Source organism: Lingula anatina, chromosome 5, assembly GCF_051362555.1.
Source record: "Lingula anatina isolate TDL-2025a chromosome 5, LinAna3.0, whole genome shotgun sequence".
NCBI classification, from domain to species: Eukaryota; Metazoa; Brachiopoda; class Lingulata; order Lingulida; family Lingulidae; genus Lingula; species Lingula anatina.
Window position 1 is genome coordinate 733,675 of NC_141771.1, and position 144,179 is coordinate 877,853.

Genomic DNA, 144,179 nt, shown 5'->3' on the forward strand with positions numbered 1-144,179 from the left:
CTAGATTAAATTTTGAGTCAGTGAGGACTTTTCCGGCCAAAATGGAGGTTCATTTGACCACCCTGGCCTCCAGTTTGGCCGGAAAAGAACGTGCTGCCACCATGCAAACGCCGTGATCGGGTAAACTGAACAATCAATACCCGAAAACAAACAGTGCAATGGCTGTGTTCTGAAGCACTGATGGTGTAATTTACATCTGTATCTTCATACATATATAAACAATTGTACGCGTAACTTACACGAAACACTGTGATCAGTAGAGTTCAGTGCTGAATATCGCTCTAGTTGTCTCCAGTTATCAGTTGCTGGACCAACTCGTTTACTGATTTTAATCACTGATATTACCAACGTCAAGGTCTGGTGGCCGTAGTTTAGAAACAATGCGGTATTTCCTGGTCACTCTGTGTGTTACTCTGGTGTTACTGCGTGACGCGTTCTCTCAGACTACTTCCCGTACAACCTCTGGCACCGCAGGGAACACCACAAGGGGCACCACTTCTGGCACCACTGCTGGTGCTACTGGGGGAACCACTCCCTCCGCTACCACAGACGCTGCTGGTACAGGGGGCACCACGCCTGGCTACACCGGTGGCACCACGCCTGCGCCAAGCGAAAACACCACTGCGGCACCCGCCCCTACCACCACCCAACAGTCAGATGAGGCCGCTATGAGGGACGTCCAGCGTAAGATAGCCTACACACAGTTCATGATCGGCAAGATGGACGAACTCATGCTAAAGTATTGCCCTTCGTATCCCCCGACCTACGTCCCCGAAGCCACGTACAATATAACCAGACGCCGGCGCCAAGAAGAAGCAGACGACAGACAGATTGAAAAACTGAAGTTGATGCAGTATCTTTTTAAGTGTTTGTTGGATGACCTGATAGACAAGTACTTGGATTGCAAACTTTCGCCGTAAGTACTGTAGTAAATTCTGTGTTCCTGTTTACACGGAGCGTTCTACTTTAATCTTTAGTCTGTACCAGTATACTTTGTCAGGTCCTAACATTTAACACGTCCTAAAATTTTATTACACTAAAGGGGCTTTGCTCCCCCTCACAGTTTTGGATAATTTCTGCCGTCTGGGCTTAAGTTTATTTTATATACAACATTGGTCAAAAAGGTTGTCCCACCCCCATTTCCATGTACTTTTATTTACAAACGATCACCTCACAACTGTGAACTGTTACAAATAGTGCTTTTTATTACGGATACCGTGTCTAACATGATTAATGGTTTAAAAAATACAAAATAGTGGTGAAAATATACACATTTTATACCATTTAGTAAAATTTTATAAGAGGTACCCCCTCAAATCGACTGTTTCACTGTGACTTCTACAGATGTAAAGAAATGTCTATAAAATTGAAAAGACGCCATCAAATGTCACCAAATTCACACACAATGAGCATTAGGGTGTGCTCGTTGAAGATCACGTGCCTAACAGCGTGTGCGTCTACCGCATACTGCAATTATCTCCTGTAGACGGCGCGACAAGCATAGACATTTCTTTTTTCAAAGCAAAGAGTGGTTATGTTCTATGTGAATGTATAGTAACTTACTGCATCTTAATCGCAAGAATTTAATGAGGTGTTTATGTACTATCAATGATGGGGGATATTTGTATGAATGATCGCACACAAATATCCTTCATCTCGATACCCTACTCTTATATTCTACCTTTAAAGTGGGGCGGAGTGAATGCTGACTCCTCCACTGTACGTGTCTATAGTTCAGACACACATATCCCAGTGTTTTTGTAATGCTTTTGAAAAAATATATACATCTTAACATTTATCACAAATCGTCAGATTTTCAAAGCAAACTCCCCAAACGTTAACATTTCTAGAATTGAGTCACAAATCAATGCTTACATATGTGACGTATAAATTATTCATTCTGGACCTCGGCATCGGTGAATCTTTCCACTGTATGTCTTCAGTGAGGGTGTTTCTCGTCCACAGGCCTGGCTACGTCATCGTATACTCCGCCCCCGACTGCCTGCTGCCCGGTGAATTCACGACCACGCCTGCTGGTCAAGGGGGTGTGGAGCGTGCACGCTTAACTCACGTTCTCTGCCTCGCCTCCATCTTGGCATGTCTGCTGGTATCGTGACTAGAATTTTAAAAGAGATCTTAACACCGTTTGCACCAAGTGACCCTCAGAGAATATTCCAGGATTCGGCACACGCCCAAAGACAGTTAAAACCTCCACAATACTACATGTATAATTGTCGACAAACACGGTCAAATGGATGCTATGCTTCTTACATCTTTCACTCCACAAGGGTTTGAACAGACGCTTCATTGTAAACTGACATTTTCGTTCTCTTTCAGGCCTGCAGCGGTCCCTCAAAAGTAACAGATGACGTCATCACGCCGCAGCACCACACGGATGCCTTCTGTACATGGATATTTTAATGACTCTTCAGTTAGCTGCGGTGTTGAATATAAACAAGTATTTAAATTAGCGACTTTTGCTTCCATTCAGAAAAATACAGACTGGTGAAAACTATCGCTTATTTTAGCTGGAAAATGGTCTGGTGGGCAAAACGCCTCATCCGATATTCTGTATTTGGATAAAAACTGTGCCTTCTATGCTGGTCGTCTTATTATTTGTTTTAAAGCTTCAAGATATATATGTTTGCTTTATCTTTGCGCCCTTGGATCATAGGGGTATTACTCAATAACAGTTGACAAAATCAGAAACACGGACAAAGCTGGTGGTCCAGTATCTCTCAAAAGAAAGGATGAATTCAGTGAAAATACGTAAAAACGCGCCCCGTCTCATGCTATACAGTTCCACCCTGGTCGGCTTAATCTTGGTTACTTTCGACACCCTTTTTCTTTTATTTCAACCACTGAATTCTTAAATACAGGAAGCTGGACGCTAAGGAGAATTTCCTATCCCCGTCGCAAAATTTTCTGAATGATTAGAATAAAGGCATTCCTAATATAACAATAAATATATAAAACAAATACACACTTTGAATTACTAAAGCTGGATTCAACAATTTTACTTGTAGTCAAATTAAAAGTTTGACTGTATAGCGTACCCGGTATGGAAGCACTTCATACTGCCTTTTACTGCATTCAACAGGTAGGGATTCTTAAGCAGGTTTTCTCCTTTTTTTAAGAAATCGTGTCAGTACTTTTGTTTAAAAAGAAAAATATTCACCCTTTGTTTATTTACACTTTTTTACGACTACAACCCCCACTCCCCCCCCCCCCAACCACCCACCCCTCCCACCCCGGTATTCTTGGATATCCACTTCCAGGGCCACAGATTGAATTTCCACTACATATTCACAGATATGCCTGTGGCCAATAATGTGCACATTTTGTGCCCTCATAATTGTGGTATAAAAGGCCGCAGACATGTATGTGAATATTTAGTCAAAAATCCATCTGCGGCACTAGTGTAGGGTACCCTGCTCGGGGCTCTGCTAGGATAGTTCACATAAGATCATATAATTCAGTTGTCAGTTGCGAACTACTTCCTGGTTTTCACAAGGTCCTTCACTTCCTGCAAAAGCCTCTCTCCTCCGGTACCCTCTATTACAAGGTCTAAAATCTCTTCCTCCTTCTATCACAGCTATCGCATTGGAGTAAGTATTACCAAAGACGATTTCATCAGGGCGCGGTTGCACCACAGGGCCATAAATTTGTACCGCCACAACTGTCGTAAACGGCAACGCCTGGCATCCGTGCGCCAGTTACTCAAGATCGTCTGGAAAGGCAGAATTTCTAATGGCCTATAATGAGGAAGTAATAAAACACGCTAACATAAGGAAACGCGCTAACATACCAAGCGTTGACGCTTTGCGGACCTTCACTGGACAGGTCAAGTTATTGGTCAGGAAACATACATTGGATTTTATACCAACATCCTGGGCAGTGTCGCCTACATTTCAATTGGTGCTGAAACCCGGTTTCTTTTCTGTCCAACACATATTAAAACAGGACGAAAAACGGAGACTTAACTTAGAAAATGTTTATTCCTTCAACAATCCAAAAATGACTGAATCATATGCTCATAAGTTAATAATTTATAAAACGCAGCATCATTCAGCTAAATGTTGAACCAGTTAGTGAAAAATTTATGAGAATTAACAACCATTAAATATATGTAATAATGGATTAGTCAGTTCTGAGAGCCTGTCAACATGAAGATATTTCAAACTGAATAAATTATAATAATTTATAAGAAATAGTGATACAGATATTCACCTTTTATAAAAAACAAGGCAGCAAAGCTGTCAAATGTACAGACAAAAACCAGAAAATAAAAACGCAGGAAATAGGATACTGTCAATTCTGATGAACTAATGTATTATGCTTACTGTAACTGCATAGCCAACATCAAATTCTTATTCTGCATAACATTGGATTAGGATGAAAGTAAAATGTGTATCAAGCATTAGACTAAGTTCCCATACCTAGATCAATCTAACAGGATCAATCCAACTCCAAGGGGTTTCTCACTAAATTGCTTTCAGTCTGAGAGTCTTAGGATTCTGGCATGCCAGTTTCAGTAGGCGTGACAGACAACTAAGCCACTTACATTGATTGCAATTTAGCGAGAATTCTGGATAGATCGATCCACAGTTAGCGTGATAGGGTCTGGAAATAGTCCCTAAGGTGTCAGGCTGATAAGAGTTAAACTTTGGAAATGCCAGAATGAGGTACAGTGAAAATTACACACACAAAAAAAAATTGCTTAAACTCATTATATATATATATATATATATATATATATATATATATATATATATATATATATATATATATTATTATTATTATTATTATTAATTTTTTTTTTTTTTTTTTTTTGGCTGTATGTCAATCCTAAGAATCATTCTTGTAACTTAACAAAATACAGAAAATGTTACAAAGTAAGAGTACAGGGCTCCTGGCAGATGGAGTGATAAGTCACAACTTGAAAATGCCAGTATAGCACACTGTAAACCTGCATTGCCTCCAAAACAGAAAACAATCACACTGGTTTTCAAACACAAGCTGCGCACTTCTGTCTTATGAAACTTTTCACTAAGTTTCAGTATCGTAAGTAACATGGTTTTCCCTTAATAGCTATCCTGGCAGCAGTGTCCAAAATAGGGTTTTCTTCAACTTTCATGCAATAAAACATAATACTTAACAGCATAATGACCATCAAATTTTTTATAAAAAAATAAAAGTATCATGAATATTCAGAAAATGTGATTTGGGAAGGTCTTCAAGGCCATGGAAGTTCAGAGTCACACTTTCAAAATGCCAAAATGTAAACAAGAGATAACTGTACTGAAATGATTTTCTTTCCATTTTCAACACCTTTTTTAAAACAAAATGATCAATAAACTGTCATTTGTAAATGTTCAACTAGGAAAATTGTTGACATAGGAAAAATATCAATAGAACAATTTTCAATGTCCAATTTGCTCCATTTGCAGATGCTGAACATAGTGAATGATTAAATCTGACAAACTGCAATGATGAGTTCCTTTCCATTTATGATACTTTATTACACAATGCACAATATTATAACAGGTTTACCGTCATTTTTATATAATCAACAAACAATATTGTTAAGAAGCAGAAAATGTCAAAACAACACTTTTACATATCTTATTAGTTCCATAATGAGACTGTTAACATGCCTAAGAATTAAATCTGAAGAAATAACAATTATATACAAAAATACAGAAAATGCACAGCACTTCTGGTGGATGGGAGTATAAAATCACATCTTGAAAATGCTAGTGTTTGAAAAATAATTTTAAAAAAATTTTAAATAAAACGTAAAAAATTCCAATAAAGCTGCTATTCAAACTTTTAATCTAGCTGTATTAACTTGATATTAATAACCCCACCAAGTTTGAGAAAAATAAAGCACTGTTATGCATCTATAGCATGTTGGCATAACACATTCTTTTTGTTGTAAATTATTTGCAATGTTAAACACCATTTATCTGCACAATTATCACCAAATCCTAATTTTGTGACACAGTTAAGAGAGCTAAACCTATGGGACTTTACAGGGAAATCTCAAGGAGTGTTTTATGTAATCTCATTTAATGGCCAATTGAAAATTAATGAGTAGGCAAGTGACTTTATAGACCTTAATTTAATTAGTGATCACCCAAGGGACAATTTTAAAGACTGCTATCCATACAGTACCGTCATATAGCACAAAGGTGTTGCATACATGCTGAAAAAAGTGAAAAAACAGCATTACTTCCCTAAAAATGACCCGATCATGCTGATTTTCAAACTTGACCTGCGTATTATGAATATTCATTAGTTCTGCAAGTTTCAAACCAAAAGGTTAAATGGTTTTCCACTTATCATGTTATCAGTGTTGCATATATGCTGAAAAAAGTGAAAAACAGCATAACTTCCCTAAAAATGACCCAATCATACTGATTTTCAAACTTGACCTGCATATTATGAATATTCATCAGTTCTGTAAGTTTGAAACCAAAAGGTAAAATGGATTTCCACTTATTGTGTTATCGGTGCTGCATATATGCTGAAAAAAGTGAAAAAACAGCATAACTACCCTAAAAATGACCCGATCATGCTCATTTTCGAACTTGACCTGCGTAATATGAATATTCATTAGTTCTGCAAGTTTCAAGCCAAAAGGTAAATGATTTTTCACTTATCATGTTATCAGTGTTGCATTTATGGTGAAAAAAGTGAAAAACAGCATAACTTACCTAAAAATGACCCGATCATGCTGATTTTCGAACTTGACCTGCGTATTATGAATATTCATCAGTTTTGTAAGTTTCAAGGGAAAAGGTAAAATGGTTTTCCACTTATCGTGTTATCGGTGCTGCATATATGCTGAAACAAGACAGCACTGTTCTGCAATGGGTTTACTTCCATTTTTAAAACACTTTTTTAACATTAAACAAAATAAACAGTTTTCTACCATTTGTATATGATCAACTAAGAAAATTGATGAGATGGGAAAAATATCAATAGAACAGTGTTAAATGTCCAATTTCCTCCATTCTGAGATAATGAATATAGTAGATGATTGAATCTGACAAACTGCAATGATATTTGTTTATTTCCATTTTTGACACTTTATAACATAATACACAATAACAAGTTTACCATCATTTTTACATAATCAACTAACAATGTTATTAAGATGCAGGAAATGTCAAACAAACACTTTTACGTATCTTATTAGTTCAATAATGAGACTGTTAACATGCCTAACAATTGAATCTGAGGAAATAAGAAAAAACAGCATAACTTCTAAAAGAATGGCCCGATTATGCTAATTTTGGAACTCAACCTGCGTTTTAGTTAGTTTGACTACTCCTGTGAGTATAATGACAATTGGCCTATCTGTTTTTCTTATATTGTGTTATTAGCGTTGCATATATGTTGAAAGAAGTGAAAAAACAGCATAACTTCCCTAAAAATGGCCCGATCATGCTGATTTTCGAACTTTACTTGCGTATTATGAATATTCATCAGTTCTGTAAGTTTCAAGCCAAAAGGTAAAATGGTTTTCCATTTATGGTGTTATCGGTGCTGCATATATGCTGAAAAAAGAGAAAAAATAGCTTAAATTCACTAAAAATGACCCAATCACGCTGATTTTCGAACTTGACCTGCGTATTATAAATATTCATCAGTTCTGTAAGTTTCAAGTCAAAAGGTAAAATGGTTTTCCACTTATCGTGTTATCGGTGCTGCATATATGCTGAAAAAAGTGAAAAAACGGCATAAATTCCCTAAAAGTGACCCGATCATGCTGATTTTCGAACTTGACCTGCGTATTATGAATATTCATCAGTTCTGTAAGTTACAAGTCAAAAGGTAAAATGGTTTTCCACTTATCGTGTTATTGGTGCTGCATATATGCTGAAAAAAGTGAAAAAACAGCATAAATTCCCTAAAAGTGACCCGATCATGCTGATTTTCGAACTTGACCTGCGTATTATGAATATTCATCAGTTCTGCAAGTTTCAAGTCAAAAGGTAAAATGGTTTTCCACTTATCGTGTTATCGGTAAAAGTGCACGACGGCGACGACGGCGACGACAGACGCAGATGATGGCTATATGTACAGACACATCTGTGTCTGTACATAAAAAACACTGTGAAACTTTCAATTTAGCTTCAAACACAGTATTCAAGCAATAGCGTTTTTACAGTTATTTTAAATGTCCACCATAGAGCTATGTAGGTGCAAACAGCGACAGATTTTTTTTGCCAAAGAAGATATGTTTTGGCCACAGGTGTTGACAATGTGCTATCACATAAAAAATGTTGTTTTAAAATAAATAACGTGAAATGTGGTGTCTTTGTTTCATCAGTCAAATCATGACACATCTATCCAAAGAGTATTTACAAAAACAAATTCCTTCTGAATTCAGAGCAGATATTTCCAAAAAATATTCTCTTGAAAACTCTGCGGACTTTAGCAAAACAGAAGAAGCAAAATTTAAAACAATACATCACATAATTCACTGTATCCTTCAGCAGTCAAATAACTTTAGTAAATGTTTTTAAAATATTCTCCCCAATTTTTCTTTCCAATATTTGAACTGTCAAATAAATGTAATATTCTGCTAGGTCTCACAGAGGCCAAACTTTCAGAGGTCACATCAAGGTCACACTCTCTGATGGGTCAGGTCAAGGACAAATTAAGGTCACATTAAGGTCACAGTCTCAGATGGGTCAGGTCAAGGTCAAGTTATAAAGCCACTTTCCCAACCTCACTGGGTTATTTGACCTACTGCTGAACTTTAAAAACAGTGCACTGATGAGGGGTGTAATGATCCTGGGCAATTTAACAAAGGTTTTGTCAATGTTTTAGAGCCTGTCTTGATGAAAGATCCATCTTTTGCAGGTGTGGTCAAAACTGTGTGTGATCCACTGTTGTTCCAGTATCCTGTACCTCTCATGACTCAGATACAGGGGTTTGCCTCGCCTAAAAATTGAAAATAAAAGAAGTCAAAGAGTTGGGACCATTAATATGGATCTGATTTTACAATTGCTTATTAATACACAATTATAGTTTTATGCAGTAATGATTTCCAAAACAATTGTTTCTTCTACAACAGAATGAAATTTCTCAGCTCTTTGGAAGAAACTAAACATTCTAGTTACAAACAAAGTGCTACAATGAAATTTCTCAGCTTTTTGGAAGTAAATGAATATTCTGGTCACAAACAAAAAGTTTAAATGGAATTTCTCAGCCCATTGGAAGTAAATGAGTATTCTGGTTATGATCAAAGTTCTATAATGATGGCAGCCATACTTGAGTTCTCTGTCCTCCTCCCCATACTCGTCCAGGTAGACTGACCCCCAGAGGGTGGCGCGGGGACCTCGTACCACCACTATTACTGAGGAATTCACAGATAGGAACAGCCCCGTACCAGCACCACAGTGGATAGAATGCTGAAAATAAATAAATAAATATATAAGTCCAGGGGGCTGCCTAGGCCAATGATATCTCTGGCTCCTAAAAAGTCAGAAATCCATGAGTAATGGGGAAATTCTCATAACGGAAAATTACATTTATGCATCTGATTTTGCCTACAACAGTTTTTCCAACAGAAAACAAACATGTTGCTCTTTTCATCAGTTAATTCTGTTTTGCCTTATTATTGAAATACCATGCATCTGTAAATGGTTGAAAAATAATTGCCAATTACATATCTTGAATTTAGCTCTCGAATATTACAGCAGTTGAAAAACAAATTGAACAAGCCCGATATGTTAAGACCGAGTATTTCCATAAACAAATAAAATTATTAATCATCACAGTATCCAGCAACCACCTCAGTGCAGGGGAGGATCCAAAGATATTTTCAGACAGTCTTCCAAATCATCTTTGTTCATCCATCCTCCATATTTGACTGTCTTCCGACAGAGAAAATAGATACCCATCAATATAAACTTGAAAAATCTGACTGTCTTCCGGACAACCCAGAAGATGTCCTCAATCTGCCCCTGCAGTGCCCCTTACCTGAACACACTCATGGATCTGATCCTGTCTACAGCAGCTCTCCTTGAAACATAAAAACTGGCCACAGATAAGACAGACGGCTGGTTCTTTGGGGACCCTGGTACAGGTGTGGCACGGCTTCTTCCTGTAGTACTGGAAGATCTTGTCGTACTCCCTGGGGAGGGACAGCAGGCGGGAGGAGAACCAGGTGGGGTTCACCAGAAGAAAGTACTGCAGGGGAAAGAGAAATTACTGAAATTATGTTGTCAACGTGACTTATGAACTATTAAATAAGTAAAGAAAATGTATGAACAAAAGCTTCTAAAGTAACTTCTATTAAACAAACACATACACATCCATTCCATGGCATAAAACCTGATGTTAGTCAGTCACTGAAGTTCTAACCCCTCTTTTTAGTTGCCTGTGACATTTTACACATCACTGTTCACAACCACCACTTACCCTCCCTACACAGGGCTCAGTGTTCACAACCATCACTTACCCTCCCTACACAGGGCTCAGTGTTCACAACCATCACTTACCCTCCCTACACAGGACTCAGTGTTCACAACCATCACTTACCCTCCCTACACAGGGCTCAGTGATCACAACCATCACTTACCCTCCCTACACAGGACTCAGTGTTCACAACCATCACTTACCCTCCCTACACAGGGCTCAGTGTTCACAACCATCACTTACCCTCCCTACACAGGGCTCAGTGTTCACAACCATCACTTACCCTCCCTACACAGGGCTCAGTGTTCGCAACCATCACTTACCCTCCCTACACAGGGCTCAGTGTTCGCAAACATCACTTACCCTCCCTACACTGGGCTCAGTGTTCACAACCATCACTTACCCTCCCTACACAGGGCTCAGTGTTCACAACCATCACTTACCCTCCCTACACAGGTTTCAGGGCTCACAACCATCACTTACCCTCCCTACACAGGGCTTAGTGTTCACAACCATCACTTACCCTCCCTACACAGGGCTCAGTGTTCACAACCATCACCTACCCTCCCTACACAGGGCTCAGTGTTCACAACCATCACCTACCCTCCCTACACAGGGCTCAGTGTTCACAACCATCACCTACCCTCCCTACACAGGGCTCAGTGCTCACAACCATCACTTACCCTCCCTACACAGGGCTCAGTGTTCACAACCATCACTTACCCTCCCTACACAGGGCTCAGTGCTCACAATTTTAACTTACCCTCCCTACACAGGGTTCAGTGTTCACAACCATCACTTACCCTCCCTACACAGGGCTCAGTGCTCACAACCATCACTTACCCTCCCTACACAGGGCTCAGTGCTCACAACCATCACTTACCCTCCCTACACAGGGCTCAGTGCTCACAATTTTAACTTACCCTCCCTACACAGGGCTCAGTGCTCACAAAGTCATTGAAGGCTCGGCACCAGCCTCTGAGCAGGCTGCGAGGGTTCTCACAATACCACTTCAGGGCTGACGTAGTCACAAAACGGCTGCCACAAGATGGCGTGCGTGGAGTTTCTCCGTGGACAAGACCAAGGAACTGGCAGAGTGCTTGGTACTCATTGTCAGAGTCCTGGAGATGGATTGAAAATTTTTACATCCTGTATCTTTTGATAAAGTTATTTATCAATATTTTGAAATTGCTTTCTGAATCTACTCAGCTGAAGGTAATTATATAATTTTTTTTTATTCAGCCTGGGTCTCTATTTCACAGAAGCCAACCTCAAAATGTCTTTGAGGCACTTTTTAACTAAAATAAAACTTTGTAAACTTACAATTCTGTGAGGAAGCTTGTCATGGAATAGATGGCACTGCAGTAGGGCAGCCAGTCGGAGGAAGGGGAAACAGAAATCCTGCACTGAACTCTCCACAGTCTGAGGGGACCACACGCTTTGACAGATCTGGAAACATATGCCACAAGAGGTGAACATTTAAAAGAAATTTATGCAGTAAACTTGGCCTGAAGAACAAACATGAGCTACCTTTCTCCATACTTTTTTACCCTTCCTGATTTTTCATTAGGATATAATTATTGATCAGACATGTGACTGGGACATGTACAGAATGGGAATCATTGTGGAATAGCTACAAACTGAGATAATGTCACCATGGCATGAAAAAATTATTTGATGTGCAAATTTTCACAGGCCTCACCCATTGTGAAATATATGTATTACATTGCAAAAATGACATTAAATTCTCACAAATATTTAATTTTACTGAACACCTTTCTGTAACAGTGAGCATATCCTGTATTAGACTTCTAAAAGAAGTGCTATACAAGACTTACAGCTGGAATTTGTGTGTCCATCTCAACGTCTTCGTATAACCGTCCCAGGCCCAGGTGGGTGATAATGGTGCTCAGCAGACCCTCCAGGCTGTCCACTGATACCTGAAATATGGGGTTGCAAAATTATAAGTTGTTTCATCAGAAAAAACATTTCAAGATACTGGGATGGAAATGTAGAATACTAAATAGCGAGGAAACACTTTCAGTTCCCGAATTTCCCAACTCTGAACATTCTGTAATGCAGTGACTTCAGACTGAAATGCTGAGAGAGAGAGAGAGAAAGAGAGAGGGGAAAGAGGGGAAGGACAGAGAGAGAGAGAAGGGGGGATAGAGAGGCAAAGAATAGGGGGTATAGAGAGAGTGAGAGAGAGAGACAGGGAAGGAAGATTGGGAGAGAAAGAGAAAGGGGTATGAGGAGAGAAGGAGAGAGACTCAGTCACACCTATACCAGTAAGCAGCAAATTTTGAATTTATATGTGTGTGGGTTTCAATTTTTTCTCACCCCTGTTCCTTTCTCCTTCCACGCTGTTCTTTCATCTTCAGGAAACTTGCAGGATGTCACTGCCAATGCCTGTATACAGACTAGATTGTACAGGGCCTGCACCAGGCAAGTGAAATATTCTGGAAATAAGAGAACATTATTCTCAGCCTGCTCCTAAATTCCAACTATGTTCTATGTCATTTCTCAAGTTCACTCAACAAAGTGATTAAACAGATATACTTTATGAGATAAAGACCCCCTCCTTTGGCAATTATCACGTACATCATCAAACACATCACTACCTTTCTCAAATTTATCCACAAAAAATACATCATCAAATATTTCAAAAGAGAACAATTTTTTTTCAAAAATTCAAGTTTCCTTGGTGCTCACCTTTTTCTAAAGCTGTTGGCATATTGAGCATAAACTGAATCAAGATAGCAGTGACATCTTTCAGCAAAAGTGGGACATCTTTCTGGTACACTGTGACACTGAAATATAACAATGTCTAACATACTGAAACATAATAATTTATAACCTACTGAAATATAACAATATATAACACACTGAAATATAACTTATCAAACATGGTAATAAAACAGTGTATAACATACTGAAATATAACAATATATAACCTACTGAAATATAACTGGTACAATGTACAACTTAATAATGGGGCGTATAACATTTTTTAAAACTTTCTATCATCGGGAAAGTTTTTAGGGCAACAAAATTGAAACACTCAATAAGTCACTCCAGCCAGAAGAGGCGGGTTTCAGTACCTTGTTGTGTTGGAGTCCTGACTGATGCCACTGACTTGCTGCCAGAGATCTGTGTAAGGTTTCAGAGTGAGGATTTTACTGTGCAGGCTCAGGACGTGAAACAGAGGCACTGGAGAGAGGGGGAAAACAGTGAAATAATGAGAATTTCAGGTCATTGGTAAAGTATTATTATAATTATAGTTTAATGATTAAAATCCCTTTAACAAAAGACACAACATTTTCTGTCATCATGGGATAACTGCATATATCCAAACAGCATATTCCTAATTATAAGTTCATAGTTCATGAAACAGAGGAACAGGTCTCCTTGTCTGCTGTGTTCAGATGTGTAGTTAACTTGGGCCACCACATTGTGACAACAAATACACACTGATATCTGTTAAGCCACAACAATCTACAAACTTGTACATAAGGATGTCAGTGTTTGTGATGACCAAGGCTCCTTCTCCCAATCAGTTTATACAAAAGCACATCCTTTAAGTTCCATAAGTTTCATTATGATAGAGTCATAGTTACCCAGATATTTGTACCACTGAGTCACAATCACTTACAGAATGCGGACCTCTTGGTCATTGCTGCTGCTGCCCCCTGTTGGCCACATAAAGAACCCCCTCTCTGCAGTAACTCTAACTCTAAATTACATCTGAAGACAAAAAGAAAGCATATTTAAGAAATCGATTTTTTTTATTTTTACCTTGATTCATAGGAATACTTTTTTATTTCCTTTAAAGGTGAATGAAAATTAAAACATCAAATTTTTTTTGTAAATGATTTATACATGAGAACAAAACCCTTCACAGAAACCATATACATGACATACTATTTAAAATTCTATTCAACAAAGGCTTTTTCCTCCTGTCTTATAAACATTTACAGAAACATACATCAATAACATATGTGACACTCTCACACACTGCAATAATCCCCTATATTAGCCTGCTTATAACCACCCCCCGACCCCCCCCCCCCCCCACACACACAGTTGTCTTACCTAGCAACAGAGCAGACAAAACACTGCATAGACTCTGGGATCTGGGACTTGGTGAGATTCTTGTACTCAGCATATGTGCCATTGGTAATGTTGTCCATGGCAGCACTCATGGCATGGGTGATCTCACTGGAACCCTGAAATAACAGGTTTTCTTTTATATATAACACATGGGTGATCTCACTGGAACCCCGAAATAACAGGTTTTCTTTTATATATAACACATGGGTGATCTCACTGGAACCCTGAAATAACAGGTTTTCTTTTATATATAACACATGGGTGATCTCACTGGAACCCCGAAATAACAGGTTTTCTTTTATATATAACACATGGGTGATCTCACTGGAACCCTGAAATAACAGGTTTTCTTTTATATATAACACATGGGTGATCTCACTGGAACCCTGAAATAACAGGTTTTCTTTTATATATAACACATGTGTGATCTCACTGGAACCCTGAAATAACAGGTTTTCTTTTATATATAACACATGGGTGATCTCACTGGAACCCTGAAATAACAGGTTTTCTTTTATATATAACACATGTGTGCTCTCACTGGAACCCTGAATAAACAGGTTTTTGAAGAATCAGGTCTTGAACTACTAATAATAACTCACCCCAGTTATATGTCTATGTTCCAAGAGTTCAGCCACCCTGTGTACTAACTGCTGAGGATCTGAAGGTACAGGTCTTGTACTACTAATAATAACTAATATTACGACTCACCCCAGTTATATGTCTATGTTCCAGGAGTTCAGCCACCCTGTGTACTAACTGCTGAGGATCTGAAGGTACAGGTCTCGTCACAGATACATTCCCCACATCAGGGAGGACAGGAAAGACGGCATTAGCTAACTGCCGACACAGAGGGCACCAGTATTCGCCCTTGTAGACCACCAGACCATGGGCCAGGTTACGATCTTGTATCTGATATAAATAGAAAGCATAATGATAAGCTTCAGCACTATGAATCATTTTTTGGAAAATAACATTTTAGTACTCTTTATGTTTGAGTAGAAGTGAATTTAGTACATTAATATATGCATACAATCTTTAATATTAATTCTTAATTTCACATTCTTTCTGCCTTTGAACCAAATTTCTCTATTTGTATCTTACCACTCTTCAAACACATACACAAACACTTGCTCACACATTTAACCACAAAAAAACCTACCACAGATTCCATATATGAGCCATGACAGTCTATATGTAGATAGTGACCACATGTCTGAGCTGCCACGCCCCCCTCCCAGCCTATGTTCATAGACTGTAGACAAGATGACTGAAATATACAGTATTATATATAGTGACCACACTGAAATATACAGTATTATATATAGTGACCACATGTCTGTGCTGCCACGCCCCCCTCCCAGCCTATGTTCATAGACTGTAGACAAGATGACTGAAATATACAGTATTATATATAGTGACCACATGTCTGTGCTGCCACGCCCCCCTCCCAGCCTATGTTCATAGACTGTAGACAAGATGACTGAAATATACAGTATTATTTAATCAAAGTCATTATACACAGTTATAATGATAAATTCACACATTTTAAATCTAATTTTGATTGGTCTTAAAATCTGTTAAGTGAACATTGTCTATAAATGACCAAATTTTTATCTTCTTTGGATAACAATATAATAGTTAGGTATCTTGACTTTACAGGATAAAAGATATCCTTTTATGTCTAGATAAATACAGGATTTTTTTCTCAGTGTAAAGAATGTTCTTTTTCACGTCTCACCTCTTCAAAATATGAGGTAATAAATTCATGATTTCTCATCTACTTTTACATCTTTCATTGACCAGCCAAAGTCTTCATACGAATGTTTCCTTTTATGCCTCACCTCCTCAAAATACGTCACCATCTTCCTCAGCCTCTGTGCCTGCACCTGGCCACAGTTGGTACTCTCTCGTACCTGTCTCATCTCCTCCTCACTGGTCGGCATGGTGCGGACCTCCTCCACCTGACGACGGTGACCAAGAACTGTAACAGCAGAAATATTAAATATTACACTGTGTAATTTCTTTTACTTTTAGCTCATGTTCAACTTCTACTCATCAAAAGATGCCTGCAATAAATCCACCATTCCAACTGGTCTATCTGGTGTGAAGGGGGTGGTCTGGTTATAAATATTATAATCTGAGCATTAAATAAGATTTAAGCCTTTATATAGTATAACTCGCCACTAGTAGCCTGTAGTAGAGCTACCATTCCTACTGGTCTATCTGGAGTGGAGGGGGTGGTCTGGTTATAATTATTAAATACTAAAACCTACCACTAGTAGCCTGCAGTAGAGCCACCATTCCTACTGGTCTATCTGGTGTAGAGGGGATGGTCTGGTTATAATTATTATATATTATAACTCACCACTAATAGCCTGTAGTAGAGCTACCATTCCTACTGGTCTATCTGGTGTGGAGGGGGTGGTCTGGTTATAATTATTAAATACTAAAACTTACCACTAGTAGCCTGCAGTAGAGCCACCATTCCTACTGGTCTATCTGGTGTAGAGGGAGTGGTCTGATTACATATCACACAGTCATATTCCTTCACAACCACAGGTAATGTCTGCTCCATGCCTGCATCTTCACTGTCTTCTTCATCTATTAGCAAAAACAAATATTTAATTTATATTTCCTTTCATGACATCTATGATTTGAGATCAGTAGTTTAAATGAAGTGTTCCAGAGTTAAAAAAACACACTTAAACACACAATACACTAACAGCAAATCTGAAACTTGTGGTAGGACAATAAACAGCCCCGAAAATCACACACACACACACATGCACGTACACACACACACTTTCTCACAAAGGCATGTACACACATAATCTCTCTCTCTCCCTCTCTATCACACACACGTACATACTGTTTCCTAGTTTCACCCCTACCATTGAGTTCCATGGCTTGTTCCATGAATGCTCTCTGCTTGGACGCAAAGTCAGCCATCAGTTTGGCCTGCCGCTCTCGGGCTTTTCTCCTCCTAACATAACACATTGAATATTATTACATACAGTAATTTAAAAATCTAAGACACTTATTAAAAAATAACAATTTCCCAAAAACCTATAAAATATGAACTGCTCTGGACAGCAGAAATAACTTTATAAATAGTATGTTTCTTCCAACCATTCACCCAACAAATCTATCACTAAAATAGATGAACCAACCAACCAGACAATCAACTAAAGAGCCAACAAACCAATCAAATAATAGATAAACCAATCAATCAATCCCCCAGTTGACCAACCATGAAGCCCCCCTCACCCCCTGTGCTTACTTCTCTTCTTTATCCACCACCCCCTGTGCTGCACTCGGCCCTGCGCTGGTTTCTTTCGTCTTCTGCGGCTGCAGCAGTCTGTACACCTCCTCAACAATACGAGCATTGTCCATATTAATTCTTGCAATTCTGTCCAACAGCTGACCAATGAAATGTGGTCCATTGCCGATACGGGACTCTGAACTAGGCTGGTCACTTGTCACTGACGCCATTGTTGTACTACGCAGAATCTCGGGAACGTAGGATCCTGGTTTTCCTGACAGCTTGTTGTGCAATTTAATCAGAAGAGATATTAAACTCTCGTTAACGTCAATCACAGAATGTCTTCCTGAGCTGAAGTCTGTCGCCACCCCTCTGCTCTGATACTTAGGCCTCGTTCCTCCTGACGACCCATCAGATTGACCTGTAACTTTATGATGAGGCGGAGATGCCCCTTGACCTTCGTTCTGACCCGTACTATAACCTTGACCTTGATGCTGACCTTGACCTTGTTGAACACTGGCAGCTCCAGTCAAAGCAGAAGCATGTAAACCAGATGTGATGATACCTTGGGTGGCTGAGAATAGAATACATTGTTCCAGGTTAGAAAACAGAAGCTTAGTCAGGCAATGAACATTGTATATTTAAAAGAAAGTGGATAAAATAAAGTTCTTCTTAACAAAAATCCAACGCACACATATTTACTCATGAGAGTAAAATATTATTCACCATTTTGACTAATTTCATGGCAAAAGAGCTGAAGAAATTTCTCACTTACAGGGTATAAATTTACATTTATGGACAAATATTGTAAATGTACAGCAATAAATGTTCATAGATTTGGGAGCTCAGGTGAATATAATGGCAAATTATCAGAGGCCAAACGCAATCAGTATACTTTCACTAGTTGACAGTGATTAGTCTCTCTTGATAACAACTCCATGGCTGGTTTTAACCTATACATGCCAATTGGAATTGGTTCAAAATTATCTGCTTGAAATTCTTAATTTAAAAACAAATTATTTCCACCCATCTACTTACAGGCTACAGCACTGGGGGCCAACTCAAACATCTCAGATAAACTCTCTGTGTCCAGGTCTATAATCACAGGCTGGGAGTGGGTGGTTTCCCTGGAGACAAGCACCTGCTGAATCTTATGTCTCAAGTTCTGTTGTATGTTGTTGCTAGGAAACCACTCCTTGAATAACTTGTCATGGACTTGCTTAGGCACCACTATTTCCTGGAAAGGTGAACAAAATAAATTGTCATGGACTTGCTTTGGCACCACTATTTCCTAGAAAAGTGAACAAAAATAAATTGTCATGGACTTGCTTTGGCACCACTATTTCCTGGAAAGGTGAACAGAATAATTATTATCTGTCCATGAAATGGTTTTACAAACATTTTTATTTGAAAAGTGAACTTCACAAAGAGTTCTTTAAGAGCTCCATACTTAATCAAGTTACATCTATTGTACTTTACTGTCAACATTTTCTACCCACCCTGTACTTTACTATTAATCAATTACTGCCCACTAGTACATCACTGTTAATGAACTTTTAGCAACACTGTACATAAGTGTTAACAAACTTCCACTCACCCTGCAATTGATAAAGTTTAACCAACCCTGTACTTTATTGTTCAATACTCTCTACCCACCCTGTAGTTTATGTTTATTAACTTCTACCTACCCTGTCAGTGCCAGCTGTAGCAGGTGTGGTGACAGCCATTTCCAGCAGGTAAATACACAGGTAAATGATTGTCTCAGACATTTGGGGTTCATACACTGCCTGGATAATTCATATATATCACATACATTACTATAACTACATCAGAGTTTATTACACAGATTACAAAGATTATAATAATGTGTTTACTAAAAGACAAATGTTTAGGTGGTGGCTTATATCCTATTTAATGGAGTAAAACCTTATCATAAATCTGATGAGTACAAAAGAGGCATACAAAGATCTAGCTTGCTCTTTTTTTAACATGTGGCATCAACACAGTTTCACTACATTATATTGTAATTTGTCAACAAAAATTAAAGATTATTCTTGATACCATCTGCATTGTAAAACCTGGCCAGTTTTCCTAATTTAATTAAAGCCGTAAACCCCACCTTGTAGAGCACAGAGAAGATCATTCCATGGAAAGTCTTGCAGTGTAGCAGACGTCTCAGACCCTGGTACTGCTCCGTCACTTGCCCCAGGGGTCTGAACGGAGGCCACGGGGACTGCTTCTCACTGTACTTGCCAACTTGTTGAATACTGGAAGAGGAGGAAATAAATGAAATAAATTATAAATAAATTAGCTTTTTTATCTCAGAGCATACTCTGCAACATAAGCCACTAGTCAGCAGTTAACGACTAGTATATTTGGCAATGAAACAGTAAAGTCGTTTTCAATAACTTTACTGGCAGAATTGTTTTAACCTTAAAGTTTGCAATAACCTATTTTTTACATGCTTTATTATACAAACAGACCTTGAAACAGAGCCCATATATTGGTTTTTTATTAGATCCATGTCACTAAAACACCAAAAACCTAAAAACACAAACTTCAGTAAAAAGTTGAACTCACTACTTGGTGTATCTGTCCATGGCCGCCTGCAGATCTTTCCTCTGAACTGCTCTCAGGCTTACAAACACAGGGTCAAACTCTTCCTCCCAGATAAAGTCTGAAAATGAAGCGTTACAAACAAAAGGTAATTTATCAGCAATACTAAAATACTTAATAATTAATATCTTCCTGAGGATTTCTTTCTCAACAGATTCACCCTGCTGCCATACGATACTACAATACAATACAATACAATAAATTTTATTTCATGTCGGTTACAAATTGAATGGAAACATTAGCTTTACAGCTATTCTCCGACTGTATAAGGACAAAAACATATCTACAATAATGCAATATTACACATGAAGTCTAGTTAAAAAAAAAAAAAAAAAAAAAAAAAAAAACGAAATCTATTAAGATAACAATTTAGAAAAAAGAGAAAAAAGTTTTTTTTTTTATGGGAAATGTGCTGAATGCTATACCTAAATCAACTGTGAAAAACAGACAATTTTACATACAATGCTCAATGATACAGTTATATAAACAATGTAAACATGACGTATTATTACACATTTTCACTAAAAGCATATAGGTTACACAGGCTACATCTGCATTTGGGTCCTTCCCAAAGCCTTAAAAGTGATTTAAACTCATTTGAATTGATGCTTTGCTTTAAGTCATTTGAGAGATCATTCCATATTTTTGGCCCAAGATATGATAAGGATTTTTTGCCGTATGTCACTGTGTTAAATCTGGGAATATTTAGAGTCTTTTCTCCTCTAAGGTTGTAACTTGTTGTTCTTTCTTGGAAAAGGTCGGAGATGTAGGAAGGTGCAAGTCCATGTATAGCTTTGTAAACCTCAAGTGCAAGCATACGTAGCCTGTTCAAGTGCAGAGTGCTGAGGCCTGACATATTTAAAAGCTCGTCGTAACTGCTTGTGTGGTTGTCGTAGACAAATCTTAGACCCCTTTCCTGTATCTTTTCTAATTTTTTCATATTTCCCTCACCACAAAAGTGCCATACTAACGGACAATAATTAAAGTTTGATAATGTAAAGTGCCTGAAAATGGCAAGCCGACTTGGGACATCTAGATGAGCTGAAAGCCTTTTCAGTGTGTTTAATTGACATGCTGTTTTTGAACATAATTCTGAAATGTGTTTGTTGAAAGTCAGTCTTGAGTCAAAGTAAACCCCAAGGAGCTTGACCCAAGGTTCTGGTTTCACTAATTTTCCATTGAAAGATAATTGCTCATCACTATGGTTGACTCCTGTTTTGCCAATAAAATAGCTTGGAATTTTTCAGGGTTAGCTTCCATCTCGTTTAAAGAGAACCAGTTTATAGCATTTTGTGCATCATATTCGAGCTCCCTTTTTAAGGTATCAAAGTCTGGGTGTGCAGCACTTAAGGTGTTATCATCTGCGTAGTTGTAGAGGTTACAATTTTCAATAGAATGAAAGATGTCATTTATGAAAATGTTGAACAGCAGGGGACCAATGATGGAACCTTGAGGAACACCTTTATGTAGATTTTCCCAACAGCTCAGAGTATCGCCGACTTTCACTCGCTGTTTTCTTTTACTCAAGTAGCTGTGCATTAAGTCTAAGGCATTTTTGTCGAGACCATATGCCTCTAATTTGGCAAGTAGTAAAGTGTGTGGTATACTGTCAAATGCCTTCGATAGGTCCATTAGAACTGCGCCAACATATTTGTTTTTGTCTAAACTTTGTTTCCAGTCCTCTACCATCTTGATCAAGAGTATATACGATATTATATATATATATACGATATTATATATATATATACGATATTAATCAGCGCATCTTCTGTCAATAGTTTGAAGAAGTAACATAAACTCTTTGTCTTTACATGAAGTCCAATGTTACAACAAAAATACTCTGACCATAAACAACTTGTACTTATCATTTTCAAAACATGACTCTTAGAATTGGCATAAACAAGACAACTGGGCAGCAGACAGACTATTTGGTTCTAACTAAAACAAAGATTCATCCCCATGGGGTTTTCTAAAACAAAGACTCACCTTTTGGCACATACATCCCCTGCTGCAGCTCACCACCAGCCTCAAATGTGGGGGCTTTATAATCTGCAACCTTGGATAGGAATAGAAACAAAGCCTTTCAGTATTTTCTCATATAAGTTTTAAGTTTTTCTCCTCTACTTTTTTAAATTGGTGTATGTAGATATTCCAATATTCTTCAGGTAAATACTACAAGCATGTGTAGTATTGCTGTGTGTGTGTGTGTGTGTGTGTGTGTGTGTATGTGTGTGTGTGTGAGAGAGAGAGAGAGAGAGAGAGAGAGAGAAAAGGGTAGGTTTTACACATACCTCTTTAAGAGTGGCTTCAAAGTCCTTGGTCTGCCCAGTGAGTCCACATTTCTCAGGCATCAGGTCCATAAGCTGGCTGTGTGTCCTGTCTGCCACACACAGCAGAGCCACCATCTCCTTACGGGTCGTCTCTTTGTCATCCATGCCTGACACGATGAACAACAGCAGTTAACGTCATAATATTTTATTTCTATATTATGCATTGCATGTACAAGGGACTTTATAGCTTTAGTCAGCCACGTCAAAATGCAAATTGTGTAAACTACAATTTTGTTTAATTCATCTTCCTATTATCAATTTATTTTGGCAATTGTGAACAGAGAGGAAAAAAGTGAAGCATTACATAAAACAAATAACATACATTAAACTTAATCAGTTTAAAAAACTTAAATTAGAAGCTTTAAAAAAAGCCTAAAAGTGTATGTTCTCCAGTTATTTCATTTGAAGTAATTTCTCTACTGATCTTCAAAAATTGTATATTCCTTTCATCATAGCCGAGTTCTACTTCAGTTGCAAGATGCATCCATATCCATAATGAACTAGAAACTACAACTGTTCTTCAACTGACCTGTATGTAACCTGGTAGTCAGCAATGTTGTAAGGAAACTCAACATGCCTTCCACCATGGCTGGTTCTTTCTCAGCCTCCAGATACGGGTTGTGGTGAATTGGTGATAAAGTCAGCCAATCCTGAATGTGAAACCTTAAAGAAAATAATAATAATAATAAAACTTCAAACCTGCTTTTTGAAAAGAGAATATTTATTTTTTTATCATACATTGTTTTTCAAAATAAGATTCAAATCAAAATCTTATAAACATATAGCTGAAAGGTGATAATTAAATACTTCTTTATTGTTGGTCTAAGTGTATACTCACCTCTCTATCACAGTGTGCAGAAAGTAGGTCGGGTCAAGGCCACATGCACACACCTGCAAGGGAAAAATACCATAATTCTTGGAAGTATCTAATATATGCATTTAATTTATTTATATTTCTTAACTATCTGATATGATTATACTTCTTAAGTGCCATAAATCATCATAATGCTTTTAAATGACACAGTAAAAATTGTGAAGATGGAAAAGCAAGGTAAAACATCTGAAAATGTTGAAATTGATACAAAAGATCTTTCCAGACATATTTTTTGTTCTTTAATTAATGCAAGCTGTGATCTACATTATCATTATGCACTTTTTTACTCACATAAAAGACATTGTTTCCTTTCAAAGTCATCAAAGTAAAAAAAAAAGCATTTTCAAGTCACAAGTGCTTTACATCTCAGTTTTATAATTTATTGTACTGTATGTTGTACTATTTATTGTATTGAATTGTATTGTATTGCACTAGTATTGTACTGTATTGTATCAGAAATTAAGGCTACCTGCAGTAGGTACATGTCAGCATCAACCAGTGAGTTACAGAAGTGACACTGGATGCATTGTATTGTATGTTTATCTTACCTGCAGTAGGTACATGTCAGCATCAACCAGTGAGTTACAGAAGTGACACTGGATGTAGGTCATAGCTTGACCTTTGATCTGAAGGCCATTCCTCACCCACAGTCCACAGAATATCTCACAACATGCCACCTGGGAGATAACATTGAGAAATACCAGAATTCACAAGTGTTAAGACATGCTTCTACCGCATAATTATTCATTTTAAAGATCGAAATAGAAGAATGACAAATGAACAGATTACAAATAGTAACAGCTTTAGAAATCGAGACTGAAAAGTTCGATGGGGGTGCATTATTTAGTTTTGTCCCTTGGAGAGATCTTCATCTACACACTCCATATTTTTTGACACTTGACACTCAATAATATTTCTTGTTCAATCAAATAGTAAGTGATAAATCCATTCTTTTTAATTACATGTACAGTGTATTCACATATACTTTTCTATATATGTCCACATTTTCTCACCTGAAGTTGCAGCGGGTGCATCATGATCAGTTTCAGGGACTCTTCTTTTGGCAGCAGCTCCTTCAGCTGCAGGCCCTGCACGCGCACCGCGTTACTGAGGAAAATGGCCAGGTAGCGATGGAGCGGAATGTGGAAGGACACCTGCATAGGGTTAGGCTGGAAGATGAGATACAGAACGTTGGAAAAATTTTTTTGTTTGATGAACCGTCAAAGGTTTTGGTGACAGGATGAGAGATGAAAGATGCATTTCATAATACAATCTATTTGTTGTTTTTATTACTCCTCTTACATGATAATTATCATATTATCAGCAATTATCATATTTCTAATCAATATTGAAATGTAAAATGGTTTTACTATCTTGAAAAAGAGCCATTACTACTTTAAGTGATATGTTCTTCCTTATGCAAGATAGCAGACCCCTTAATATTCTAATCTTAGCCTAAATAAGACATATACATTGCCATTTAACTTATCCATGCATGCATTACAAATATATGGTATTCTGATGCAAGACATAAGTCCATAAAGTTTATGTCTTCATTCATTTTGAATTTTTTTCATTTTCAAAACAGTACCGGTTACCTTGTACTAATTTGTTTATTATTATTTTTATTGTCTTAACTATTTTTCCAGAATGTTTCTAGCTCATTCTTATACTTAGCTGCATTCTCTACTTACTAGCACATTTTTTTTAGCAATTTATATTTTTTTCTGGAAGTAAAAGGCCAAATGGGAGTTTAAACACACAATATTTCTCTTTCATTTCAAACGTGTCAATATTTTCTTTTACTCTACTGTGCTCCCAACATTCCACTAATCATAAGCACAAAATGAAATTGCTAAATCGAGGGAAAACAAAACAAATCAATATATTAAGAAGCAAATGAAAGATGTCTATGCATGCAATTTTCAATTTGTGTTCAAGCACTCAAATATCCAAACTCTGATCAGTTTGTTTGTTCAGAGTTTCAAATCATGCTAGAAAAAACTTGACAAAATACTACTTTTTACATCTAATGCACATAAATCCACCTCACATTTGTCTGGTAGTACGTCCTTTATTTGAAAAAGATTTTTAAAGAACATTTTTTTAAATTTCAAACTATTTAGATCCATAAAGCACAAAACAGAAGAAACTTTAACTCTAGAGCGCACTCTAGTCTTTCATATTATTAATTTTGATTCTTGGACTAATGATTTTTTGACTTAGAAAAAATTTCTTACTAGGATTATAAGAATAACGGTATAAGACATAAGGTACAAAGCACATAATGACAATAATTTCCACTTAAGAATCATACAGCATGTGTTAAAGAAACACGTGCAAATGCTACAGACTTTTGAGGGTAAGAAAAAAGAAAACGGAAAGAAAATAAGAGCTGGAGCAAGAATGTCATACAATAAGACAACAATAAAAGTCCATTTTTATTAAGAACTGAGTCATTTGAGACATGTGAGACAGGCATCAAGGCAGACGACATAGAAGCACAGATATCTAGGTCAAACAAGAAGGGCCCAATCCATGCCACGTAAACCAAAGATCTACATACTTTGAAACTAATAAGCAAAGACCTGGACAGTTGTGGCACCTGAAATATAGGTGTCAGAGTCATCTAAGACAGACTTATCAATGAACTCAAGAATAAACTGAAGACAAAATGAGAGAAAACGAAGAGAAAAGTGCACAATAAAGAGTTTAGACAAAGAGAAATACTGTGTGGTTTTCAAATTGCTTGCATCATGGCAAAAGTATCCACTATGATAACGACAGTTTAAATAATCAATTTCTTTAAAATTAGTTTCTGAGGGGGATTTGAACAGATATAAGCTCAATTTAGAACATAAAGAATGATTATTTCATTATCAAAATTATTCTTTTGATACCCCTTTGTGTGTAAAAAATTAAACATTTCATTAAGTACACAAATACAGGAACCAGCATATTAGTATTGAGGCCATCAGTTTAAAGATAAATAAATAAATAAATAAATAAATAAATAAATAAATAAATACATAAATAAATAAATATAATAAAAGCTTAATATGTAAAGTTAAGGGACACATTTCACAATCATTCATACACTAAGTTCACCTTGAAAGCTCCTCTGAGATTGATGGCATCAAACCAGCTTTCCACTTCATCTAAGATGACAGACAAAACATCTCTGCTCAGTTTTTTGGACGCCTGAATTCACCAATACAAAACAGATGGATAAGGTTAAAGCAATAAATGATATCTTTCATGAAATAAAACTGTCAGCACCTTCTGGTGTGAAGTTAACACACAGCTTTAAACAAATAAGCTAACTTCCACCAAACAATAGGGGAGATGTAATAACAATTTGGGAGTAAAATCATTATTGAAGTGATCAACATAGAAGGTGAATCTAAATGTCATGTAGAACTTGTTTAATATGTAATTTCTACTTCAAGAATAATACTTCTGTTGCATCACCCTATATAGAATAAAAAATTACATTTTCACAAAAAAACTGGTTCGTTTTATTTTGTTTTTTAACAAGATCCATTAAAATTTCAAAACCATTTTCATTAAATGGTAATCAAAGTCTGCTTAGAGAATAGAAACAATATTATTATATATATAAGACTGTTATCTGCTGACACAAGTTGGCCCCTCATCCGGTCTAAATGGGTCTCTGTGTGAACTGACCTCATTCTTCAGGTGGCCCACCATTGACCACATGGGAGAAGCGCAGATTTCCAGCTCCGCAGAGAATGCAGCGTAATACGTGCCTGGCTCGTACTCCACGTGCTGCGTCAGCTCGCGCTGGTTGAGATTCATTCCTGTAAAAACACAAATAGATCAATAAATAATTGCCATCAGGTTTCAATCAATGATTATTATAATAATCACTTACTATATGAGTTTAAAATTGATCTTTTGTTATTTTAGGGATAAAATGAACTCTTGGAGAAAATATCTGCGATTCTCCAAGACAAGAGTTCTGGAGAGTGAGACATCTGATTTTTCCAAAAGTCTAAAAACTGCTGTGCCCACTGTAGTTATTCAACTTAATCTTTTTACAAACATTGTTTACAGAGCCTACAAATATTTTACTTATGTTAAACAAAGTGTATTTACTGTCATCCATTTCAGAACAAAACTGGGTGCAATACTTGAAAAGCCAACACCTAATAAGAAGTAACCAGCAGGGGTGTGTACAGAAGTGTCAGAAAACTTTCCCCCTCACCTTGAAAGTGAGATATCAGCTCCATCCACAGCTCTATCAGTGACTTGTTGTCCATGAAGATGTGTGCAATTGACTGGTGGGACAACACATTGATGAGGTCACTGATAATTGGCCAATAGCAGTGGTCCTTCATGATCTCCTGGCCACAGTCCGCCACAACATGGAAGTTGTTCTCTGCATCTGTGGAAATAAATAAATAAATACATAAATATATTGGTCTCTGCACCTGAGGAAATCAATCAATTAATTAATCAATCAAACAATATTTTCAAATTATCAGTATTTTAAGCTTTTTCGCTAAATCAAGCATATGTGTGGTAAAAGTCATCTTGAGAAAATATTCCTACTGCACAGATCAATGTATGAGGTGCAGAAAAATATTTGAGCTTAGTGCTTTCTGTAAACAACTTACAAAATTTTCCATATTCCAATAAACCTTGTTAAGTACATAAATAAATGTTATTCTCACGTGAGCAAAGATGATGATAAAAATACATGTAAATGTGTATGTGACTATATGTGCATGTACACAGACCTAGTGTGTGTGTGTGTGTGTGTGTGTGTGTGTGTGTGTGTGTGTGTGTGTGTGTGTGAGTGTGTGTGCACTTCCATGTATCTGTGCACATCTCACCTTGCATGTCACTCCCCGTGAGCACGTTCCCTATCATATGTTTCAAACTGACCACCATGATGTGTAACAGGTTATGTTCCAGCACCATATCTCTGGAGTACTTCTCATTACTAAATAACTGGACACTAATGTGGACCACTTTGTTAGCTATAGTGGACCTGTCCACTGAATTAACCAGAGCTATAGAGCTACGGCTGTAGTGCTGGACAAACGCCTTGATGAAACACACCTACAAATACAAGACATCAACTTGTAGTAGTGTCAATTACATTTTAACAGACTGAGTGTTTATTTTATCTGATTCATGAATGCAAATCCTATATTCTTCCTCAAACGACAGGACAAATAGCTTATTATAATGAAATACTCAAGGTATAATCTTTTTGTGAACGTAAGTCTACTCTAGTAAATGAACTTACATCAAGATGGAAAACTTGAGTGTTGTATTAATTTAACATTTAATTTCTATTTCTTTTTTTTATTTCTTTTTTCTTTAAACCCCCTCCCTCCCAGTTACCTTGAAATATTCATCTGGAAGTAAACTAAGCAGCAAAAAGACAATTTTCTGAGGGAATTCAAACTTTACTGTCCAAAACATAAGCTCCTCCAGGAGGGTGGTGTGCTTTAAATCTTGTTTTAGTCCTGGAATATCTGAAAGGACAGCAAAATAGTTTATCAATATTTAAAAAGAGTTTTAATAAACAAAAACAAATAGGAACTTCAAATCTGACCTATCTTTAACTGAAGATAAGACTAAATGGCATCACCAGATCATCTGTTGACAAGGACTGCTTTCAGTTGCATCATTCAGTGCTAATTTTAATTTAAATTTTTTAATAATTTTATCAATATAAGACCAAGAATCAACCCACTCTTACTAGTAAAGTTCTCTGGTATACTGGGGCACCTCAGTGTCTGGAGAGCTGACAGGTAGTTGTCTTGATTGTGTAGTAGACTAAGTCTGGAGCGACTGTTTTCACCATCAGCTAGAAGAATTGAATATAACTTATTAAGAACTGAAGAACACATACTGAGGTCAAAACAGGAGAAAAAATTTGCTTGGATATTGGATTCATTGCCATAAATAACCCACAAAGTGTCAGAGTATCAACAAATGCAAGCTTGAATGGGTATGAATAAATTGCTTTTTATTACTATCCCAGACTTCTACAACCTTCCCAAGTCATTCCATCCATGATCTCTACTCACTCTATGTAAAGTTTCTGTAGACCTGGGGGTTGGTGAGGGCTTCTTTCTTACACTGCCCCCCCCCCCCTCCATCCTGCGCTTCCGCCCTCCCTTAATTCCTCCATTATCTCTACTCACTCTCTGTAAAGTTTCTGTACACTTGAGGGTTGGTGCAAGCTGCTTTCTAACACTACCCCCTCTATCCTGCCCCCCCCCCCCCCCCCCCCCCATTCCTCCTTATTTTTATCTCTACTCACTCTCTGTAAAGTTCCTGTACACCTGTGGGTTGGTGAGGGCTCCTGTCAGGACTTGTTTCATGGCGGCACCCATCTCACTGAGAGAGTGGAGAAAGCTCAGGAACATGTCCGCATCCTGCATCGCCAGCAGGTAGGTGTCTAGCATCTCTGAATGACAAAATAAGGGGAAAATAAATACAAATAAATAACTAAATATTTGATTAATTAAAAAAAATTTAATGACAGGTAAGTGTTTTATGCATAGGCCCTCTGTCCTCAGGTTAACTTAAGGTTATTTATAATATATATTATAATACACTTTCATGTATACATATAACTAGTATATATATATATATATATATATATATATATATATATATATATATATATATATATATATATATATATATACTGACTCTAGGACTATGTAATATTATACCTGGTTGTGAGTTGTTCCTGAGATGATGGACAAGTCTCACTAATAGTTTGGGCATCATGGCTTCAGCGACGGCCAGCAGCTCCTGTGGCGCCCCCACACTGGAGTCTGTTCTCCCTGGACCATGACGGTTACAGAACCTACAATATACAGAGAAGATACGGTTCACTCTAAGACATACATGTATTGTGTCAAATAGCTGGGAAATTGCAAGATAATCAAAATATTATGAAATTATGAAATTAATATCAATAACAGATGCACTTTTTTCTGAGAAAAATGATAAGATTTGTCAAAAACAAGTCGAAAGATAACTATAAAAACAATCAGCTCAAGACTGTTAAGTTCTCATTATTATTATTATTATTATTATTATTATAAACCCATTAATAAATCATTTCTCATTTATCCTGGAAATGTTATCAAAATCTGTCCATAACTTTTAGACCTTTGTTATTTTTAAAATACTAACAAGCCAACATAGGCAAAACATAACCTTCTTAACAGATGTAATAAATGTAACTAAAAGGTTTACTGAGCACTAAATATGTATAGTGCAGTGACATTGACAGGGTTTCTAATCTATTAACTATACATATGCAAGGATTAAATACATGCCATATTTATAAATCACATGATAACTTCACATACAACATATAGATAAAGATTATATTTCCAATTTAGAATGAATAAATAAAATTAACCATCGTGACCAGCTAGTGACTAATGTTATCTACTACAGCACATCTACCCACATAAAGCTGACCAATGATAATACCCCTACCCACTATGAGTGCATTCCCAGAGATTTAGATCGATCCACTGGGGTTCATACTAAATTGCAGTCAGCCGAGCGCGCACAACAGTAAATTACCCTCTTACAGCTTGTAGTAGGCGGGACAGACACTAACACCCCATTTCCATAGATTTTTAGATCGATCTATCTCTGTGGGGAGTCTCACTAGATTACTGTCAGCTTGGCCGGCTTAAGCGTCTGTCCCGCCTACTAAAATCTTTAAGGGGGAAATTAACTATGGTGCCCGCTCGGCTGACTGCAATTTAGCGTGAACCCCCAGGGAGTTAGGTCGATCAAAATCTTAATCTTTAGATCGATCTAAATCTCTGGGAAAGCACCCTTAAGCCGGCCAAGTTGACAGTAATCTTGTGAGACTCCCCACAGGGATAGAACGATCTAAAATCTATGGGAATGGGGTCTATGACACAGTGGATTGAGAACAGCTGAGCATCAGTTTGCTTAACCATGCTATCCTAGCTAGGAAACAAGCAATTTACTACCCTCACACAATTTCTCCCAAAATAGATTTTCAATTTTGCTTTCAATATTCCCGATCTAGATTTGCATATTAATCTATAGTCAATGGATGAGAGAAAGAATTGGGCTTTTCTAAGTTATGAGTCTGTTTGCAGTGGTATAAATTTCAGCAGTTGTTTTATATTAAGACTGTGGTTCATTTGTCTAAATAAGTAGACTGAAAAGTTGTAGACATACACTGCACACACACACACACACACACACACACACACACACACACACACATGCACTTACCCGTCAGCTTGCATAACACTGATGTCCCCGCAGTCGCAAGCTCCTCCTGCCTGGCTACGAAACATGTTGAAATCATGCCCCGTGTGGTTCCCGGCCTGGAAGCAGTCGGCACACAGTGACATGCACGGGCTGATGCCGCATGTTCTGCAGCGATATGCAACGAAATTTGACGTCCACACTAAACCACATGTTGTCGCATTGTCGTACTGTCTCACTGAAAATATAACATCAGGATTATTTCAATTTGTACTTAAAACCAGCACAGATAATCAATATTTGAAACTAATAACATATTCACTTTTAATAGTCCAATTATAGATACTACCAGAGTTTTGGGTGCATGTGATGAAACTAAAGTTCAGTTTTATACTAATACTGTATCCTACATGTACTTGTAATATTGTATAAATTTATGTTGCTATGGCACAGCAGTAACCTGCAGAACATGGTGAAGTTATTAAACATGCAGTGTTCAATCAATAAGATAAGATAATTAGGTACAACATAGCAGATCTGGCTCCCTGTACAAATAACAAACTAGACAGAACATTCTTACTCTAACTCTCTTGTAACAAATGACGTTGTTTATAAATGCAAGCAGAAAAAGTGATATTATGACATATTATCTATAATCACATATCTATGACCCTATCCTAACAAAGTTGAAGTGAATTTGACGAGTCTTATTATAAATCCTGAACAACAACAGAGTCACAGCTGTCAGTAAAAATATAGTATCAGAGAAGACAGCATATGTATATCAGTGACATATTGCTCCACCTGTTTTGGCGAAATCGTCAAAAGTTGTCCCCCCTGCCATCAGCCACCGGCACCAATCTAGCGTCTCAAAATCATCCAAAGTCTTTGATGGATCAAGCAGGTGCTCTAAGAGTTCGTTTAATTGCTGCTGCCCGCTCGGTCGCAGACATTCCGCCTTCATGTATTCGGCGACAGCCCGCTTCCCCCTCCTCATCAAAACATGGGTTGCCATATTTGTTGTTTCTTACTCGGCCATCCTCGGCTGTTTCCGGTTCAGTGACGAATTCTTTCCCGAGTGCGAAATTACGATGGATAAAGTTAGTTTACGTACCTAAATAACATGATTTACCTCATAATTCTTTAATATATGCGTTCTCTGTGATATTGCATGGTGGTGTTGCTGCGAAAATATTCAATATTTTAAAAAAAGAAATCGTGTTTTTAATGAAGGCCCCATCTCGCGGGAAATGTGAAATTGAGGTTTGTTGGCGCGAGACGCATTTGCTGTTTACACAACAATGGAATATTTCACAAATTGAGGGAACTAGCTGTTTGGATTACTCTATAACAAGTTGGAATATTTTGTAAGTATCTAATTTTGGATTTTGGATCCCTGCATTGGGTCAGTATATGAGGATAAAGAGAAAACACATCAGTTTAGACCCCCTCCCCCACAAATCTGAGGTCACAGGTACCGGTGAGTTGCTCCCCGGAATTTTGCTGTTGGGGTACCAAAAAAAAAAAAAAAAAAGGAAATAGCAGTATTTGTGGTTGAGGTATTTTTTTTTGCTTGATTAAACCTTTCTGTTCAATACTAAAATAAGTCATCACTTAATTCTCATCTAATGTACTAGTAAACTTTACTGGAAGTTCAATTTTGAATACAGAACTTTGGATTTTCTTTTGGTGGTGGTGGTGTTGGGGGGGGGGGGGAGGGAAGCGGGGGGGGTGGGGGGAGGGTACAATAACGCCGTGGTCTATAATTAAAAATCATATGTTGACTTGAGCATCCATGCTTGCTATTTTGCTCACAAGCAAGTTCAAAGTATATGTACTGTTTATTTTATGATACAATATCATATATAATTTTTCAATCCTGTCACTATTTCCTGCTGAAGGTTGTTGCACCATGTCTAGCAGTCAGAGCAGTAGCAGTCCTGGACGACTGAACAAGATGCAGCAGACACTGGCACTGATGCAGAAAAGCTTAGAGTGCTCAATATGGTATGTTAGTAACATGCTTTAGTTTGCAGAATGAAAAGCATAGAGATTTCTCCTATTGTACATGCTTTTAAGCAATTAAAATTGCACTTAAATAAAATAAGATTTGTAAACTTTTTGCCTTCTATGATGAATTGTCTGTTCGGATCCTCTAAATACTACAGGTGTTATAGACTTAAGTTAGTGGATATAGAAACTATGATTTTTTATGTATGAAAAGTGAATCATCATTAGCATTTGGCAAATTTAATGCTAACACCACCAATAGTATGTTCTCAGTAGTTGTGAATGATGAAGAGATAAATCTGTTAATTAATGTATTAATGAAATATAATGAGTCTTCTCCTTTCCTCTTCAGCCTGGAGCTAATGAAGAACCCAGTATCAACCAAATGTGATCACCAGTTCTGCAGGTAAAACTGAATATTCATTTTGATTTTGAAGGAACATTATTATGTGTTTTGTCTAAAATCTCTGTTTATATAATCCTGCTCTAGATACTCTGCAAAAAAATACTTCTTGTCTATGATATTTTTTCTCCAAATTAGTAATAGATTTTGGAGGGAAACTAGTTACATGTTTTAAATTGATCTTTGTGATCTCGAGGCAGGGGTTAACCAGTTTTTTTAATGGGGAGTTCAAAATCATTTACTCATGACACACAGATAAACCAATTATAAAATTGTGCTTGACTGGGATCTCTTAAAAGTTGACGTACAGTTTTATAACCTGGGCTCATAATCAAGCTGTTTATATCATAAAATGTAACACAAAGGCATTGTTTAAAATTTGATGTCTGTTTTCCAGGTTTTGTGTCACAGAATACTTAAGAAACAAACCCTCAGCTCCATGTCCACTCTGCAAGAAAAACATCACAAAAAGGTAATTTAGTAGTATAATAACACTTATATCATGAATGGAATAGAAATGGAGACAATTCATCTCATTATTTTGGTATTACTTTTTTGTTTTGAGCTGCAAAAGATAATGAAGGAATTTATTTAGTTTGACTTATATCTGTTATGTACTTTTTTAGCTAGAAAAGTTAAAGGGATAATAACTCTTCATTTCGGCTAAAAAAAGAATTTTCCTGGAGTAAACAACAATTTTCCCATACTTACCAATGGTTAATAAATCCATTTTTACATACAAAGTTAGTCCCTGGTTTTTTTCTAAAAAGTTTGGTTTTTTGTTAAAATCTCTTAAGAGATTTTAACAGAGTATAGCCATCAATGGAGGTCACGTTGTTTAAAGACAAGCTCAAATATCAGAATTTCGAGCTATAACTGCAGTTTTTGTGGTAAAACAGAAAATATTATATTTCTATGAGTTATTCACAATGTTTTTATTGTGAAATATAGATCTTAAGAAGAGTTATTATCCCTTTAAGTTATTCAGAGTGAACATTAAAAGAAATTTTCTATCTGTCTTAACTCAAACCCCGCTATTTTTAGGAGCCTCAGTGCCAGAAATAAACTGTCCCAGATTGTGGACGCAATCAGAAAACTTGTGGAAGCTTTTCAAGAAGATTCAGGAATCCTCTGTAAGTTGTTTTATATTATATAACATCATCCAAAGTCATCTGCATTAAAATCCCTGGTTACATATTTATTATAGGAGGGTGGTGAAGAGGTATTAATGTAACTGTGGAAGACTAAAGTAAGCAGTACAAATGGCTTTCTTTCCTCTCGTAATAAGTTGTGAAAATGTGAAACACATTTATTTGTGACTTATAAACTACATAACAAATCAGACACTGCACCATCTATGAACCACCATCAAAAAGTAGTGCATGAGTCCTGTTATTTAGTATCTAATTTAAAGCAATAATAACTCTTCCGTTGAGATTCAAAATTCCGCATGAAATACATTGTAAACAACGCATGGAAATATATTCTATTGTATTTTACCACTAAAACGGCCGTTATTGTAGTAAAACTAAAATCTGTGCTTGTCAATGGGGCTTACGATGCTTTTCTTCCCAGTCATCAAGGCATTCGTTGCTGATGACGTAATGGTGTCACGCGGATTCTCGCGTTCATTCGAGACCAAAATAACATGGCGGGAAACCCTCAGACGTAAGTTGCCAGTTTTTGTACAGTGCGTCGGATAACGAAAAGCCCAGAATGGCACACATTGTGGATATAAATGCATTTTTAACAAAAAGACGAATATATCTCATGAATCTTATATAGTGTTGTTGTTGTCTGCTTTTCCCGCGGTTTTAAGTAGGTCACCAGTGACTTTGCAATGTCAGAGAGAGCTCCGTCATTTAAAATCTCTTAAGAGATTTTAACAAAAAACCGTACGTTTAGGAAAAAAACCCTGGATTAACTTTGAATGCAGGAATGGGGTCGTTGACCATTGGTAAGTACGGGAAAATTGCCGTTTTTTCCAGGAAAATCCAATTTTTGGCCAAAACGAAGAGTTATTATGACTTTAAGAATCTATTTTGGTTTATCGAGGAAAGAGTTATGTATCAACAATGTAACTGTAATTATTGTCTACACAATTTAAAAGTGCTGCTTGTACCTTTATATATAATTGAATCTCACCTGTAGATGGGTGGGGAGGGGGGGATTCCATGAAAATGGGTAAAATTTTATCATGGTACACATGGTTTTAGTGTTAAAAGGTCCATTAAATAAAAAAAAAAAAAGAATGCACACTTTGAAATTGCTGGATACAGGCCTGTTAATGGACAATATTAGAGAGCTTTCGCACCTGCACGTTTAGGCGACCGACTACATTTAGCTATCCGTAACCGTAAAATGACCAACGTTTATTTTTTCGTGATTTCGCAGAAAGACCCGGTTAGCCTTTACGGATAGTCGAATTGCACAGTAGCTGAAACATGTTTCACGTGCTGTAAGCAGAGACGTTCAATTACCGTAGGTCATACGCCATTGGACAGGTTAGGTAATTTTGGAATGGTCTTCCATACGCAATTTATGGAGATCAGGTGTAACGAAACTCAGGGTTCGTGTAGCAGAAAGTCCGCCTCCCATATAGTTATTAACGGTTAGGGCTGGCCTGACCTTAGTGGTCAAAATCTAGGCCGAGGCTCACCTGTACAAGTGAATGGGAAGCGGACTCTCTGTTACGTTACACTGGTCTTCTGGTCAACTGCCATACCTGTGTGTATGGCAATCAGACGAGTCGGTACTTTTATCTAGATCCTCCCACCTTGGAGGACTATTTAGCATGAACTGTACACGTATACATTGTGCGTATGGAAAATTAAATAGTAGAATGTAAAATTTATACCGCAAGCAAACATTTATTTAATTGAAATCTTGAATAAAAAACAATGTTTTAACAAAGATTCAGCCCATGTGTATCTTGTAGGCAGCAAGAGCATAGTATGTCAATTCAGTTTCTCATCTCCATCATTTGTTTGTCTTTCTCAATTTGAGCTTCTGGCTCTTTCTTTTCTAATTCAAAGCCTTCTTTCTAGAAGGCTTGTCTTTCAGGTAACTGACGTAATCTGCTGATGAATCAGTACGGCTCTTCTTAAGAGGCGGCATGTTGTCCCAATTTTCAGTTGAAAAAATAAGCGTATCACCAATTAATGCAGCGTCAGTTTTTGCTACTGATATAATAAATATTAATCAACATTTGCTATTAGAGACACTTACATGTATAGAAAGATGCGCTGTCCTTACTTTTATTTATTATTCATTCATTCAAATACACAAAACAGGACGACATGTGACTTTCGAAATAAGGCTTCATAAAATTTGCATTAAAGGTCAAAGAGACATGTCCTGTCAACTACAGGAAAAAATCGAGCTACTAGTAGTATCTTACTAAACGGCACTTACCTTACGGATATCCTGCGTCTTATGCGTCAACTGCAGACGGCTAGTCTACAGACCACTTATAAAGACATGTGTACTCGTAACAACTGCTCACAAATTGATGACCTAACAGTCTTATCATACAATCAGTCACGCGTGCGGAAGGCCAGTTCTGACTGCCTTGTGGTCAGTGGAAAATGCCCTTTTTACGGGTAAAATCTATATTTCAATAGTATCAAAATGACAGAGACAAAATGACAGAGACAAAATGTTTCACGTATATTGCAAAAATGAAATATCCAATATGATTTTAGAAGAGAAACGATCAATTTTAAAAGGCTTGATTTCATAAAACTATGCTGATTTGTCAAACCGTTTTTCATTGACGGATAGCAATCTAGCCGCAGATAAGGTTCTCTCTAACCGTATATGTACACGTCACTAGACAGCAACATATGATGACCTAAACGTAGTCGTCTGCCTAAACGTACAGATGCGAAAGCTCTCTAATATTAAGTATGACCTCTTTCTTCAGTTTCTCCACCCCGTGGACCTGGTAGTGACGTGTTTAGCTGCACCCCGCAGATGAAGGGAAGTCCCAGGATCACATCACCGGGGGGCAGAAAACGCAGCAGTCCGCAGAAGGTATAGTGTACTGTATCTCTGGATAAAACATGGCAGAAATAGGAAAGATATTTGACCATGTACTGCTTTTACAATAGGAATCTAAGTGTTGAATAAAAGTACATTTTTCCAAAAGTTTTTTGTCCCAATTATATCGAGAATCTGAAGTGAAACGATGACTTTTCCAGCAAGGAATTCTAACAGGCAGATCAGTATCACAAGGCATTTAATCTTATTCCTGGGGAAGGTTTACTGGAGTTGAAATAAAAATATCAGTTTCAGTATCTGTCTTACAAAGTTCAAGATAAAATTTATTATCAAATTACTTCCGATTATAATTAATTTGATTTTTGATTATTTTCTCTAGGAATATTTGGCTGAAGAAAATGTTGTGAATGAGAAAAATAGAAAGAACTTGCGCTATGGCAAACGGAAGAAGCCTGAGGGCCAGGACCTTGTGTATATTGAAGGTCAGTTCTTATGAGGGGGAACACTGACCACTTGTATCAGGGACTGGCCAGTTCTAGTTATTATTCAGGTTGTTGACTTGTATCACTGTTCAGATTGACAAATTGTTCCTTGACCTATGCCAGTGAATGTCTTCACGGGGGTAGACTTGGACAGGACCACTTCTCACTATTAGTGTTTATGGTTACCTTTCAGTGTTGAGCTACAACAAAGGAAAAATATTGAGTTCTCTCAGATAGGCATCAGAATGATATGAGGATGATTATTACCAAAGAAATGTAGAAATGTTAAAATTCATCATATTTTACATCTTACTTACCCACCTTACTAAACTGTCAAACTGCTACAGAAATGCCATAGTTTATTATGACTTTCAGAAAAGTTTTTGCTTAGTTATTATCAGGCCTACCCAACTACCAGACTCGGCACCGAATGATCGCATTACACAGTATCAGATGCGACACTGCTCTTGCCTAGTACGCGATGTGATAGTGACGATTCTCAGCGGGGTTGAAAAGTATTGCATCACCACTCAAAATTTGTTCGGGGTATGATACTGTGAAATGCGTACTGACTCACACCTTGAAAACGGGTAGTGTGGTCTGATCTACCGGTGAATTCGGGATCATTCGGTGCGGAGTCTGGTAGTTGGGTAGGCCTGATTATGCCATATTTGATTTGATTTCAGATGGTGTTAATGAAGAGAGTGGTCAGCACACAGTGGTGGCTAACACCAACATTCAGTAAGTTTATTAATATACAGATGCCCAGATTCTAACCTATGTATACACTAAATTTTTGAAAGATGGAGACTTATCTTGTTAAGTGCTTTCCATGATTTTTGTGCTCAGAATTATTCTGGGTCTTAATATATCCAAGTAAAAACAACTCTTATTGTTAATGAGCAAAAATGTTCATTAGCTTGGTTGTAGGATATACATGAAAATTCTCAAACACAAGCCAAAAAAATTTCCATACCGTTAGGTTACGGCCAACCTGGTCGAAGGCCTTTATCAGACTGATGTGAGTAGTTGTTGTTATTATTGTTATAAGTAGTTAGGTTGGCCTTAAGCTAATGGTACGGAAGTTTTTTGGCTTGTTTGAAAATTTTCATGTATAAACTCTTATTGTTATCATATTGGATTCAATTTTTATTTAAGCTCATAATTTCAGATAAAGTATTTTTCTGCACACATTTTTCCTTAAATTTTAACTGAATTAGTTGTTTATTTGATGGGAAACAATGTTTTTTGTTTTTATTTTTGTGAAATAAAAGGACAACTTTCATGCATTTGAGACACTAAATTAAGCATTTTAATATTTAGAAAAACTGGAAAATGAATGATGACAAAAATCCCAAATAAAAAAATTTCTAGAATTCTGTTTCAGCTTGTGCAGAACCCACCTCTCTGCCCATATTTTCACTTATTGCCAGTTTAAGTTGATACATTTGAATGTCTGAATTATCTCCTGCTTTTTCAGTTCATCTTTTCCCAGAGCTAAACAAACCAAAGGAAAAAGATCCAGAAACATCAGCGGTGCCAGCAACAACAGTAACAGCAGCAGTAACAACAGACAGCGTAGCACAGCGACCAGAAGGGGAAGGAGAAGCAGAACAAACAACAGAAATCAGGAGAATGTGGTGCCATCTATTGACCAGGTTGCACAGTACCTTGTAGATGGACCACTGGGCGGAGTCACCAGTCAAGACAAGCCCATTGCAAATCCTCTTGTGAACAGGCGATCAACCAGATCTAGACAGTTCAGACAAGACCCAGAGGCTTTACGAAGTTATCTTGAAAATACCTCATTTTCAGAAGAATTTCTTGACAGTCCACCAGTTATAGAAAATCATGTTTCATCTTTTTTACCTCAACAAGAAAATGAGAAGACAGATGGAGGAGGCGTTCTAGATTTTGTTTGTGACACTGTTGAGGGAGAGAAGGACAGCGCCTCATCTAAAGATGAAAAGCTGAAAACGGTTGAAGAAGATAGTCATACTTTACATGCAGAGCCCATCACTAAAAATGTTGACAACAACGAAAGGAAAATTTTAAGAAACAGAGAAGCAGATGAAATTGTAACGATGAAGCCTCCTCACAAAGAAATGTTTTCTGAATCCACAGAGGAGAGACTGGTAGAGGATGCCTGCCATAGAGTTACGGGAGCAGGTATCCTGGAGAGAAGGCAGTCCATAGAGAGAGTCCAGGACTGGTTGACCAATCATGTGCAAGATGATGTGTCACAAGATAGTGGCAATTATGGGATAGGTGCCTTGGGAAGTACTGAAGGTGGCGCTGAATCCATGACAGCTCAGGGTCAGGTTGAATCAGAATGCAACGATGGACATGAATTAATCAAGAATCAGTTGAATTCACTGAACCAAACCTCCAATGATGTTGACAACCAAAATGAATTTACAGGACAAGGAGCTACCTCTCCGCTTTCCTTGGGAAAGAAAATATTCAGGACTAGATTTATCACAAGAGATGAGAAAAAGGACACATTCCAGAAAATGTCTGCTGCTCAGGAGGTGACTTTCACACAGGAAGACCCGTACGAGTTTGTAGTTAGTCAACACACCCCTAGGAAGCCTAAAGGAAGACGAGGGAGAGGACGAGGTGGGGGAAGGAGAGAGTCACAGAGACAGGAAAAGGCAAAGAAGCAACAAGAATTAAACAGGGCAAAAGTTGAGACATTAATGGAGGCAGATACCACTTTATTTGCTGTTCCAGATGAGAAAGAACAAGATAAGGGCACCGAAAGAAGGAGGAGACCTAGAAGCAAGAATAGACCGGAAACAGTTCCTGAGGAGAGCCAGTCCACCCAATCAGACGTACAGAAAATGATTGATAAAATAAGTGAAGCAGAATCCCATGAACTCATGCTTAGTCAGGCTTTTAGAGAACAGCAAGCAGATATGGAAGAGGCCTGTCTTGCTGGTGCTGCAGAAACAGAGATACAGAGTGAAAATTTGGTGCCACCTTCAGTTGATATATGTAATGAAAGAAGAACTATTTTGCTCCCCTCTAATGGCCAGGAACCTCTCTGCTCAAAAGATAATAATGACAGTGAACAGGAATTGAAAGAAAGTGTACAAGCCAGTGACAAAAAGTCCAACAAGCTGGGCCTAATACAAAAAGCAACGAGTAGTAACAGGAATGGTTCAGCAGTGAAGAAAATTGCACCAGCTGATTGGTCAAGCACGAAAGAAATGGCCAAAGACTTGCAGAAAAAGAAAACTCCAACAAAACTGAAGCTTGCCACTCATGGGAATAAGTCGTCGCTGTCTAAAAAGAGAATCATTTCTTTTCCGTGTGTGGAAAACTCTGATCAAGAAATGGAAGAGGAGGTGCAAATCATGGATCCCACGACTCCCTGTATTCCAGTAACTGATGAAGGTTTGTTGAAGATGGACTGTTGTTGTCCCAGTATAATTTCTTTGTATAAAGAATATTTATTTTTCTTTAATCTATTAAAAATTGGCCAGAAATTCTTAAGATGTTAAAATTTTCATAAGCAAAATTATAATAGTGAGTTATCTTTATATAAACATTGTCCAAGCAAACACAGAACTTCATTATAATGTTACCATAACGTTTTAATAACCAAAAAAGTTATGGTAAAGTGTTCTTGTTAGGTGGGTGGTGTATAAGGCTAAGACTTGGCTCCTTTCCCTCTCCTCAAAAATATTTGCTGTTCAGGAGAGGTAATTAGATGCAGACAACTTCCGATCAGTTATTAAAACTATAGTGGGAAATTTATGTAAAATATTTTCACCAAATGTAAAATACTCTATACTATACAAAATTTGCTGTATTTTTCCTTCATTAATTTATTATTTCAGATACCGTTTCACCTTCACTTCAGTCCTCTGTAGTTAAAGATATGCATGAAGATGACAGAGAACGGGGCTCAGACACAGAATCTGTAGATTTGGCACTATCTCAAGTAGAATTTCACAAATCCAACCTAGGTAAGAACATCCATGTTAATGGGACTTTCCTATCTTTTATGTTTTAGGATAATTAAAAGCCTCTACCTGCATAACTCTTTTGTAAGTTTTGTTTCTCAAAATTTTGAGGAAACTTCTTTGTTTATACCATTCTTTAATTTATACCATCAAGGAAAAATCCTATTGCTAGTTTTATGGATAAAAATTCCAATTATTAGCTGAAAGTATTGTTTGTACAAGATTATTCAGCACACTTGCATATGTTGTTTAACCCCATAGCGCCTGACAGCATCTGACCTAGAAAGTGCCCTTGGTCCTGAGCCCTCTACACGGACGCACTCAATTTTACAGGCGGCCTCATTTAAGCAATGATAATGTATACACTTGTCTAGAAAACACCTAAGAACTGTACATTTTTAGAAAGCCAACAATGTAAGCTTTAAAGTCATAACAGTTTTATTCATATTTGTTAACTTAGGTAGAAATAGCAGGAGTTTAAATATGAGACTTGCTTTTCTCGAAGAGAAGTAAAAAACAAAACTTTAATTTCAGCATACACATTCTTTTTCACTTTACCAAACAATTTGTTGAAATTTTCTCAGAAACATTCGAAATATATTTTAAATAATGTCAGAAAATTTCAGAAAGATATCTTATTTAGTTTTTGAGTTATAATGAATTTCCTGGGATGTGTGCTGTACCTAAAAACCTTCATCACGTCAGCTAGTTGCACAATATACTGGCGGGCTAGCTGACTGGAAGACTTCCACCTAATTACGTTTATAATTACAAATAGATTGTAAATTAAGTACCTTTTTTAATAGTTCTTCTATATTTTTTTCATCAACTGAACCAGGATACTCATAAAATTTTGTTTTGCACTCAAATCATACATGTATACAAGAATACAAACAATATCATGAGCAAATATTACACTTTCGTGAATAAAAATTGCATCATAAAAATACAAGCAAACGTGGAATTTGTACTAATACACAAGCAGGAAAAGACATGTTGATACAGCGCACTAGTAAACATATTACATCTGTATTTATACTCAAGCAGGAAAAGCCATACGTAGATGCAGCACACAAGTAAACATATGTCATTTGTACTTATACATAAGCAGGAAAAGACATGTTGATGCAGTACAACGTAACATATTACATTTGTATTTATGCACAAGCAGGAAAAGACATGTTGATACAGCACACAAGGCAACATTTAGCCTGACTTGCCACGGAACGTTTACAGTCATTTTATCAGCAATATAGCCCTTCCAATTACTATTGTCGTCTGCTTGGTTACTGCCGTTATTATCATCAGCGTTTTTCATAAATCAAGCCCCACGTCCGAATCTGCTCTCTGACAACTCATACTAGCCAAAGGTACATAATCTTTGAAGTTATCGGAGTATCAAAATCTATCAAGGACACTTCCCTGAAGTCTGAATTTTCTAACAAGACTAGAACATTTCTCAAACCATAATTTCTGTGGACTTCTCGTCGCCATTTTGACTTCTTAGCGCCTCGACAATGGTTGAAATAAATCGCTTTTTCATTATCTAATTCTTGCTACACGTCTTTCAAAAGCCGGTAGTAAACAAAAAACTAACATTGAGTTGTTCTTGTGATAGAAGCATGAATTGTTACAAACAACAGAGGACAGTACAAGCATGTAAACACAGAAACCGCGTATATGCGGTTCCCGGCACTGAGGACTTTTTAAAATGAACCGCATATGTGCGGTTCCCGGCGCTATGGGGTTAACTTTCTTGTAGTTTGTGATGTTTTTGTGGAAATATCTTATTCCAATGTTACACATTGTTAATTTCACTGTTTTTTTATGATTTATAGATAGGTTTTATCAAATATTCCAGATGTTGATCCAGAACCTGTCAGTACTGCCAAGTCTGGTGACCTTGAGGTCAGTGGTAAGAGAGAGTCTGGAGAAACAGAACAGAGCGAGTCGCTGCTGTTGCTACGGCAACAGTCAATAGACCCTGCATGTATGAAGGTTGCCTCTGTGGAGACTATATCTTTGTCATCTCAGGATGAGGCAGTCAGTCCAGGTCACTTAGGTCAAGGTAATCTAATCAAAGGTCAAGTTGAAGGTCATATAGGTGAAGTTCAAGGTCAAAATTCCAATACCAAAGACTTCCCTTTGACGGAGGATTGTGTGGTTTTGGTCACACAGGAAGATCAAGCACCTGCAGGTGTACCAAAACCCTCGATGTTCAATCAAATGAAAGGTGAATTTTCTCAGAACCATGATGCACCAGCAAAGATGGTTGACGATGAAGAAGATGTGGATAAAAGCTGTTCTGAAGTAGGAGAAAATGTTGTGGCTGAGCTTTCTGAGAAGACCAAGTCCCCAGTGAAAATCATTCCAGAGTCAGATGAAAATATCTGTTCAGAGAAAGAAGAAGTTGGTACCACCGCATCCCGTCCTCTTGAAAAACTGGAGTATCCACATCTTGATGTCACTCTGCACATAAAAAAATCCAATAGAAAAACATTTTCTTTGGACCCAGTCACCCCTTCCAAACCAGGAAGTGAACCAACCAAACCAGGAAGTGAGAAAGTTAAAAGGACATCAGCAAGTAAATTTGTGTTGCCATCCCTTGATGACAGTTTATTTGAGAACACCCCCCTGCTCAGCCCACTGGGAGATAACCTGGAGATGCCCACTGTGGGTGAGTCTCAATACAACATACACGGTTCTAGTCCAAGTGAGAAACTGGGGGCAACTTGTGACAAGGACCTCAAAGGTTGCCAAGACTCTCAGGGTTCAGGTTCTAACATGGGGAAAGATGTACAGTTAGTGACATTGTGTATGGAGCAGAGTCCAGTCATTGACAGTACACCCTGTGGGTCACAGGGAATGGGCTCCAGCCAGGAAAAAATTGGGATAAAAGTCAGTGAAGAGAATAATGTACTAAATGCCAGTTTTGAGTCAGCGTGTGTGATCTCAGATGATATTGTTCCTGCAACTGAGGGTGCCTCTCGGGATGACTCGCCTGCTTTTATAGTGCCTGCTAAACGGAGCAAACAGTATGAAAAAGCTGGCTCCACTGAGGTCTCCCCTGCGATATCTGTGCAGTTTAATCACGGAGCAGGTCATGTGGATGTGTCTGAAAATAGTTCTGTCGAAGATGACAGATATAAAAGATCCAAATCCAAAAAGAGGAAATCTGAAACAGGTGAAGATAAGAATAATGAGCAGACTTATAAGAGGTCAAGGTCAAGTCTAGGTCAGGGGTCAAAGGTCACTCAGCAGTTGCAGGTTTTACCTCAGAATTCCAGGCATGAAAACAACTCGAGTAGTACTTCACCACAAGTTATACCAGATAGTTTTAAAGCCAAAAGTGAAATAACGATAAACTCAGAAGAGCCAAATGCAAGCAACAATGCCAGAGTTCCAAATATTGAAGTTGAATTGACAGATGAAAATGGGGACATATCAGATGACCTAGAACAAGGAGAAGAAGAAGAGGGGAGGCTGGAAGATTTAGTTTCAAAGGAATATGACAGCATCAGCACAACTAATTTTGTAGATTCATCTTGTGAAGTACTGAAACCAGTAAACCAAAAATCGCCTTCCTCTAAAACGCGACTGGATGAAGAATTGGACAATGACTCCACTTGTGGATCTCTTGTAGATGATGTAGAGGATGAAGACCTTGATAATGGGGTCAAGGTCAGTGATCTTTATGAAGGGGTTATTGACCTTGAGGATAATGACCTTGAACCTGTGGAAGATGAGGATGAGGTCATTGATGTCGATACAAATAGTTCTTCAGATAGTAAACATTCTGGTGGATGTTTAGAGAGGAAACCGAAAGTGGTGAACATCAGAGGGCGACGGATCTTAGAGAGCGACAGCTCCTCAGAAGATGGCGAAGCTGAGGAGGAGGCAAACATTGAAGCATCAGCAAAACAACTAGAAACCCAGCCCAATGAAAGCAGGTATAAGCAAGACATTGGAGAGCTTGCCTCACAGGAAGATGAAGAAGTGCTTTCAAAATCAGACAAACTAAAAGTGGGATCAGGAAATCTTGCCAGTCAAGGGGAAACTAAGAGCATGAAAACCACGTCCCTAAGTTCTAGGCTCAGCTCAAGAAATCACAGAAAGAAATTGTCAGACCTTGCTGTTTGTAGCGATGATGAAGATGAAGCTGACCACCAAAGAACTAGTAGTATAGAATTTAGCCATGTTCCAGAAGGTTCCCACACCTGGCCACAATCACAAAGTCTAAGCATTTTACAGCCTTTGGGGCATATTCCAACAAATAAGGAACTCGGATTACAAAATGAAAACACCATGGATGATACAACTGATGATGACGAACTTCCTGATATCCATCCCCCATCCAAGAAATCCCCCCGTGCTTCCACTTCCAAGTCTTACAGTAATACACCGACAAGGAAGCAAAGTGGAAAAATACCGACGATGGAAAATGTCAATGATTTTCAGAGTCCAGGTTCCAGAGTGTCTTGTAATGCCCCATCTGTTGGGAGAAATGATTTTGTCAGTCCTGTGACGAGATTGGGTATTCCCACTATTGGCAAAAGACTGAAGTCACCTCTGCTGTTGATGACCAGTGGTACCAGGAACCAGAGTCCTCGCCCTGGGGTGTCTTGCAATACACCATCTGGTGAGAAAAGTGAGTTTCTCAGCCCATTGGCCAAAGAAAAAGTTTCTCAGTTAGAAAAACCTGAACCTTCACCGTACCCAAGCACTGATTACTTGAATAAAGGCAGAGGTCACAAACTTTCAAACCAACAGAACCTGTCTGATGATGAAGAACACATTGAAGAACATGATCCGAAGTATTATCCAAGGGATACTTCTGAGAGTGAAGCACCTGTAGAAAGGAATTACTCAGAAGATTTATTTACTGCAGAGAAGGCAGTTGAGGAAACTGAAGAGGACAATCGGTATCCTGATAGTTCAGTATCTACCGAGAAAGACATGCAAGGTGAAGGTCAATCAGCTAATCGTTACCCCACGAGTTCCTTCTCTAGTGAAAGTGAGGCCCTGCTTACGACCCAGGTAAGAAGTTTTCTCCTTGTGTTTTCTTATGATTGCAGCACTTAATTCAGAAATATTTTGAATTTTTTGTGCAGTTTTTGTTGAGTGTAAAATATTCATTTGGTACATGGTCTAAAGGACTGAAATTATATGGAGAAAATTAGGCATTATATCACTTACACTGATAATATTATGAAAATTTTAAAATTTAAATCCCTATCAAATGAAGTAGCAGAAGTGGCTAATGATGACTGAATATTGAGATTGTGATCACAAAAGGTATATTATCAGTATTTACAGTATAATATATTGAATCTTTTATTTACACTTTCAGCAACAAAGACAGACAGAGGCAGAGTTGGAGAGACTTCAGAGAGAAATGGAACGCCTGAAGGCAGCTTTGAACCAAGGTGTTAGAACTGATGCTGTGCAGTCTCAGACAGGCATGTTTGACTCCTTTACATTTATGTGTACCTTTTCTTGCATATCCATATATGCTCTTTACCAAAGTCCACTTGATGTGTTGACGATCCTGTATGTAACCAGAAGTAGAACTTGTTTTTTGGATGAAATCGGTATGATATATGAGTGAAAATAATAATTTTGTTTTAACACATTTTTTCAGACAAGAAAAAGGACACGGCAGAGGATGATATAAGATCTTCAGATGAAGAACCAGACAACATGTCAGGAAATGACAGTGGGGATGATCTGTTTGTCAGTCCACGTCCTCCCTCTCCACCTCCTGTGAAGGTTGCCAAGGAAACGTCTTCAACATCCCATGTGGAGCGCACTCCGGAGATTCAGAAGTTGACTGAGTTCATTGATCATTACAAGTCCAAAGATGGCACCACTGTGTCTAAGACAACACAGCAAGGTATTCAGTTTTAGTGAGAGACCCATTTTTCCTCACATACTGTTTTTATTATCTGAAAGTTTTTTTCTTTTTAAGAGGAGGAATTAACTTTTATTTAATCTGCTTTTTTATTCATTGTTTAATTTTTTAGAATTATTTTAAGAAATATTGCTTCAGTAATATGACATATATATATATATAAGTTCCTAAAATTGGTCAAACAATTTTTTATCCAGAATGTATAAAAAAAAAAAATCTTACTAGTAGGTTATCTGATTTATGTTTTTTTCATGCTTAGATTTGAAGATTAATTGCCAATGTCTATCTTTTTCTTCAGCAAACGCAAACAATTCCTCAGAAACAAGAAAAAGTAAATCACCCTGTGTTATAAAGGACACCCCAGATAGGCCTACGCCAGGGTCAGTCAGGAACAGTCCAGGGTCTGGTAAAAAAGCCCAGGGGTCAGGAGACGGCAAAATGTCCAGAGAATCCTCTCCTTTTAGGAAAGACAGCACCTGTCTTAGACAGAACGATCCACAGACTTTGAAAACAAACAGAGTGCAATGTAGTGGAAACCAAGAAAGGACCAGGAACCATGGTGGACAAGAAAAACCAGAGACCAGTGGTCAGTTGTGTTCAGGATGGACGAAGGAAGTGATCAGTGGCAGGACGGGAAAGGTTATGTCCATTGTGGCAACGGGACTGGGAAAACATGAAATAGTAAGTTTCCTCAGACAAGTATCTGGGCGTCCATTGTGGTTTTGGTTGAGATTTTTGTGCTTTGAAAGAAGTATTTATTTTGAATTACTATATAAAGCATTAATTAAAAATGAAGAGTTACTGTAATTTTTTTGAAAGAAAAAATTCAGTTGAGAGATGATTTGAGATTTATCATTGATAAGTGATCGCACTGCAGTAGTACCCAGCTTTTATCCAGAATTATTTTGAGTACTTGGCAAGTCTTCAGATATACATGTATATGTTATGAAAATATTTATTGTATAAATATTTTTCAGTCTACCATTAAGAATTTTGGTGACAGATTTGGTGGGAAATTTTGGGCAAGGTACAACTCCGGTACTACACATGTTATAGTAAAACCTGGTAAGACAGGATTTGGAGGTATTTTTGAAGAACTTTTATTGGAGTATTTAATCAGTTCATTACATTGATTGTTGTTGACATTTATGTCATAGATTTCTTGTGAGTTATCTCTTTTAGTAACTTAAAACCTTCCTTATTTCTCTCTGACATCACACAAATATTCTTTATAATCAAATGACTTAATTTATATTATAATATATATATAGATGTAAAGCATCCTTTGGCCTGTGAGAGAACACTGAAGTATTTCATGGGGATAGCTGGCAGACGATGGGTGGTTAGCTACAAGTGGATAGAGGACTGTCTGAACCAAGACAAGCTCATCCCAGAGGTGATTCTCTTTCAATAAAAATTACCTTTTACTTGTTTGGAGTAAATTACATCATATATGTGAGCCTCTCCCAGGATGCAAATGTTCCGATGCTTTTTATTTTGTACGTATGTTTATATATTTTTGAATATTCTCCAACCTCTGATTTATTCTTGGGATAAAACTTAACAGCTTGAAAAGCAAATTTTACAATTTTGTAACAGGCAGAGAGTGAAATTAATAGGTTTCACAAAATCTGGGATGAACTATCAAATAATAATTTGACAAATTTGTATTTTTAAAGATCAATCTTTACCATTTATCACATGTTATACAGTCATACTTGTTAAATGTAATCTTGAAAATGGATATCATTTATAGGGTAAAAAAAAAAGGATACAATGAATATTCAATCAATACCTTCCAAATCTTTGCAGACTCAGTACGAGATCAGAGGAGACATGGTCAATGGCGTCAACCACCGCGGACCTCAGCGCGCCAGGCAGACGTCAGACGACCAGCTGTTACTTAGGGGCTATGAAATCTGCTGCGCGGGGGGGTATACTGGGCTCGCCATTGGTAGGTGATTTATGACCTTGTGCCTACTTTATTCATTAGTATTAGTCTTAGCTTAGTTGATATATATTATAGATTTAGTGTACATAATCATCACGTCACTCATCCTAAACACTTTATTAAGAATGTACCTACATGCACATATACATGTTCTTAAACATCAGTTTGAAATTGTTACAGTTTTTTTCTATATAGTATTTTTTACAACTCAATAAGAATGTTCTATAAAGAAATTTTTGTTGTAAAAAAAACGATATCTGCAAAATTCACAATTATCCCCATTTAAAACATTGAGTCATTTCTTTCACCAACTTTTCTGTCACCAGACGACCTGAAGAACCTGGTTGAGCTGTGTGGTGGCGCCACTGTACAGGATCCCTCCATGTTCAGCTTTCAGCCTGGCAGTAAGAGGGTTGTCCTCATCCAGCCCTCGGAACATGGCGTGGACAGGAACAAGTGTGATAGTAAGGGACCATTTCCAGACACTAGCGTACTAACTGTGGAGCGATCTATCTCTGAGGTGATTCTGGCTAAATTGCAATCAATTTATGTGTCTTAGATGTCTGCCATGCCTACTGAAGCTGCTAGGGGGTAATTAATTATAGTTAAACAGCTCAGCAGACGGGCCAGACATCTAAGCTGCTTAAGCAGAAAGCAATTTAGCAAGAAACCCCTCGGGGGTGGATCGATCCTGTTAGATTGATCTATGGGAACCCAGTCTTAGTTGCCAATATCATTTACACTGTAAATTTGTTTTAAACCTTTCTTTTTCTAATGAATTTTATTTATTTATTAATATAACCATCTTTAGCAGGCAAAATTTATGAAATAGAAACTTACTTAGTACATTTTTCTTTTTGCTTTATTTTTTTAATTTCTTTGGACAGGTATATTGTTATGTATAGAACTGATCTAGTAACTGAATCTAGCTGGCATTTTATTAAACTAAGACAGCTTATTGAGCCAGAATTTGAACAAGAATGAAAATCTGTTACAAAATCTCACATATCTCACATGTTTATTGGCAATTTATCTTCTAGAAATCTACAAGAAGTACAGCGCGATGACCCTGAACAGAGAGTGGCTACTGGACAGCGTGGCTTTATACAGGGTGCAGCACTGGGGGGAGTATGTGTTATGTAGCAGAAAACTGGTGAAAGATGATGACACAGAAGTCATAGACATTGACTGAGATCTTTTATGTCAGGAGACAAGGTCAAAACACACACACGCATGCACACACCCAGGTGCTCTCTCTCTCTCTCTCTCTCTCTCTCTCTCTCTCTCTCTCTCTCTCACACACACAAACATACACTTTCTCTCATGAACACAAACACACATATAATACACACATTCTCTCTCTCTCTCTCTCTCTCTCACACACACACACACACAAACACACACACTTTCTCTCATGAACACAAACACATATAATACACACATTCTCTCTCTCTCTCTCACACACACAAACACACACACTTTCTCTCATGAACACAAACACACATAATACACACATTCTCTCTCTCTCTCTCTCTCTCTCTCTCTCTCTCTCTCACACACACACACACACACACACACACACAAACACACACACACTTTCTCTCATGAACACAAACACACATATAATACACACATGCTGGGTAGATGTCAATAAAACAGTCAGTGAAAGGTGATAAATGTGATAAATACTGAGGCTGAATATTGTTTGTGTTAAGCCTGGCTATGATCAAGAATTGTATATCATTTATAGACAAAGAACCCTTCAGTTTTGTGTTGATGTATATTTGAGCTAGTCACTATTGCAAGAATGTGATACATACCACATTTACTGTATGTAGTCTGAGAACTTCTCAGTTCTTGTATGTTGAAATGAGAGGTAAAACTGACATTTCAGCTGTCATTCCTAATTTGTGAAAGAGAAAGAGCAATTTGAATTGAGGCATTTCTGTATTATAAAAGAAAATATGAAAGAATATAATGATGGTTAAATAGTTAGAAAAGCATGATTATTAAAGGTAGAATCTGAAGATAAGTGCTATGTGACAGGAAGCAGAAGGTTGATGTAACTGTTGTATATTGATATAGATTGTATCCTTAATGTGAAACTGCATCTGCATGATATCTCAAGCTAAAACACATGTTTATAATTGAGGCCACTGCTTGCTTATGTTATCACAAGAAGATATATATATCAACATTTGATTGTACTGTCATAAAAACTAATTGAACTATTTGTAATTTTGTTAAAATTATTCAGTGAAGCTTGAAGCTGCTGAACCTGTTGTACAACTTATTGCAATATTATGAACTTAACATGTGACAATAAAGATTACGTATTGTTGAAGTATTTGATCGTCTTTCAAGTCATTATTGCCTTTAAATAATGTACTGTATGTTCTGACATGATTTGGAATTTGATGTTGGGGAGACATTAATGTTCAATTAAACAATAGAATGAACAATATGATTTTTGAAATATCTGAAAAATACGAGTGACATTAAGTAAATTTGTGATAAAAATGACAAAAGGTGTTTTAGCCTTTTAAATGAGACATCTATTTCTTGGGCTTATATTTATATATTGTCATTAAGAAAAGATAAGAGTTTATTTAGCCAATTATAAAAATCAGAAATCATTTTCCTTTTGGAGCAATATACAGAGTAAAATAATAAAATAATACAATAAATAAATAAATAAATTAAGAATTTAGTTTTGAGATCAAATTAAAATGCGTCACTGCACTTGGATAAAAGCTGTTTAAAAAGCGTTTACTGCCTTTAAAAGTTAAGTCTACTGTTGCTTGGTAAAAAAGTAAAAAGAGATGTTGCAGGATGGAAAGAGTCTTTCATGGTGTTGACAATTCTTTTCTCCATCCTGTCTTTAAAAATCTCATATTTATTGCCATTTTTATTTATGTTATAGTAATAATTATTTATTACTATTATTATTTTCGGGTGTAAGGGGGTACGACAGTACGAAAAAGCTTCAAATGTCTTCCAATAGTAAATGTGAATTGCGTTTCTCGTCGCAGCCAGGTACCACGTGACTAGCACATCTAACACAATCCAGAAACTAGGTCAGTCACAATGTGAGGCTGGTAAATGAACATTATCTCCTCTGTTATGTGTGACTTATCAGCTGTAGGTTCAGGTGTGCAGCACGATTAAGCGCTGTTGACGTGTCAGGGGGATGGACATGACCAGAATTAGCCTAAAATCAGCCAGGTAGGTATTTAATTAGGTGTTTGATCAAAGGAGAGATTTGTGACGACCCTTTTCAAGTTCAGATCAACAAGTAAACACGATATGACTTCCGTGTCGTCTCCATTGATCATAGATCGTATTCTTGGCTGTATTGTACTACATGATGTCCGATCAACCTGCGTCTCTTACACATGTGCTGTATACAATACAGTAGTAGCTGATGGTGATTATTTTGTGGGCTTTGGCATGTTGTCTGTGGTTTCCAAATTTACTTGTATTTTATATGGACATTTCACTTGATCTATGTACAGTACTACAAGTATCCAAGTAGATGGACTTAGTTTGTGATCTATAGCCTGTATTGTAGGGTTCACTTTCTAGACTTGAGCCTGAATCAAAATACATGCAAAGGGTACTGAAAGATAAGAAGACATATTTCATTTGTATTGTTTAAAGTTATTAGTGTATACAAGCTGTACATATAAATATAGTTAACTTGACCATATAACAAACAACATATTCCTGTGAAAGGTGGCAATTGTAGCTTGTCCTATAGTGGGAAATTAAAGTGATAATAGATTTTGATCATGTACATGAATACAAACATAAAATGCATTTCTTCATTTTCTACGGATCGTGTGTTCTGAAATGTTTTAAATACACCCTCATGGTGTTGCATCGTTGTGGGATTTCAAGTTTTGTATTAAACTATTTAATTATAAAGCTGAGTTGTTTACTTGCTAATAAAACAGAGATTTGGGATTTATGATTGATCCATTTTATCCATATTTTTGACAGATTACCACATGCAGAAGTCATGTAGCTTAACATGACAGCTAGGCAACTCTCTCTCAATAAAAGATTAAAACTGATGTTACAGTACTAGGAAATATTATAATTGGATAATCTCTGTCACAGTGAACATGTTTTAGACAGTGATAGCTAGGTCTCCTGTTTAATTTTTTTAAATGATTATATAAGGGGTCTTGGGTTATTGTTGGTCTGATTAACCAGACTGTGATTTGACTTGGGGGGGGGGGGGGCAATTGACAGGTAACAAGGTTGATAACAAGTTCATCTGCAAATTAAAATGATTTTTTTGCAAACTTACAAGTCCAAGTGGACTTGTGGAAATATTTATTGTTAATTTACATTTTTTTTTTCATTTAATATAATGCAATTTACTGGCCTTCAGGTTGATGATTTGGTTGGTCAGATATGACAGAGTTATAGGTTGGTCTCAGTTATATAAATCAACCTTACATGCTATAGGTACGTACTTTAAATTGGTTTTATATACTACAAGGTGCGACAGAGAACACACGAGTATTGTGAGGATGTGGCTTTTCATAGTGCCAAAAGTTTGATTAAACACCAAACGTTTCTAGACCTTATAGCTGCTGTAAAGGCTGCCATTAAGCATACTAGTATGGACAAAAGTGGAAGGACAAAAACTGAGGCAAGTGCCAGGTCTATAATGATGTACATGCATGTACTAGTAGTATATTTAATTCATTAGTACAAACGGTAGAACATAAGTGAGGCGAAGGAGCTGAAATGTTGAAGATGTGATCACTATACTGTAACTGATATATTTAATAAACATGTACTTGAGTTTGGTGTAATATTTATATATAACATAGATAAGTTTCATGTGCAAATTTTTTGTCAGGTATGAGGAGGTCAACATATATATAGGTTATCGTGAATCTGATCTCCTAACATAGGGAATGGTATTATCTTTGATGAAAAAAGAACATTTATCTAAGAGCTGTATATATGCAGACAAAAATTTAAACTACATTGTTAATGGTCCCCATGCATGTGAGACGTGGTTATCAATAGAGCTGAACTGTTTTAAGGTCAGATGTCAGATAATGTAGAGAGGATAATATAGAGAGGCAGACACACTAGATTAGCTTGCAGACTGGCCAGAAGTTGTTACCTGTCTCTTGTCTCACTTGTCCGTTGTTTTACCTGTCTCTTTTTGCTTTTATCAATTTCTTTCCTCTTACCTGTCTATTGTCTTACCTGTCTATTGTCTTACCTACCTATTGTTTACCTGTCTGTCTATTGTCTTACCTGCTTATTGTCTTACCTACCTATTGTTTTACCTACCTATTGTCTTACCTGTCTGTTTATTGTCTTAACTGTCTGTTTATTGTCTTACCTGTCTGCCTGTCAACTGTCTTACATGTCTGTTTTATCTGACCTGCATATACCTGTGTCTTCGAGCAAATATCCTGTTGTTTTCATTTTTATTATGTACAGACACAGATGTGTCTGTACATATAGCCATCATCTGCGTCTGTCGTCGCCGTCGTCGCCGTCGCTGTCGCCGTCGCCGTCGCCGTCGCCGTGCACTTTTACCGATAACACGATAAGTGGAAAACCATTTTGCCTTTTGATTTGAAACTTGCAGAACTGATGAATATTCATAATACGCAGGTCAAGTTCGAAAATCAGCATGATCGGGTCACTCTTAGGGAATTTATGCTGTTTTTTCACTTTTTTCAACATATATGCAGCACCGATAACACGATAAGTGGAAAACCATTGTACCTTTTGACTTGAAACTTACAAAACTGATGAATATTCATAATATGCAGGTCAAGTTCGAAAAACAGCATGATCGGGTCACTTTTAGGGAATTTATGCTGTTTTTTCACTTTTTTCAGCATATATACAGCACTGATAACACGATAAGTGGAAAACCATTTTACCTTTTGACTTGAAACTTACAAAACTGATGAATATTCATAATACGCAGGTCAAGTTCGAAAATCAGCATGATCGGGTCACTTTTAGGGCATTTATGCTGTTTTTTCACTTTTTTCAGCATATATGCAGCACCGATAACACGATAAGTGAAAAACCATTTTACCTTTTGGCTTGAAAGTTACTGAACTGATGAATATTCATAATACGCAGGTCAAGTTCGAAAATCAGCATGATCGGGTCATTTTTAGGGTATTTATGCTGTTTTTTCACTTTTTTCAGCATATATGCAACCCCGATAACACGATAAGTGGAAAACCATTCTACCTTTTGGCTTGAAACTTACAAAACTGATGAATATTCATAATACGCAGGTCAAGTTCGAAAATCAGCATGATCGGGTCACTTTTAGGGCATTTATGCTGTTTTTTCACTTTTTTCAGCATATATGCAGCACCGATAACACCATAAGTGGAAAACCAATTTACCTTTTGGCTTGAAACTTGCAGAACTGATAAATATTCATAATACGCAAGTCAAGTTTGAAAATGAGCATGATTCGATTATTGTTAGGGAATTTATGCTGTTTTTTCACTTTTTTCAGCATATATGCAGCACTGATAACACAATAAGTGGAAAACAGTTTTTTCATTTGGCTTGAAACTTACAGAACTAATGAATATTCATAATACGCAGGTCAAGTTTGAAAATCAGCAAGATCGGGCAATTTTTATGGAAGTTATCCTGTTTTTTTTTTTTTTTTTTTTTTTTTTCAATTTTTTCAGCACTTTTATAACACTGATAACATGATAAGTGTAAAAATGTATTTCCTTTCCTTGGATTGAAATTTACAGAACTGGTGAATATATATAATACGCAGGTCAAGTTTGAAAATTGGCATGATTGGACTATTTTTACAAAAGTAATGCTGTTTTTTCCCCTTTATTCAGCATACATGCAACACTGATAACGTATTTTAAGGAAAACCAATCAGCCTTTTGTCTTGCAACTCACAGGAGTGATCAATCTGACCAGTATACAGATCAAGTTTGAAAATAAGCTTGATCAGTTAAGTTTTGATGAAGTTATTAGCCTTTTTGTATATAAGTGGTTTTTCTTCAGATTTAATTCTTAAGCATGTTAACAGTCTCATAACAGTACTAATTGGATATGTTAAAGTGTTGTTTTAACATTTTCTGCTTCTTAACAATATTGTTAGTTGATTATATAAAAATGACGGTAAACTTATTATCCTGCATTGTGTAATAAAGTATCAAAAATGGAAAGGAACTCATCATTGCAGTTCGTCAGATTCAATCATTCACTATGTTCAGAATCTCCAAATGGAGCTAATTGGACATTATAAATTGTTCTATTGATATTTTTCCTATGTCAGCAATTTTCCTAGTTGATCATTTAAAAATGACAGTTAATTGATGATGGTTTTATGTAAAAAAGGTGTTGAAAATGGAAAGAAAATCATTTCAGTACAGTTATCTCTTGTTAACATTTTGGCATTTTGAAAGTGTGACCCTAACTTCCATGTCCTTGGAGACCTTTCCATATCACATTTTCTGAATATCCATGATACTTTTATTTTTTTATAAAAAAATTGATGGTCATTATGCTGTTAAGTATTATGTTATATTGCATGAAAGTTAAAGAAAACCCTATTTTGGATACTGCTGCCAGGATAGCGATTAAGGGAAAACCATGTTACTTATGATAATCAACCTTACTGAAAAGACTGAAGTGCAGCTTGTGTTGGAAAACCATCGTAATTGTTTTCTGTTTTGAAAGCAATGCAGTACAGTGCTATTTGGTGCAATAAATGTATATGGATAGTAGGCAGTTAATTCAGGGTTATAAAATAATTTGCTTAATTGATTTTCAAGTTATTTCAGGGTTATAAAATAATTTGCTTAATTAATTTTCAAGTGGGTATTAAATGAGATTACATAAACACACATTGAGATTTCATTGTAAAGTCCCATCGGTTTAGCTTTCTTAACTGTGTCACATAATTAGGAATCGATGATTATTATGCAGGTAAATGTTATTTAATATGGAAAATAAGTTTACAAAAAAAATTTTGTGTAACGCTTACATTAATGCTAAAGATGAATAACAGTGCCTTATTATTCTCAAACTCAATAGGGTTATTCATATCATGTTAGTAATTGTACAGCTAGATTAAAAGTTTGAATAGCAGCTTTATTGGTATTTTTTGTTATGTTTTATTTTACATTTTCTTTTAATTTTTTTATGCTGTTTTTTCACTTTTTTCAACATATATGCAACATTAATAACACAATATAAGAAAAACAGCTTAGCCAATTGTCATTATACTCACAGGAGTGGTCAATCTTACAAAAATGCAGGTTGAGTTCGAAAATCAGCGTTATCGGGCCATTATTTTAGAAGTTGTACTGTTTTTTCAAATTTCCTCAGATTCAATTCTTAGGCATGTTAACAGTCTCATTATTGAACTAATAAGATACGTAAACGTGTTTGTTTGATATTTCCTGCATCTTTACAACATTATTAGTTGATTATGTAAAAATGATGGTAAACTTGTTATCATGTATTGTGTAATCAAGTGTCCAAAACGGAAATAAACTCATATCATTGCAGTTTGTCAGATTCAATCATCCACATCTGCCATGATGACCATGATGGGAAAACCGTGTTACTTATGATTGTCAAACTTTCAAAAAAAGATACACAGGACTAAAATGCAGCCCAAGTTGGAAAAGCAGTCTAATGGGCTTCTTTTTCTGGAAGTTATACATTTTAGTGAAATATTCATTATCTTTTTGGCATATTCATTGTGGGACTCGGAGCTCCCATGGACATGAAGCCGGATGGTAATCAAATTTTCTACATGTTCATGCTATTTATAGTCAATAATCAAAAATTGGTGATAATTATTCTATAATTTATTATGTAATGTTACATCAAAATTGACAATAATCTTTTTGCACTGCTACTGCAAACATTATGAAAAGAAAACTGTGTTATTTATTATTATATTTAACTTATTATTATTTATTATTATATTTAACTTAAGAGTATGATTTTTAGGATTGGCATGCAGTTCAAATTAGAAAGCCAGGTCAATTGGGTTATCATTTATTATTGAATTTAATGCAATTTTGTGTGAAATTTCATTTTTCTCATTCTGGCACTTTCTAAGTATAAACTTGAACTCTGATGGGCCTGAAGCCTTATGCTTTTACTTTCGTCGGTGTTACCTGTTGTGCAAAATTACAATTTGATGTTGACTGTGCAGTTAAACATAATGTATTATTGCATCAGAAGTGGTAGTCTCCTATTTTGTGCATTATTGTTTTGTGCTCTTCTTAAGTTGTGACTTATGGGCCTGAAAGACCTTTGAGAGGGTCAGTCTATAAATTTCCCTTGGGTATCACTTCGCTAATTTCAGTTATAAAGTAATTTGCCTAATTGATAGGCTACATAAAGCACACTTGTGATTTGAGATTACATAAATCACACTTGTTGATATCTCCCTGTAAACTCCCAAAGGTTAAGCTCTCTGCTAGATTAATAATAAGGAAGCAGTGATAATTATGGAGGTAAATTATGCAGGTAATTTATATATATATATATATATATATATATATATATATATATATATAATCAACAATTGCTGCCTGGGCAGAGGTCTGCACTCTCGGAGTGCTTTTCTAGTTTTGTTTATTTTCCTTAATAACTTTTTTCTCAAACACTTGCATTTGTGATATTTAACCGCCTGAAGTTCTGCACATTTTCTGTATTTCCACATAAGCAGTTGTATGTTATTTATGTTTTCAAACATTATGTAATATTATTTTATGCACTGTCATCATTTTTCAAATATTGAGACTTTCATCATGTGACTTTGGTCTCTCATGGTCCTGATACTGTAATCTTATTGAAGGGATGGATTGAGACCATCTTCTGGGTCAGCTTCCGGAAGACGTTCGGTTTTTAAGTTTATATTGACTGATATTTATTTTTTTTTTCTGTTGGAAGATCATCAAAATAGAGGATGGATCAACAAAGATACTTTGGAATACTGTCAGAAAATATCTCTGGGTCAGCTCCTGTTATTGACCATGTTGGCCTGTCTTAGGGTGCATTCCCAGAGATTTAGATCGATCCAGAGATTTAGATTTAGATCGACCTAACTCCCTGGGGGTTCACACTAAATTGCAGTCAGCGGAGCGCGCACCATAGTTAATTACCCTCTTAAGCTTTTAGTAGGCGGGACAGACGCTTAAGCCTGCTAAGCTGACAGTAATGTAATGAGACTCCCCACAGGGATAGATCAATCTAAAATCTATGGGAATGGGGTCTTAGTTTCTTAATATGTAAGACTCAGGTTCCTGGTTGTAGTGTGACTTTCACTACTTCAGGCACTATCAGCTGAAGTGAACTAACTGGAAGTCAAAGTTAGTTCAGTATTTGGATAAGCTTTGTATTATCTCTAATTCCGCTATATGAAACACAAACCACTATAAATCTCAAGTTGATGAAGAGTTTAGCTTTGAGTGTTTGGTGTTCTTTATCCTAAATCTGCAGGAATAAGCAGTAATGTCAACATTTTGCATGAAACACTTCTTATACCATTTTTCTTCCCATTTAGCTGAGGCCAATTCAGTGGCACATGTATTCCTTCCATTACCTCATGTATTTTAAAATTCATCAGCATATTTGCCTTGGGGGAAAATGGATGAATAATATTACAAATACCAGTTAAATGGTGTGAAGTAAGGACCAGTCTTACCCAAGATGATACATCAAGTGAGTCATTGTGGAATGCACAGAAACACAGGCGTCTTTCTGGGCATTCACAGACCTGCTGTTCTAATAACCTGATATATCAAGATAAGTTAAGAGGTTGTGAAGACCATGAAGCATAAATCTGTAAACTCATTCTGTTTGCTCAAACCCCAACTAGAAGTAATTAACCCAGATTATGATACCCCGGCCTTTCCCTAAAGAACTTAAGCAGAATGTTGGTCTTTAAAACTTCAACCCAAGATAAAGAGTTACGACTTGATTTCAATGATTTTTTTTAAATTTTCTTTTGTGGGTGTGAGAGAGCCTGTGCTTAATGATTTCTTTTCATTAAGTTATCTACAAACTGCTGATAAATGAATTAATAAATGATCATGTCTACACCAAGGTAGGCAGTGAGTTGACAAGTTGGGTATAAAAAAACAGTCAGTGTGTTTAATTTATGCTAAAAGAAAGAACGGGTGATATTTGTCAAGCAGGACTGCCAGATAAAGCTGGAAAGTGTGTGTGGTTATGTTACTCATGATAGCAAAACAGGACTGATTCATTTTGCTTCCTATGACAATTACTAGTAAGATTTCCTGATGTTAAAAAAAAAAATAGGACTCCAAAATTTGAAAAACAGGTTGAGTTTATGTGCAAAAAAAAAAGAAAAAAAAAAAAATACTCACCTGCACCTGGGGTATAGGTTTTTATGTACAGACACGAACAGGTGTGTTTGTACAGATAGCCGTCACCTGTTGTTGTAGTCGTTGTCATCATGGCTGTCATATTGCCATGAACTGCCACCACAAAAAAATAAGCTATGAAAGGAAAATCGTGTTACTTATTATTGACTTTCTAGAATGATATGTTAAAGATTGACAAACAGCTCAATCCAATTTGATCTGATAATTATATCTTCATGAATTTGTGCAATATATATATATATATATATATATATATATAATGTATTATTGTATTCAAAATTGACAGACCAACCTATTTATCATTATTATTTTTGGTTTTTTTCTGTATATATTTGACAGCTTTGGTGCCTTGTTTAAGTTTTTACACTCTCTTTTATCTAATTAAATCAGGTCACCACTATCAGTGTCAGGTGTCTGCCTATCAAATAGATTTATATTCCATTACACTTATATGGTCCATGTTTTATAGGACATTACTTTGAATAGAGAGAGTAATTTTAAGTTCCTCCATACTGAGTAACGTCCTCCTATGACAGTCTCATTTAGTGTGTCTGTGATCAAGTTTACAGGAGAAAATTTAGGAAAGCTGATATTTGAGACCGTATTCAGTAGATCAAATATGCCGATTACTTCAAAGCTGTCTAATCCCCTAATAGACACTGAATAGATTCCCAAGAGGATTACGCAACAAGCATGTGGGGCGGCCATGAGTCATTGTTTCAAGCAAAGATAGCAGTTAGTCTTGCGGTCAGTAGTTTGATAGTGAGGGCTTAACACTTCTACTAGTAGCATATACACACAAAGAACTCTTCACTAGATATTGTGATATTCCTCTCACTGGCTATTCATTATCTGTTCAAATTTCTGTCTCAATTCTAGAGAGAGAAGTTATGCCATCATCATTCAGCTGGTAGAGACGAAGTGCATTCAGTGTAAACAGTTTTATTGTATCACATATGCCTCCTCGAGTAGCTACGTAGTTATAGTTAGTTAATTACCCCCTAGCAACTCAAGGAGGCATCTCAGACATGTACCCCGATTACAGTGATTGAACTACTGCACTAATGCAGAGTTGGATCAATCCAGCTAGTATATGAGTGGTTTGTCTGAATGCTCCCTGTAGAGCACCTGTGTGGTAACCTGGTGATAACCATATACAATCGTAGCACTGTGTTAACATGTCACAACTGAACTGAATATACAACAAAATTTGATAGCTTTCTGTTTCTGATCTAAGCTTGTCTTGGTGGTAGTTTTAATACAGAACTTCTGATGAATCTGTGTCAAAACTTTGATTCAGGCTAAGACGATCTGCAGTACATATAGTCTACTAAATAATTTAAATAACTGCGGTTTTAAAACAGCTGTACTGCAGCTTTTTCTTTCTATCAAATGGCATAAGATACTAGTATAGGTATTTTTTTCTTTCTAGTTATTTCTTTCTTTCCTATTGGTTTCATATTTTTCTTTCACCTATTTCTGTTTTTCAAAATGGTTTCAATTGGTAAAAAAAGTACAATATTTCATTTTAGTATAGAAGTTCTACTGTTTTATTTATTGTGTCAAAGAGGACTTAAACCATTACATACATTACATTGTAATTCTGTCAATTAAACTTTTAAGTTCAGCTTTCATCCTAAAATTCTTTTCTGAAAGCAGCCACTGATGTGAGCATTTCTGCAGACAGTGCGCATTAGATCTAAGTTTTGCGCATTAGAACTAAGTTTTACGTGTAAACATTTCTATTTCTGGTTTGTGATTTGGTCTGATAGGCAGTGTGTGTGTTTATACCCAGACTACAAGGACCTATGTCCAAGATTGTAAATTAAAGCGGCTGTTTAGGTAAGACCCAAGTTATGACAAGCTAAGATAATAGCTCTACGAGGCATGACAGTTATCTTTGACTAAACCCATGCACATGTCAGCTCGTTGGCTGTAATTTTGAATGATTTAGCGGCCGGCGGGTAAAATAAATGGCCATTAGGAGTGAACAGGAATTTAAAGTGATGAAAAGTCACTGTCTGCTGTGTGTGTTGTGTATGGGAGAAATGTGGGACGTGTTGCCTAGTAACGCGTACAGCCTTATAGGTATCCAAACTTTTATTATTTATTTATTACGAAAGAGAAAAAAATTGTTTATCATGGAAACCTTTGTAAACATGCTGCAGGTTATACCTTTCAAGTGTTATCTTAATTCAAAATAATTAAAGTAAATGTTGTGTATTATGGTGTATTATATCATTTTGTATAAAATTGTCAATATGTACATATTTACCAGTACTAGTACACAAAATATAGCACCATGCAGTTGCTATTAAATGTGTATTATGTTTATTGTTATTTAAGGAAATCATTTTATGGTATTAACACAAGTGTAAAGGTTACAGCAGAAGCTGTTATTGTGTCTGTAATTGGATTATTACTGCAGGGATGTAATAAAAAATTAGTATATCTACATGGAATCCAAATGTTTATTACTTAATGACAAGAGCTTTGCAGAATGACACAGTGACCAAAAAACACATCAAAAATTAAGTGTAGCCACTATATATGACAGTAATATGTCAAATGTATGTCCATAAAAATGTCTTTTAATAGAAATATCTCTCTACATGGAAAAGATTAGCTTACAAATTTGTTCAGTAAACTTCCACATGCTGTTCTCTGGAAGAAAATTTGAACCTGTTCTCTGTAGGGCAAATTTGATTGCTTTAACTGGTCATTTTTTGGAGCTCTGTTTTATGAAGAGCCGGGACACCTGTCCTTAATGTTATGATCAACGCTAAAGACAATGTCTGTTGTAGTATAATATGTACTGTTAACGCTGCAGGGAAATTTGGCTTGGTGTCAGTGTACGCGACCTGCACGCTTATGCTGTTGCAGTCAACAGCTGTAATCAGGTAGGCGAAAAAACTTTGCCGCCATCTACTGAGCCAACGTCATTAGTCAATTTTAACAATATATAAGCCTATATATATGTTTATTCAAACAATCAAGATAAAACTTCTTTGGCTGTGGCAAAAATACTTTATGAGCAAGGAGGTTAATTAAATTTTTATATACCTTAAGGCAAATCAGGCTTGATATGACTTTAACGACATTTTAATGACTAAGAAGTGCCTCAAAAATCGACTTTTTTCACTATCATTATATCTACCTTGTTTAAAAGCAGTTTTTCTACCTAAGGTAAAATTGTGTCTATTGGTGATTATAAGGGTACATCTAACACCTAATCTGTTGTTCTAATCTTTGGTTGTTTAATCTGATATATCAAATCTTAAGTAATGATTGAAAAGTTCTTAAACTATGTAGAATTTCTGTAAATTTCTTTTTATTTCTTTTTATTCCTTTTTTGTGGGAGGCTTGGGTCATAAAATTATTGGTCATAAAATTATTTATATTTTTGATCACATCTTCAAACAAAAAATCTATCTCAAATGAAAAGTTCTTGAAATCCAATGATCATCATGACTAAACAGCTGATATGAGTCAGGTTAACATGGAGTGATGAGTACATGCATGTTCCCCTGCATGGGGTGCTTAGATTAAAAGTATATGGGCTCATTTCCACTGAAACTATCATTCTATGTAGATCGATCCAACTCTGCAGGGACTCCTGCTGAATGCAATCAGATTAACAGATGATGCACCTCTTCCTGGCATTGGGTATATAATGCAGAAAAGCTGATGATTACATAGGAGAATATTGGAAACAATTGAGGAGGGGTGTGAATCTGTTTATCTGATTGCATTCTGCTACAGTCCCTGCAGGTTTGTATCAATCTATGAAGAACAACAGTGACATTGGCAATTCACCCTTAGAGTGCATTCCCATAGATTTTAGATTGATCTATCCCCGTGGGGAGTCTCACTAGATTACTGTCAGATGATCCGGCTTAAATGTCCGTCCCGCCTACTACAAGCTGCAAGGGGGTAATTAACTTTTGTGCCCGCTTGGCTGACAGCTATTTAGCGTGAACCCCCAGAGAGTTAGGTCGATCTAGTTGGATCGATCTAATCTCTGGGAATGGGATCTGACAGGCGCTGTACTGTAATTACAGGAAACATTGTTAAAATTTTTAAGGGAAAATTCTTTAAAATTTGTGGATATAAATCATCTTACTAGTGGCACGTCATGCAATTTTTATAACCTCTTTCAAACTGATTTTCTTTAAAAATGTCCTTGTCAAATTCTTCTCTGTCATTTTTTTCTGAACCCTGTGTGTTATTGGGAGTTTCTATAGTACTTGAGGCTGGAACTGACTACCGAAGACAGCTTTACTACTGTAGCAGACATGCTGAAACTGTCAGTCCCATCGGTCATGACCGGCAAAATTTGTCTGGACCGGTAAAAAATTGGACTTAGAGTTTAAGAGCCACAATTTTGAATTCACAGCCATCATTCAACATACTCCACTAATAAAATTATATATAACACCCAAAGCGTTTTCCTTTCCATTTCAAACCTATATCACATACACAAACAAAGTAAGCTACCCAAATGTTACTGGTACTTTCTGTCTCAAACGAATAGGGTGATTTTTGGTCTGACAAACATCCATTCGGTCCGGTAAATTTTTCATTACTGCCGGTCCAAATGTCTGACCATTCTGATAAGTTTTCAACATGTCTGTACACTGTACAACGTAACACTATAGGTTCATCTAATATACATGTACTGAATGATAGGTATACCTGATTATAGCTCTATATTACCACGCTACATGACTCTGTGTCATTTGAAAGATAATTTATGTTTCAGTCAAGCATGCTGCCGTGAATATATACTACATACAGAACATATTCAGTGAAGACCTCAGACTGAAATTACGTGGACTAATGGGGTTCATTAGAGAACTCGCTGGTAGCTGAGAGAACCCTTTATTGTCAACACATTTCAATGACATGATATTATGAGCTAAATCTCAGTCATCTGGTAAAACGTGTAAAGGTATATCAGGCAGATCTGGGGTTTGGAAGTGAAAGCCAGCTTTCAGCTTGTGGACTTCTGGCAACAATATAATGCTGTTGTCTTTTTTTCAGCCTAATAAGATTTATAAATTCATCTTTGTTTCCATTTTCAAGGTAGACCTCAGCTGTTCTGTCTAGACATATAATTAATAGGTTTGATGTCTACACTGTGGCACAAACATTAATATTATGAATCAAATGTGTGATGATTGCTCACAGAATATTTGCCACAATTAAATGATATTCCAATTGATATTAAATTTTTCCTGTGTTCTAACTGTAAGATGTTACAAAATTCTAATCGAGTCAGATTTTGTAAGGCTGTGATATTTTGGCATCCTTGAAACAATCAAATGTTCAGAAAAAGCGATGTGCGAAAATTAGAAATTTTGAAGATTCTGAAGTATGAATGCCATGAGTGGGCAGAATTAACATTGTTGAACACTGGAAAAGATATTGTCTGCGCTGACATCAGTTGTCTATGTCACATTTGAATAACAAAGCAGCTCACTGAATTTCTTTTGTTCTGCTTCAGATTATGTAGGAGGTGACACGTAGAAAATATTGCAGGAGGATTGCGATGCAGCTGACAGTGTCTAGCAAATGTTATTAACAGGAGTGGAGAAAAGGACTTAATTGGCAGCATCAGGCGAATTGATAAACAATTCTGCAAGAAAGTTGCTACAAGAGGATCTGTTTCTAGAAAAAGATTTTACTTTAAAATATAATACACATATTGACAGTGCTAGAAGTGGCAGTTCTTAACCTGTAGCTGTGGACTTTGATTAAACCAGAAACTTACTACTCAGTTACTTTTGTAAATGTGTACAAAGACGAAGGTTTATCTGCAGCGGTAGCAGTCATTCATGCAACAGTTTATCCCAACTTGTGAAACTTTCCAAACAGATATACCAAAATGAATTCCCATACAGCTTTTTATTTTGCGATTGGTTTGACTTGTGGATTGCTAGTGTCTTTCATGTTCACGCAGTATTCCGGCCTTACACACACTGCCAAGATGCAGCTGACCAACAATTTCCATTCAAGAGAAGTTTTACAAAGGGCGTCAGGAAAAGATGCGGCCGTGAAAAGTGACGAGGAGTACGATGAGCACGGCCATCTTGTCTTCAAGGCCGTTGAGCCAGCCTTATCGCACGACCAACTGGACTTGGCACAGGGACATCAGCAGGCTAATAAAGTGGAGTTTCGTGATCAGCATTTTCACCATGGTAAGCATGCATGCGCGCATGTGTGTGACTGTGCGCACATGTGTTTGTGTGTTTTTTATCAAACAGACGTAGAGCAGAAAGTGATATATGTGGATTTTTATCATTAATAAGATGCAGATCATCTAAAATTTAATAGATATGACATGTTTTATTTCTTATTCTATAATGAAATCTGTCAGTTGCAAGTTATATGTGCAGTGGTTACCTGTGAATCTGTATCCATATCACCACATGAATGGATCTCCATTGTATTAACTCTGACAGTTAAGAAGCACCTGTACATATTATGTACATTCAAGGTGCTTGTTGACGTTGAGCATTAAGTGTCACATTAAAAATGGAGATGAAATGCTGGTCATTGTATTCACATATAAACTGGGAAGCTGCAATATGGCTTGTTGTGCAGTAATTAGAGGTGTGAGCTTCAGACAAATTAAAGCAGTCAGAGAAATTGGAGAACACAAGAAACAACACCTTTTATGACCTAAAATATGCTAGTAAGATATATGTACAGCACACACAAGTGCTCATGTGAGGAGAAAAATACCAAAAATTGTATAAAACTTATTTTCATGAGACACTTTGCACTTGTCCAGTAATTTATCCTTTTCTCATCATGGTTTTTGTACAGTATTTCTTAATATTTTCTGTTGTTTTTGGACATAAAGGTATGAATTTGTTTATTTTTACTATGGAGAATCTTTTTAACAGTATAATTATATAATTTGGTGTTTTTTTTCAGATGATGATTCCGTCGCCGAAGAACTGAAAAAGAAAGTACGCGTTCTTTGTTGGGTAATGACAGCTCCCCAGAACCTGGAGCTTAAGGCCAGCAACGTCAAGAACACATGGGGAAAACGGTGCAATGTTCTCCTGTTTATGAGCTCCAAGGACGATAAAGATTTCCCTGCCATTGGATTAGATATCCCAGAAGGCAGAGAGCATCTGACGGGGAAAACCATGCGTGCCTTTAAATACGCCTACGATCATCATTTCAATGATGCTGATTGGTTCATGAAGGCGGATGACGATACTTACGTCATTGTAGAAAATTTACGCTACATGTTGTCGGAGTATAACTCCAGTGATCCTATCTATTTTGGCCACCATTTTCAGACGATAGTGAAGCAAGGCTACTTCAGTGGTGGAGCTGGGTATGTGATCAGTAAAGAAGCATTAAAACGACTCGCCCTGAACGGAATAGGGAGACCCGACATGTGCAGACAAGATGGCGGTGCTGAGGATGCCGAGATTGGCCAATGTTTTGAAAAATTAGGTGTAAAAACTGGGGATTCCAGAGATGCCATGGGTAGAAGTCGGTTCCATTGTTTTAACCCTGAGACTCATTTATTAGGTGGATACCCTGACTGGTATTATAAATATGATAAATATGGTGCCAAACATGTAAGTTGACTGGAGTGATTTTTATAACAATTAGACTGGGCTCCCAAACCTAGATCAATCTAACAGTATCGATCCATCTCCAAGGGGTTTCTCATTAAATTGCTTTCAGCTTAAGCAACTTAGATGTCTGGCATGCCTACTAAAGCTGCTAAATGATAGATAATTAACAGCTAACAACTTCAGTAGGCGTGACAGACATTTAAGCCGCTAAAGTTGATAACAATTTAGCAAGAATCTCCTTGGATATATAGATCGATCCACTGTTAGGTCGATAGTGTCTGGAAATGGTCCCTGAGCCAGCTCACCCTCGCATAGCAACCATTCTATTTCTAAATGACAGTCAGAATAATCCTACCAGCATAGCAACAGGTGTTGATGATTTTCTTCAAACAAGATGATGAAAGTGTTAAACATTTATTTTTTTTCATTGACAGCTAAGAATAATCTGTCTGTCTTTCTGTTTGTAATTTTACACATACTTTTGTGCTTCAAATTTGTTAGCTTTAAATCTTTATTTTCTGACTGAAACATAATAATTAAAAAATCAAAACGTCTAGATGAAAATCACCTGCTGTTCACCAAGTTGATGTCCCTGAAGAGAGATAAATGAGGATTGATTAAGTTAGCTCAGGGAAGAAACATGGCATGTGCGAAGCAGGAAAATTGATTAATGTATACACAGGGCTGGCACCAACAGTCACCTGCGAATAGTTCAAGAGAAATACACGTTTGTTTCTCCACCCCACCCCACCCGTCCCGCCTCCCCCCATGGCTATTCTCGACTGAAATATTTGAGTTAATTGTAGATTTATCTCATGAAGAAATTGTTTTGACCTTATTCAGTTTGGCTTTACCTTTCGGTAAGATAATTTTTTTTTTTTTTAATTTGCTGACATGAACACAGCTCTACAACAGAGATTGAACAGGTTCATCAGCTGCAGGCATTAACATAGATAAAAATATGAAAGATAGAAAATTAATTTTAAAAATTATTCCATGAAGACAGCTGTGTAAGTAACATCACATTGATCATGACGCACACCACCTTAACATTAATATTTATATTGTGCATGAAAACGTCTTTGTGAAGCTCTTTGTTCCAATAAATTATTTACTACTACCTCATCATTGAACACGAGGGAAATGAGAACTTTTGTAATCCCAGCACACTGAAGCTGTTATGAAATATCCTGTTATTATTAATGAATATCATATTAATTAAGGTGGACAGTTCTCAGAAACATTTTGGTACTGAGCAATTCAAGTTTGAGATAGAGTGGTGGAGTTTAGTAGATAATTTTAGATATATATATATATATCTCAGGATGTGTACTGGTAAATATATGGTGTTCATGACATGGGCATTATTAAGTTTCTACCATAAAACAAAAGCTCAGAGCCCAAACGGATAGATACCATATTTTGTTTGTCATATATTTAACAATAAGATGACAGTACACCAGCATCAAATGCTCTAAGCCTAAGATTGGAATCTAAAATGGGTAGAGTAACAAATTGCTTAAAATTAAACAGTTCTTGCTATAGTCTGCCTCCTGCTTTGTTGCCGTTCTTTGACATACCTACTGCAAGGAGAAAACACTTTTTCATTAAATCTTGTACACAACCAAATTAAAGCACCTGCAGCCAGCAGCTATAATATCAATATTGAGATATGTTATAGAATTCATCTTGAGGCACTGTCTTTGTGGTGGGGTTTTCATTATCAGGTTTTGGAGGTGACAGTATACACAGTTTATGTACAGTTATTGCCAGCCTGCCTACAAAGGAAAAGTGTGAACAGAATTAGCTTTTAAAAGAGTTACAGTATGTGTAGGGAAAATTCCATCAGTAGGACAGCACTATTTTGGTGATGGCAGAGATGAGTTGTTGTTTTTTTTTCTCTGGAAAAGTCCCTACATCTTGTGTGCTAAATGTTTTAGAAGCAAATGCTAAATAATCATCTGTAATGTGATTAATGAAGAGTAAATATGTTTGGAAAATCTTAATCAAATCAATTGATTTTATTGTTTAAAAATTAAAGATTTTTTTGTTATCTTTTCAGGGAATAGGTAATGTAAGTGACCATGCAGTAACATTCCACTATATTCCTCCCAGTTTGATGTGGGGCTTGGAGTTTTATATCTACCATCTCAGACCCTACGGTATAGAAAGCCACAGCCAGAGACTAAACAAGAAGCAGCTTAAGTGAGAAATTTTCAAGAAATTCTTGTTTTGGGATGGGAAAAAATACTGTAGGATGTTTGTGTCAAGGTCACAGAAAACTGCCACCAGAAACGAAGTCAGAAAAAGATATATTCTTTACTGTTCTTACTTTGAGAGATTGTAGTGCAGAAGCTTTGGCCTGGACTATACAAATACAGGCTGTCATCAGTATAAGAACAAGATACCTGAAGTCTGTCAGTTTGCTTTGATATTGTTTTGTTCAGGATATAAACTTACAAAAAAGAAACAAAAGAAGTAAAAAATTATAGAAAAGATAACAGAATCATTTTGCCATACTGGTGGTGTTAGACGTAGCTGTCTGTACCTAAATGAGCAGAAACATTTTGGTGAAAATTCACATCATAATGTCTCTCTCTACATCTCTCTTTCTCTCTCTCTCTTGGCCAAAAAGGCCACAGAAAAGGAAAACCACTGAACTGAAACCAGTTCAGATGATGAATTTTAGGCAGTGCATCTAGAAAAGTTTGTAAGATGTTTATAAAAACTGTAAAGGTATGTCACAAATGGTGTGATTGTACTTGTTTGAAATCCAGAAAATTAAGTGTTGAATGCCGCTTTATGAATCGCCATCAGATTCCCAACACTTGCTATCTCCGTGGCAGGACATATAACTGATAGAACTGACATAGTGTAGTAGTTCATCTGTTCTCGACCATGGTTGTTCATTTATGTGAAGGATGCAAGAATCCTGCCCAGTATTGTCAAAACAGCATTTTTTACTTTTGATGTAAAAGCGGCAACTGTGACAGTTCTTCTCTATAATGTCGACAACTGGTGCATTTGGACATATAAAAATGTTTTACGTTTGTGCAATTTTTTAATTCCACAAAGATAAATTTGGGCGTTGTGACAGTTTTTGTGTTAGCCATAATGAAGCAGTGTCTGTGTAATGTAATGCACTTTGCTTCTCAGGTCTTGATCCTTGTACTGGATCACTAGCAGTTCTAGTTAGTATTATTATTGTTACATGCAGTTACAGTGTTGGTAATATATTTATGTAGTATTTACAGTTCTTGTCTATATAACTTAAAGGCAAGGTGCAGTGATGCTGTTATTGAACCTAATATAAAGCACTTCATTGTAGCTGTGCAGCAGTGGCAACAACTGATGTGCTCAAGTTTCACATAATTACTGAATTAACTTAATTAGATGATATAATTAATTCACAAATGTTCCATTTTCCTCTTTCCCCTTCTTTTCTTTTTCATTTCCTCCCCTTTGTTTTCCACTAATGTATATTGTAGTATTTTGAATACTTCAGGACAATTTTAAAAATCACCCTTAGCAAAATGAAAAGTTTGCAGCAAATTTGGAGGAATTTTACCGTGCAAATGAGATCTGAAGACTTTCTTTCAAACTTGCCACAGACTAAACATGCTCTTGTAAATTTGCTGCTTACTTTTCATGTATCATTGTGAGATGAATTGCAGGATTTGGAACTATTTATATTTACAAATGTTTTTGAAGTATCTAAGAACAGTGACTCATAATCAATGTTAATAATACATAAAATGATAATAATAAGTAGGCAAAGATTTTTGATACTCTGGAAGCAGCAAGAGACGAGGCCTTATCTGTTTATAAAATTTAATGGAATGTTATGGGACAATATCCTAGCTTTTTGCTTAGTAATTGCCCATTAAAGTTGTGATACTAGTTGAAAAAGTAATAGCATCTTAAATAGTTATAATTAATGATGAAGTTATAATTTCAGTGGGCACATGACTAGCAGGTTGACATGTCTGAATTTAAATGTATACTGGGCTGATTTGTTAAAACTTTGGATGTTACAAATCTCTACATCTTTCATAAATTTATGTTGTAAATTAACATAAAAATTGACTTACATTAGATTTAATTAGTCAACTTTCAGATTGTGAAGAGAATGGCTCTTTTATTCCTGTTGATCTCAACATTGTTTTCTGTGTACAGTGCGATTTCTTTTCAAGTCACACATGACTATTTTTAAAAGAGAATCAGTGCACATTAATTGGAAATTAAATGTTTTCCTGCACATACATCGTCAAAATGAATGTTTTTTTTTTGTCATATAAGTGATTTTCTGTCAAATTTCATTCTTTAATTTATATGTGGTTGTTTTTTAAACGTTTATTTTGTTTTCTAAATTATGAACTTCACCTTGACCTCTGAATGTATTTTGACCAAATAAAAACTATTGTATGTAATTCCAACAATTATAAGGCAAGCTATGGTGTTAATATTGCCGTGTGTAATTATATGAAAAAGTTAGTGCTTTGCCATACTGCAGCATTTTGAAGAGAAAAATCATCAGGGCACATTTATACTTTGACAGATAACATATCAATGTTTTATACTATACTACTTGAAAATAATGCAACAGATGTAACATATGACAGCAAATTTTTGTAAAGAAATACGTCAGTGATGTGACTTATGATGACGGAATGAGGACAGGATTACAATTACATCTCTTTCAATTTGTTTGTGTAAATAATATACTATTAGGAAATATAAGTAACTTTTTCTGTGATTTATCTGAAAAAAAAGCAAAATATTAGACATCACATGTTTAAATGCAGACAAGGTACAATTAGTCGACTAATTTAAACTCATATTGTAATTCTGCGGGATTATTGCGATGAGAGCTGTCTTTGTGAATGGTGCAATTTAATTTTTAAAATGTTTTAGTATTTATTGAAACAAGTAATTAGGAAGGATAGTTTGTGTATGTTGCCCACAGGGCGTAGTTATCAGTATAACACAACATGTAAATGTATAGACTTGCAGTTGTTCATAAAAACATATACAGTTAATTTCATGAGGGAAAACACTTTGATTGATTGATACTTACTAGAAAATTAGCATGTTTTACTTTACTGTATATACTTCAACTTAGTAACATTGCGTTGTATGTATTGGCTTACACTGCAGATGGCTTTTTCAATTTTACAATATTTTTTGGTAGAATTAGAATATAATACAGTGTGCTGGCGGCAATGTAAATCATTAATGGCGGAAAGGGTGGCCAAACATTACATCGTATCTTTACTGAATGAGTCCCACTATGACGTTTGCGATAAAAAAGTTGATATAATGAGCATTTTAAAATGGTGTTATTTTTATTCGACTTCTTTTTGTAAAGTAAGTATACATATATCTTGCCAGGTTGAGAGGCCGGAGCAGAACAGTAACTTTAAATATTTTTTCATCATGTGTATTAAGCACCTTCAAGTAGCACAAAACGTTGTGAGACGACAAGTTTTCTTATTAGAGATATATAAAAGACCAGGCAGAATTACTAAATAGATTACTTGATGATAGAGGCTGCCATTTTGGTATCATCTTTCCATTGTGATTAACACCATTCCTCTGTGAAGAACTGTATACAGAATCATTCGGTCGAATGATAAAGTGCTCCACATTTATCTTCTGATATTTCTAAATGCAGTAATATTCATTATGAAAATACATTTTCTGACAGTGTGTAATGGCCCCATCAAATGTTTGAAAAAACTGACAGCCTCATGTCTTTAAATAAATGTTATCTAGTCAAAATCATTATCACCTCACAGATTCTGTTTTGACAAATTTTGCAATAAAAAAGCCAATGCAGTCATTGTTCACAGTTCGTGCTGAAAGTGGGTCAAGGTCACCAGGGTCAAATCTCTGCAGCAGTTTCAAGTTCTCCTCTGAAAGCTGGGAGTCTGGGAAGTGAGCACCTGTTCCTCCAAGATGAGGATCCTAGAATTTAAAATATTTGTATTTTGTATTCTATTACACTAATGAAATACCACATTCATGATTACTTTCAAATTGGTAAAGTATGTACATACGTTAAACACAATCTTATTTTACTGAAAAAAATGGAAAATATTAGACAAACTTTCTTATCCAGCTTCACTTTGCTCTGTTATTAATATTTTAATAATTATTTCAAAACCAATGAACTATTTGACATTCCAAATACTTCGAATTACATCGCATATTAAATTGTTTTAGGTCCAAAAATAATTTTGCTTTCTCAAAAATAAAATTCAATTTTTCAATTACTCTTTTTCACAGAAACTGCTAGATTCAACTGTTTTTTTCCTCATCAATTTGTTTAACATTCTTCACAAATTATTTTGGGCCAAAAAGTCTTTTGAAAACCCCTGTTATGTGCAAAAAAACATTTTCTTTAATTCAGAGCACCTGTTTGGCTAACTTCACACATGGATACTCTCTCAGCAGCCATTCCACCTGTCGCTCATTCTCCCCATGCGTCACTGTACAAGTGCTGTAGACCAGGACTCCACCAACCTTTAATAAACGCACAGCCTGTAAAATATTAATTATTTTTAAATGAAACCAGAGACATCCAAGTTTAGAATATAATTAATGAAGAGAAATGGTTGAGGTTCTTTATACCCCAAATTCTCCTTCCTCAGTAAATGTACCATCTGTCATGTTATTAAGATATCTTTCACAACAACTGTGAATTGAAATTGTAACAATTATTGCTAAAAAGATGACATCTAAACATTGGCAAATTTATGCTGTACAAGAACTAAGATTTGAACACCTTAATGACTCTGTAATCCTCAGCATTTTTAAATAGAGAAAACAAAAAAAAAAAAAAAGCACTTATACACTATGTTCTGACCTAGACTGGGAACTGGGGGGGGGGGGGGGAGCTGGTGATTATATGAATACAATGGAAACAATTAGGAGGAGTAACAGTCTGTTAACCTGATTGCATTCAGTCAGAGTCCCTGTGGAGTTAGTGCACATTAGCTAGATCAAGAAAATTCACTGTGCTGGTCTCTTATTTCTCCATCATTACCTGAGCCAGAAGTTTCCTCTGTAATGGAGGATATGAGCTGAGTTCTCTGGCAGACATTTTGTTGAACACGGACGGCTTCTGCCCCAAACCACTGCAAGGTGCGTCAAGGAGAACACGGTCAAAATATTCAGGGGGAAACGGAGGGAAAGGATCACCATCTGTAATAATACACCATGTCTTGTAAGAAGTATAAGATAGAATAATATGAACCAGCCTTTTCATAATTTTTCTTATTTAAAAACCTACTAGTTTAATTTGGTACTACATATGAAAATTAAATAATCATTAACATATAATTGAAGAGAAAATGAAAACGCTTTAAAACACCAAAATAATCATTGGAGCTAATTCCCATTGACTATTCACTGAAATCAACCTGTTAGGTCAAGATTCAATTAGCAAGTAGAAATTAACATTGCTATTCTTACAGAAATATACAACAAAATTATTCCTTTCAAACACATACACACAAACACACTTAAACGCACACCACACACACACATATATAGCACACACACACACACAGTTTACCTGCATCTATTGCACAGCTCTTGGTAGCATCATAAGGAAATGCCTGGATAGACTTCAGGTTCCACTTGGAAGCATTGGACTGTATTCTCTCTACTCTGCCCTGTCCCTTGTCAAAAGCTATCACCAGACCCTGCAACAAACTACATCATTATTTTGATGGAAAACAGACCATGAGTCTCTTTCACACTAATGCACTGTATGTAGCATAAGGCTTCAGCAGCACAACTGTCCAGCTACATTAGAAGAGGTCCTAACACAAAATTTCACTTTCATAAGTTCATTTCTTACCATTTAGGCATAAGTTGGTTAATTGCCAGGCCAGGCCTAGAGTGGGACTTCAAGGATAAAGTAAGTTAAATTTGTTAAAACAATAGTCAAAATCAGAGGTCTTACCCCTTTAATATTACAAACTACATGTATTATAATATTGCAACCTGTTCGAAGAAATTATTATCATCAATTATTAAAATTTCTAATAAGCAATTTATCTATAACATCCTCACACCAAACCCCACCTGGTCTCTCATCAGAGTGGCAATGTGTGTGGTTTTACCCCCTGGAGCAGCACACATGTCCAGCACGCAGTCGTTTGGCTCAGGATCCAACACATGACTGCAGATGACAGACGGAAGATTCTGTGGAAACACTGCACTTGGAAGAATATCAGATAAAGATGGCGCCACATATACAGGACTTGTCATTTCTATGCCAACTCCTCTGAAATTTAAATTGAATTTAATGAGACATATAATAATTTGAAGTGTTTTACAGTGGGGACATTGAGAATATGTTCTTAAAATCAAAACTAAATTGAAGAGAAGTGACTGTTAATGCACCATACAGCACCATCCAAGCAATTTAAATAAAGTCTCTGTGATTATATTTTACTAGATTTTACACGGATTTTACACAGATATGAATCTAGTTAAAGAGTTACTTTGCTGGTGTTTCTGACTTAAACAAGGAATGTCTACTGATCCTAGCTATTCCGTTGCCCACAAAAAGTTTTCGTTCCTCAAAATCATCCTTCAGTCCTTTCTTGCAGGCACCCTCTATATCTGCATACACTGACACCAAGTCTCCACTCTGCATATCTTGAAAAACATTTGTCATAAAATCATCAGCAACAGGCAAAAATAAAGATATAAAAATCTTATCTGCTTAGTTCCACAAAATAAGTCACAAAATAATTGTGCCTCAGCATACTCTGGTATATATGCCAAACGAAAGATTGTTATTAAGTCTGTAGTAAGAATAAAAAATAGCATAACATTTAATAATAATAATAATATAGTTTACTGGCAACTGAAATTGTTGGATTGTACAATAATATCGATTATTTTAAACCATAAGAAGCAGTGCTACATTGTTTCCAGTACAAACAAAACAAAATCCCTTGGAATCCTGAAAAAGCATAATGTGTCATGATGTCTCACCCAGCACTGTCACACCTAACACAATGTCTCATCCAGCACTGTCACACCTAACACAATGTCTCACCCAGCACTGTCACACCTAACACAATGTCTCACCCAGCACTGTCACACCTAACACAATGTCTCATCCAGCACTGTCACACCTAACACAATGTCTCACCCAGCACTGTCACACCTAACACAATGTCTCATCCAGCACTGTCACACCTAACACAATGTCTCATCCAGCACTGTCACACCTAACACAATGTCTCACCCAGCACTGTCACACCTAACACAATGTCTCATCCAGCACTGTCACACCTAACACAATGTCTCATCCAGCACTGTCACACCTAACACAATGTCTCAATTGGTACTGTCACACCTAACACAATGTCTCATCCAGCACTGTCACACCTAACACAATGTCTCATCCAGCACTGTCACACCTAACACAATGTCTCACCCAGCACTGTCACACCTAACACAATGTTTCACTGACCTGCAGGTGCTCCCATAATTCCCTGAGCAAACACATCTGATCCCCTCAACACTGACATACCACACTGGAGGTCCACAATAACAGCTTTATCACTCTAGGTGGGAAATGAAGGAGTTAATCAGAGACTGACCAGTGACCAGAGACCAATGATTATTTCAATAAGCTGTTAATACAGCCAATTTACAGGTACACATAAAATAACATATATTACATATTAGCAAAATTAATTTAATGATCAAGAGTATAATAAAAAGAAGTACAAATTTTAATACACAAAAACTGAGTTGAAACAAAAAGAGATATTATGGTTAATGGACAAAATCAAAAACTAATTTCTTACATTTTTTAGATTCAAATGTGGCCCAGAGTTCTTCACATAGAGAACATCTGGCAGTGTGTCATGTGACTCCACCACTGCACGGTGCTGCCCTCTGCTGGCATATTGCTGTAACATAACAAAATTACAGATTCACATTTTGGACTCCCTGTGCTTCAGATACTCAGGAAACCCCTGAAGTACATATTTAATCTTCAATCTCAATCTTGTAGATCTCTGAACAGGCCCTTAGCCTGGGGGCTCCAGCCTCAACAAGAACCCCCCTTTATGCTGTGAAAAGCACCCCCTCTGGATAAATTTTTTTCTAAGTACATGAAGGTTTCTGGGTAAAAGGTTCACCTTTTCCAGGAAAAGAATCCCCCTTTTAAAATCGCTGGTTATTTTGACCAGCAGTGAACTGAGATAAATCTTTAAGTGCAGACTGGATACTCACCTTATTAATTTCATCCTCCAACTGGACTTTGATCTCTTCAGTTGAACATGAAGCTAAAGTGTTTACACGAAACACTGTAAAAGATGGAGGCACTGCTAGTGCTTGTAACAGTTGGTTAAATTGCACCTGGAATGGAAAGAAATCAGAAAGATGGAGGCACTGCTAATTCCTTTAACAGGTGGTTAAATTGCACATGGAATGGGAAGAAATCAGACTGTAATTCAAACTGTTATTCTTCCGACTAAAGACTGTGTTTTGCTCTTGTAATTTATACATCACCTGAAAGAGCTGAACTTAATACTCTTTACTTCATATTTATTCACAAATTTTTCTACAATGGATTGTGAATACCGGAAATGTTTTTTTTTTTTTTTTGACCACTAAAATTGTTTTATTTTTTAACTATTACATTTCAACTGACATCTCTTCCAAAGGCAACATATCTTTGGTCATGTCAGTGTTATCTTGTTATTAACAAGGTGCTTAACACTACAATAAATATGAACATCAGTAAGACTTTAGAAGAAATGAAAGCACCTGTAATACAGTAGCTGGGATATTTCAGATGTGAGTCCAGAGTTTCTGGGTACTTACATGTACATTTTTACCGTTTTCTGTATGGTTTCCATAATCACTTGCCAGGCGTTCTTTGCAGTCTGCCTTAAGGTGCAGTGACGGCCACTCCATTCAAATATGGGGGAAATCAAGCCGCCCCGTTTGAACGCATATATACAGCTGTACGTGCTACTTCAGCGCTAAAAGTTTATAACACACCTGTAAAACTTCTAAAAAAGGAACAGTGATGAAAGAACTAACTCCACGTTCTTCAGCTTCTTCAAAATTACGTTTGAATAAAAAATTTGAAAGCACAAATGAAAATAAAGTTGTAAAATTATTACAAAATGTTTACTACTCAAAATTAACTTCGTCACGGTCCACACAAGATGTATATTTTCTGTTTCACAAATAAATCTTCTTTCATTTCAGTTTCACTCAATCTGTGCCTTTTGATTTCAAGGAACCAAAAACACTATCCATTTACCTTCTCGCTGTTCCATCTTGTCATGATTCGTACCTCTTTTACGGGAGAGCTTATGTATTCAAGACAAGCCTCGCGTTAGATGTGATGCTTACTTTGTCAACGTTCACGCGTAGCGTCCTTGATATTATATTTCTCTAATAACGGATTTGTTAACATGTTTGTCCAGAGAAGTGTTTATGCAACTGACACAGAATTAACAAAAGTGAAAGGAAGTTCTAACGTAGGTTAGATATGCTAGTTTATCATGTTTAATAAATTAAATAAATTAAAATATGTATATGCTGAACGCATTAATTTCGAGCTACTGCCATGATTGTGGCCTACTCGTTTTATTGATAGCGTTAAAATTAGATAAACGTCAAACTTGGGTCTTAAACAAAAACTATACCACAACATTAAAAAAACGGTAAATGTGTTAGGAAAGTTAATTGGATGGTCTAGGGCATTAAAATACCAGCGATTCTCACTTTCAAAACGAATTTATTACATCTAAAACAGAAATAATCATGCACAAAATGACAAGAAATATAGGCCTAATCAAACTGAGTTACACCCCTAAAGGAATTTATTGACACTACGACTACATGGCAATTTAAAAAAAAAAAAAAAAAAAAAAAAAAAAAAAAAAAAAAAAAAAAAAAAAAAAACTTGCATATTCCCAATGAATTACCTTTAAAATGCTGTATACAGTGTACATGTATTGATACGAGTTCAACACAATGTACCTGTGTCAGCTAAATGAATAAAATGGTAAAAGGGGTAGGCCCTACTACAGGCCTACAAACTGCCTAACACTGATATGGGCACTCTTTGTTCTCTACCAGAGGTCACCTGAGTGATGACGTCAATTGCAATTCTCTGAAAAAGTTCTTATAATACAGAAAAATGCACAAAAAGATATCTATGAATTTGATGAATATCTAGCGGGAATCGATCTGCCCTCGTGGAGGACAGCTCCTAGATATCCTCGAATATTTTTAAGCCGAGGTTTAGTTCAACATCAAAAGAAAGATCAAGAAAAACCTCCCGGATTGCTGGTCTTGTGGCACAAAACACAGAGACCACTGACGCGATAAAATCGTTCTTTTTCTTCTTCTATTTTGCTCAAAATCAACACCGCTGTAAGCATTATTTTCTGCTTTTGGAATTGAATAAGTTCAGCTGGGGTCACATTACAAAAGGTTCCATTGTGCCGTTTGACAAAAGTATCACTAGGCAGAATAAACAGGTGTGTATTTGCTTACCTCCCCAAACAGCAACCCTAAAAGAATTTAAGTAGCAAAAGCACTAGTATTTTAGCAGGCACATAAACTAGGACTTGTATTTGGAACGTAAGAGAGAAGATTACTTTTTTGAAGAATCAGCTGCATTTAAGAGCATAGTGGAGTATAATATCAGTCTGATAAGTTATCCTAACTCCGGTTGGAGGCTAATTTTAAAATACTGAAATTACAGATGTGCAGAATTAGTCACTGAGAACAGAAGACTTCTCAGGTAAACTATCAGGTTCAGTTTTAACCGTTTACAAGATAATCGGAAGATTTCGTGCTATGTAATGTTTTTTTTAATACGTTCTTTGCTGCAGTCTCTCCATATGTTGTTGATGTGTTTTCTTCCCGTCCACTTCTTACTGGTGGCAATTAAATTACATTGCATTGTATTAAATTCCAGATTAGGTAGGAAAAGACGTCTAAGTGACAGGTACCATGGCAACAGCATTTGGAACGGACACGGACCAGGAGAATTTCTTTCGCATGAGCATTCTAATTGTAGATTATGCCGTGAAAATATTGCAAGATGTTCTCCAGCTACAGCTAAGAAAAAAGTATCCCAATTTATTTGACCCCAACACAGGGTTGCTGAATAAGGTGCTTGGTGATGCAACTGTCAGGGCAACACTGTTTGGATTGCCATCAAGAGTGTTTAATCACCACCAACGAAATCAACTCTATCCTGCTGGAAAGCCTTCCACATCAGTAACTGTTGGTGATTTAGACCTCACACTGACTGTGCTCTTGTTGAGAAACATCACCACGTTGAATCCTCGTCCTCGGTCGAAAGCATGGGATAACCCCTCTGACACAGACACATCAACAGAGGCCACGATTGGGAGAGTTAAAAGATATCGGAATGTTGTGTATGGCCATGCAAACAAGGCAGCAATAAGCGATCGAGAATTCTTGGAACATTTCAGAGGGCTCAAGTCCAATCTCCAGGCTCTTTCTAGAAAGTTCACCGATGAGGAATATGACGATATATTGTCTAAACCTTTCAATGCTGCTTTACTGGAGACAAACCAAAGCATTCTTAAAGAATGGTTTGGTTATGACAAAGATGTGAAAGACGAGTTGTTAAGCATGAAAGCTACAGTGGAGGAACTACCAAAGCAGCTTAGCCATATAGAACAGGTTCAAAAAGGTAGTGAAGACACTGTTATCAGAGAGATGAGAAGTGAAACCCAGAGTACACGTGAACAAATCGAGAAATTGGGATTTTCACTTGAACAAAAGACAGAAGGTACAGATTATATAATTTTAGGCATTGTCTTTATATTATAAACCAAGAAAATAACACACGATTTAAAATGCTATTGTGGCTCACATTTGGTTTTCAGGAGCAACTTTATTTTCAACATTTTTATGGATGTGAAGAAGTAAAAAGTAATGAAAAAGTGTAACCACTGAGGTAAAAGATCTTTAAGATTATTGATTTGATTGCTACTACCTGAGCTTGACATCTCATTGTGTTTTGGTTTCAGAAATTAAGGACCAACTCCAAGCGATTTATGGCAGGGATCGAGACAGACCAGAAAGTCAGAAAATCCCAGGTAATGTGCTGTAATAAACTCTAGGTACAGGAAACCAGATACATCTATGCATGGGGACGTGTCTTGTTTACCACTAATTTAAGTACATTAGCATTATATATGTAGTCCGTTGTGTCCTTTCATCCCCAACTTTAACTTTGTTATATATAAGCTAGGGCATATCAACTTATATTCCTAAAATATACGTATGAGAAATCCGCTTTTTTTGTTTACAAAATAATAATACGAATATTTTGGATTGGATTATAAACAAATTTAAGTGACCCTCCCCCCCCCCCCTACAAAATTTCATCGAATTTTAAGAAATTTGCTGGACTTAAACTTCAATTTTTTTGTGCACGATCATTCCCAGAATTTAAAGTAATCTTGATCACTTAATTTGCACTTGGATGCATTGCTCAAAATTGACAATTTTTTGATCACTTTATCACAAGTAATACTTGAACATATTCCTCATTCGGGATTTCCCTGATTTTTGCTGTGACTTTCTTCAGACCAGTCCTGAAATCGCTCTCTCAGACAGGCTATGGAGTATTTTAATGTGTGGGGTGGCCCTGTCGTGCTGAAACCATCATCCATGACAGTGACGGATTTAGGGTTTCTGAAAAATATATCACATCAGTATTCCCCTCTTGAAATTAGAACTTTGACTAGCTTAATCATAGTTCTAAATCGTACCAAAGGGCACTGTTTGCTCTCCAGAAAACCAAAAGAAAAAAGAAAAAAAGGAGGAGGAGCGACATAATTTTTAACATTATCTTAGGGAGCTTTCTAGAGGCCTTATTAGACCTCAGCTCTTCTCGATGTGAATGCTCCCTTAGATGTGAAGGAGTAAAAAGGAGTGAAGAAGAAATTAGTAAAGGTAAAGGTAATTAATTATTTGTTTTCGATTTCTTATGCCCAAATTTGACATTTCATTTTGTTTTGTTTACAGAAATTCAGGAAAAAATTGAGGTGATTTATGACAGGGATCGAGACAGACCAGAAAGTCAGAAAATCTCAGGTAATGTGCTGTAATAAACTCTAGGTACAGGAAACCAGATACATCTATGCATGGGGACGTGTCTTGTTTACCACTAATTTAAGTACATTAGCATTATATATGTAGTCCGTTGTGTCCTTTCATCCTCAACTTTAAATTTGTTATATATAAGCTAGGGCATATCAACTTATATTCCTAAAATATACGTATGAGAAATCCGCTTTTTTTGTTTACAAAATAATAATACAAATATTGTGGATTGGATTATAAACAAAGTGACCCTCCCCCCCCCCCCCCCCCCCTACAAAATTCTATCAAATTTAAAGAAATTTGCTGGACTTAAACTTCAATTTTTTGTGCACGATCATTCCCAAAATTTAAAGTAATCTTGATCACTTTGCTCCAAACGGCCTCCAAGAACTGGCAGCACACCTGCGTACACCACACAAAATGTCTATTACATAAATATATTCCTCATTTGGGATTTCCCTGATTTTTGCTGTTACTTTTCTGCAGATCAGTCTTAAAATCGCTCTCTCAGCCAGGCTGTGGAGTATTTTAAACCACAATCCATCTTGACAGCGGCGGATTAAGGGTTTCTGAAAAATCTTGGAACTAACTAGAGAAGGCCTTCTCTATTTAGGTCCAAGGAAAAATATATCACACCAGTTTTCCCCTCTTGAAAATAGAATTTTGAATAGTTCTAAATCATCGTTCTAAACCGTACCAAAGGGCACTGTTTGCTCTCCAGAAAAAAAATCCAGGGCCCTTGAGCAGGCCCCCAACCCCACAACAAGGGGGCGATGGTCAGCCTCGTATTCGAGGTCTGTCGTACCGCCCCCCCATCTCCCCCTTCAAATAATCCTAGGTCAGCCCCTGCTTGATCTGCCACTCCACAACATTCAACGCCGCAGTGACCATTAAAAAAAGAACATAATAACTTTTATGCAAAGCTACCAAGATTACTCAAAATTTTGGTAATGATGATGCGCATACTGAAAATTAAGTTTAGGAAATTTCATGGTGATGTGATCCCCAGTACAGGTATAGCCCTCTCTCCCTCTCTTGTGATCACCAGTACAGGTATAGCCCTCTCTCCCTCTCTTGTGATCCCCAGTACAGGTATAGCCCTCTCTCCCTCTCTTGTGATCCCCAGTACAGGTATAGCCCTCTCTCCCTCTCTTGTGATCCCCAGTACAGGTATAGCCCTCTCTCCCTCTCTTGTGATCCCCAGTACAGGTATAGCCCTCTCTCCCTCTCTTGTGATCCCCAGTACAGGTATAGCCCTCTCTCCCTCTCTTGTGAACATACATGTATCTAGCTTAAAAATGGTAAAACTGCATGGTGATGTGTCCCTTGATCATGTAACATGATAATATGTAGCAGTATGTAGTTATTGTTTTACCCCCACCAATGAAGTTGTGTTTTTGCCTTTGTTTGTTATAGTCTATATTTGTTAAGGGCAACCAAACCCTAATAAGTTGTGGACCAATTTTGATGAAAAATTCCGGAAAGATCAGAAAGGGCCAGCTTAGAATTTTTAAGATTTTGGTGAGGAAAAATTCATTGATTAATGATGAAAATTAAGGTGGCTTTCATAATAATAATAATAATAATAATAATAATAATAATAATTTATTGAGCCAATAAAATACAAATGTATAAAATCGGGAATCTTTTGACCTGTAGTAGCGCCATTGAAATATAAAGAATGAAACTTAAAATTACATGTTAGAGTTAAAAATAGTTACTGCCGAAAGATAAAAGCTATTTAAAAATCGCTTACTACCCTTAAAAGCTAAGAGTCTCGAACTGCTAGGTAAAAATTTAAAAAAGGGTATGGGCTGGATGGGAACTGTCTGTCATTATTGATAATGTTTTGTTTTTAGTCCTGTCTAGATATATAGTATGGACGGGAGTTAGATCTGTTCCAATTACAATCCCTACAGTTACGACGATCTTTTCCAACTTGTTCCTCTCCTCCACAGTTGCACGTCCATTCCAAACAGTTACTGAATAAGTTAAAATACTCTCTAAAACACACCTGTAAAAGTTCGTTAAAATAAACACATTTCTGGTAAAAGCTTTCAATTTCCTTAAGAAATACATTCGTTGACGTGCCTTTTTCAATAGCTTCGTGATGTTATCGCCCCAGGTTAACCTATTGAAGCACACTGAATATTTTTGTATTTCTCTGCTGAAGTCTACCTGGACACCTGAAGTAAGCAACTCTAACACAAATGAACAATAACTAACTACTGCACTAGCTGTGCAGCTCTTTATTATAGTACCAGTTATGCAAATGACCCAATGCTACAAGTCCAATAAATACGATTGGCTAGTTCACCACTGCATAACCACTGCAATGCAACACTTGACCATAATTGTTTGAGATGTTATCACATAGTCATATTCAGCTGAACCCCTAGTAATGTATAATTAGAAACCTGTTCGACCGCTTTACCGTTAACTTCCAAGGGATTTTTACTTATCTGATTTCTTTGGAAGTCTATAATCATTTCTTTTGTTTTGCTCACATTTAATATCAAGTCATTGTCTAAACACCAATTTACTAAACTTGTAACCGACTGCCTGCATGGCATCTCATCATTATGGTGTATCAAGCCGACTAAAGTTGTGTCATCGGCAAACTTCATTAAAATGTATTTTCCTCCCTCGCCACACAGTCGTGGGTGAATAACGTATATAAACAATATGATAAGACGCAGCCCTGGGTGTGCCAGTGTTTAAAACTATAGTGTCCGAGAAGTTAAAACCGACTTTTACTGACTGTTTTCTGTTTAAAAGAAAATCTAAAATCCAATCTCAGAGTGCTGGTGGAAAATTAAGAGATCTTTGCTTTGTGCATGCTTTATTTTTAGTCCTTTATCTGTTTTACTCTTTTCAATTATTTTTTTGTTTGGGGAGCTTCAGTTGGGCAGTGAATTGTTATACGTGCTTCGCACATTCAAAATATGAGATTGTAGGACATTTCCAATAAGGCAACAGGTAACAATGTACTAATTTTAATTTAACAGGCAAACATGTGATGGTAGATCGCAGTACTGACAAGTCAGAAGATCATCCTGCAAAACGTAAGTCATCCCAGCCGTCATTTGCTCTAGGACAGACAAAACTAATCCTGTAACATTGATTAATGCTTTGCTTGTTGTTTTTTTTTAAATATTTTTGAAAGGTTATGTCTCCCTTTTAATTTAACACAATATTACTTCGTGAAGGCACTTTTCATTCTTTCACAATGAATGATGAGGCTTATACCAGCCTCAAAATAAAGAAATACAATATTTTACTTGAAGTTTGATTGAAAAAATGGCACAGTGAACTTAAAGAAAAAGAACTTTATCCAAAACAGAAATTACATTAAAGTGATAATAACTCTTCGTTTCGGCCAAAAAATGAATTTTCCTGGAGTAAACAACAATTTTCCCATACTTACCAATGGTTAATGAATCCATTTTTACATTCAAAGTTAGTCCCTGTTTTTTTTCTAAAAAGTTTGGTTTTTTGTTAAAATCTCTTAAGAGATTTTAACAGAGTATAGCCATCAATGGAGGTCACGTGGTCTAAAGACAAGCTCAGATATCAGAATAATAGCTATAACAGCCGTTTTTGTGGGAAAACAGAATATATTATATTTTTATGAGCCATTCACAATGTTTTAATTGTGAAATACAGATTTCATACGAAGAGTTATTATCCCTTTAAGTGATATAAGTGCTGTTTGTACTGAAGTTATAAAGTATGCGTTATATTCTTATCCAAACTTTGAAATCAAAATATCTTTGTAAAATACAGGTACTTTTCTTTTACAGGCAGCAGGCTCCATACAACCAAACCAGATCCCCCCTATCAGGTAGGTTAAGTAAGATGCTTAACCTATCAGGTAAGTTAAGCATCTTACTTCATTTAAATATTTGAAAATTGTTGTTAATCAGTGGTTCATGATTTCATGAAATATCAAACTTTTGTCATCTTAACGCCATGTTCCAAGATAACATATTTAATGATGATGGTTCATAAGCTTAAGTGTAGACAAACAATAATATTTGGGGTTCTTACTCAAACCTACATTACATTTGCCACGGGCGCCATCTACTCAGTACCTCCGTTGAGACGCTGTTCGAAAAGGGAATTACGGGCAGTACTGTACGGGCACCGTACTTGCATCGCATTTCAAATGTAATGTTTGTTTTACATGGCTAAATAAGATTTCCCCTTGTAAAAAGTAGATCTATTGTAGTTCACAGGTGTTGTGCTCCTGCTTTACGAAACCACGACCTCTTCATCAATTACTATACGCAAGAAAATGCAGTAGTATCGAAGCAGCAAATAAGCATTAACGCAGTAGTGGCGTGGAGCATATTTGCAGGAGAAATGCAGTATAACCTACTGCAATTCTACTTCAAAATTTACATAGGGTTGCATAGAGGAGGAGCATTAATGCAGTAGATTAGCAGCATGATAGAAGTATGTTTCAAATATGCTAATTAGCTCCCACATCGAAGAAGATTTGAAAAATGTTTGCAGTATGATTGCAGTAGTCTGCTGCGCTGGAGTATCTACTTAGTATTTGTGCGGAAATTTATATATTACAAGCCATATATGTTATATAGTGCACACAATCCATATTTATATTTAAAAATCGTATGTAACATTTCATAATAGATATTGTGAATTATGAACCTGCTTCTATATTTTTCTGATTTTGTCATTTTGAGTAAGAAGTTGATGGGTCTGATATTTTTCAGCTTTAATTGTACATTTCATTCCAGTCCCTAATATAAGCTTTAAAACTTGAATCAATCTTCTAATTTTCAGGCACCTGTAATGAGCCCAACTCACAACAACCTGTTGTTACAAAAGCGTCCAATGCTGATAAAGGATCTCCAAGTTGAGGACATCATCCCAGACATGGTAGCCAGGGGAATCCTCAGTGAACGTAATGCGGATAAGATAAAGGCTCAAAAGACGGAACAAGAACAAGCTTTTGAATTTCTTTGTATTTTACCAAAATGTGGTCCTCGTGCATTTGAAACCTTTGTTGAAGTGTTGAGAGAGCACAACAAGAAAGAACTCGCAGATTTGTTAGCAGAAAAGGCGATCACTTGTAGTAGTAAAAACCAAATAGCAAATTTCTATATCAGTCACATGAGCCAGATACAGCGACTTCCCTGGGTCCCCAACAACACCATGCACATGGACGATGTCTATGTTAACTTACAGTGGGTACAAGAAGAAAACAAACCCACAGGCACCAGTTCTAAATCAGTTAAAAACTACACATCAATATTTGAACATACCAAAAAAGGCAAACGACCAAAGAGAATTTTGGTCAGAGGAAAAGCAGGTATCGGTAAAACTACATTTACACAGAAGATGGCAACAGACTGGGCAAATGACGCAATGGATTTAAAAAAGTGTGAAGAAGTTTTATCAAAATACGGACATCTTATCACATTAAATCTACGCATCATTCAGCCGGATCAAACACTGAAGGGTGCAATCGGAATGCAAATACCTTGTTCTGCAGAAACTAGGAAAGCAGTGGCAGAGGAAATCATACAAGCTATGGACGATAACAGCGACCATGTGCTGTTGGTCTTTGACGGTTATGATGAATATGATCCCAAAACTTCACAAGAAATCACAGAAGTAATCAATCGTACACGATACCAGGATGTATGCACTATCATTACAACACGTCCATGGAAGGCAGAAAAGTTGATGAACAGACGAATAATGGACAGTGTGTTTGAAATCACTGGGCTAACAGAGGACAATATAGCTCAGTATGTTGCAAATTTCTTTGATGAAAAAGAAAAATATGATGATTATCTCAAAATGAAGAACATGACTGTAGAAGATGAGTCTAACGGGCGTTATGAATGTCTCCAGTATTATTATGGGGATATAGGGAAGGGTCTTTTAGGATACCTGGAGGAAATGAAACTTATGTCCCTGGCAGAGATCCCAATACTTTTACTATTCATTTGTCTGCTTTGGGAAGATAAGAAAGGTTCTCTCCCAGGTTCACACACACCTCTTTACAAAAAACTTATACAGTTGCTCATATGGCGAAGATACAAAATCGGGTCACAGAAAAAAGGGAATGAATATCTTGGAAAATTCAAACACACCTTTTTCAGTCTTGGTAAGCTGGCTTTAGAGGGTCTGCTTAAACCAGATTGGGGTCTTGTATTTGATGAAGAAGATTTAAAATTGATTCCAAACATCAGTGAGTTGTACAGCTTAGGTCTCCTCAGCGAGTCCAAAGTACACTATAACTTTGATACGAAATATCAATTAACATTTCTTCATACAACCATTCAAGAATTTTTTGCTGCAGAATACCTTGCTGGGTCAATGGGTGAAAATGATCATGTTTTAGATGAATTTCTGGGACGCTTAAACAGCCTTGACAGGCTCTATGACATGAACTATGTGCTGCGTTTCTTATGTGGTTTATCAGGGCAGGCGATTGGCAAAGTGCGACTTAGAGCTCAAGAGCTGGCACAGATGGATGCATCTCTAAAACTCATTTATTCTTCAAATACTGGAGTTGAAATAGGTGCTTTATTAAACAGAGACGTCTTCTCATGGGATTTTCCCATCGATATTGAAAGTGTTTACTGGTACATAAAACAGTTTAACGCTCTCCTCCTAGAACACTGGTATGCCCACTGTCCACAGGAAAGCGATTTGACTCCTGAGCTTACCCCCTGGCACACCATACTCCACATACCACTCTCATTTAAACACTCTGATCCCAGATTTCAGGAGGTCTTGGACAACAGTTTACGCAATAATGAACAGATATGGAAAAATGTATTCCAAGATGTCAATACTGTCATTTGTGACTGCATACCATACACACCAGAAGACGAAGATGAAAAAAGAGATACAGTAGATAAAGCTATTCCCTTATTGATGATGTGTAAAGTATTCAGGAATCTTTCATTAATATTTTGGGATGATGAATCAAAATGCATGAATTCTAATAGCTATTACATTGCTTTAGGACATGTATTGTCCAGTGCGCCTAACTTAAACACACTGTGTATCAATAGAAGCTTTAATAGTTCATACCTATCTTTAATACAAAACGCTGAAAAAATGATCAACCTGGTTGTTAGTAAATGGAAGGATCGTAGTGAAACACCAGTACCAGTTAGTACATCACCAGAACCAGTTAGTGCATCACCAGAACCAGTTAGTGCAGCACCGGAACCAGTTAGTGCAGCACCGGAACCAGTTAGTGCAGCACTAGAACCAGTTAGTGCAGCACCAGAACCAGTTAGTGCAGCACCAGAACCAGTTAGTACATCACCAGAACCAGTTAGTGCAGCACTAGAACCAGTTAGTGCAGCACCAGAACCAGTTAGTACAGCACCAGAACCAGTTAGTGCAGCACCAGAACCAGTTAGTGCAGCACCAGAACCAGTTAGTACAGTACTAGAACCAGTAGACACTCAGATTCTTAGGCAGATGTCAGCATTGAAGTATTTACATCTAGAACATGGTACAAGTCGAAGCTTAACAAATGACATAGGGGGTCAGCTGCCGTGCAGTCGTGGTCTGACGCACCTAGTGATTATGGATTTTCCCCTTACTGCTGAGTGTGTCAAGATACTGGGGAAGAACCTTCATTATGTGCCAGGACTGAAACAATTAAAACTGGAAAGTGTATTTGATTTGCCCGACTTTTTAATTTGTCCGTATATCGATCAGCAAGAACATGAAGATCATGGTTGCCCTGATGTTTGTGAAGCTTTGCTTGAACTGGGCCACGGTGTGAAACACACTCCTAAGTTGAAACATTTCTCATTGGCAGACAATAAGTTGGGTTTGCACTGTGGTATCACCAGACCGCTCACAGCATTGGTACAGTCTCTCTGTACAGTGGCAGAGCAGAATGAAATGAAGATTGACTTATCTCTTAATGATCTAGACAAAGTAGACAGCCTCAGGGAACAGATAGAGAGCATTGTCAGTTATTACCAGGACGTGACCGTGACTATCGGTGACCCAATTCAGTTTTTTGAAAGGTCTCACCAGCTGTCTCCTTCAGTCGGGACACAGTCTATGAACCTAAGATGATAACAAAGTCATAGGTGTATAATATATGTATATAGTGTACAGTGAAAGCTGGGAACGTGTTGGACAATGTCTGCCTCACCAACGCTTGCCAAATTTGATGCTGCTTTACTGTTATAATAAATAATTAATTTTGTTATAATAAATAATTTGTTATAATAAATAATTAATTTTGTTATAATAAATAATTAATTTCTGGAATAATTTTGACCGGAGACTTTAACCATCTGCCTGACAAATTGCTCATTAAAAGCCACAGATTAAAACAACTGGTAAAATGTCCTACACATATGAACTCCACCTTAGATCTTGTTTATACCAACATGCAAGATTACTATCAGAGCCCAGTCCATTTGTCTCCTATTGGCTTGTCTAAACATGAAACCATCTTAGTGAAACCTGTCGCATCACAAATGTTACAATCAGCCAGGAAATGTAAGGTGACTGTCCGAAAATACCCACTTTCAAAACGAATTAGTTTCGCAGATGCCATTCAAAACATCCACTGGGATGAACTATACCACAGTGACTGTGTCCATCAGCAATGTGATATGTTTTATCAGACCTTGCATAACTTAATAGAAACCCACTTCCCCACCAAGGTTGTGACAAGGAGTACACATGACAAGCCTTGGGTGACAGATGAGTTTCGTGACCTAATCATCCAACGCCAGCGTGCCTTTCAACTGAAGGACCCTGAATTTAGAAACCTTAGAAACAAAGTAAACCAAGAACGCAAACGGTTACAAACGGTCTACTACAGAACTCAGATTGAAGAGGCAAAATCGTCAGACCCAGGGAAATGGTGGAAAGGTATCAATAACATCATGGGTAAATCTCAAAACAGTGCCTCTCTGACCACCTCTGACCACCATGGCCAACCATCTCCATGAGGGGGATATGGAAGCACTTGCACAAAACATCAACAACTTCTTCCAGTCCATTACTTCTCACCTAGACCCCTTAGATGAGACGGACTTCCATGATGTTAACATTCCCTCACAGTACCAGCTCACAGTAGAACAAGTGGAAAGATCTCTCATTAATATTAACACAAACAGATGGCCAACCATCTCCATGAGGGGGATATGGAAGCACTTGCACAAAACATCAACAACTTCTTCCAGTCCATTACTTCTCACCTAGACCCCTTAGATGAGACGGACTTCCATGATGTTAACATTCCCTCACAGTACCAGCTCACAGTAGAACATTAATATTAACACAAACAAGGCATCCGGTCCTGATAATATACCGAACTGGATTCTCAAAGACTTTGCTGGAGTTCTCGGTGCACCAGTATGTGCAATCTGGAACAATACCATACGTCAAGGAAAGCTACCAACAATCTGGAAATGTGCCAATGTAGTGCCACTGCCTAAAATTAAACCAGCACTGAGCGTGGAAAATGATTTAAGACCTGTTTCCCTAACACCTATCCTCAGCAAGGAATTGGAAGCATTCATTTTTACATGGCTGTGGGAGATACTAGGACCACATATTAAGAAAGATCAGTTTGGCAATGTTAAAGGTTCCTCCACAACAATGGCCTTAATCGAGCTATTTGACACCTGGGCCAAGGCCAGTGACACTCATGGGGCACAGTCTCGGGTTTTATTACTTGATTTTAGAAAAGCGTTTGATTTAATAGACCACAATATTTTGCTAGGCAAGCTTTGCAGCTATGGAGTACCTCCAGTATTAATCAGATGGGTCCATGCCTTTTTACTAAATAGACAGCAACGGATCAAGTGTGGATCAGTAATGTCACAATGGTGCCATATTCATGGGGGCGTGCCCCAGGGTACAAAATTAGGACCTCTCCTTTTCATTACAATGATAAATGACATGGAATGTTTTTTACCAGCAGTAAAATATGTGGATGACACTACAGTTTATGAGACACTTCACCAACCATCTCCAAGGGAAATAGAACAAGGTGCCAAACCTACACAATCTAAACTTCCCATAGCAGCCTCAAACCTATATGAATGGACAAAACAAAATAACATGCTAATCAATCCTAAAAAAACTGTTGAACTGTTTATCTGTTTCAGTAAAAACCCTACTGTACCTGATAACCTAATAATTGATGGTATAAAAATCGAACAAGTTTCACATGCCAAACTGCTGGGAGTTCATATCAGTTCTAATTTGAAATGGGACTTACATATAGAAAAAATTCTCTCAAAAGCTGCATCCAGACTGTATTTCTTATGCATGGTCAAACACGCTGGGGTGCCGAGACATGACCTCTTACAAATTTATAAAAGCAATCTCAGACCAACACTTGAGTACGCTTGTCAGCTATGGCATGCTGGAATTACCGCACAGCAATCTAAAGCCTTAGAGAACATCCAAAAAAGGGCTCTTCATATTATATACCCTGAACTCACTTACAACGAAGCAATGGACATCACTGAATTACCTACCTTGAAATCTCGGCGTACTGACTTATGCAAAAAATTATTTAATGAGATAAAACTGTGTACACATAGATTGAACCATCTTTTACCTAACACTCGTGTCATAGAAAAGGACCTAAGGAATGTTTATAGATATGTTTTACCAAAATGTCGGACAAAAAGATATAGAAACACTTTTATCCCATACTGTTTATATACGTGTCAATGATCTAGGTCTATCCATTAACTTTTAGCTTTTGAAAATAACAACGAATCACCATTTTTAACCTCATTATTGGTTTTATAACTTAGAATTTATCTTAAAGCTCTATTTTAGTACTACATCTTTATACTTTTATACATATACATTCAATATATGTCTTATATATTGCAAAGAACACAATAAACCCTTTATTATTATTATTATTATAATATAAGTGAAAATATGTTTTTATCAACATGTTCGTGAATCATGTCCTAGCTGACATGCCAATATTTCGTATTTGATAACTATTTAACATTGTCTTGACTAATAATGCTCTGGCAATGTGAACAGTAATAGGACAGATTGTTATCTTATATGTAGCCTGCCTTTTACAGCTGCAATGTATTCCAAATGGCATTCACATGTTTATTATGCACAAAATAAGTTTATATCAGTGGTCGTGTATAGTGCAGTGTATATGCATTTTTTATTATGTAGTCTTTTTAGTAATCAGATTATATAAGTTCTAAATAAAATACTTTTCTCAGGTTATAATGTGTTTTTCTTGTACGCATGTCCATTATTTGAAATACAGTTTATGAATCACGGCAAATAACGATGCAAATTACTTCTATGCCATTTTTTGCCTTCCCTGTTGATAAAATAGCCATATGCATGCAAAACACCTTTATAATGCATTCAGAACAAGTTGATACGCGGACTAGCAGATCCGAGGACTAAACATGGCCGAGTCACTTAAAAGGAGAGCCTACTAATTCTCTAATGGGCTCCCTGCCTCCACACACCCCGACGCTGCAAGGACCTGGCAACTAAACCTCGAAGCCAAGATTTAATCCATTTAATGGTACTGTGGAGGCGGCGAGAATATCAGGGGTTTAAAAATTATCGTCCATAAAACCAAAAGTAGAAAAAACTCTACTGTCACATACTGTCACATCTAACACAATCCACTGTCACATACTGTCACATCTAACACAATCCACTGTCACATACTGTCACATCTAACACACCCATTACCATAATACCATACAACGTCAAATTCATACATGACTTATATCATTGCTAATGGACGTTATATATATTACAGTTTTCCTTGGCAACATGTTTGTTCAATTCGGCCATATATCGTCTTCATAAGAACACGAAGACGATGTTACTTTTACGCTTTTAAAGGACCTACACTTTGGATTTGACATCCCTTTCAATAAACATTATTTTTAAAAAATCCAACTGGATATGACCATATAATTGAATTGCTTTTCCCATTAACCAAAATTGATTTAAACATATTAAATTCGCCTAGCAACATTGTTTACATACAGTCGCAGACTGTTAACCAAATTATTAATTTTGTTTAGCAAATTGCTACGTAATTCTACGTAACCTTAATTTTCTAAGGACTCAAAGACCATCATTATCTTCATTGATGTGGAGGTGCTCTGTCCCACAACAGTGATTTTAAATGCTAGTTTTAATACCGTTATCAAACATAGCCGATCTTTGTCATAGATAGGTCTATTACTTATCCCTTTTTACTAGCTTAACAGAGCTGGATGTGGCAAAAGTACATCAAGGTGGCATAAGATAAAAGCTTAGTACTGTTCGTTATTGTTATTTTATAACGATCTCGCCGTATGCTGGCAAAACTCACAGCTGTATTATCGGACGTGTGTCGGGATGTAGGAATGGTGGTCTGCTGTCAACCATGCAATTGTTTGAATTCCCCATTAATTGTTTCTATATACTTACCCCGATATCTGGCTTAATCATACTGTATGAGTTCCAAGATTCGCAAAATCCCACCGTTTTGATGGATTCCTGATTTTACATTTAAGCTGTATTTTTTCTCGTCTTAGATAGATATTTTTGCCATTTCTATTCAAATTATATTCTTCTCGTATTCACTGACAAGGTGGCTTAAGTGAGATGAAGATCCCTGATGTGAACAGCGTAGATTATTATAGATTATAAAAGAACAACTTTATTCAACCCATACATATGCTGAAATTGGTTAACATATATGTGTCTTGATTATAAAAATAAATGTATTACATTCTGTTGATTATAAAAATAGAAACCGACCTACATTGCTACCAGCCAACTCTATTTGTATCAAAGCAAAATATTCGGTATATATTTTACGGCAACATGATATACACAAAACACATTTTGCTACCGTAACAAACTTAGTTCTCTGAAACATACATATAGTGCAATATATTACATTCTGTTGATTATAAAAATAAAAACCGACACCAAATTCGACCTACATTGCTGTCAGCTAATTTTCTTTCAAACAACCCCACCCATTACGGTAACAAACTTAGTTGTCTGAAACATATAGTATATTACACTATTCCCCTTGCCAATTATTGAGCCGGAGTCTGTCAAATAACATAATTACATACAACATACTGCAATATTTGGAAAACTAAAAATCATGAAATACCATTGTAATGTCATATAACTGAAATAAGCAAGAAGAGAGACGGCAGAGAGAGACTATCGCTTACTTCCTTCACATGTAAACAGAGACTTCGGAAGATCTTCGAGCCTTTCCCAGCCTGCCTGCCTGCCTGACCCGTGTATGAGGAATGGATACATCTGGAGATGACAACGATGTGCTATCCACTTAAAAGACAGGACTCCAACCTCAGTCTCACTGCATCTCTCTTTCAAGCCTACTGCAATGATAAAACATATCAATACCGTAAAATTACGATCCCCCCACCTATTTCTTTTACAAGTAGGCATATATATGCTACATGACACAACAAATTTAAGTCAAAGCTCGGCGCATAAAAAGGTCGTAGGTTAAACGCGAGCACCGCACTTGAAACTACTGGATGATATCTTTAAAAGCAGCTGAACATATAACATAAGCCTTAAGACAACTAAATAAAGCTATAAGGCTTGGGGCATAAAACGTAACATAAATGCATTAAAACGAGATCACCGCAACTGCTTATATTTCGTTAAATCGTCATAAAAATTTGTTAAACCGTACCTTTTATTCAAAGTTGTGGAGGCAGTGTGTCACTTCCTCCCAATACTCTTCTATGTCTCTGTCCCCCTGCCTGTACTCCCTTCGCAGGGTCTTCAGGCGCCGCTCCATCCGTCTCCACTTCTGCCTCCTCTGGGGCTGAGGATCCCCTCGGTCAGCAGCCCGGATGGAGCGCTCCGTCTGGCCCTGGATGTCCTTCAATGTGGTTATGAATCTCCATATTGTTGGGTGCCTAACACCAACCGAATCATTAATTTTCTTGTTGAAACCTGTTAAAAAAACTAGAGCATTAATGCAATTAAGAATAAGGTTGTGCACCTTTTACTGCGATTGTACCCTTATTTGTGAAAGTGATGAAAAGTTTGTACCACTAGACATGCATTATAAATATGAAATACAGCTCTGCAAATCGGAAAGGTTTAATTGTATAGGTCTTTTTAATTTTGCTTTGCGTCATGACATGTCAGTGTGTAAACATTACAGATATCATATTCTCTTTTCAGTCTCGCCCAGTACATGAGTTTATTTGTATATATTAGAAAAGTGAATCTCAAAGCTGAGGATATATTCCGATATTTCCTTTTGGTAAATCTCTGGTGACAGAAATTGATTACTCTTGCCAAACCTTGCCTTTTTTAATCTTTCAAAATTTTGAAAATACACATCAGTATGAAGTATATTTACTTTAAAGAAAATAAAAAAAATACAATTTACATTTGCTTATATATTCAGAATGAGCGTTTCACCTAAACAGTATCCATAAACAATGATAATATTTCTGAACGTACTTTCCACATGGTTGTTAGTTCTCGTATCCATGTTCTCGTATCCATGTATGTGGTTCTGATGTATTGGCAAAACTCCCCCATTGCTGGGAAGCGCCGAATGTAGCGGCGTGTCCTGCGGGCATTGCAGTGCATTTGGAAGTTCTGGCGAACAAGCGCCAAGGGTAAGTAACCCAACGACATGAACTTCCGAATGCACTGCCTTACCCTGGGGTTGCGCCTACAAATAGGCACCAACCCCAGTTCCTGGGCGCGTCGCCACAAAGATTGACAGAAGTGAAAAAAACACCCAGCTATTTCTGCCATTGCAAGCTCCGTCTCCAGGGCGGTGAGGAGACCCACCTCGAAGTCACAGATGACTCTGGTGGGCCTCCATCGGTGACGTGTTACCTCTCTGACTTTTCTCTTAAGGGCCTGAAAAAATGTCATATTTTCACCTGCGAGTTATCAAAAATTTTCATATGCACCTCTGATAAGTAATTCTAATATTTCGAGCCTTTAGTGCATCCGTCATACAGACTTTAAGCATATAGAATGAGAGATAAGCTGCCAACCCAATAGTTTAATCTTTGAAGTCAGTTACCATAGCCAAATTTAAAGATTTAAAAAAAGTAAACCGATATAAAAAAGTTTAATTCACCTGCAAAACTTGTCTATAATGGCCAATTGTCCGGGCATCCATCAAGCACGCTGCCAGTACTTTCACGCGGCCAAGGCGAAGGCCATGGACGGTGAATACCTGGCGATAAGGGCCCGGACAAGACCGAAAAGTGTCGTCCATAAAGACGTCCTCACACTGCTGGAGATTCACCATGTTGGCGTCTGTTCCAAAGAGCACAATTCCCCACGCATTATCTTGGAGGATCAGGTTGTTGTCTCCCCTTCATGATTCCGCCCACGATCCTGTTGATAATATATGACGATAATAAAATATAATTTTACGATTAGGCTATGTGGTCATTATAACAGTTATGGCTTTGAATTCATGTTACTTTTTTATGCATGGGGGTTCTCTGTCGAATTTGTTGTTTAATTACGACACACTCATAGTTTAATCATTGTAGCTCAGCTCAGTAACCCCTAACCTCCGTAACGTTTTTTAAATAAACGTCAGCATAGACGAAAATACTCTTTAAAGGGCCTATGAATTTCCCAAATCCATAATACACAAAGTTTAATAAAACAGTGCTATTTGTTATTTTAAAAGATGCGTTCCATCATGGATATTGATAGGCCCTAACACTCAAAAGTTGGGGTGTCACATTAAGCCTGACCTCGGGAACGGACCAAATTTGAATATGAGTTGCTTTAGAAAATTAAAACATCGTTTTTTTAAAGACGTTTTGTATAAATTCCATTCAATATAGTTATAGAAAATAGGCCTAGTCCTAATACCACAGTAAACAATGATAGATAGGCCTATAGGGGCCTAAATGTCATCTTTCATCCGTTATGCTAAGTTCTGTCACAAAATATGTTAATATTAAAATTACTGTAGTTACTTTAAAACGTTAATTTATGCCTTTCGTCACGAACGTGGTACTGTAGTACTGGTGATTGGTTTCTATATACTCTTCCTCTGCCGTAAAATGGGCTCCGTACTCCCCTGAGGTGAAGTAAGAACACTGAACGAACCCATAGAGACCAGGCGTGCATGGTGAAGTCGACTGCCTCGTTTATATTGTACATCTAAACTACCTTTAAAAATGTATAAAAACAGCGTAAATGATACGCGGTATGTATGTATATCCAGGCCAATAGGCTTATGACACCACTGGACGAGAAAGAATAAAAAATCCGGATGTAGATTTACCTCGCCAAACAAAATAGGGAAACGGACATACAGATACACAGAATAATGCTCAACACATGGAGGGGGGGGGGGGGGGGGGGGGGGCAAAAATATGGGCACTGCATGTTCATCTTTCTCTACCAGAGACCACCCGAGTGATGACGTCATCCCTATGTTAAAATGTTCACAAGAATGTACAGGAGAGAGCACATGGAAAATAAGCTGGGAATATCTAGTGAATAAACCATATGTGGCTCAGGTTATTGGATAGTTCTTCACATCTTTCCATGGGGACCGATGTTTTGTTCCAAACACTTTCAAAAGACACGTCTCCAGCATCGTTAACCCTGTCACCCATATTGATCACCAGTATGTGTATTTTGTTTGAGAATCAATTCTTATTTGATTCTGTCGTTTTTTCTCTAAAGCGCAATATATTAACGATGCTAAACGTTTTCATCTACTTTTTGGAATCGAAAACAAGTTCAGTTAGGGTCACATCATAACACTGTACCATTGTCTGCTGCATGTCTAATTGGATTAATAATACGGCTTGGTAATTGAAAACGATAATTGAAAAACGATAAACTGCATCAACACTTCCTGGTAAAAAGTTTTGTGACATTATCATCGATAAAAGAAACTATACATGCTTTGTGGATATTTCTGCAATTATTTGGTAGCATGAATAAATAATGGTTTATGTCAATATCATCAATACGGAAACTAAACAGGTGCGTTTTTTTTAACCTCCCCCAGAAGGTGACCAAACTAAACTATATAACTTTAAGAATATGCATTCCCTAGGACAGAAGGTCTCTGGAATGTCAGAGTGAAGACATTATTTTTGTTGGTATAATCTGCTGCACTGTGGAACCTGATGGAGAATAACATCCATCTGACGTGTTAGTTAAGGGTTGAGATGAAATGACAGATGTGCGGAATAAGGCGCTGGGAAAAGAAGACTTTTCAGGTATAGGCTACTAGCAGTCTAAGTCGTAACCATTTACAAAACCGTCTTAATCGACTGCACGTCAGATAACGTCGTATATGATGCTTTTAAAATTAACTCTAACTGAACGTTGTTCTCCATGTTGTTAGGGTCTCTCTGTGCAACATGTCCACATAAAAAGACTGTTTTACTTATTTTCTGTGAACGAACATGTCTCTTTTTCTATTATTGTTATTGCTTTCTTGGAGTATATATTTTGAAGTTGTTGAAAATAAAACAACGCTGTCGTCATTTCAGGCCTCTAGCTGACCCGTAGACAAGTTCAACATGGAGTCAGAAACAGGTTCAGGTAAGAAGCTAAGTGGCAGGAGTGCACGTCCTAGTAACGCAAGTCCGCCCGGACATTAAGTCCTGGGAATGCAAGTCCTAGGGTATGTATTGCTAGGTATGGAAGTCCTAGGACATACGTTACTAGGATTTAATGTCCGTAGGACAAAGGCTCCCAAGTAGTGCAAGTCCTACGTGTAGTAATGCACGTCCTAATGGGACGTGAGTTCCTGACATTTTAGTAACGCATGTCCTATATAGTTTATCCCAAGAAATGAAATGAATAAATACCCTGTAGATATAGAGACATACTAGTTTTAAAAATATAATAAACGTTTGCTTTATTCTATTTATATTTTACAATGTTTTCCGATAGGCAGTTTATATGCATATTAATGAAAAAACAAAAGCAATTAATTTATTTTATGTGTATTCTTCATCTAGTAAACCCAAATTTTGACTTGTTAAAACGCATATTTTTGGCATACTCCTCCCTCAGTGCACAATATGTCTGAGCCTGGTTTGCCCGTTTTTTTTAAACAAAAGAATTCACAATCCAAAGGCATCCCTTATTTCCATCCTGTGAGGTATATGTACAGTGTATATTATTTCATGTCCTTTTCTACTGGAGTGTACCTTTTGTGTTTTGTGTCGAAATTCTTATTTTCTCTCCCTCTCTCTCTTTTTAAAAACCTTATTTTCCTAAGAGAAAAATCACTTTACACAAAACACTTAGATTTATTTTTCGGTTTACACTCGTTGAAATTGAAAAATAACCTCAAATTCGATGGAAATTTGCTCTTGGAAAGTATTGGCTGAGATTTAAGACAAATCAAGACAGTTTAGAAATTGAAAATTGCAATATATGTATATAATGTTCTGTAATAACCCTTTGCTATTTTGGTGCTTTGATACTTAAAAGACAAAACAAAAAAGTTGTAAATGTAATGAGCACGGAATTTCGAACACATATTAGACATTAAAAACACCATTAAACATTTTGCTACAAGTAATAAATAGGGGTAAGAGGGGGGTATGGTCAAGTCAAAGATAGGTCTCGAACCCATAGATACAATAGAACGATTGATGATATCTTACCTTGTGGTCTTGCACACTAACCACTAGACAGACGAGCTGAAGCTGCAAACCTGTCATTTTTGTCTGATATATAGCTCACCAGAAGGATTTCACATACATTTATAGTTTTATCATTTAACGGTAGTGTTGCCTAAGAATAGGACTTTCAAATGGCTGGAATGTAACAGGAATAAATGTCCGACAGTAATACAAGTCCTACATACTCTAATTATGAGCCAGGAACCTAAGTCCCTGTAGGACTACTATTCCCAAGTAATGTTAGTCTTACGGACAACCATTTTCATTTTCCGAAGGACCTTGGTTCCTGGGGGACTTGGATTACTGTTACACTGGGTAAATTAATGCAACAGAGGTGGTTATTCTTACACTAGAGCAGCATATTTGTGCCAATTATTGGTTTGAGGATGTAATGTAAAACATTTCTTCACGACATAACATTAAGGTCAAACACATTGTCAGCTTTGAATATTTATTTCTAGTTAGTATCTGTAATCCGCCATGAATTCTCGCAACCTCGTTTGTTGATGCGTTTGACAGTTTTATTCATTTTTATGTTTTCTCAGTTAATCTATCTAGATTTCTCCATTTATATTTTAAAATTTTGTATAGCGTGCCTAAGTCAAAATAAAAAAGCAATTAAAAGTTTAAAAAGATAAAATAATTTAGAAATAATGCGAATTTTATTTTATTTACATGCTTATTGCATAATCAAATTAAAATTAATATCTACCAGTGTTCCATTTAGGTGAAATGCAACAATTTTGAAAACGTATTCAACTTATTTTCCTTTTGAGACAGTTTCTCAACACTTTTTAGGTCGAATCGAATACGGAGAATTAAAAAAAGTCCTACTTATATTAATATCCTGCTGATTTGTTGTAATGAGCGACATTTGAAAAACATTGTCGTTAGGTTGCTCATATTTTAACCTTCCCTGTATGATTATAATCATTGCACCAAATGCCATTTCATCTGCTTTCTGAAAGTACCTATGTTTTATGTATAGATGAATTTCTAATTATCTTAATAATCTTGTGATCCTATTTGTTATCAACTGACAATGATAAAGGAGACAGACATGGTCATCATCCATATTATATGAATGCAGACTGTACAGCCTGCAAATTTCACCTTGAGTAATGAAAAAGGCAAAACAAAAAAATTTGCAACTGCATACTATTACAACAACAAAAAGGGTATGAGATAAGGACAATGGAATATGTGTTATAAGAAATTTTTTAATGCCAACGCGAAAATAACTAATGTGAAGTTGGTTTGATTAAACAAAAAAGCAGTAAATTAAGAATGACTTCTGCTGAAGCCATTAACAAACGTCAACCAAAGTTTTTATGTATGCAAGGATTATTTCCTCATAGGTTGGCTACTATAAGTTTTTTTTTGTTTTATTGCTAAACGTGTCTTTTTGTTTATGTTTTAACATGTCATGTATGTTTCTTCTAATTATCGATCAATTTTATACCATTTGCATGTGTTAGTCTTCGTTTGTTTTTATATCTCCCCTATCTTAGTGTGACGTGTCCTTCGATGCATGTAGCACAGGGGGATTCCAATTCGATATCAATATGAATACCTTCCATGTGGTAATGAATCAATGTGATCTAGGATAATAATGATCAAATCTTCATTTTGAATTCAAAAGAAGAATTAACTGGTCATTTTCAATAAGACGAAAGGATGAGTGCGAATAACCATTGGCAAAGTGCCCATCGTCAATTTTTTTTTAATTTGCTATTATAAAGTTTATACATATATTGGTTGTGTGATAAAATATTATTTGGTTTGAGGCATTGTAACTTAGTATTTTTAATGAGTTATATGTGGTGGTGGGGGGGGGGGGGTAGCCAGATTTACCTATTGTATGCAGTCTAATGAATCAGAGCAACTTGTTTTAGCATATATATTACATAAATGATTTTTTTGTCAAATGAAACTTGTCTTGTGATGTAAAAGAGCTATATGTTAAATAATTGTGGTGTGGCACAAGTAAATGGGAAAGTAATCATTGTTTTTTTATCCTAGAGAAGAGAGGGAGGGGTGGCATATTATGGTATTTTCTCACAGAAGCCATCACTGATTTCACTTAACTGTATAAAAATCTTGTAACTAGAAAAACTTGTTTCAGTGTATTTATTAATTTTATATAACTTTTCTCACAGACCAGCATTTGTTGGTCTAAATAATTGTATTTTTAACCAATACACATTTTGTACAAGGCTCTAAGGAATGGTAAAAATGCTAAAAGCAAAAGGCTGTTACAGTAACAACAAAAAAATCATGTGTAAAAGCACTCTAAACAGCTATTTGGAATGTTTCCATTAACCATAAAATAAACAAGGTTTAAATTGTACCAAAATAATAAGGTATAACTAAAAACTAAATGAAAATATATAACACATAAAACAGTTATGGCCAATAATCTGTATGACAATGAAATTAAATCACCTAAAAAGTACTTCATATATGATTATGTATGTGATAAAGAGCTTGTATAGAATGCAATGCAAGAGTTATTTTATACAAAATATACAAATATGAGTATAAAAAATGCATAATGAAACAATAGATAATTAATCAGATGTGCTGTCCGAAACACTTTTTGTCTCACTAATACTGTCACCACTTGATGTTGCTTAATGTGAGGTATCCAAACAGCCTTCTCCACAAAAGAATTTTCGATTGTATCCCTGCCTCACAGCAAACCCCATATACCACAGGACTGAAGTGATATGTGCACAACTTCCAACTGTCTTGGAACCAGCTTTACACTGACAGTACCAGACACTGATGGGTCTAGTTTTGCTATGGGAGGTCTGAATCCATAAGGTGTACTGGTGGCAATAGATGTGTGCCTTAATTAATTATTTTGGCTGTGATTAAATCAGGTGAATCCTTGCATACACTGATATCAAACTGGTCATCTAGCAGATGCTCATCAGTATATTGGCTAGCTTCTTTTATCTGGTAAACTTCTGGTAATTATTAAAGGCTGGTGGTCTCTTGTTTGGACTATTTACCAAGTCACTAGGTTTCCAGATTTCCTTGACAAATAAAGCTATTCATAGCATTTTGGTGAAAATGAAATAAAAAAAAAACTCTGCAAAGCTATTATGAATAGTGCTGGTGTGGAAGATTAGGTCATAAGTAAAAAAACTAGGATGTGTGGGATGGAGCATTTTATTTTACTCTTTATACAAAATAGACATAAAAGGGGACATTTACACAAAACTTTTGGTTGCACAAAATGTAATTTCATGCCCATTAGAGGGGGTTGAGTCAAGCCACCCTTATGTGTAGAGGTCTATTACAGCATGGGTCTCTATATAAAGTAGGAGCCACCACAATGTACATCTGCTATTTAGATAATTAATATAACATCGAATATCTGAAGCACATTTTACATTTGATCTTTCTTAATCCTAAGAAATTAGAATCAAAGTATGATATACTTACTGTATTTGGACTCTATTTCCTATCGATATCCCCCCCCCTTTTTTTGGGGGGATAGCATGCATTACATGAAAATGACTTTTCTTTTTTTGGTTGTAATTGAAAATATTTTACTGACTATAACCCCTATTTTCTATCAAAGACCTACATTTTATTTTGGGTTGTTCTTTTTGTACAAAAGTTTCACTGTATCTGCCTAGCCATCCTATGTAAGCATGTAGCAACTACCTCATGGCAGGAATAAACATGGTCGCCTGCTAGCATATGGACTGAAAATGTCATTATTTAGTTTGAGTACATATCGAGCCCAACCCTCAGACAAGCTGATTTTCACATATATTCATATCTTTTCAACCGTGAATAATTAGCTTGTCTGAGGCAGGGACTCATAAAAAAAATGAACATCTTTTATCCTCAAGTCACTGTAAGATTCTTCTTTCAATCAGCACTACATTTAAGAATAAAGCAATCAATATATTGATCACAAGCAGTGATTGGCCACTTATTGCCTTTCTTTTTTACACAGGCACCTTCTGTACCCAATTACAAAATTTCAAAGTTGTCACCTTACTATATCTAAAGATATGTAGCATTACAATTCAGACCCCCCCTAAAACACAAATTTTCAAGAATATTTGACGAGGTCATTTTGCCTTTAATTTTTCATATTTCAAATTCAATAAAAAAAAATTTATGTGGATCATAAAAATTTAAGACCCCAACTTTAATTTGGCATCAATTTTTTTTCATTCATTCACAATCTATTTTTCATGTATAAAAGGGGGCACTTTTACCCCCTTATTCGCACTCATCCTTTAACATATGTCTTTCTTTCAGATTCATGTCCTCAAGTGGACTCCACTGAGTCGTCAACTACGGACGTAGTAGACACCCAGCATTTATATCCTCCATTACCAACTGAAGAGACAATGAATACACAGACCACAGTGACAGGTCTTGCAAGTGTTGATGTGGAAACCAGTTCAGGTAATACCCTTTCCCTCCCTCCCTCTCTCTCTTTCTCCCTCCCTCCCTCCTAACTCTGTGTCACCGCATCAGGGCCTCCATCGACGTCACTTTCTGAAGTCAGCATAAGACCATTTTAGCCTATGGCTCTCTCTCCACACCTGGGCTACATGTACCACGAGGACATATAAATAGAGTACCTGCCATGACCAGATGACCATTTGTGATATCTAACTTTAAATTTTATGCGTGATGGAGTGCCTCTGTTAGATGTGACTGCCTGTTACCTTTAACAAAATCGACTCAGTTAACCGTGAAGTTATCATATACGTGTATATATTGTGTTGCTTCGGGCCCGTCATTTAGATTACCTTTAAAAATATTTTAATTTGAGGCGTTCGTATGGTACTCATGGTTATGGGTGTAACTATTTATTATTGATATTATAATACCCCCACAGATGTTATGCTTTGCCCTGGTTAGTTTTGAAGTTAACGATCTACTTGTTGTAACTCAAAAAGTTAAGGACACATTTCAATAAAAAATACAGGATCAGCTAGAAATGTGCTGATCTAGAATCAACTGAACTTTAAAAACGCTCAATATATTCATTACCAATGGGAAATGAGCTGACTTGGCGTGGGTCTGCACCCTTTGATGGCTTTATTTCCAGTCATTATTACTTTTTTTCAATAACAAGTGCTAGATGCATGGGATTTCAATTCGATATCAATATGAATACCTTCCATGTGGTAATGAATTAATGTGATCTTGGATAAAAAATAACCAAATCTTCATTTCACATATTCAAAATATTACTAAACTAAACGTTTTCAATAATACTAGAATTAAACATATATTTTTATATTATATTCTATAGGCACACGTGCGATAGGAGACGCCCTAACAGACGAGTCAGACGTTAATCCTGCAAGCCATCAAAGTGAGTCATGTCAGCCGTCATGTATTCTTATGACCAACAATGTCTGATACAGTTCGTCAACAATACCATATCGCTATTAACTTGATCATTGTTTAGTTTGCTGTGCTGTAAAAATGATTTTAGTAACATGTTTTCTTATTATATAGCTTGGTTGCATTTTGATGCCATGTGAGACATACTTTTAAAATAATGAAACTTATACATAATCCCAAAAATGAAAACCGTATACTTTCCAGAGGGATGTTAAAAAAATCCATTCTGGACAGAATTAAATAAAAAGGACTACATTTAAAATTAAAATTGCATTGTTTTTACAAGTGTGATACCTACTGAATTTGTTTATTTTGCCTCATATTTTTTATTCTAAGAACTACACGCACTGTAGGTGAAAGAATTTTTTTCTTTTGCAGGAAGTAAACTCCATACGACCGAACCAGATGCTGCCTCTTGTAAGGTACATTCAGAATTTTCATCACTCAACTTTGATTGTTTTTGCTTCGTTTGGGGGTTGGTTGGGGGTTATTATAAGGATCCATTTAATTCCACTCAGGCATATGTTATACTATACTTTAAAGTCTTATTTAGCTTTTCACGATGAATATAGGAAACCACCAACCTGCTTTTCCAACTTTTTCATTGTATTGATCATGAATAAGAACTATTAGCGGGTAGCACTGATTTTTTTTTAAATTTCAGCTGTTATAGTAATATTAGCATAGAAACTTGAAATTGTCTTCCAATTATCAGGTACCTGTAATGAGCCCAACACACAAAAACCTGTTGGTACAAATGCGTCCAATGCTGATAAAATATCTCCAAGTTGAGGACATCATCCCGGACATGGAAGCAAGCGGAATCCTTAGTAAACTTAATGCAGATAAGATAAAGGCTCAAAAGACGGATCAAGAACAAGCTTTTGAATTTCTCTGTATTCTACCTAAATGTGGTCCTCGTGCATTTGACACCTTTGTTGAAGTGTTGAGAAAACACAACAAAAAAGAACTTGCAGGTTCGTTAGCAGAAAAGGCGACCACTTGTTGTAGTACAAACCAGATAGCTACTTTCTACATCAATCACATGAGCCAGATACAGCGCCTTCCCTGGGACCCCAACGACACGATGCACATGGACGATGTCTATGTTAACTTACAGTGGGTACAAGAAGAAAGCAAACCCAAGGGCACCAGCTTTAAAGCAGTTGAAAATTATGCATCAATATTTGAAGATACCGAACAAGACAAACGACCAAAGAGAATATTAGTCAGAGGAAAAGCAGGTATCGGCAAAACCACATTTACACAGAAGATAGCAACAGATTGGGCAAACAATGCAGTCGGGTTAAAAAAATGTGAAGAAGTTTTGTCAAAATATGAACATCTTATCATATTAAATCTACGCAGCATTCAGCCTGGTCAAACACTGAAGGAAGCAATTGGAATACAAATTCCTTGTTCTGCAGAAATTACGAAGGTAGTGGCAGAGGAAGCCATGTATGCTCTGGACAATAACAGTGACCATGTGCTGTTGGTCTTTGACGGTTATGATGAATATGATCCCAAAACTTCACAAGAAATCACAGAAGTTATCAATCGTACACGATACCAGGATGTATGCACCATCATCACAACACGTCCATGGAAGGCAGAAGAGTTGATGAACAGACGGATAATGGACAGTGTGTATGAAATCACTGGGCTAACAAAGGACAATATAGCTCAGTATGTTGCAAATTTCTTTGATAAGAAAGAAATAAGGAAGGGTCTTTTAAGATACCTAGATAAAATGAGTCTTATGTCTCTGGCAGAGGTCCCAATACTTTTACTATTCATTTGCCTTCTGTGGGAAGATCAGTTAAGTGATTCAAGTACAGTTTCACTTCCAGGTTCCTACACACTGCTATATGAGAGCCTTATACAGTTGCTCATAAGACGAAGATATAACATCAGGTCACAGGAAAAAGTGGGTGAATATCTTGAAAAACTGAAATACACTTTTTTCAATATTGGTAAGCTGGCTTTAGAGGGTCTGCTTAAACCAGATGGAGGTCTTGTATTTGATGAAGAAGATTTAAAATTGATTCCAAACATAAGTAATTTGTACAGTTTAGGTCTTCTCAACAAATCCAAAGTACAGTGTCATCTTGATGTGAAATATCAAGTAACATTTCTTCATAAAACCATTCAAGAACTATTTGCTGCAGAATACCTTGCTGGGACAGTATGTGATAATGATCATGTTTTAGATGAATTTCTGGGACACTTAAACACCCTTGACAGGCTCTATGACATGAACTATGTGCTGCGTTTCTTATGTGGGTTATCAAAGCCAGCAATTGCCAAAGTGCGACCTAGAGCTCAAGAGCTGGCAAAGATGGATGCATCTCTAAAACACTTTTATTCTTCAAATACTGAAGTTGATACCAGTACTTTATTCAACAGACATACCTTTCCATGGGATTTTCCCTTTGATAGTCAAATTGCTAACCGGTACATACAACATTTCAATGACTTCCTCCTAGAACACTGGTATGCACAATGCTCCCAGGAAAGAGATTTGACTCCCGAGCTTACCCCCTGGCACACCATACTCAGCATACCATACTCATTTAAACACTATGATCCGAGATTTCAGGAGGTCTTAGACAACAGTTTACGCAATAATGAACAGATATGGAAAAATGTATTCCAAGATGTGAATACTGTCATTTGGGACAACACTACAGATACATCAAATGAAGCGATTCACTTATTAATGATGTGTGAAGTATTCAGGAATCTTTCATTTATATTTGGGGAAAAAGCAAAATACTTGGATCCTAATAGCTATAACAGTGCTTTAAAACATTTATTGTCCAATGCGCCTAACTTAAACACACTTTGTATCGATAGACACTTTGATAGTTCATACTTATCCTTAATACAAAACCCCGCAAAATTGCGTAACCTGCTTGTTAGTGACTGGAAGGATCTTAGTGCAGCACCAGAACCAGTAGACGCTCAGATTCTTAGGCAGACGTCAGCGTTGAAGTGTTTACATCTAGAACGTGGTACATGTAAAAGCTTGACAAAAGACCTAGGGGGTCAGCTCCCGTTCAGTCGTGCTCTTACGCACTTAGCGATTAAGGATTTTCCCCTTACTGCTGAGTGTGTCAAGATACTGGGCAAGAATCTTAATTGTGTGGCAGAACTGGAACAATTAAAACTGGAAGGTGTATTTAATTGGCCATATATCATCTACTTGAACCTGACATTGCTACAGGCGGGACTCGTTTATGAAAATTGTCCATATATTGATCAGCAAGAACATGAAGACCATGGTTGCCCACATGTTTGTGATGCCGTGCTTGAACTGGGCCACGGTGTGACACACACCCCTAAGTTGAAACATTTCTCATTGGCAAACAATGAGTTAGGTTGGCACTGTGGTATCGCCAGTTCCCTCACGGCATTGGTACAATCTCTCAGTACAGTGTCAGAGCAGACCAGAATGGAGATTGACTTATCTCTTAATTATGCAGACAAAGTTGACAGCCTCAAGGAGCAGATAGAGAACATTGTCAGTTCTTATCCGCACGTGACCCTGACATTTTAGACAATGTAACTTCTTTGGGCATATATATATATATATATATATATATATATATATATATATATTGGGAAAACTTATCTGTCGGATTGCTTTCTTTTACTGTGTATAAAGCCATACAGGTAAGTCTCCTTTGGTCGAGATACCGTCTTAGAAAGTATTGTTTTATTTTTAAAAGACTGAGATTAAATGTAAAGTGTTGCATATATAGTGGCCATTGAAAGTGGGGAACGTATTACTGCCTCGCCTTTGCCAAAAAATTGATGTGAGTTTTGTTTTGTCATTTTATCACCAAGTTCATGAACCATGTCCTGGCATATCTATATTTATGTACTTGATTATCATTGCCCAGGCTGATAGCTGACTGGTAAAGTGAAAATTAATATGACGGATTGCTATCTCATACGGTGTATATATGAGATCATGGCTCTATCATTTCAGCGAGGATATTATGAATTGAAAAGATACTGTATTTTAATGAACAGACACAGATGTGTATGTAGCGGTGACCGGGGGTAGTTTATGACAAAGTAACTATAGGGTAAAAGAACTGATCACATCATTTTTTAAAGTGACCGTATCCAGTAGTGGCAAGAAAGCGTCGCCAGTGAGTCCAAATGAAATAGTTAAGCATCTTAAAGTAACTTTATTAAAGAGACTTGATAGAGGGGGCCAACTTACCCCGAGGCCCAACTAGCCCCGGTCTCCCCTACATATAGTTGTCACCGTCATAAGTGGATTAAAACTAATCGAGGTTAATTCTAAAGTGTGCATAGTGGCCATTGAAGGTGGGAATGCATTTTTTATAATTTGCCTCACCTGTAGGGGTACCCTTCCCAAAATTGATGCTGCTTTATAATGGGAGTGAAAATGTTGTTCTGGAATTTTTACTAACATGTTCATGAACCATGTGCCAGTGTAAGGAAACTGAGGGTCCGTGAAACAGAAAGTCCGCCCTCCTTATAGTTATAATGGTTAGGGTTAGTCTGACATAAGTGGGTCAAAATCTAGAGCGAGGATCACCTGGACAAATGAATGGGAAGCGGACTCTCTGTTATGGGGGACCCTCTGTCATGTTACAGTTATTAAGTAGTTTTTTGTAATCTAATTATGTCAATTGTAAAGAAGATAGTTTTATCAGGTTAAAATGTATTTTTCTTCTATGCATGCCCATTATATGCAACACAATTTATTAATCACGGGATATAATAATTTAAGTGTTAGTTACTTCCATGCCATTGTTAGCATTCCCTGTTGATAAAATAGCCATGCGCATGCAAAACGCCTTTATAAGGCATTCAGAACAAGTTGATACGCGCACTAGCAGACCTGAGGACTTAACATGGCCGAGTCACTTAAAAGGAGCGCCGACTAATTCTCTAATGGCCTCCCTTCCTCCACACACCCCGGCGCTGCAAGGACCTGGCAACTAAACCTCAAAGCCAAGATTTAATTCCTTTAATGGTGGTGTGGAGGCGGCGAGAATATCAGGGGTTTAAAAATTATCGTCCATAAAACCAAAAGTAGAAAAAACTCTACTGTCACATTCTGTCACATCTAACACAATCCACTTTCACGTACTGTCACATCTAACACAATCCACTGGCACATACTGTCACATCTAACACAATCCACTGTCACATACTGTCACATCTAACACAACCCACTGTCATAATATCATAATACGTGAAATTCATACCTCACTGCTAATGGACGTTATATATTACAGTTTTCCTCGGCAACATGTTTGCTCAATTTGACCAAGCGGTCGCAAACCCTGTGGGATATTATATCGTCATCATAAGTACCACAGACGGTTATAATAAACTGCTTGCAAGTATTGGAAGCCTTCAGCAGCTGCCCTTAATCGTCTTTTTTTTTTTAAACATTGAACCCATACAGTCCTACAGTACAAATTTCCTTCTCAAAATTCTCTCTCAATATTATCAGAATCGAAAATAGAACCTAACATTTCGAGGTCTAAGCAGGATGTGCAGTAGAGGCATTATCATAGTATACTCTCTGACCACAGAGGTCGCCAGTAGTCTGTTAGAAAATTGTTGAATCTTCTTCAATTTTGTGTCAGACCCCTGTGATATCAGAGGTCAATCATGGTAGTACTGGTGAATGGTTTCTGTATATGCCACCTCTGTGCGTACTCCCCTGAAGTGGGAGACCAGTCGAATACTGAACATACTCAAAAAGAACAACGAAAGATGGTTAAGTCGGCTGAAATTTTTTATTGTATAATACATCGGGCTATAAACCTACTTGATTAACATTAAAATTTTGTACAGGTACAAAGGTACAGTATTTTAGTACATTTATTTCCAGGTCAGTAAGATTATGTCATGACTGGACGGGAAGGAGCCAAATAAATGATTCAGCTAACCAAATTACCTTCAAATAAAATAGTGAAAGAAAAATGCCTACATGTAATACTGCATGAGGGGGAGGGGGACTGTCGAAAAGGTTTGTGCGCTGTTTGTCTTTTTTCTCTACCAGAGGTCAACAGGGTAGAGACGTCGATTCAATGCAGAAATTCCCACAGTAGACCAACAAAAAAGACACAGAGGATATATGTTGATATCTAATGGAATTAAAAAACTCCGTCCCTGCCTCCGGATAGTTCTTAATGTCTTAATGTCTCACTGTAGCATATAATCAAAAGATACGCCTCCCGCATTGCAAGGCATGTCTCACATTACACGAAAACCACTGACGCGATGCACTCCTTTTTTTCTTCCTATTTCACACAAAGTAAACACCGCTAAAAGTTTTCTTCCAATCTTTGGAATGGAATAACTTCAGCTAGAGTCACATAACAAAAGGTGTCATTGTTCCATTCAAATAAAGAGCTGGGGTTTCACTAGGCAGAATAAACAGGTGCGTATTTGCTTACCTCCCCAAATAGCAACCTTAAAAGAATTTAGGTAGAAAAAGCACTAGTATTTTAGCAGGCACATTGTTGTGCCAAAATAGGTACGCTGCCAAAATAGGTACGCGCCGCACTATTTGGCACTATAGCTGCCAAAATAGGCACGCTGCCAAAATAAGTACGTCGTTGACAGCTCCGCACTGACGAAATTTGGGCATGATTTCTTTTATGGAGAAACTGTATGTTTATCGATATGACACTTTACAAAATTAATCTCAGTGAGCCGGGATAATGTGTAGGTTTATATTTTGAATGATTATATAGTGTATTTTTCTAAGAAATAAGATTTAAAATGCAGTAATTGCTTAACCGCATATATCAAGCCTTTGATACGATCTTTATGATAAAGGTGGGTTTTTGGTCACCCAAAAGGTAATAAACATAAAATATTGACATGACCTATTGTCAGATCAGTTTTACTTCTTGGTTCAAGTTAGCAAGTCATATATTTTTGGTGATTTCTCATAGGAAACAAGCTTCCAAAATAGGTATGCCACCTGCTAAAATAAGTCTTTGACAACAGCTTACTAATTTATGTATATTCTACCACGGTAGGCCAAAGTTTTTTAATATATATGTAAAATGTGGTCATCATTTATTGTTAGATCAGTTTTACTTCTTGGTTCAAGTTAGCAAGTCATATATTTTTGGTGATTTCTCATAGGAAACAAGCTTCCAAAATAGGTATGCCACCTGCTAAAATAAGTCTTTGACAACAGCTTACTAATTTATGTATATTCTACCACGGTAGGCCAAAGTTTTTTAATATATATGTAAAATGTGGTCATCATTTATTGTTAGATCAGTTTTACTTCTTGGTTCAAGTTAGCAGGTCATATATTTTTGGTGATTTCTCATAGGAAACAAGCTGCCAAAATAGGTATGCCACCTGCTAAAATAAGTCCTCGACAACAGCTTACCAACGTATGTATATTCTGCTACGGTAGACCCAAGTTTTTTTAAGATATATGTAAAATGTGGCCATGATTTATATTTAGATCCGTTTTACTTCTTGGCTCAAGTTAGCAGGTCATATATTTTTGCCAAAATAGGTATGCCACATATGTCAAATTAGTCCTTGACATAGCTTACTAATTTTTGTGTTGTCTGTCATGATAGATCTTTGTTTTGTATTTTTTATGTAAAATATGTTAATAAATAATTATCAGGTCAAAATTACTGCTATGTTTATCAAGTACTATGTCAATGTCAGATATAGAAAATTCCAAAATTGAAGAAATGACTGATTTACAAAGATTTATTGTGAAACGAAATTCCTTTGCTCAGTTAAAGAATGTCTATACATAAGAAGTTGCTTAGGAACAGACTGTCATTAACAGTTAAATTGAACACAAGCAATTTAAGGGAATAAACAGGTGACATCCAATCAATATCAAACAAATTTGAAAACCTATTGCCTTTCCCAGCTGCTAGTGTAAAGCAAGATCAAGGGAAATGCTTCAGTCCTTTGGGTTGAAACCAGTGGTCTGTCGTTTTCAGTCTGTTTATGCCACCTTGGTACAGAGTGATCAATCTTAATCTTTCCAAACAGCAGTGCTCTTTAGTTTGTATCCAACACCTCAAACATAATGTCCACAATATCATCTGTACTGGCACAATTACAAAGATAATATTCAAGTCATTTACATAAATAAATTCCTTTTGACAATTACATTTTGACTAGGTTTCCATAGTTAGATTGATCTGGATCGACCTAACTTCATGGGGAGTCACACTAAATTGCTATCAGCTCAAGAGGCTTAAATGTCTGTCATGCCTACCAAATCAGCTAGGGTAAAGATATTTGCCCCCTAACAGCTTTACTAGGCCTGACAGACATTTAGGCCGGTTAAGTTGGTTGCAATTTAGTGAGACTGCCCAGGGAGATAGATTCGTCCAAAAATATGTGCAAATGGTCTATTTATCTAGGTCACATATATATATTAGCCTGTGCTGAATTGAATATATATTCAGCAATTGTAACATTTAAATATATGTTAAACCTCTTGTCGAGCAGGTATAAAATAGATACTGGAACCACATTGCAAATTGTCTAACGCACATACTACTGTTCAGATGACATCTTACAAAGAGCATCTATACATGTCAAATTCCAGATAGTTTGGCTTTAAAACCTCCCAATGAACATTATTTTCAAGGTGAAGATTAATTACTATGGTTTTTAGTTCTAAATAAAATATTGTAAATTAAACTATTTTCACACAAGACATACATTTATTATAATTGAAAAATCAATATAGCTTTGTGATTCCTAGATTGAGAGTTGGAGCTGTGTTGGACCCATAGTCACACTCTTAACTCTGCTTACAAGGCAAAAGTAATATCTGAACTGAAGGTTCAGAAATAAATTTAAAGCTACAGTTGAACACAACTAAAATATCTTAATCACATAAGAGTATGGTATTGATCATTAAAAACTCAAAGTAACATTTTCAGTATATGCCCCTTAAAACTAATTGCAATCAATATTTGCATAGGTCTTGAGATAAAAATAGCACATTTGAGTCAAAATAACAATTAAAAAAATTAACTATAATTATTAAAACCCCCAAGAGTTAATCAACCCAGCAAATTTACCATTGCCCCGTTAGCCAGCCGAACTGATTACCACCACCTACGACATGGACGAGGGGTTGGATTTTAGGAGGCACAAGGGTTTTCTGTCAGGGTTTTCCTTCCCTTCGTCTGCATGATGGAAACTTACGAGCTCACCCTAACAGCAGTTGCGACACTCCCAACGTGACTGTTGCAGATTCTCCAGGGCAGATGGCTGGATCCCTTCACATCTGACATGGAACCATTGCAGGCAGTCGTCACATTCGATCCAGTTTTGGTGTTTGTCGTAGATCTGCCTACAATGACAATATATAGGAAATTTAGAAAATTTTGCTCTTGTATGGTGGCGGTTCTCTGATCTATATGGGAACATTTCCAGCTTTCCCCTTTCAAAACACCTGCTGAGATGTTCCCTCATCGCCCTTTGCTCCCCAATGAAGTCCTCAGGTCTTGTTCCAAAGCACAGAGCAGTTGCATTAGCAATGGCAAAAAGACCACAGTCATTTCCGCCAGTTTGCTCTTGAACGTCTATATGCTCCAAAACAATTTCCTTGGATGGAGCAAAAAGCAATGAGGCAACAATCTCAGCAATCTTACCATTAAGTCTGGGGCTTGGTCTGGAATCATACACTTGTACACAATTGCTACTTTTGCTATTGATGTTGGAGAGAGTAAGCCAATGGGAGTTAAGATTAACTATTTGCACAAATGATGAAGTGGGTGTGGATAAGAAATCTTTAACAAACTCTAGGGCACAAGTACCATGAAAGCCCTCTACCTTTGGAAACATATCTGACAAAATTCCATGTGCTAAGTCTATTTCATCACTAGTCAACCAGGCATGTCTTTGACTTAATATTGTTTTAGAAGAAATGTCATACTTACTGCATGAAAGATTTTTTCTCCGCTTAAGTGACAAGGAAGGGACCTTACCTTTTCTTTTCATACCTACCCGTCCCTCACCATTGAGGGCCTTACAATCATCCTCCTCAGTCCTATCTACAAATGCAAATCAAAACATTGAAATGAGCAACCCCATAAAAATACTGAATAATACAAATAACTCTATTCATTTACATTAGCAAAACCAAGAGTATTTAACTTGTATTGCCAACTACATGAAAGTGTTTATCTCATACTTAACCTATTCAGGAATTGTATATTATTTTTTAAAGCTTTGCCACAGATTACTTCTTTATTTTGGTTTATTTGTTTGGCTTTTATTTCCTTAACTCATTATCAGGTGAGGTAAATGCCATACTGGCTCTTAAATAGTTTTACCAAAGATTTCAGTGAAGCCAGCGCTCAACAAGACCAGCAAAACTGCAATTTTAAGGAGAAAATTGGTTTCAACGGGGACCACTGCTCATAAATCAGGTGCCTTTTTACAAACCTTCTGTGTCCTTTGCCCCAGCTCCTGGGTCCTCGGTTCTCACTGGTTCCTGGTCAGCACTAGCCTCAGCTGAAAAAAAAAAGTAAGAATATCACAGAAAAACTTTTTCCCCTAGGACCTTATTGTTGTTCTAAAGAGAAAAAAATGCTCAATACAGCATAGAACAATGCAATAGATCTAACAAATAGTTAAAGCTATATTGTTTAGTGGTTGCCTGGTGCTTTATAAAGGATACTGACTTATGTCAGCATAGGTATGAAGGTAATTGTTTTGACACAACCCTTTTCACAGTCATTGTCAAAAAGGAGTGGTCATAAATCTGTCATATAGACATTCAAATAGTATCTTTCACAGACATCAATAGTTTCAAAATATTACCAGACCTCAAATCAGTTCATTCAGGGTCTATCTATTATCTACAAGATCATCAAATTCTTTAATACAAACCTGATGGGTCTTCTGCCCTTACTCCGGAGTCCTCTTGGTCAGCTGTGGCCTGGGCTGAAAAAAAAAAAAAAAACAGATTAGTGTATATGACAACAATCTATTTCACTTTACTGGAGCTTTGAAATACACGTTTTGGCAGTCAGATCCTTATAATCAAAATATGTAAACAGTTAATTTGTTGTACATGACTTCATAAATACTAAAGGCAATATGCACCCAAAGTCTTCATGGCACTTTAGGTGCATATTGCCTATTCACTACACAAGATAAAGACAAAATCCAAATACAAAACCTCAAATCAAAACCAATTTACTTTTGAAAAAATGTGCTGATCCTAAAAGAAATGAATGGTTTTAATCATAAAATTTGAGAGATTTTAAAAATCACTAATGCTCATTATCAAGATGCTTTAATACAAACCTGATGGGTTCTCCGTCCTCACTGGGTCCTCTTGGCCAGCTTGGGCCTGGACTGAATAGAAACAGACAAATAAGCATACCCAAAAACCTTTTTCTCTTAGGGACCAATGCTTACTGAAAACGTTCCTCACAGTAAAGAAATATACATTTACTAAGAAACAACTAACAATGTGTTGCCATATAATTTGGTGCCATGTTTTCTATTCACAAATTTACAAATTCTATCTACAGAATAGCAATTATACAAGCAGAAATGTAGCCCGTTACTTAAACTACATCAGCAAACTTAGCCTAGCATATGATGCTATGATCATGCATTAATGGAATGAGTAACTAACCTTCTCGGTAAGGTTTCAAATGAATATAAGCCACTTTGGTTTTCAGCTCTTTCCCTTCCAGAGTCTCCAAAGTCACATTCTGTTTCTGGTCTATGCTTTTTACTCTAAAAGTAATATTATGAGAAATGTATCCAAACAAGCGGCCGTGGTACTATAGAGCTTTAATATTGCATATTTTGACATGCTGAATTTCTAGCTACATTACATTTGCCCCAACCCCCAATATAGGACCTATAAAATTTGCATCTTAAAGCCAAAATTAAGAGATAACAATAATATATATATATATAGTACTAACTTTAAAATCATTTACAGTACTGAAAATTGTTGTTCACCCTAGGAAAATCTGCTTTTTTCATCAAAAGAAACAGTTGCTCTTAATTAAAATTGTGTAAAATGTGACAAACATGTATGCATAGAATAAGTGAACAAGTGAATTATGATTTACCTGTATGGTCCAATCCAATCAGTCTCAAGCTTTGCACCTTTCCGCCCAACCTTATGAAAGTTTTTCTTCAGAACTTTCATTCCTTTTTCGAAGTGAAAGACTACCACATTTTTCCCTTTTTTTGCCTCATACTGTCTCTTGTATTTAGCTTGTGCCTTTTCTACTTTCTCCATGTACTGAAAATAATGATTTATAGAAATTGTATTCAATAAGGTAATACTATGTTTCGGTATTAATAGAGCAGAATTTAAAATTTTGCTGCATAAACATAAACCATGTACAAAGCCAGCAGGATAAATGAAACTAGATGCAGAATACTGCAGCTGCTGCCATCACTATTCTTTTTACAAATATTCTCAATGTTGCAATATTTTTATGAACAGATTACGTGTGACATCTTTTCTTTTCATAAACTTGTTTGAAACCAAATATTGCTCAATATAAGGGACTACTCTTTAATCTTTCATGAACCAAAAAGTCCCACATGCATACCTTAGCGTGTAACTCAGTAAGTTCCTGGTGTTGGGATTCCATGTGCACATTATAGTCTTCTTTGCTTGGCATTGTCATTTCCTTCTCAGTATCCACCAACTGCAAATCAGATATTAATGGATATCAATCATGTTTATCAATTAATTTAAATCTTAAGGTGACAATACACTGATTATTGTTTTGGTGAAATACAAGAATATCACTTGTACATACATACTACAGGGCTGATATCAAAACAAAAAGATTGCAGGGACTGATACAATCATAGATGGAGTGACTGCCCATGCCGAAGATAGGCAGGAAATCAGCCAACTACTCACAGATTACCATCGACCCATGTCTCTGTCTATATATAAGCAACCACAAACCATTCATATAAATAAAAATAATTGGACGGTGACAGCAAGTCGGCAGTAAATGTGGGGAAGTGTTCTATTCAAAAGTAGGGGTTTGGAAGGGGAACAATTTCCATTTGTATGTATGACAAATAATGCACAGTAACCTCCTCGACCAATATACAAGATGGCATGCCTTGCTGTCGCTCGGCATACTTTAATGTATATCGTGCTCATTGACAGTGCATTATAGAGAATAATGAGCATACTGTAGTTTTCATTCAAAGGTAATTGCTTACCAAGAGTACTTAGTCAGATGTTAGATGTAGCCAAAGGCTATGTTGCATCAGTACTTACCTGGAGAACATGTCATTCTCTATATGCACACTGTGTAGGCCTATATAGTGAATCCTTCAGACACTGGACTTCACCCTGATAGGAGGTGTGCAGGACTTTTTATACCTGAGGTGACTTTCATTTATTTACATATATCAGTATTTCATGATCTAGTTCTTTATTGTGTATTTCATATTTTTCCATTAATTATATTACTGAGTTTACTAATAGTTTGTTTGTATGTATTTCAGCCTTCATTGTTTCCAGTTAATAAAGATTGGAAATTAAATAGTGTCCATCTTATCTATGAAGGCTCAGGTATGACCATAGTCTACCGGTAAACAGTCCATCCTACAGGCCAGCATGCCAGTTGTAAAGTGCCCATTCCCAGACTGCACTTATGAGACAGAAGATGTGGCAGATACCATTGTCAACACACTATTGACAATACATGCACAAAGCCATAATGCCACTTCCTCTCAGTCATCTACAAAGGTCAAGCTAGCATTTGTAAATTTACACTTAAATGCCCTAACTGTGAAACAGATGTAGATTACACAGATTGCATATTAAGGGACATTTTAAGTCGTGGCATAGCCGATAATGAAATCTAGCTAGACCTGCTTGGAAATATGAACCAGAACATGGACCTTGAAGATGTGTTCAGATTTATTGAATCTAAAGAATCTGGGAAACGTTCATCAGCGACATTAAATGCTTCCGAAGGTGCCCATGCCACTAGCTCGTACAGACGCGCTCAAAGGTATGCAAAGTCTGATAAAGCTGAGATATGCAGTTACTGTGGGGAAAAAGGCCATGGTATTAAAGCACCATTTCGCACACGTCAAAAAATGTGCCCAGCATACAACCATATCTGCAAACACTGTGAACGCAGTCACCACTTCGACCACATGTGTCGCAACAAGAACAAACCCAAGCTTGGTCCCCCATCTTCATCCAATACCAAAACACAGTCAGTAACTAATCATGGGGAATCTGCTTTTATGGAGCATAGCAATGAGTCATTTTATACGCTATGCACAATAGGTGAATTGGACCACGACCGAGCTGCAAATGCCATTGCATTAGATCACCACCTATATAATCAGCTGAATGACAAGTGGATCAAAAGTAAATCAAGACCTCAACCATACATATCATTACAAGCCACTGTATCCTCTCAAGATTATTCTGATCTTGGCTTCAATGTAGACCTTCCAACTACATCTACAATGCTCAATGTAATGGCTGACACTGGATGTCAAAGCTGTCTTGCTGGTATTAAAGCAATTCAACCCCTTCAGTTAACTGAAAAGGATCTCATTCCAGTTAAAATGAAAATGCATGCAGCAAATAACAAAGGAATTAACATTCTGGGTGCTATAATATTACGATTCTCGGGTGAAGACAAGCTTGGAAAACACCACACAACGAGACAGATCGTCTACATCACAGACAATTCAGACAGAATATTCCTCAGCAGAGAAGCATGCGTTGACCTCGGTCTCATTTCCATTGACTTCCCTCAAGTTGGAGATGCTTGTCAAACAGCCGGTGATACAAAAAGATATGAAACAAATGCCGATTGTGAATGCCCAAAACGCCAACCTTCGCCTTCACGTCCAACATCTATTCCTTATCCAGCAACAGAAGAAAACCGTCAGCGGCTTCAGCAATGGCTTATTGACTATTACAGATCCAGCTCTTTTAACATGTGTACCCACCAGCCACTCACAATGATGAATGGATCCCCTATGAGACTAATGGTGGACTCTGAAGCAGAACCCAAAGCATACCATACCCCTTTACCAGTACCACTACACTGGCAAGACCAAGTCAAGGCTGGCTTAGACCAAGATGTGAAACTAGGTGTTATTGAACCCGTTCCACTAGGAGAACCAGTTACAGGGTGCCATAGGATGGTCGTTTGTGCAAAGAAGAATGGCAAACTTCGCAGAACTTTTGATCTTCAAGCATTAAATGCCCATGCTAAACGTGAAACACATCATACTCAATCACCGTTTCATCAAGCAAGATCTGTTCCACAAGGTAAAAAGAAGACAGTCTTTGATGCATGGAACGGCTATCACAGCGTCCCACTTCATGAAGATGACAGACATCTCACCACATTCATAACACCATGGGGGCGCTATCGGTATTGCGTTGCTCCTCAAGGATATATCGCTTCTGGTGATGCCTACACCCACCGTTATGATGATATTGTTTCCAACATTCCCAGAAAAACTAAATGTGTAGATGATACTCTACTATGGGCAAGTTCTATTGAAGAAAGCTTTTGGCAAGCTGTTGAATGGTTGGATATATGTGGAAAAAATGGGATAACTTTCAACATTGATAAATTTGTATTTGCTGCAGACCAGGTGGATTTTGCTGGATTCACAATAACAATGGACAGTGTAAAACCTTGTCCTAAATACCTGCAGGCAATTACAGAATTCCCAACACCTAAAAACATCACAGATGTACGTTCTTGGTTTGGTCTCCTAAATCAGGTTTCTTATGCCTTCAGCATGGCCAATAGGATGTTACCATTTCGTGAGCTACTCAAACCTGGCACGCCTTTCAAATGGACTGAAGAATTAGATCAAATTTTTCAGGAATCCAAACAAGTAATCATCAATGAAATAGAAGAGGGTGTCAAGATATACGACAAGAACAAAACAACTTGCCTAGCCACAGATTGGTCTTAAAGTGGAATAGGATTTTGGTTATTCCAGAAACATTGCAATTGTATAGTGGCAAAACCATTTTGCTGCAAAACGGGATGGAAAATTGTCCTTGTAGGTAGTAGATTCACACATCCTGCTGAATCCAGATATGCACCTGTGGAAGGGGAAGCACTAGCCGTGGCTTATGCTTTAGACAAAGCATATGGGATGCACTGACCTAGTGATAGCTGTTGACCATAAGCCACTTCTCAAAATCTTTGGAGACAGATCCCTGGATGCCATATCCAACACACGTCTCAAGAACCTCAAGGAACGTACTCTCCGTTACAGGTTCCGTATCATTCATCTTCCAGGTGCTAAGCAGAAAGCCGCAGATGCAATATCTCGTCACCCAACAGGGGAACAGCACCCACCCAAAATGCAGCTTCAAGATGATATTTCTAGTACTGCTGAATCTTATGACTTACCTTATTCCGCTGACATCTTTCACTCTTTCATAGGAGGCATCAAACTAATGGATGGTGTAAATGATTACACTGACATTGAGGAAAATTTGATTGACTCTGCTATTTATGCCCTTGATTCCACAATTAAGTCAATTACATGGAACTAAGTTAGGCAGGCTACAGCAAGTGATGAAAATATGAATCAGCTACTGTCAATCATTGAGTCAGGAATCCCCAAACACCGCCATGAATTGCCACCTCCATTGCGTGAATACCACCAATTCAGGGAACACATCTACAGTGTTGATGGTGTTATTATTTACAAGGATCGCATTATTATACCACCATGCCTTAGGGAACAAATACTTTCTGCACTTCACACTGCTCACCAAGGCATCTCATCCATGATATCCAGAGCAGAGGCTTCTGTATTCTGGACAGGTATAACTGCGGACATCACTGCTGTGCGTGCAAATTGTAACCATTGTCACCAGATTGCACCATCACAACCTTCTGCGCCACCCTACAATCCCATACCACCAAAGTATCCTTTCCAGTGCATCTGTGCAGATTTTTTCATGTTTAAGGATACTCACTACTTGGTCAATGTTGACAGATACTCCAACTGGCCAATTGTAGAATATGCATCTGGAGGATCTAAAGGACTAATAACTAGTCTACGCCGTGCATTCTCTACTTATGGGATCCCAGAGGAATTGGCTTCCGATGGAGGCCCTGAATTCACTTCTTCTGAAACACGCAAATTCCTTGAAGATTGGGGTGTACATCACCGTTTATCATCTGTAGCATTTCCCCACAGCAATTGTCGCGCTGAAGTTGGTGTCAAAACAGTCAAACGATTGCTTATGAACAATACAGGACCAAATGGTGAGTTGGACACCAATTCAGTGCAGCGTGCAATATTACAGTACCGTAATACACCTGATCCAGATACAAAACTGTCCCCTGCAATGTGTATATTTGGAAGGCCAATAAGGGATTTTATTCCAATACTACCAGGTCGATACGAACCACATCCTACATGGAAGTCAACATTAGCAGCACGTGAGGAAGCACTCCGTAACAGACATATGAGATCGGCAGATCACTGGAGTGAACACACTAGACGCCTACCACCACTTGCTATTGGAGACCACGTTCGTATTCAGAATCAGACTGGTCCGCATCCAAATAAATGGGACAAAACTGGCACTATTACTGAAGTAAAACAGTTTGACCAGTACCTGGTGAAAGTTGATGGATCTGGACGTGTGACACTACGCAATAGAAAATTCTTAAGGAAATTCATTCCGTATGTGTCATCTCTACCTCGTCACTCTATCATTGATGACCTAAAGCACAGATTTTACATACAACAGCCTACAGTCAACAATGACACACCTACATTCAGCAAATTACCAGAACCAGAATCTACCTTATTGAAAAATTCACATGAGTCAGTGGAGTCGGAAAAAATTGTCACCACAACTCTACCCATAGGACCAAATGAAACTGATGGAAAGTGTAAAGAAACAGGAACACTACCTTTAACACAACCATCTCATGAAACTCCTAAAGCACTTCCAAAACCACCACGGATGTTAACAAGACTTTTACCACACAACAAACCCGGACTAAGGAATCAAATGAAGGACTACGCAGATCTGTAAGACTAAATAAAAACTAACTTTAACCGTCTTTAATGTTTAAAAGACTGGGGGGGGCATAGAGAATAATGAGCATACTGTAGTTTTCATTCAAAGGTAATTGCTTACCAAGAGTACTTAGTCAGATGTTAGATGTAGCCAAAGGCTATGTTGCATCAGTACTTACCTGGAGAACATGTCATTCTCTATATGCACACTGTGTACGCCTATATAGTGAATCATTCAGACACTGGACTTCACCCTGATAGGAGGTGTGCAGGACTTTTTATACCTGAGGTGACTTTCATTTATTTACATATATCAGTATTTCATGATCTAGTTCTTTATTGTGTATTTCATATTTTCCCATTTATTATATTACTGAGTTTACTAATAGTTTGTTTGTATGTATTTCAGCCTTCATTGTTTCCAGTTAATAAAGATTGGAAATCAAATAGTGTCCATCTTATCTACATTATTTAGTACATAATATGCCAGCGAGGTCAAGATTCATCATATCTAATATCTTGAAAGTAGATTTGCATTTTATATTGAAGGGTCTTGGGTTGTTAATATTTTTTATCATAGCATAATTTGCACAAAGCTCTAGCCTTAGTCTACTCAAATAGTTTTTGGAACCAGTGCTCAAAATAAGCTCACAAGGACAGTGACGTCCTTGCACATGTATGCATATTATTTACCTCGCATGGCAGTCGAGCCTCCCTGTGGAACATAAGGAAAAATGGTGAGTATCCCGTGGCGCAGTGTGGTGCTATCCGATAGGCGAAAGTCACTGGCTCTAAATATCGTTCCCAGTCATCTTGTCGCTCACTTATGACTTTGGATAGTGACGCCTTCAGTGTTTGATTAAAACGCTCGTCTAAGCCATTAGTCTGAGGGTGGTATGCGGCAGTCATCTTATGTTTTATACCCCACTCCTTGAGAAGGTCATCTACCAGCTACAGAAAAATATTTTATGTAAAAATGGGTATTTATGTATTTGTGCAATTCAATTTTTGCATTGGGCGATGTTAGGCTTATCTTTCCAAATACCTCATTTCAGTGATGCATTAAACAGTTAACATTAATAATACAAAAAATAATTATATTTGAGAAGAGTAGGCTTTCAATATTACATATACTTTAACCTGATAGGTACAGAAATAGATATCACTGGTTATCAGTTACAAATTTACAGACATGCCAACAAGATTGAAGTCAATGTTCACCCTAAAACCTTTTTAACATTTTGACATAACATCGTCATTGGTCGTATCCTTTCCATTTCCCAATCTATGCTAAATATTGCAAAGACATTTACCTCATTACAAAATTCCGACCCCTGGTCAGTTAGTAGTTTTTCTGGGGCTCCCATTCTGAGAAAATAAAAAACATCACTTTAACTTAAGCATATAAATGTGTTAAACAACAAACGTGAAGTGTCTAGAGACATGTTTGGCAGATATTAAAGGGATAATGACTCTTTGCATGATATCTATATTTCACAATAAAAACATTGGGAACAACTCAAAGAAATATAATAGATTCTGTTTTAACACAAAAACGGCAGTTATAGCTATTATTCTGACAAGCTTGTTTTCAGATCACGTGACCTTCACTGATAACTGAGATTTTAACAAAAAAACAAACTTTTAAGAAAAAAAGGGGACTAACTTTGAATGTAAAAATTGATTCATTGACCTTTGGTAAGTATGGAAAAATTGTTGTTTACTCAAGGAAAATCCATTTTTTGGCCAAAAGGAAGAGTTAATATCCCTTTAAGTTAATACCACCTATTAAACTTATTTTGTTTATTACTATCTTTACTACCTTCCACAGATTTCCAGTCCATGAACCAAATATGTGATTCATACATTTAATATGTTTTGGCACTTCAACTTAACAATGTAACATATGCACAAAGCTATTTGTCACTTGCAAGAATGTCAATAGCATAGTGATACAAATTACTGTTAAATATATAGACTTTCAAATGAATAAAATTTAACTTACAACTATAAGTGTATTTTAATTAAAATGATTTACTGATTTCACATTTAATCTCCCAGATTACATTTTGGTGAAATTAACATACCTGTAAAATATAGAAGAAAGAACCTTGACCACACTTGCTGCATCCTTTGAAGGAATTGGGTACATTTCTGTCCACTTTGTATAGTAGTCAGACATGGTGAGGACATACCTATTGCCATTCTCAGACAATGGCAGAGGGCCTATTAGGTCAATGCCAACCATCTCCCATTTCCCAACAACCTTTATCGGCTGCAAGACTGGCGCCTCTGTTCTTATTTTCTCTGAATACTGACATTTGTCGCACATTTTTATCTGCAAAATGCAATAAAATGCACATATATTACAAATAATGAATTGGTGGCTCATGCCAATCAAATTGGAATAATCAATCTTGTAGGACATCGTGTTAGGGAGGTTGGCAAACCAATTAGAATCGAAATCCAACAAATAGAAAGTTTGTCTTTAGGTTAAATTTGCACATTTTGCTTTAGCATTTTTTCACCCAACACACCACTTGTGTTAAATTAATTTTATGTTACAAATTCAAATCATATAAACTCTTTTTCTCCTTTTCCAAACAAGACAGGTCTAAAAAAGTGTTACCCAAAATCACCAATACTTCTTTTATAAAGATCAATCTACATACTCTGAAGTATCAAATAAACGTACCGGTACGTTAATTAATTTTCCAAATTTCTTCCCGCCGGTACGCTCCATTTTCACCCAGTACGCTTATTAATTTTTCAAAAATCTTCCACCCGGTATGTTTATTAAATATATATTGTACCGGTGGGAAATTACACAAGTACAAGTCACGCTTTTTATTTTCTTAAATTGAAGTATAATGAGAAGAAAATTGAGATCTCAACTCATTACCGACTGTTCTACCAACAGCACTGGAAAGTAGGTCAAGCGGAAGTCGCTCTCTGAACACAACAGTACATGCGTCACCTGATTTCAGTTCCTATAAATAGACGTGCTTTCCCTTCAACAGTGACAACTACTCATGTACATCGATCGAATGATGCAATGTCGCAAGGTGATAGGATCATATTTATAGCTAAGGAGGTCATTTCAAGTGCAGCAAAGAAGTTGTGCCTGTTTTCAAACGTCAATTATTTCATGCCGATTTATGATTTAAACGATGTTAAATCACATTTCTATGTAAGATAAACCCTTAGGAGTTTACAGGTATGCAAAACGAACCTTATATCTGAGAATAAATTTACTATGAATAACGTCTCCGTATGGCTCTCGGAGGCGGCTTAAAGGTGCGACATATCTGGGTCTTCGGCCCCTGACGATTATGAAATTTAACTCATGGCAAATATATATATATATTTTTAAAATAAATTAGATATCCCGTTTTTAAGATAAATTATAATACTGAGTGAATTTTACCTGGTTTTTTTTTTTTTTTTACAATGATCAATAGCTAGCTTTTTTCTTTCTCTTCTTCTTCTTTACTTTTATTTATTTATTTCATTTTTTTTTGGGGGGGGGGGGGGAGTGGTGCAAAGGTTTTTTTCCACCCAGTACTTTTATTCCATCCAGTACTTTTATTAAATTTCGAGATTTTTTACACCCAGTACTTTTATTCCATCAGTACTTTTATTAAATTTTGAGATTTTTTCCACCCAGTACTTTTATTCCATCAGTTCTTTTATTCGATACTTAAGAGTACCCAATTGTTGATGCATGTAGCCATGCTTCTCCAATAAAAACGGCTCTCTATTTTCCCCAGGGTCTTCTTCTGCCCAAAATGGCCTCCCATAGGAGAATCGTGACAAGATGTCCTCCTTTTTTTCATCATCAAACACTACTAGTCTCTTTCCACCATTCTTGATGTAATACATATCTGACCCTGAAAATAAAGAAAAAAACTCAATTCTACTATTAACAAGATAACTGAAGATTTTCGGTCTGAAAAAATACCAACTTAAAATGGTGCACATTTGTCAATACCAGTACTTTGTGGATAAACAGAAAACAGAAACTATGGGATATACGAGCAACCAAGCTGCTATGATGAACCTTTTCATCAGAAATATTTGTTTCTGTTTCATGTTCAGAAATGAAAATTGCCTTAATTGGACACCAAATGCATAGTGAACATGCAACAAAAGGCACCAGTTTGTTTTAACTGCAAAGTTTACTAGATATAAATTTTAGATTTCATAGATTAATATTATATTATATTTCAATGTACTTTTTTCAATTTCTCACAGATTTTAATTTATTTCATACCACAGGCTAAACTTGTTAATGATAGGGAATTAGGTCATGCTTATAACCTATCAAAATAACAGAACGGGTATTCCAAAAGAAAGTTACATTTGCATATTAAACCACAATTCATACAAGTGAAAAAAACGTCACCCTCTTACCTTCGCATATAAAATTCTTGGCCATCCTTTTAACTGATGCGTTGTGGTTGGCACTCCAAGTAGCATCTCCTTTCCTCTCCTGTAGATATTGAAACACATCCTCTAGATCAACTAAGCTGCGTTCTGCCATGACTGAAAGTAGTATGAGTAACAAGAACTCTGTAAAACAGATTCTGGTAAAATCCAACACTCCTGAAGACAGTAGGTGAATTAGTGACAAGAAGTCTCAAAATGCACTCCTTTTATACAGACTGAGAGCAGGTCTTTCATCTGATAAAAATGATTGACAGTCACTGGAGATAGCTAGGGCATAATTATAAGTAACTGAACTTCACCACTTCAACTGGACAATGCAAGAAGCCATTCAATTTTGCTTATCATCATCTAAAGATATCCTTTAAAATCACCTGGTAAATGTCACCTGGATTTGATGAAAAAAGTGAAATGAATAAAGGGAACCGGAGAAGATCAGCATTGGTCAGAATTGTGCCGGAAGTGACGTGCAGTGGTGTTAGAAACGAAGCTGAGTGGTCATTTTAACATAGAGGTGAACGGCAGTGAAGACGGGTTGTCGGAGGAAAAAGAAGTTTTCTAAACAACATGGTAAGATAACTCTCTCTTTTTACGCATTTTGGGCAGAGAAAACTTGAAGAAATAATAAATGCATGATATGAAAACGTGACACGGAACTTGAAGGTGCAAAATCGTGCTTAATTTGCGGTCAACTTGTTTAGAAATAAATGCTGCGTCGACCGCCAGCGCGACAAAAAGGGTAAAGGGGAAATAATTCCCGGGAGTCTATAAATCGTTGTCATGCGGAAATTTGGCATTAATATAATCCGATATGTCCATATCTAAGTATTTTTGGGTGTTTTATGGTATGGGCTGCAATTACAACGATGTAAGGGTACCGTGAGCTTGTAAGGCCGAAAACTGAGGCAAGGTTAGAGGGTGTTCTTTGTACGGCACGTAACTACGTTAGCTTATTTGTAAATTTAATAATATTGTCAATGAATATGATTATAGGGAATGATTTTTTAGCCTTTCAGAGGAGGAATTGGGTGATACACCCCTTCAAGCACGAGTGAAGAGATCAGGTATGTTAATAATTTTAGCAGTATAACATGGGCGGATCCAGGATTTATTTGAAAGGGGGGGGGGGGGGTCCGCGGATGCAAAGCCGACCCCCCCCTAGTTGGCGTGGGGTCCTGGGCCTGCTTAAAACTTTGGTATTTTAGAGGGTGAACAGTGCCATTTGGTACGGTTTAGCACTTTACTGTAGTAAATTAGCTAGTCAAAATTCTAATTCCAAGTGGGGAATATTAATGTGATTTTTTTACATCAGTTCTTTGAAACCATGTGTGATTATGTTATTTCTTCTTGTGGCCTTTATGATTTAATGCAGCTGCAGATATTTAAATTTAATTTTTTTTTTGCCATAATCAGACTTGCTTCTTTATAATAAGCTGGTTATCATGTAGTGATCATGCCCTCTAATTTGTTGATTTTTGTTAAAGAATAGTGCTGTTATGATAATATCAATACATTTTTTTCTTTATAACCATTTTATGTAATTTTACTATTACAGTGCCTCAAGTTATGTCTGGAAAACTCATACCAGGAAGCACTCCAATCTTACAATACTGCATCACTTCAATGTCGGTGTGACAAGTTGTGTAAAAGTCCGCTACAAAAAATTTGCAGCGATGACCACATGATCCACCACCTTTTACCAAAACCGAGTGAACAGTTTTATATTATAATGCCCATGTACATGTATTTAAAGTGACAAGACTGAGATCAGCGAGAGCCTCAAGGCCTTTATTTTCTGTGCATTGTCAACTCTTCAATAATTTTATAATTTTGTCAAATACATCCAAAGATTCAATTCTAATGCAATACTTGAAAACTTTTTTAGAATATATTTTAATGTCGAACATGTTTTTCTAAGAACTAGCCCTTTAGTAAATTAACATGTACTATCCAACTGTTATTATTAATTAACATATTGTTATGTACAAAGCATAAGCTGCAGTATCAATGAAGCATTAACTGGGTAGAGATTATGAATGAAATAAAAGTTTAAATATTGAAACATCTTTTATTTATATTTGGCAAAAATACAAGAATAAACAAAGTTTGCTACAGAAGTTTGGAATTTGGCCAAATCATCTTTATTATTACCTGTCACATGTAATGAATAAGACATACACAGATTCTGTAAGCTAGAATGCATAATTATTTTCATACTCATTAATGCCATCTTCATAAATAAGCCTTCTATTCAAGCATTCACAAACTTTCACATTGTGCAGTACACATTATAGTATGATAACATTTTTGAGAGAGACTTATTAATAGCCAGGCTATCATGTTAAGAGTCTGATGTACATGCAGACCCATGAGGATTGCAGATCAACAAATTATCCCCCTCTCTGTCAGTGTATTGACTCATGTGAGCTGTCTCCATGCAAAGGGATGTGTCATAAGAAAGGACCAACCCAACTTACACAAACATAAATTGTTTCATCAGTAAGATATTCACACATACTTTTCCAAGATGTGCAGGGAATAAATAGAAAGGTATAAATATTTCTTTAAAAAATACAGGCATAGCTTCCCTGCATGAATTCTAAATAATGGCTGAGTGGAGAATTGAATACAGGCACAAGTGTTCACTCAAACCATTTTTGTAGGTCTTAAAAGAAATGACATGCAGTCATTTGCCAAATACAGAATTTTATGCTGTAACAAAGTCACAAAACTGCAACTGGTGATCTTACAAAATCTAACAACACACTGGTTTAAAATCAAGTTGAAATCACAATATGCCACCAGTACCATATTCCATAATACATTTGATGTCATTTAGATTTAAGAAGTAAATGCTGGACCAAAATGGTTTATTCTCAATATCAGGCATATGACTTAGGTTTGGGAGGAAAGACCACCTTGATTTCCAATCTGTCTGCATTATAGCATACATGTAAGTGCTAGATGGTTTGAAGTCAGCAGATTATGCTTTTGTCACAGTGGCAAGATGAGTTCACTGAATATATCCTGTAAGCAGCACTTGAAAGTCAGGAAAAGTCTCTCACTATCCAACTCGTCCCCGCTTTGGACCCTCAAGAAAAGTTCATCTTTTTTTGGTGGAGAGCCATGGAGTTCCTCTTCCATGTAAAAAACTCTTCTTCAGGACATCATACTGGCAGTTGCTCATAACCTTTAGGTCTAAAAAAGCAAATCAAAATAATAATAATAATAATTTATTAAGATTGCAACCCAGTGGGTTGAAGTTGTACACAGTGTTAAGAAAATTATAATGAAAATAAAGTGAATATTTGCTTGAATAAAACTGAGTTAAAAGACTGCTAATTGAACTTTTAAATTATTGTACTTAGTATAAAAGACAACATAATACTATTGGAAATGTAAAAGTGCATACGGAATAAAAGAGCATCAGAATCTGTCGGTTTTAAATTGTGGCACTTTGTTACTATTGTTTGATCTTAAAAGACGATTGGATTGATCAATAAAGATGTGATTCAGTTTGTCAGAGGATTCAGTTATTTTGTAAAAGAAAGTTTTGCACAGATCTCTTCGTTTATCTAAAGTACACATATGCCAGGTTCAGGGTTTCATCATAGTATAGGTCAGGGAAAATAATCTTCAAAGCACGAGTTTGGTCAGTCTCTTAGAGTTTGCATTACTCTATAGTTAGTTCTGGATGCCACACAGGGCAGGCATATTCTAGAATTGAGTGCACAATACTTTGGTAAAGCTTAGCTCGTTTCAGTTGACGGAGGAAATAGTCTTGCATTATGTTTACATTATGTGTCGCCAATTTGGAAAAAAAAATTGATAAAAGAGAAATCATGCACCTATATGCCTAATATATGAGGAGTGAATATCAGCTTATTAAAATTCTGCTTACTCTAAAGACATGTTTTAGTCCCATGTTGGATCATCAGAATCCTTTAATTCCCTCTTCTGCAGCATCTTCCTCCTCTTCCATCTGCACTTCTTCCAGTTCAGGCATACCATAGGAAAAAGTTACCTTGATACTGCAACCAAAAAAAAAAAAAAAAAAGGCAACAGTACATAAAATAAGATAATCGAGTTTGAGAAAAATTATGTAAAAACATAACTGAAATAAGTATAAAACTCAACTGAAATAAGTATAAATGCCATTTTTCTCAATATGATCACCTTAAATTATCTAGACTGTCATCTTCAACTGCACTAGTATTAACTACAACTTAATTTTGAAGTTTCTTGATCACTTCATATTAGTTTTATCTCCGAAATACTGGTTGGAAGTTAAAATTGTATGATCTAAATTATTACTCTGGACTATTTAATACATTAGAGAGATGTACCAAACATAAACATGCAATATCCCCTTTCTGATTTATTTATTTTTAATGTAAAAAGGAGACAAATTGTCTTTAAAATATAAAATCAAAATACTACTATTTATTTTCACTTATAGTTGACATGCCATTTAACATTGGGTTAAACTTAGATACAATAACAGCTTCTGCACATTCATTTTGGGATTTAGATGCCTAAAGAAATAGCATCTTTGTCATATGTCTTAATTACTGTGGTATGCCTAGATGTTAGAGGCACAAAAAATGTGCCCTCGGTAAGTCAAAAATTCGCCCTGGTCATTGTAATGTATATGTAATGAGACTAGTATCTCCCACCATGTCCGTTTTTATTTAAACTTTCTTTGCTCTATAAACTAACCCAAACTCTGTCAGAGTCGACATATGAGCAACACTTGCAATTTCTGTCATCGATACCACTCATATTAGTTACAGACGAGCCTGACAATCGTTAAGATATACAACGAACACACGTAAATAAACATAAATCTTTGTGCTTAATAAATATTTTCAATGGTGTCTTATCTCAAAGATTATTGTAAATGGTACTCACAAATCCAGTAAATACTTCGCGGCCAGGCCATTCTTCGTATCCATGGCCACCCAAGCAGGTTTTCATCTGCCTTAATTCTTCCTCGCCGGTGTTTATTGTTTGCCTGTCGTACATTTGCTGATACACTGTTTTACGCATGTTTTTTGTAAAGGCTGTTTCTTTTTTCTTTTTGTTATCTGTCTTCGCTTCTTCGAAGGACTCCTAGCATAACTGAGCCTCCTGTTTCACGTTGTCCTTTCCCGGCAGCTTGAACTGGTTTTAACTAGGTCGAAATACGAGAATCTCGCGAGATCCGGAAGTCTAGAGAGCTCAATTATGAAAATGGAGGTGGTTGTTGGTAAACCTCCGCTTAAGCGGAGGTTTTCTTTTTATTGTATTTTCCAAAAATGTTACAGAGCGATGGCGAGTGCTGGGAATGATAGATTAAATGTTGGTAAATCTCGGAAAAGTAGTGTTAACCTCGGGATAAATCAGGATAAATCAATTTTGGCGCGAAAATCCTCTTTTGTGTCCTTTTAACCTAGTAAAGTAATTTAACTCAACTGTTTCAGCTGAACAATGCACGAAGCCATCCAGCCCTGAATCTTGAAATCAAAAGGTTAAAAAAAAAAACAGCTGAAATTCTTTCATATTGTGACCTGGATGTAGTAAGAAAATGAATAACTTATTTTGTAACATGGTTTTGACATTCACAAAGATAAATGTTTCCAATTCATCTATTTCTACACTACCTGCCTGAAAGTGGTTGAAGTATATACAATCTTGACATATCTCCAACATTTAAGGAGACTAAGGAATAAGGCACCTATAGTGAAATATAATGATTTCTTCTTTGAATAACAGTAATAATGGAAAAGGAGTTATTACTTTAAGGTAGGAATTTTAGGCCCATCAAATGTGTAAATATGCAGGAAACTATATGCTTATTGGTACTTGCATTTTGCAACAAAATTTCTAATTTTGGAACTGAAAAAATATCTCCAGGTTTAACTGGCCACATGACAAAAGCACAAAATTGTACATGTCAAGAGATACATACACAAATACAGAGCATGGGACCCTATAATATGTGACAAGCAGGTCTAGAATCTGATAACACTGATTGACAGATGTGGAGATTAGCACTCAATTAAAGGTATCTTGTGCTTAATTAACCTAGTAAAGTAATTTAACTCAACTGTTTCAGCTGAACAATGCATGAAGCCATCTAGCCCTGAATCTTGAAATAAAAAGGTTTAAAACAGACAGCTGTAGTTTTCCAACTTTCCCCTAAATAGAAGAAACATACATACAGCACATTTCATAGTGCTAATTTTCAATTGCGCATAAACTAACTTTTCCAAGATTATAAAATTTGAAATGATCACAACTGTTTATTTGAAATTAATATATCATAATGAAAACATAGTTAATATATCTTAAAAATACTATGCATTCTATTTCACCACCAAAACAGGCTTTTCTCATGCTGACCAATTGTTTATGAATCCGCTCCAACATTCACAGTTAGTCCAGGATTTTTCTCCAAAATCTGATTAACTGTAATAACCACTTATGTAATAATATTAATCTCAAACTAACAGTATTAATCCCTTTCAATGATAAAAAAATTAAACTTTTTTTAAAAAAGATGTACTGCACTAACTTTGAATGTCATAATAGATATATAAACTGATGGTAGGTATAAAAAAAAAACATCTTTTGCCCCCCAAAAATTCCCTTTTGGACAGAATGAACAGTTTTTCACCCTTTATAAAAACTTGCAAACACTTACCATTTACATTTGTTCAGGTTATCCACAATAAGATTGTCCAGTCGGAAGCCTCCACCTTCCATATCAGTCCTTTTAACAGGCATAACTACAAAAAAACAAAGATAACTAAACTGATGTATTTCACTTTCATTTATAAACACATGTGACTCAATAACCAAAAGTATGGAAATTACAGCATTTGTTGTGACAGATTTATATTGTCTTATGATTAAATTTTGGTTGAATTTTATTTCAGACTTTGGTCAGAATAATATCTAATTTTTTTTACTGCAAACAAGGTCTGGAGAATCAAAATGAATGTATACAAAAAAAAAAAAAAAAAAAAAAACACCAAAATGAATTGTATTTATTGGGATCTACAAATGGATACAAGGCACACTGCACACACATCTTGCCTCAGGATTTCTGTTGTATTAAATGTTGGAAAGAATTAACTGTACTGCAGTATAAGGTTGTAATAGAAAACGTAAGCACGATACAATAAATGAGAACATGAAGTGATACAACCAATAAAAATCCAAGATTCGGCTTTCCATGAGTGAATATCTTCTTGAGCACATCTCATTCCTGAATTAAAATAATTCTCAAATGTTAGCCAATGATATGAACAATACAAGTAGATTCAGCAAAAGTTACAGACATGGTAATTTGCAAGAGAACATCCACTTCAGTTATTTAACTAGAAAAACATACCTTTCATCATTATACAGTTATCAGTAGAAAAATACACTTCTAAGCCTCAAAACAACCATGTTAAAAAGCTGTCAAATGTACAGACAAAAAACAGAAAATAAAGATGCAAAAAAAGGTCATTTTGTCAATTTTGATGCAATAATAAATAATGCTTATAATAGCACTGTCAGTCAACACTGAATTTTAATCATGCACAACAGGTAACATGGTCAATAACAGGAGCGGACCCTAAGATATTTTCTGACAGTATTCCAAAGTATCTATGTTGATCCATCCTCCATTTTGATGGTCTTCCAACAGAAAAAAATAGATACCAGTCAATATAAACTTAATAACCTGTCGTCCAGAAGACCCAGAAGATGGTCTCAATCCACCCCTTCAATAAGATTACAGTTTCAGGACCATGAGAGACCAAAATCACATGATGAAAGTCTCAATATTTGAAAAATGATGACAGTGCATAAAATAATATTATATAATGTTTAAAGACATAAAAAACAATACAATTGCTTATGTGGAAATACAGAAAATGTGCAGAGCCTCGAGCGGATGAGAGTTAAAAGTCAAAAATGCAAGTATTTGAGAAAAAATTGTAAAGGAAAACATAACAAAACTAGAAAACCACCAAGAGTGCAGACCTCTGCCAAGGCAGCAGTTGTTGATTATTATTGATTATTGATTGATTATTGAGCCAGACCACCACTAAAAACTAATCATTGTCCTCTTTGGCCCAATACTGAAAGTTCCTGAAAATTTCCGCAAAATCGGCCCATAACTTTTTGAGTTATGTTGATGACAAACAGGGGTGAAAATATAACCTCCTTAGCAGAGCCTGAGGTAAATATTATTTCAATGAAGCTGCTATTCAAACTTTTTATTTTTGATTATATATATATATATATATATATATATATATATATATATATATATATATATATATATATACACACACACACACACACACAATAACATGCATAATTATCACTGCTTCCTTATTATTAATCTAGCAGAGAGCTTAACTTTTGGGAGTTTACAAGGAAATATCAACAAGTGTGCTTTATGTAATCTCCTTTAATGGCTTATCAATTAGGCATGACTTTATAACTCAGAAAGTAGCTAAGTGATACCCAAGGGATATTAACAGACTGACCCTCTCAAAGGTCTTTCAGGCCCATAAGTCACATCTTAAGAAAAGCACAAAACAATAATGCACAAAATAGGAGACTAACAATTCTGATGCAATAATACATTATGTTTTACTGCACAGTCAACATCAAATTTTAATTATGCACAACAGGTAACAACGACGAAAGTAAAAGCATAAGGCTTCAGGCCTATCAGAGTTCAAGTTTATACTTATAAAGTGCCCGAATGAGAAAAATGAAAATTTCACACAAAATTGCATATATTCAATAATAAATGATAACCCAATTGACCTGGCTTTCTAATTTGAACTGTAATTACCAAACAGACTGCATTGTCTACTGAAGCTGTATTTTAGCCCCATGTTTCTTTCCTGTAAGTTTGAAAACAGTAAGTGACATGGTTTTTCTTAAATGGTCATCATGGGAGCAGTGCCCAAAAAAGGGGTTTCTTCAAATTTTGATGCAAAATAATATTACATAATGTTTAACAGCATAATGACCATCAATTTTAAATAATAGAATATTAGTAATCCTAAAAATCATACTTGTCAGTTAAAAATAATAATAAGTAACACAGTTTTCTTTTCATAATATTTGCAGTAGCAATGCAAAAATATTGTTGTCAATTTTGATGTAACATTACATAATAAATTATAGAATAATTATCACCAATTTTTGATTATTGATAATAAATAGCATGGACATGTAGAAAATTTGATTACCATTTGGCTTCATGTCCATGGGAGCTCCGAGTCCCACAATGAATATGCCAAAAAGAAATGAATATTACACTAAAATGTATAACTTCCAGAAAAAGAAGCCAATTAGACTGCTTTTCCAACTTATTCTGCATTTTAGTCCTGTGTTTCTTTTTTAAAGGTTTGACAGTCATAACACGGTTTTCCCATAATGGTCATCATGGCAGCAGCACCAAAAATTGTGTTTTCTTCTATTTTGATGCAACATTACATAATGCTTAACAGCATAATGGCCATCAATTTTTAATAATAGAATATTAGTAACATGGACATTTAGAAAACGTGACAAGCAAAGGTCTTCAGGATCTTGGAACTTCAAAGTCACACCTTGAAAATGCCAATAAGTGAAAAATTAAATTTTCACAAAAAAAATGTTTAACTGCCAGAAAAAATTACCAAACAGACTGCATTGCCTACTGAAGCTGTATTTTAGACCCATGTTTCTTTCCTGTTAGTTTGAGAACAGTAATTGACATGATTTTTGTTAAATGGTCATCATGGAAGCAGTGCCCAAAATAGGGTTTTCTTCAAATTTTGATGCAATATTACATAATGTTTAACAGCTTAATGACCATCAATTTTTAATTATAAAGTATTTGTATCACAGATATTCAGAAAATGTGACTAGCAAAGGTCTTCAGGCCCATGGAACTTCAAAGTCACGCCTTGAAAATGCTAAAATGTAAACAAGACAGCACTGTTCTGAAATGGGTTTATTTCCATTTTTAACACTTTTTTAACATAAAACAAAATGAACGTTTTACTGCCATTTTAATATGACCAACTAAGAAAATTGATGAGATGGGAAAAGTATCAACAGAACAGTGTTAAATGTCCAATTTCCTCCATTCTGAGATTCTGAACATAGTGGATGATTGAATCTGACAAACTGCAATGATATGAGTTTATTTCCATTTTTGACACTTTATTACACAATACATGATAACAAGTTTACCATGTTTTTTACATAATCAACTAACAATGTTGTAAAGATGCAGGAAATATCAAACAAACACTTTTAGGCATCTTATTAGTTAAATAATGAGACTGTTAACATGCCTAATGATTGAATCTGAGGAAATGTGAAAAAAACAGTATAACTTCTACAATAATGGCCCGATTATGCTGATTTTCGAACTCAACCTGTGTTTTAGTAACATTGACCACTCATGTGAGTATAATTACAATTGGCCAATCTGTTTTTCTTATATTGTGTTATCGGTGCTGCATATATGCTGAAAAAAGTGAAAAAACAGCATAAATTCCCTGAAAGTGACCCGATCATGCTGATTTTCGAACTTGACCTGCGTATTATGAATATTCATCAGTTCTGTAAGTTTCAAGTCAAAAGGTAAAATGGTTTTCCACTTATCGTGTTATCGGTGCTGCATATATGGTGAAAAAAGTGAAAAAACAGCATAAATTCCCTAAAAGTGACCCGATCATGCTGATTTTCGAACTTGACCTGCGTATTATGAATATTCATCAGTTCTGCAAGTTTCAAGTCAAAAGGTAAAATGGTTTTCCACTTATTGTGTGATCGGTGCTGCATATATGCTGAAAAAAGTGAAAAAACAGCATAAATTCCCTAAAAGTGACCCGATCATGCTGATTTTCGAACTTGACCTGCGTATTATAAATATTCATCAGTTCTGCAAGTTTCAAGTCAAAAGGTAAAATGGTTTTCCACTTATCATGTTATCGGTAAAAGTGCACGGCGAGGGCGACGACGGCGACGGCGACGACGGCGACGACAGACGCAGATGATGGCTATATGTACAGACACATCTGTGTCTGTACATAAAAATGGAAGAGACACTTGGCTGATATCTTTCTTATCAATGTAAAGATATTTATTACTTAGGTTGTTTGATAACAATTTAAAATATTGTGTTCCAGGTTGATATTTTTACCATGATACTGCATCCATATGTGGCTTGTAATTCCAACAGAATTTTCTAAAATCTAAAAAACAATTGATCTAGTCACTGGATAGCCATTACTTACTCTTGTACACATTTGGGGTAGGTGACTGCTGCATTCTTTCTAATGAAGATTGGAATGGGGGAGCACACATGTATGCAGATGTTACTGAAAGCAACAGAAAAAAGAGACTTTCACAATATTGCTATTCCAATAGCAAGCTGTGTGGATACAGCCTTAGCTTATGGTTAGGCCATGCACTGAACCTCAAAGCACAGAGAAACAAATACTCACAACAATCTTTATCTAATGAAGACTTTTTGTCTAGCTTGAGAATAAGCTAATAGTGTGAAGACTATTTTAGTTTAATATGATATCATAACATTAACAGTAGAATTATGTTTCAGAAGTTTTAGTGTGGTAAACTTTTTGCAATATCCACTAATTAGTCCATAATATTAAAAATAATTCAAAACTTCGGGCATCATGAAGGCTTAAAAAATTGTAAATTATGTGACTGTCTCAGCAGCGCTATCACAGCAATCTCAGGGCAGTGGTCTCTTCAATACAGTTTTCATCTGGAAAACACAAAAAAAATTAATTATTTTTGCATGTGTATGTGTTTGTGCTTGAGCACGTGTGTTTGTATAGTATGTAATTTTTGTGTGCCCATAACTTTATTACTTAACATGTATTGACACAGTCTTCGGGTGAAAATATGAATGCTATTGTCTATATTAACAATGAGATGCACTAATATCGATCTTTAAACCATTATAACTTTTGAGAAATCATTGAAACACAGGATTTTTAGAAAGTTTTTCCAAGTATCATGCTTAATTTACAAGTGATAAGACTTGAAATCTTGCCCCAGACAAACATAGCATTGTATCTAATTCAGGGGACTGCTTCCTATGGATATATTAATTTTGTAAAGATGCTCTATATAGGACAGGAGGGCGTCTCGATAGTCCGAAGGTTCATTGGTCCAAAAAGTGGTAACATTTTCATCGATTTTTTTTTCAAGGGTTCATTGGTCAGAAGGTTCTATAGTGAATTTCTATATAAAATATAGTTCTATATCCTTCGGACTATTGAACCTTCGGACTATTGCTACGGCACGTAGGACAGATCAAGTGTTATTTTAGCTAATGAATTTTTATTGTTATAAATGTATAGGCATAATCAGAATGCAGTTAGTTCACAAATCAAATATGGCAATACTTGAAAGTATGCTGCACAATATCCTGACAATTAATAATGAACTAGTACTATAGTTAAAGATTCCCAGCCTCACACGTGCATTGTCCTAGCTAGCAGAAGCAGAGTAATAAAATCTGGGCATGGGACATGCTATATGTGCCTTATGTGATAGCTTATATTTAAAACTAAATGGAGTAGGCCTATTCAGTATCTCCTTCTCAAATTTTACAGATTACATTTAACATTTGTGAAGTTTATAGAGTGCCTAACACCACTGTTGATGTCAGATTGAGTCATAGAGCACCTTAGGAAATGCTTACCAATTTACACAAGCCTGTTTCACAAAACTTACTGGTGTGCCTACAGTATGTATATCTTCTCAAGA

The 144,179-nt window shown here is 36.4% G+C and overlaps 6 protein-coding genes and 2 long non-coding RNA genes across 17 annotated transcripts; 5 read left to right on the top strand and 3 right to left on the bottom strand.

The window, feature by feature from the left end:
• The first annotated feature begins 226 nt into the window (after positions 1 to 226).
• LOC106180095 (uncharacterized) lies at positions 227 to 2,598 on the top strand. The gene is made up of 2 exons (XM_087013575.1): positions 227 to 916; positions 2,338 to 2,598. The coding sequence occupies exons 1-2, from the start codon at positions 381 to 383 to the stop codon at positions 2,360 to 2,362; spliced, it is 561 nt and encodes a 186-aa protein (XP_086869701.1). The 5' UTR covers positions 227 to 380; the 3' UTR covers positions 2,363 to 2,598.
• Positions 2,599 to 5,493: 2,895 nt separating this feature from the next.
• LOC106180110 (E3 ubiquitin-protein ligase UBR3-like) lies at positions 5,494 to 32,954 on the bottom strand. Of its 3 annotated transcripts, XM_087012803.1 has the most exons (38): positions 32,699 to 32,954; positions 31,919 to 32,132; positions 30,355 to 30,491; positions 29,937 to 30,083; positions 29,370 to 29,477; positions 29,009 to 29,142; positions 28,492 to 28,720; positions 27,861 to 28,040; positions 27,320 to 27,453; positions 26,741 to 26,833; positions 26,199 to 26,237; positions 24,646 to 24,801; positions 24,181 to 24,309; positions 23,597 to 23,649; positions 23,288 to 23,421; positions 22,720 to 22,865; positions 22,415 to 22,484; positions 20,393 to 20,489; positions 19,932 to 20,079; positions 19,501 to 19,599; positions 18,851 to 19,049; positions 17,831 to 18,386; positions 17,442 to 17,533; positions 17,008 to 17,151; positions 16,392 to 16,531; positions 15,710 to 15,817; positions 15,259 to 15,459; positions 14,530 to 14,663; positions 14,090 to 14,181; positions 13,539 to 13,647; positions 13,150 to 13,247; positions 12,778 to 12,896; positions 12,276 to 12,377; positions 11,761 to 11,886; positions 11,361 to 11,558; positions 10,000 to 10,209; positions 9,289 to 9,428; positions 5,494 to 8,958 (listed from the first exon to the last, which is right to left on the bottom strand). In XM_087012803.1, the coding sequence occupies exons 1-38, from the start codon at positions 32,907 to 32,909 to the stop codon at positions 8,841 to 8,843; spliced, it is 5,544 nt and encodes a 1,847-aa protein (XP_086868929.1). In that variant the 5' UTR covers positions 32,910 to 32,954; the 3' UTR covers positions 5,494 to 8,840. The 3 variants fall into 3 exon arrangements, with proteins under 3 accessions (XP_086868929.1, XP_086868930.1, XP_086868931.1); XM_087012804.1 differs by lacking the exon at positions 26,199 to 26,237; XM_087012805.1 differs by lacking the exons at positions 29,937 to 30,083; positions 30,355 to 30,491; positions 31,919 to 32,132; positions 32,699 to 32,954 and adding an exon at positions 29,701 to 29,747.
• Positions 32,955 to 33,092: 138 nt separating this feature from the next.
• On the top strand, positions 33,093 to 52,971 carry LOC106180102 (uncharacterized). Of its 3 annotated transcripts, none has more exons than XM_087012801.1 (19): positions 33,093 to 33,261; positions 33,796 to 33,901; positions 34,257 to 34,310; positions 34,705 to 34,779; positions 35,352 to 35,440; positions 38,233 to 38,342; positions 38,689 to 38,791; positions 39,478 to 39,532; positions 40,272 to 42,190; positions 42,637 to 42,765; positions 44,624 to 47,799; positions 48,113 to 48,221; positions 48,404 to 48,655; positions 48,972 to 49,354; positions 49,651 to 49,756; positions 49,945 to 50,069; positions 50,486 to 50,627; positions 50,951 to 51,088; positions 51,665 to 52,971. In XM_087012801.1, the coding sequence occupies exons 2-19, from the start codon at positions 33,807 to 33,809 to the stop codon at positions 51,814 to 51,816; spliced, it is 7,212 nt and encodes a 2,403-aa protein (XP_086868927.1). In that variant the 5' UTR covers positions 33,093 to 33,261; positions 33,796 to 33,806; the 3' UTR covers positions 51,817 to 52,971. The 3 variants fall into 3 exon arrangements, 2 of the variants coding, with proteins under 2 accessions (XP_086868927.1, XP_086868928.1); XM_087012802.1 differs by having other exon boundaries at positions 49,651 to 49,738; XR_015334470.1 differs by lacking the exons at positions 50,951 to 51,088; positions 51,665 to 52,971 and having other exon boundaries at positions 49,651 to 49,700.
• A 701-nt stretch (positions 52,972 to 53,672) lies between these two features.
• LOC106180109 (glycoprotein-N-acetylgalactosamine 3-beta-galactosyltransferase 1-like) lies at positions 53,673 to 74,965 on the top strand. Of its 2 annotated transcripts, none has more exons than XM_013563999.2 (4): positions 53,673 to 53,849; positions 67,545 to 68,238; positions 68,981 to 69,642; positions 71,705 to 74,965. In XM_013563999.2, the coding sequence occupies exons 2-4, from the start codon at positions 67,926 to 67,928 to the stop codon at positions 71,849 to 71,851; spliced, it is 1,122 nt and encodes a 373-aa protein (XP_013419453.1). In that variant the 5' UTR covers positions 53,673 to 53,849; positions 67,545 to 67,925; the 3' UTR covers positions 71,852 to 74,965. The 2 variants fall into 2 exon arrangements, with proteins under 2 accessions (XP_013419453.1, XP_086869159.1); XM_087013033.1 differs by lacking the exon at positions 53,673 to 53,849 and adding an exon at positions 66,880 to 66,902.
• LOC106170142 (tRNA (cytosine(72)-C(5))-methyltransferase NSUN6) lies at positions 74,963 to 81,032 on the bottom strand. Of its 2 annotated transcripts, none has more exons than XM_087013032.1 (11): positions 80,954 to 81,032; positions 80,506 to 80,666; positions 79,912 to 80,037; positions 79,482 to 79,586; positions 79,142 to 79,235; positions 78,159 to 78,315; positions 77,737 to 77,938; positions 77,222 to 77,351; positions 76,691 to 76,848; positions 76,060 to 76,185; positions 74,963 to 75,609 (listed from the first exon to the last, which is right to left on the bottom strand). In XM_087013032.1, the coding sequence occupies exons 2-11, from the start codon at positions 80,596 to 80,598 to the stop codon at positions 75,430 to 75,432; spliced, it is 1,371 nt and encodes a 456-aa protein (XP_086869158.1). In that variant the 5' UTR covers positions 80,599 to 80,666; positions 80,954 to 81,032; the 3' UTR covers positions 74,963 to 75,429. The 2 variants fall into 2 exon arrangements, with proteins under 2 accessions (XP_086869158.1, XP_086869157.1); XM_087013031.1 differs by having other exon boundaries at positions 80,506 to 80,696; positions 80,954 to 80,976.
• Positions 81,033 to 81,758: 726 nt separating this feature from the next.
• On the top strand, positions 81,759 to 92,965 carry LOC147761429 (uncharacterized). 4 transcript variants are annotated; one of them, XM_087013500.1, is made up of 7 exons: positions 81,759 to 82,074; positions 82,625 to 83,470; positions 83,712 to 83,780; positions 84,715 to 84,783; positions 87,801 to 87,857; positions 88,596 to 88,636; positions 89,602 to 92,965. In XM_087013500.1, exons 2-7 carry the CDS (start codon positions 82,660 to 82,662, stop codon positions 92,878 to 92,880), a joined length of 4,326 nt encoding a protein of 1,441 aa, XP_086869626.1. In that variant the 5' UTR covers positions 81,759 to 82,074; positions 82,625 to 82,659; the 3' UTR covers positions 92,881 to 92,965. The 4 variants fall into 4 exon arrangements, with proteins under 4 accessions (XP_086869626.1, XP_086869625.1, XP_086869627.1 ...); XM_087013499.1 differs by lacking the exon at positions 81,759 to 82,074 and adding an exon at positions 82,104 to 82,284; XM_087013498.1 differs by lacking the exon at positions 81,759 to 82,074 and adding an exon at positions 82,106 to 82,447.
• Positions 92,966 to 132,313: 39,348 nt separating this feature from the next.
• On the top strand, positions 132,314 to 133,449 carry LOC147761430 (uncharacterized). The gene is made up of 2 exons (XR_015334593.1): positions 132,314 to 132,451; positions 132,943 to 133,449. It is a non-coding gene; the product is annotated as an uncharacterized LOC147761430 (long non-coding RNA).
• On the bottom strand, positions 133,155 to 136,530 carry LOC147761431 (uncharacterized). The gene is made up of 3 exons (XR_015334592.1): positions 136,299 to 136,530; positions 135,289 to 135,418; positions 133,155 to 134,585 (listed from the first exon to the last, which is right to left on the bottom strand). It is a non-coding gene; the product is annotated as an uncharacterized LOC147761431 (long non-coding RNA).
• Between the last annotated feature and the right edge of the window lie 7,649 nt (positions 136,531 to 144,179).

Excerpts from the sequence above, each read along its gene's own strand:
- LOC106180095 (XM_087013575.1), top strand. The coding sequence starts at position 381 with ATGCGGTATTTCCTGGTCACTCTGTGTGTTACTCTGGTGTTACTGCGT. Across the intron at positions 917-2,337 it reads TTGGATTGCAAACTTTCGCC|GCCTGCAGCGGTCCCTCAAA; the intron begins GTAAGTACTGTA and ends GTTCTCTTTCAG.
- LOC106180110 (XM_087012803.1), bottom strand. The coding sequence starts at position 32,909 with ATGGCAACCCATGTTTTGATGAGGAGGGGGAAGCGGGCTGTCGCCGAA. Across the intron at positions 29,478-29,936 it reads GTACAGGAACTTTACAGAGA|CTGATGGTGAAAACAGTCGC; the intron begins GTGAGTAGAGAT and ends CAATTCTTCTAG. Across the intron at positions 13,248-13,538 it reads CAGGACTCCAACACAACAAG|TGTCACAGTGTACCAGAAAG; the intron begins GTACTGAAACCC and ends GTTATATTTCAG.
- LOC106180102 (XM_087012801.1), top strand. The coding sequence starts at position 33,807 with ATGTCTAGCAGTCAGAGCAGTAGCAGTCCTGGACGACTGAACAAGATG. Across the intron at positions 50,628-50,950 it reads GTATACTGGGCTCGCCATTG|ACGACCTGAAGAACCTGGTT; the intron begins GTAGGTGATTTA and ends TTCTGTCACCAG. Across the intron at positions 51,089-51,664 it reads GGACAGGAACAAGTGTGATA|AAATCTACAAGAAGTACAGC; the intron begins GTAAGGGACCAT and ends TTTATCTTCTAG.
- LOC106180109 (XM_013563999.2), top strand. The coding sequence starts at position 67,926 with ATGAATTCCCATACAGCTTTTTATTTTGCGATTGGTTTGACTTGTGGA. Across the intron at positions 68,239-68,980 it reads TGATCAGCATTTTCACCATG|ATGATGATTCCGTCGCCGAA; the intron begins GTAAGCATGCAT and ends GTTTTTTTTCAG. Across the intron at positions 69,643-71,704 it reads ATAAATATGGTGCCAAACAT|GGAATAGGTAATGTAAGTGA; the intron begins GTAAGTTGACTG and ends TTATCTTTTCAG.
- LOC106170142 (XM_087013032.1), bottom strand. The coding sequence starts at position 80,598 with ATGGAGTGGCCGTCACTGCACCTTAAGGCAGACTGCAAAGAACGCCTG. Across the intron at positions 80,038-80,505 it reads AAAACGGTAAAAATGTACAT|GTGCAATTTAACCAACTGTT; the intron begins GTAAGTACCCAG and ends TTTCCATTCCAG. Across the intron at positions 76,186-76,690 it reads AGAGGAAACTTCTGGCTCAG|GCTGTGCGTTTATTAAAGGT; the intron begins GTAATGATGGAG and ends AATATTTTACAG.
- LOC147761429 (XM_087013500.1), top strand. The coding sequence starts at position 82,660 with ATGGCAACAGCATTTGGAACGGACACGGACCAGGAGAATTTCTTTCGC. Across the intron at positions 83,781-84,714 it reads AGAAAGTCAGAAAATCCCAG|AAATTCAGGAAAAAATTGAG; the intron begins GTAATGTGCTGT and ends TTTTGTTTACAG. Across the intron at positions 88,637-89,601 it reads AACCAGATCCCCCCTATCAG|GCACCTGTAATGAGCCCAAC; the intron begins GTAGGTTAAGTA and ends TCTAATTTTCAG.